This window comes from Culex pipiens, chromosome 2 (assembly GCF_016801865.2).
Source record: "Culex pipiens pallens isolate TS chromosome 2, TS_CPP_V2, whole genome shotgun sequence".
NCBI lineage: Eukaryota > Metazoa > Arthropoda > Insecta > Diptera > Culicidae > Culex > Culex pipiens.
Genome location: NC_068938.1, coordinates 74,344,410 through 74,488,588, shown reverse-complemented (window position 1 = coordinate 74,488,588; position 144,179 = coordinate 74,344,410). Strand labels below are relative to the sequence as shown.

At 36.3% G+C, this 144,179-nt stretch overlaps 1 long non-coding RNA gene across 1 annotated transcript; it reads left to right on the top strand.

Moving 5' to 3' along the window:
- The first annotated feature begins 45,966 nt into the window (after positions 1-45,966).
- LOC120428024 (uncharacterized) lies at positions 45,967-103,987 on the top strand. The gene is made up of 3 exons (XR_005607023.2): positions 45,967-46,885; positions 56,606-57,770; positions 103,891-103,987. It is a non-coding gene; the product is annotated as an uncharacterized LOC120428024 (long non-coding RNA).
- Positions 103,988-144,179: the final 40,192 nt, after the last annotated feature.

Genomic DNA, 144,179 nt, shown 5'->3' with positions numbered 1-144,179 from the left:
GGCCATTTTGATAGTATTGGCCACAACCTGAAGTGGTCGGTGCCCTCAGGGAGGTTCTTCCAGGAGGACATTTACCGAACCACACGATTTCGGGCAATATGGGTTCAATACTGGTAATAAAAATGGCCATTTTGAGAGTATTGGCAACAACCTGGAGTGGTCGGTGCCCTCAGGGAGGTTCTCACGGGAGGACATTCACCAAACCATACGATTTTGGCCAATTTTAGCAATATTGGTATCAAAATTCATGGTTTTTGATATTGGTAATGAAAATGTCATTTTAGAAATAAGGTGGCCAAAACCTGGAGTGGCCGGTGCCCTAAAGGAAAGTTTTTTCCGGGAAGACTGGCCATTTCGAAAAGGTGGCCACAATCTGGACCTCACGATTGGTCCGATTAGGGGACAAACATAGAACCATACATGGTTTTTGATACGGAGCATAAAGAGAAATTGAGCGAATATATAAATCCAATTATGTTTTGATTTTATCTGACGCATAATTCAACAAATAGGCTTAATTTTAAAAGCTTTTCTGCTAAGTTCTTTGTCATACTGGTCATGTGTAACATAACCACGTGCACCTTTTTTTCTAACGTTTTGATTAGTTGACCTTTCTTTTCCGAAGTCCGGGGTCAAGAGTGTACATTGTGGACGTGCATATAAGAGTGACAAAACGGCTTCTGACTGAAATTCCCTTTGGCAACTTGACACATTTGCAGGGGGTGTCAAAATAGCACGATTCAATCGGAACTACATTTCATAGTTTTTAAGGTTTTGTTGAATATCTCAGAATTAATACCATATTTTGGGGTTATGTGAAAGTGATATGATGAGAAATAACTTTGTAGAATCCCTTTGTCCCTTTTATACCATATTCGAAACCATCACAATTGCAGGCTGCAAAATATTAAAAAACACATCATTTTTCGAAAATTCAAAAATCGAAGGGGTCGTTCCGCCCCTCCGTCGCGATATATCGAAAGATGGAGGTCGAAATCGTGATCAGGGACAAAAATTACCTCGTATGACAAAGTTTCACCCTAATCGAAAAGAGGTCAGGGTAGAGCGTCCAATTTCCTGGGGATACAAAATTCCCGGAAACCGGAAAATTTTCAACCGATTTCCCGGGAATTCCCGGGAAATTTTAACTTTATAGGAAATTATTCTGATTCCGCTTCTGATAAATATTATGCAACAAAATTGTATAGATGAGTCTGAGGATTAATTAATGGCTTAACTGCTTGTAAAAAATCATATAACTTTAAGAAATACACAAATTCTAATGTTATATGCTGTCTTTTAAATCGTACCTGGGAAAAAAAATATCGTTCGTATTTTTTATTGTGATCAAGGTGTTCGAAAATTGAGTAAGATCCTTGTCCCACAACAAATAAAAAGCTTTTAAATTTGCCTGTGTGACTTTTAAATTTGCTCAGGAATAACATTGACAGATAAAGTTGAAATAAAAAAATTATGCAAAAAATATTTTTTTCACCGGAAATAACTTTTCCCAGAACATTTTTTACTGGTTTCAGCTTATGAATGAAAAGATAATCATTGAATTAAGCTTTAGAATCTAACTTCTCGTGCTTTTTCACAACTCAAAGTTAACATATATTTGTAGCGAGTTTTTAAATATGTTTTCATATTTTTTGAGCACCTTTCATATGATACGAAGTTGTTTTTAATGATTTTTGATGGATACATTTATTGTGTAGTTTTTGTAACATGGTATTCAGGCTAATAAATGACTTAGCTCAAAAGAGTTTTCATAGTGCAAAAAGAGATTTAAATTAAACAATACATGTTTTTCATAACTAACTCTCTTACGCCCCGCTTTTACAGACTGTAACTTTTTGAATACTATTAAACAAATTCTTGTTACACAACCCTCTTTGAAAAAGTAACAATTCAATTTTCGTCTAATTTGGTCACGGTAAACAAAAACGTTTAGAAATATTTCGATTTTGATCTTGGCAGAAGGGGTTAATATCTTATTTTCGAATGAAATAACACATTTTTTTGGTTACCAAAAATAAAAAAAGTTATTTTCATTTCCTAATAGCATTACCCAACAAATAAGCAAGATCTATTCCCAGTTAAGAATGCTTCAGAAATAAATATTATCAAACCTTGACATGCAATGTACAGACAAGTTGATCAGTTCAATATAAAAAGTCGATTGAAATGAATAAAATCAAATATAGTTCTCTCATTTATTTTTCTTGCATATTTTCAAAATATTGGTGCCAAAACGTTAGAAAAATGTATACAGCTTCAATTTCGGGAATTCCCGGGAAATTTACAAATATCCCGGGAAACGGGAATATTTTGTTTCGGGAAATCCCGGGAATCCCCGGGACGGGATATTGGATGCTCTAGGTCAGGGCAACTTCTGTGTATGTTGACGGAGAATTACCCAAATCTGGAAATAGGTTTAAATTATAACACAGCAATAAATCCGATGGTAAAATCGCATGCAAAAGCATGCACATCACCTTTGTGAGCAAAAGCATGTAATATTGTATGAGAAAACGTGTACACAAAAAGCATGTACCGAAGAAAAAAAAAACACCCCAAAAATATCATCAATCCGGCGAGAGTCATATTCAGATTTTAAAGTCCGCGCCCCAACCCGCTCGGCTATCTCGCCGCTGTGTTAATGGATGGATCAATGTCAATGTAACAGTAGGTTTTCCGAACGTTGTATACTGTGTTAACTGCAAACGATGTATGGGGAACCTACAGCTACATCGGTGAAAATCTAACCATATCCATAGTGGCTAGATAGCCGAGAGGGTTGGGGTGCGGACTTGGTAATCTGAATATGACACTCGTCCGATTGATGTTACTTATGGGGTGATTTTTTTCGGTACATGCTTTTTGTGTACACGTTTCCTCATACAATATTACATGCTTTTGCTCACAAAGGTGTTGTGCATGCTTTTGCATGCGATTTTACACAGATATTTTTTACTGCGTATATCAACTGTTTTCAGGTAAAAGTTATTAAAAAAAAAACAAAATAAACAGGTTCCAAAATTCAAAAGGATTTTTTTTATCAATTTGGAGTCTTTGGCAAAGTACAAAAAAAAAATTTTTTGTATGGAGCGTGGACAATCGCCATACCCCCCTCGCCCCCTCTAAAGTGTCCATGTGGTTTGATCTTCGTTGAGGGTTCTGAGATATAGCTATGCAATGATTTAAAACAACAGGAACAACGAGATTTTCTCAGTGCTATCAAATTAACCCTCGTTTTTCGATCACCGATATCTTTGAAAAAAAGGACTGGTTTTCAATGTCAATAAATAATTTTGTGTGTGTGAAATATTCTACTATTTTCAATAAAAACTATTTGGAAATTAAAAAAAAACAAGCTTATCATTTGATAATGTCAGAAATAAGTTCTTCGGGCAATTTTAAGGGCTTCTTGATTATGAATTTCGAAGCATTTTTTTTGTAAAGTGCTGAATATTTCACAACATAATCCCACTGAGAATAGTTCCTTGGTATGCGCAAAACTGAGATAATCTCATTTTAAATGTTTTCGGTATCTTTAGATGACCATATATTGGCAACCAATGACAAAGATCAAAGAGGAAAAATGTAGGGATTTTTTCAGTACCTCAAATTTTTTTTTTTCTAGAATGAACTATAGGCACTATTTTTATAAATTTAAAAACTGAAACTTTTTTCAAAAATGTAGACTAAAAATGGCAATAACTTGACAATGGAAGCACTTTATTAAAATTTCACTTTATACTTTTTGATCGCAACTCGCATAACTTGGTCAAAGCTTTTTGGTCCTTTTTGTAATTTTCCGAAAAGATGGCATTTCATGTCCTCTTAAACACAACAGAAAATAATAAAAAATAAAATAGTGTTTTTTTCGATGTAGTTCTCATTCAAAAATTCCTTCAATTGATACAGATTTTTGAATTTTTTTCAAATCATTTTGTTTGGGCAGCTGCCAAATTTGTATGGAAATTTAAATGGACAAGCTGATGATGCAAAATGGCAGACTAAAAAATATTTGATAAAATGGCCAAAACAACAAAAAATTTAACACAGTAACTTTGCCCATTTTCCACGAAGATGATCCTCCTGATTTTACTTGGGAGCGGCCGTGGCTGACTGGTTACGGTGTTCGCTTTGTAAGCGAATGGTCCTGGGTTCGATTCCCATATGCTCCCAACGAGAAAGTATAGGAAATATAAAACTTGAAACTCTGAACATGAACGAAAAATCAAAGTCGCTCGAGTCGGGGTTCGATCCCCCGTCTTTTGGATTGGTAAGCAAAAATACTAACCACTATGCCATCGCGACTTGGTAGGCTATGGCTGGAATTAGGAATACTGTTACTACCAACTATATACGCGCTGGGTCCTTGTCCATTTGACAAGGGTTCGGAAGTTCTAAATAACGTTTGAACCCGATTGGTGCAAACGTTCTTCAGGGCGGGGCTTGTCGACAAAGCTGAAGTACCTCGCGCTCGGCTAGCCAGCGTAGAAATGGGTCACCGAAGCTCGGCAGAGCTAACACCTTCCGAATGCCTATGCGAGTTATTTGCATGTATATAATGAAGATCTAAAAATACATGGAAACAACTCAATTTGTAAGAAGCGGCCGCGTGGTCCCGTTTGGTTGGTTGTACACACACACACACAGATGATCCTCCTGATTTTACTTTTACGTGCACGTGCCAACCTTCCCACTCTAGCGCTGACCTTCTCCGCAGACGATGCCTTATAGATTAAAATTTCACTTTTTTTAGTCTGTGATGAATACAAAATAACCTTCAACTTTGCCAAGGTAAGCTTATTATATCACAGCCCTGCGTTTTGTTTGGTGTGTCGATTCTAATCAGCTGCATCATCCGGAAATGTTTTTTTTATTAGCGACTAAGGCGGACATCTTCTCAAATCTCGAATCGACTTCTATGACTTGATTGTCTTGGACGGCTTTTAGCACCTCTCAGCATTTGACCGACAAAAAAAGCGTGCGCGTCTTTTTTAATTAGCTGGTTCGGGGTGTAAAAACCCCGGCCGGGTGTCAAGTGCAGTAGGTCACCCCGACAGCGACGCCAAATTGGTGAAATGCTGGTCGGACAGGAAAGTTCAACCGACGCGGTCAGAGGAAATCTGGGTGAACTTGGGGAGTTGCGTCAACAAGTTGAGCTGTGCGCGAACCACTTTCGTCATGTTCAAGTAAAAGGGCCCCGACAAGGTCTGTCACCGCACAGGAAGGGTCGTATTTAAAAATTGCACCCCGCTGTACGCTGTTGAGGGGGCTTAGTAGCTGTTATTAAAGCGAGCCCGAGTTACCTTGACTCTACGTTGTCGCGGTCGAAGCAATTTCTTGGATGCTGGAGAAGCCGGTTGGTGGATGTTGCCACCCTTTCAAACTTGATCTACCAAAGTTCTGCACATGGTTGGCGCTGCTGCTGGCCACCGGTTTCCCCATCTTGTGGTTTTGCGAGCCCGGGTGTTGCGTACGGTGTGCGGTGTCTTTGGCAGAGCATTCACCGACCAGAGTGACCACTAATCGTTAAGTGGTGCGCTACGCAACTGATTCATAAGAATATGGGCAAGTGGGGTGGAAAGCTGTAAAAATAGGAAAAAACAGTACTTTTTACGATTTGCAAAATAAAAAACAAATTGACTTTTTTATTAGAACGATCAGAATATGTCCCAAAAGTTTGCATATTATGTTGTAAAACATGGCCTTTATCGTGTTATCTTGGCACACGTGAACTTTGGGCTTAACTAATTTTGGCTCTGATTGTAGTTTGGCACAGCTTGCAAATTCAACCAAGTTTATAAGATTAATTTTAGTCAGAATGACCAACTCTCTGGGACTTTGATGAATGATGATTAATCTTTTTTTAATTTGAGTATTTCTCTGAGTGTCTGGTCATTTGATTTTTTTGCATTTTTTAATCTGACTCAAATATTTGGGTGCCTTCCTTATGCTACTCAAAGAAACCATTTTGCATCATCAGTTTGTCCATATTTTTTCAGACAAATTTGTTAGCTGCAAAAAAAAAATGGTGAGCAAAAATTCAAAAACTTTTATCTTTTCAATCTGATCGATTTGATGTATTCGGCAAAGTTGTAGGTAGATGATATGATCCAAGATATGATCTATTGAAAAGGTATTTAAAAATGCCTAAACAATTTCTGAAATCCCAAAAATCTCTGGACGTAATATTTGAAAATCCCCTTGCCCAATCTCCGGAACTAATGGTCCAGCTTTTCAAGTTTCAGCTTTTAAAAATTAAACATTCGTGAAATTTTTTTATCCCTTCGAATAAAATATTTTACAAGTTTGGCTTGTCCAAAGAAGTCTTCGACAAAGTTGTAGATGTAGTTAAGGGGTCATCCATACACCACGTGAACACTTTTCACTTCAACATTATTTCATACTCTTAATGTCAATAAATTTTTAATTTCACCTCAATGATTTTGTGAAGTAGTGACGCGCCGGAAATAATGTTAAAAAAAACATTTATTTTGAGAAAGAAAAAAAAGAAAAATAAAAAAATGTATTTTAATTTATTTGAATTTAAATGTAATGACATTGTAATTGTATTGCAATGAAAAATCCTGTCATCATTTACTTAAAAATTAAAGTTTCTTTGGTCAATGCACATATTGTTGCTTTTTGATTTGTTAATACTAATTTAAATCCTTTAAAAATATTGGCAACCATATTTATTAAGCTTGAAGTATGTGCTTATATTTCAGAAAAAAATTATGCAAAATTATTCTGAAAATAATACGCAAAATTGATTTATGGCAACCTTGCAAACGCGTTTCATGCTTAACAAAATATGTTTTTTTGGTGATTCTAAAAAATAAGATAAACTTCAATTTGTAAACGTAGAATGAACTGTTTCTTTGTTTGAAATTCAAATTTAGTTTTCTTTAGTACATTTATAGCCAACAATTAAGTTTTTTTCAAATAATTCACATTTTTCGGAAATGAAAAATTTTAAATTCTCAAGCAAAAAATTGATTTTAACAAATATATATTTAGAAGAATTTTGGAACAAAAATATAAATATTCAAATCAAACAACAAAAGATCCTATTTTTTGTTATAAAAGGATAATTAAAAACCTTATTCTATGTTTTAAAATGATATTCAATTGAACAATTTTCAAACACCATAGCGGGCCTGATGAAATGGCTCGCGGGCCGGTGTTTGGTCAGCCGTGTACTATTTTTTCAATAGACATTACATTTCTTCGACACATTTGATATAGCTTTTTTTCAATTTGAGGACCTTTGAGTAACTTAACATTTTTTTCCATCGATTGAAATTCCATAATATTTTTTGTCAGTCTGCCCAAAACTGGATTTCCACTTCTTTTAATTCTGTATCTTGAGGAATTATTTTTTTTCATAGATTCATAGATCTCATTAAATCTATTTTGAAAATTTATTTTGAATAAAAATAACATAGTTTTGTTATAAGAATTATTTCTGAAAAAAACCGAGATATTTTTGTAAAAAAATTATCAAAAATGGAAAATCAATTTATCAGGAAATGGTTACAGATTTTGTGTCAAAAAACATGATTAATTTTATCCCAGAAATGATGAATTTTCATCAGTTTTTGATGAATATTCATCAGGTTCACATTTTTACACATTTTTTATGTAATATTACTCAAAAAAGAGGTAATATTCAACCTACCAAATTTTCAACGTTTCAAAATTCAACTTTTTTTCTGTGAATATACTCAAATTACTTATTTTATATCCAGAATGTTTTCAAATCACCCTTAATTTTCCACAACAGATTTCACGATAACATTTCGTCTTGGAATGAATTGTTAATTAAGGTCTCTCAGAATAATATTGCCATTCCATCTTACGTGTGAATTTGATGATTCTAAACTTCGTCAAATTGGTATCTTGTGATATTTTGCAGATTTAGATGTAACTTTTTAGAATCATGATTTTAAATTGTACAAGTCCTGTTTTTTGCTTTTGCTGCTTTTTTAAATATATTGTTAACGTGAACAAGTTAAAGACGGTTTGTTTTTTTCAAATAGTATTTTTTGCAAAACATCGAAATCATTTTCATAAAACATTTTTGACTTCATTTTTTCAGTTGAAATTGAATACTTTTCGATATAATTAAAAAAAAATGAATTCATGATTTTGTTTTAATCTGCTTGACATAATAGTAGTTTATGCAACAAGTTGCAAAAAGAGGATTTTTTCAGCACGAGTCGTACATTTATCCAACGAGGTTCACCGAGTTGGATAAATACGAAGAGTGCTGAAAAAATCAGGTTTTGCAACGAGTTCCATACAACATTTTTTGCAATTCCAAAAAACACACACTGAATGAAATTTTATGTCAAATTTTCATGTATTTTGTCAATAAATCGTTTAAATCAAAAAAATGTTGAAAAGTGTTACTTTTCGAAAAAAGTGCTGAAAAGTGTTGCTATTCGATTCTGTTATTTTTGGTACAGAAAAGTAGGCTATTTCGTCGTTCAAGAATGACAGGAAAAAAAGTAGTTTCACGACGGAATTGCAAAAAAATATTTTTTGCAATTCCGTCGTGAAACTACTTACTTTTCCTGTCATTCTTGAACGACGAAATAGCCTACTATTCTGTTCGAAAAATAACAGAATCGAATAGCAACACTTTTCAAAATAAATGCTGAAAAGTTCTACTTTTCAGCACTCAAATGGGTGTTTCGAAAAGTAACACTTTTTTTTTCGAAAAAAGTGCTGAAAAGTGTTGCTATTCGATTCTGTTATTTTTGGTACAGAAAAGTAGGCTATTTCGTCGTTCAAGAATGACAGGAAAAAAGTAGTTTCACGACGGAATTGCAAAAAAATATTTTTTGCAATTCCGTCGTGAAACTACTTACTTTTCCTGTCATTCTTGAACGACGAAATAGCCTACTTTTCTGTACGAAAAATAACAGAATCGAATAGCAACACTTTTCAAAATAAATGCTGAAAAGTTCTACTTTTCAGCACTCAAATGGGTGTTTCGAAAAGTAACACTTTTCAACATTTTTTTTGATTTAAACGATTTATTGACAAAATACATGAAAATTTGACATAAAATTTCACTCAGTGTGTATTTTTTGGAATTGCAAAAAATGTTGTATGGAACTCGTTGCAAAACTTGATTTTTTCAGCACTCCTCGTATTTATCCAACTCGGTGAACCTCGTTGGATAAATGTACGATTCGTGCTGAAAAAATCCTCTTTCTGCAACTTGTTGCATAAAATACTATTTTAATCTTTGAAATAAGTTCTAGCATTTCAAAAGGTCATAAACAACTTAATTTCTAGCTTTTGAAGACTGTCTAAGTTTGAATGATTTCCAATGTCAGAAAATAAAACGAGTAAAAATATTTTCATTTTTTAGAAGCAACACAACATTTCTGATAATAAATTGGATGTTCATGTTAAAATATTTCAAACGGTTACTATTTTGGTCTGATAACCCAATAATTGCAAAATTAGCTATAGAACTTGGCGGTCATCTCACTTGCAAATCGATTGACCACTACACTCTACCCTTATGTCACGAGAAAAGCTCCCTAGTTCTAAACCTCCAGACCTACGACGATTCCGACGACGACGGTGTGAGACAATCTAATTGCGCAAAGATTATATTATAGTCGGTGACCGGGGCCAATTGGGTCATCGTTCGGCTCTTAGAGAGATCGTACAAATTCCAGTTTTGAGTGGCTGTTCTGTAGGTGACGCGTGTGTGTGTTTGGGTGATGCAGATGAATGGTGTGAGTCTATTTCACACAAACAGCCCACAACATACACACACACAAATATAAAATGCCACCGGCAATGAGGAAATTTAGTGGGAAACTGCAAGAACTGCGGCGGACGTTAATCACACGTCCGTAATGTCGGTTCTTGTATACCAGCCCGTAGAGCTCGGTGGTGTGTCTCTACCTTCGTCTAGCTGCAAAGGTCTGCTGGCTGACTGGTGTGGACCCAGTCAAGCGGATATCAATACGGTACGGCACTCTGTGGGGTGTGTAGAATTCCGCTCTCTTTTGGGTCTGCTGTGGCAAGGAAAAGTACAAGACAATCTGGTTTATTTATAACGCAACCACCCTCCGATAATAGGACTTTGGCCCGGTGTTGCTGCGGTCGTGTAACATTTCGATATAAATGCACTGTACTGTGATTTAAGGGTTGGGAAAGCGAGCTTTGGCCGGGGGGTTGGGTTCATGGTAGGGCATTAGAAATAATTTAAATAGGTGCCATTTTTATGATCTGCTAAAAAATTGCAGTAAACCTTGTTGCAATTCGTTGCATAAACTACTATTTCAAGGGCAACAAGTCCTTGAATCATCATTTGGCATCATGTAAGAGATGCAGAAAAGTGGTTCGACTGTGATAACACGATGTGGCTAGGCATTAATTAAATTTCCATTGCCATGGGCACTCCGCAAACCTGTTACAACACACAACCAGAGAGATGACGCTAGAACTGATAGAAGCACTAATGACATGTTAGCAGAATGTGAATTTAAGTGAAAAAAAATCCAAGTTTTTGAACTAGCCCCTGAAGTCAACAAAATTCTAATTAGCCTCGCAACACAATGCTTTTCAAAACCATAAACTAAATTTATGTTACATCACTCAATCGCTTCATTAGCAAACCAGCCCGTAATCAAACGAACACAGATTACGTATTTCCAGTGAAGTAGAGTTATGCTCTCCGGGATAGATTTGCAAACGGGAACAGCTTTTGTTGTGGTTTTTTTATAATTGTGCAACGTAACACAGGCTATCAAAGCTTCTAGCTGCGTATCGAAGTGAGAAAGAGATTATGACGGTAATGAAAATGGATTTTTCTGTTTTCCATCGATCGATGCTACGACCGTACATTTCAACCACGGGGTAAGATCTGTCTTTATAATGCACATCATTTTTGTGACAAAGGTACCTAATTTAATATTACACAATTTTTGTTCTCGAGCAAAAATACTTCAATCTTGCGAAGAGCAACCCGGTCTTCCATCGCTGCTGTGTAGACTTTGGTTAAACCAGTGTTTCTCAACCGGTGAGGCCATTCTTGGGGGGGAATGAGGATTCAATAAAAATTCAATTGCTTTAAACGGATTTACAAAAATAAAAACATATATCATTATTTGGCAATTTTATGCAACTTTCAGTTTCTTTGATTAGTAAGAACGACATTAGTTTTTTCCTAAAATTTCATGTTTAGGACAGTTCTCTAGAAAAAGTTGGGTTTTGAATATTATTATAGAGTTTATGATTTTTTTTTTTCATTTCTGGGAATTCTATTTATAAAAAATGCTGTGATTTTTTGCAACTTTCAAGCTTAGAAAAAAAAAACGTAATCATCAAGTAATATTTTTTGTGAGTTTTTGTGTTATAAGAAACATTCCAAGCATTTTTTTCATACACCATTATTTCTTTATGATTATTAGTAGAACACTGAATTGCATATTAAACAAGAGTTTTGTTTAGTGAAAATAAACAGAAACAAATGGAACTGTCACAAGATATTTATTGTGAGATTTATTTAATTATATATGATCAGTTAAGGCCCTTGCAAATATTTTTTGAAGTTTATGTCCCTCGACTTTGACAAAAAATAAAAAAAAGTATAAAAAATAAAATTACGAGCCATGGTTTCAACATTTTAATGAAAAAAGTGTTTTAAAATTTATTATACACCTGTCCAGTTGTTTCGCCATCATTAGTTTCCAAAACATCTAAGTATTGACGAAAATTTTATTTTTTGCGAAAAATATTTTTTTGCGGTGCTGTACATTGGAATTTCATAAAAATTCAAAACATTTTTAACAAGCCCAAACATGCTAAATATGATTATCAATGCAGAAAAATGCATTTTAGATTGTTTTCATTTGATTAGACTTCTATTTTCATGGAAATTTTGAAGTTTTTTGGAAAAATATTTTTTTGCCCCCTGATTTTTCAGACCAATTTTTGAAAATCAGCCAAGGGGGGAATGGAACGCAGAAGGTTGAGAAACACTGGGTTAAACCTTCTAATACGCAGTTCTCTAAGATTACGCGAAAAAAATCCCAATTTTAATCATTTGAGCTTGTTTTGAGCTATAGACGAGCTATAAGACGAGCGTTTTGTTTCACGAAAAGCAATGACTTGAAAAATAGAGTTTGTCAAAAAGTATCGAAAATGTACAAAAAACATACATTTTTTATGTAAGTTGCTCTTGTCCATCATTGACAAAAACCTCGTGTTATTTCTGTTTCAAAAAATAATTTTATCAGAAATAAATCTTGACATGAAATTTGTTCACATTAGAGTTGAAAGAAATACAGTTTTTTCATTTAAATGTTAAGTTTTCAAAGTTAAGATAAATTTAACCTTCACATAAATATCGGAAATTGCCGAGAAATTTACAAATTTACAGGAAAACGGGTAATATTTTATTCACGGGAAATCATTGGAATCGAAAGTAATGAGTTTTTATAAGTTTTATCCTATTGGCCCTCTTATCAATCGATGGAAACTACTGGTCAGACAATCCGAGTGAACCCATTGAAAAAAAATTGTTAAGATCACGATTTACATATTGTTTGGCCCTATTGAAATGTAAGTCGTGATTTATTTTTTTTAGCATGAATATATAAATACAGCAAAAATCCGATGGTAAAATCGCATGCAAAAGCATGCACATCACCTTCGTCAAAATAAACACTCAATATTACACACTGCATGTACAATTTTTGCAAACACAACAAAGTTGCAACCGACGTGATTCAAACCCAGCTCCAACAGTAAGGACTGGCGCCTTAGCCCACTCGGCCATCAGACCGATAAAAAGTTGTAAGAATATACGCATATATGAGCTTGACATTTCGGACAAGTAGATTTCCCATGCTACATATTTCAGGGTGTAAAATCACATAATATTACATACAATAATGCAATATTTATTTTACACCCAGGCCTTTTACGCGCAGCTGGATTACTACTTTTTTCACTGTGTAAATAAAAGAACAGGCAAAACATCAAATAGTGGGAGTACTCGGGCAGGCGGTAATAACAAATTCATGCCATTTCAATAACAAATATTGTTAAAATAACAGAAAATGTTACCCGAGCAGGGGTAAATAACACGGGAATACCAAATTTTGGTATTACTTGAGCAAATAACAGCGACCAAAATGTGCCCTTGGTTGCCCAGTAATAGATGGTAAAATACCATGAAATCATACCAAAGTCTTGTATGTGGAAGGGCACAACAATACCAAACCATGTTATTCCAAGGGTAAAATAATACCTCAAAATAAAACCATTTCAATACCAAGTTGAGGTCTTCTGAATTTTTGAACATTGCTTGAATACCAAAACTTGGTATTGCCATGGTTTTATTTTGAGGTATTATTTTACCCTTGGAATAACATGGTTTGGTATTGTTGTGCCCTTCCACATACAAGACTTTGGTATGATTTCATGGTATTTTACCATCTATTACTGGGCAACCAAGGGCACATTTTGGTCGCTGTTATTTGCTCAAGTAATACCAAAATTTGGTATTTTCATACCATTTTTAGTGCAGCAGTTGCAGTTAGTGAAAAAACGGAAATTATTCATATGCAACAGCCAAATCTACTCACCTGATGATTCCATGTTGTTCTTAGTGATATTCTTCACCACACCGAATGCATTTGTCATTGATGAACGGCCTGTGCATGAAGTTCTTGAAGATTCTGAAAAATAACAAGATTGAAAAATAAGTGTTATTAAAATAAAACTGGATTGAAATTAACCAAAATTCAATAATCTTTCGATTGACTCGTTTTTCAAAGTATTTGGTTTTTTTTCAAGTCATTTTAGCGCAAAATTTATTATCTTGTCCAAATTGGTAAAAAAATCCCATAGTTTCAGAGAAAATTGATAAAACACTGTAATACCAAAAGAATACAAAAATGTGCCATCCTGACTTAGAAAATTTTCCACAATTTCAAGTCATTTCTGTAGGGGGTATATAAAAAATGTTTAAAATCAAGTTTGAAATTTCCGGTTTTCAATGAAAGCATTCGCTTTGAGACATCATTTTAGTGCAAAATTAATTATTCTGTCAAAATTGGTCAAAATTTTCCCATAGTTTCAGAGGAATTTGATAAAACACTGTAATACCAAAAGAATACAAAAATGTGCCATCCTGACTTAGAAAATTTTCCACAATTTCAAGTCATTTCTGTAGGGGGTATATCAAAAATGTTTAAAATCAAGTTTGAAATTTCCGGTTTTCAATGAAAGTATTCGCTTTGAAAAATCATTTTAGTGCAAAATTAATTATTTTGTCAAAATTGGTCAAAATTTTCCCATAGTTTCAGAGGAATTTGATAAAACACTTTAATACCAAAATAATATCAAAATGTGCCATCCTGACTTAGAAACTTTTCAACAATTTCAAGTCATTTCTTTAGGGGGTATATCAAAAATGTTTTAAATCAAGTTTGAAATTTCCGGTTTTCAATTAAAGCATTTGCTTTGAGACATTATTTTAGCGCAAAATTAATTATTTTGTCAAAATTGGTCAACATTTTCCTATAGTTTCAGAGGAATTTGATAAAACACTGTAATACCAAAAGAATACCAATATGTGGTGTTCGACCATTGACAAATTCTGCAATTTTGCAATATCAAAACAATACCTTTAATTGGTATGATAGCACATTTTGCTCTTGCATAATCCTTAAGACAAATTTTAAAGGGTCAAGGAATACCAAAATTTGGTATTGATACCAGAGAAAGGTATTATTACGCATTTCCCTTGTTATTTACCCATGCTCGGGTATTGAATCTTCTTGAAAAATCCATTTTTGCATAAAGAATTCATAACAGTTTATGTTATCATAACAAGATTTGTTATTGGTCTGATATTGGTTGAGAGCCAAAACAACCTTGGAATAACAATTGGCGTAGTATTTTCCAATATCAAAAAATGTTATTCCCACGTTATTTTCGTCTGCTCGGGTAGATTATAAAACTAATTAGGCCGTTGCTATTATTTTAAAATTATGAGCCATGATTTCAACGACATAAACGGTGACATTAACTTTGAAAAATATTTGTAACGGCCTTAGACATATAAAATCAAAACTTAACTAGATTAGAGAAGATAAAAATACATAACAAAACAAATAGAAATACCTAGATCAACTAGACCAACAGCAGCTTAAATTTTCCTTTTAAAAATTTAAAATATATAAAGAAACTTTTAGGAGAAAAATGCTATCTTAGATAAAGCTTGAAAATGTTTATGATTCCAAATGACAAACTTGAACCAATTTCAATACCATCAATCAATCGATCTTGTACAATAAATCTGTCTTTTTACACTGCATCAGTCCTCATTATAAATACTAGAGAAAAAAACCTCATCCAACTTTCTGCATCGTAACCATTTGCATGGCATTTAAACCACTTTTCCACACTTTTCGCATACACGTACGTATTATTCATATAGTGGTGTGTGTGAGTGGAGAGCGAAAAAGTATAACACACCTGCAGAAGCCAGACAATTAAACGGTTACGCAAAACAATGCATAACAATACTGCGACCTTCCGTGGCCGGCTAGGGTTCTGCCTTAGGGCTTTTGTTCTAGAGCACATTCATAAACTCATCACTTTTAATAGTTCTCCAGCTTGTGACGTTGTTAATCAATTTGCTTCTATATCACATTGAAAGTTGGTTGAAAAAAGGTTTTTTTTATTATTATTGAAAAGTTTTAATACTAACATTAAGAAAGCCTAAGGTCATGCTTTTTCCCCGCTCTGCGCCAATGCGAAATCACCACCGAACCACCTTGACGGAGTTCAACTTTTTCCACATCTTACGCCCCAAATCTAAGCCGATGCCTTTTTTTTACGACCGATCCGTCATTTGCTATTGAATTCCGAGCCGTATGGACTCTAACCTACCTCTGTCTCACGCAAATCGGTTCCTCGGCGACGACGGCTGCCAGTTTTATGACCAAATAAACGGAGACCCGTGATCTTGTTAAGCACTGCCGTTATTTTCGTCTAGGCTGGCCACAGACTGTCCTTAGCCTTAACCTCAAATTTGCGTTTCGGAAGGATCCATTAACCTTGCGTTAGCTGGTTATTGCAATTGGAGTTATTGTTCACCTGTAAACGCGTGAAAGGGGAAGCTTACTGAAGTCTTATTTGAAATTTATTCGAACATTGATTTTTGGTTTAAGATTATCATTAAATTTAATGTTGTAAAATTTCACAATAAAAATATAAAATTTGACAATTTTAGCAGCAATTACCCTATGTCTCTCAAAGAAAGGTGAAGGAAAGGGTCCTAGGTCGGTTAGTGCCCGTGGGCCTTGTCATAATGCCGACTCTGGCGTCTGGCGTTTTACGCAGTGGAATATTATTCAATTAACCTTACCGTATCGGTTTTCAGTGTCAGCCGGCCGGCATCGGCATATTTAACGGTCATACTCTAGAAGAAAGCGAATGTTTTTAGAAACAATGAAGAGCTTTTTTTAAACTTTTGAGAAAATTTAGATTTCTCAAAATCTCTTTTTGTTAGTTAGTGTAATAAAACGTTGTTGATTTTTGTTTTGTATCTAGCAAAGTTGCGAAATTGCTAAATGTATGCAATAAAAAATGTGTTTATTAACGTGAAGACTTCCATCATTGCCATGATTTTTCGTTCAAAGATAGAAATTTTGCGTCGCTATTAATATTTTGACAAAATTCCTTCTACAAGTTGTTTAGAGTAGTGCCCTACACATGCTGATTCCTTTTGGTAACGATTATCCCATTCCTTGCAAAGTTATGGAAATCGTCAGTAATCAATGATTGCCAACTTGGACGTCAATGATTGTACCAGAAAATTATATAAATTTTGAAGCACAATTGATTTAGATCAAATTTTTTTCAGTGGCAAGGCAACAACCGGCACATGCTGATTCCTTTTGGTGCTGAAATTCCTTAAATTGAATTCAATACAGAGAATTTCAGAGTGATGATAAATTTTCTTCGAAAATGATCAACGGCTTCACCTTAAGGACAATGAGCATTTTCAAGGTCACGAAAATAATGGTTTCCCCCTATTTTAAACACAACGTTCAAGAACTATTAAATCTCGCTCATGACCAAAACTTCAACTCATTCTCGTTTGACGTCTTCTCAAAATCCAAAACTCTATTTCGTCAAAACCGGTGCGGTGGTGAGCAATTCCTCTTCAATTGGCCCGCAATTATAGCTACTTCTAGAATCGTTTTCACAACAATCCGTTTTTTAACACACCATCACGAGCGGTTGCAAAAAAAACAGCTTAAATCAGCACAAATGTAAACCCAACGCAACGAAAAGCGACTTCCCCCGACTCAGCTGGGCTGAGCTCTATCGAGGGGATTGAGGTTTTGCAGCGTGACTGCGTTTCAAATGTAGGTGGCGCCAAAATGAGGTTACTTGCCTAAAATCGTATGCCTTTCTGCCGATTAAAGAACAAAATCGCTTATTTCTCATGATTCCCTGCATCAATCTTAATGAAACTGGTTGCAAAAGACGAGAAAAATTTTTTGCTTTAAAATAATGAACATCATTTTTTGGGCGCGCAAAAATTTGTGACCTTTTTCTTTAAAAAACATGTTTTGGAACACGAAAAAATGAGTTTCCCTGTATATATCAAGGAAATAACCAGTTATATAGTTGATAACAGATGTGTTAACGTATATTCAACAATTTGTATTGATTTTGGACAGACTTTCTTGCCAAATAGTCCAAATTACTATCTTTTTCTAAATTTACAGTTTTCTCATAGAAAAATCAAACAAATATTGGAAAGTTATACACCAAATTGTTGGAAATAATTTTTCTCATCCGAATCTGGCATAATTTTTATAAAAATGTTGATTAGGAAGGAAAAAACACATTTTTTCTAAAAATCATAGGTTTACGCTATTTGTTCATAGGTGGCGACACGCGTCTTTTAGCTTTGCTGCAAATTCTCTATAGAGAATTTGCAGCAAAGCTAAAAGACACGTGTCGCCACCTATGAACAAATAGCGTAAACCTATGATTTTTTGAAAAAATGTGTTTTTTCCTTCATAATCAACATTTTTATAAAACTTATGCCGGATTCGGATGAGAAAAATTATTTCCAACAATTTGATGTATAACTTTCCAATATTTGTTTGATTTTTCTATGAGAAAACTGTAAATTTAGAAAAAGATAGTAATTTGGACTATTTGGCAAGAAAGTCTGTCAAAAATCATTAAAAATTGTTGAATATACGTTAACACATCTGTTATCAACTATATAACTGTTTATTTCCTTGATATATACAGGGAAACTATTTTTTTCGTGTTCCAAAACATGTTTTTTAAAGAAAAAGGTCACAAATTTTTGCGCGCCCAAAAGTTGATGTTCATTATTTTAAAGCAAAAAATTTTTCTCGTCTTTTGCAACCAGTTTCATTAAGATTGATGCAGGGAATCATGAGAAATAAGCGATTTTGTTCTTCAATCTAGCAGAAAGGAATACGATTTTTGGCAAGTAACCTCATTTTGGCGCCACCTACATTTGAAACACAGTCGCGCTGCAAAACCTCAATATGATTCACCACTACCATTCTCCAGGGGAGCTTGCAGAACGGCGAAGATCTTGAACGGTAGACAGCCATAACTTGTGGTGCTGTGCTGTGGTGGTATTGGTGTTTGATCGTGACTGAACCTCCTGGTTACGGCAAGGTTCGGTTCCGAGATAAGATCTGTTTCTTAGGTTTGAGATGTAGATTTATCTATTTATTGCAAACAACTGTACAATTTTTAATGTCCAACCGTAAAACGGCAGAACTCGATTTCAACCCTGAGATATTTAAAAATAAATCCGTGCAATATTGACATACTTCATACGAATTGTAATTTCGATCTGGTCGTGCTATTTTGACACAGCCTGCAATTGCGACAAGTAGCTGAAGAGAATTTAATAAATTTAATTAATGTCAGTGTCGCCACTTTTGCGTGCATGTCAACATTTTAAACGAACCCATTTATTATGAGTCGATTACGAGCTTCTTGTTGAAAATTCATTTTAGAGTAGCATTTTTTAAATCAGCTGAATCTCCTTCCTTGCGAGCTGATACCAACAGCGTCTCTGATATCACCGTTTTGCCACCTTCCTTGAAACATGCAAATCAACCCGGCCACGATCAAGCGGAGTTCTGTAATTGTCGGAAGGTTGCGGTTGTTCGTGTTACTCCTGCGGTAAGGCGTGTGCCTCGCTCGGTATCAGGAAACAATTTGAGCCGACAAAGTACTGAGCGTGAAGAAGGAAAGGAAGTCGAAGAAGATGATGAGAGTGTCTTTAGAATCCACACATCAGCAGTTGAGATAGTCCAGTTTGAGCCAGATGTGTCTTAAAGCTCGGGATGCTGATGCTGATAAAGAGGTGCTCTCATTCGGAACAGCTCGTCGACCTGATCTGACGCTGCTGGTTGGACACTTGAAGCTTGTTGCTGATGTTGCTTGGGATCGGGCTTGGAGGTGCATTCAGTTGGAGCGATCGTTGAACTTTGGTATTCTATGCTCCGATAGAGGAAGCGAGAGAAGGAGAGACGCGAGGAGCGTGAAGATTAAGTTGCCCCGGCATTACTTGGCTTGTTGGCATTTTGCTGGGATTTTCAAGAACAGTGATTTTTTAAGCATTTGCACGTGATGTACGAGTGGTACAGGTATGCTAATATTGGTGGGGATGAAGAAATTAATCATTGATAAGAGCAATTCCAGCCCAAAACAGGATTTTTTATGTACTTTTTTCTCGACTTGGAAAGGTAGGCATTTTATGTTCCCTAAAACATATCAAAAAACAAAAAAATCCAAAATAGTGTTTTTTTGCAAATCATGTTTTAGTGACAAAAAGTGTAATTAAAAATCACCAAATTTTTTTTACCGTGTATCATTTTTTTCAGTGTAGTCCTTATCCATACCTACAACTTTGCCCAAGACACCAAATCGATCAAAAAATTCCTTCAAAAGATACAGATTTTTGCATTTTCATAAGGGCAACTCTCTACGAAATCGGTCGATTTCGACCATTTTTATTTTTTGTATTTTTTGATTTGACTAAAACTTTGTGGGGTCCTTCCTAGGGGTTAATCACTTCGAGTATACTGCATACGCGTATCATACGCACATAATATTCTCATTGTCTGCATACCGTATTGACGATATAGACCCCATATTCGTCATATTTGAGGTCATATGTACCCAAATATCAGCTGTATATTTTTTTCAAAAAGATCGGAAATTTTCACGAATGTTTCATATTATAACATTGAAAATCGAACCATTAGTTGCTGAGATATCGTCATTAGAAAATGGTGGGTTGTTTTGGTGAGAATTAGAAAACTTCAATTTTCGTGTTTCTTATTCTTATTGCGGCTCTATCTCAGCAACCCGAGGTCCAATCTTCAATGTCTCTTAGACAATTTTATAGCAAATTTTCTGAACTTCTAAAAAAAAAATATTTTTAGAGATGGTCACTTATGGTCACTATTTTAAAAATCGAAAAACAGCAAATATTTCGCTAAAATCAAACTTTCGGTGGCTATATCTTGAAAACGGAGCCCTTTATTAAAAAATCTGTGAAGTACTTTTCGATTGCAAATTCAATTTTGAGCATGAGCATGAGCATGAGCATGAGAGATCACCCATGGTTGCCCCTCCGTTGCTGAACAGAACCGTAATATCCTTTCAGCACTACTGATTATAGGCTTCGACGATCTAGTGGTGTTTCCCTTATCAACAGCATGTATGAATGCGCTGAAAAGATAAAACACCATGATTGCCAAAACAAGATCAGTTGCGAATAGGTAGCAGTCATTGGCCACCAACGGCGCCCGCCATGTCAGTTTGTAGATCTCGATTTTTAGGGACGGGAATGTTAGTTAGCGCAGGTTGCTACTAGGGCAGCTGATTTACTCTGTGCTTACACCCCACAAGCGCCAGGAACCTGAAAATTGGTTAGTAGGATAGGGTGTTTGGTCAGGATTCATCATAGAAGATGATGATGCGACCCAAAATCATAGTGTTTGTTGAAAGGTATTATATTTTATTCTCAAGGCAAACAATCGGTTGCTGCGGATGAGACATTTCCCGTTTAACTGTTGTTAAATTTTAAATGAAATGGTTTAATCTTAGACAGCCGGCTGTGGAAAGATAAAACCAAATAATATTAATTTATAAAATGAGGTGTTAAACGCAATGCTGCAATGATAGCGTAGTCTGATTTTTAATTATATAATCATTTAGTTCATGAATTTGCAACGGAATAGACGCGACGAACTCAATCATCAAGTGCCTTCCGATCTTCTTTCTGTTAGCTAGATAAGGTATTGATTTTCGTTGCCTCTCGAGCTACGATGCTATGGAGAGGGCTTAACACACAAACAACCGACGTCGAGCCCTCCGAGCTACGGAGCTATGGGAAGGTCTTTTCAACACAAAAAGACTCGCGCACCACACGACGTTCTTAATGAATCAAAATAATTTTGCTGCGCGATAAACCTAACGAACTTAGATCGTTTTTATCGAAAACTATATCACAATTCACGACAAAAATGCGAAACAAAAGGCACACACAAAAAAAAATCACTTTTCACTCCGAATATTTTTTTATTACGACCACGCGCTCCCTTTGCCAATTATGCTCTGATGACGCTGCATTTTCGGAGGGTAATCTTCTCCTCGCAGCGCACAATTCACGACAAAAATGCGAAACAAAAGGCACACACAAAAAAAAAATCACTTTTCACTCCGAATATTTTTTTTACGACCACGCGCTCCCTTTGCCAATTATGCACTCAGCGACACAAAAGAGACGGAAAATAAAACGAAAAAAAAAAACAGGATTGCGCGTCCACACAGGCACCGCACTACTGATGCCATTATTTAATTATAATGACCAATCACCCCATGTACACAAATAGCGACACAAAAGAGACGGAAAATAAAACGAAAAAAAACAGGACTGCGCGTCCACACAGGCACCACACTACTGATGCCATTATTTAATTATAATGACCAATCACCCCATGCACTCGAACAGCGACATAAAAGAGACGGAAAATAACACGAAAAAACAGGACTGCGCGTCCACACAGGCACCGCACTACTGATGCCATTATTTAATTATAATGACCAATCACCCCATGTACACAAATAGCGACACAAAAGAGACGGAAAATAACACGAAAAAACAGGACTGCGCGTCCACACAGGCACCGCACTACTGATGCCATTATTTAATTATAATGACCAATCACCCCATGTACACAAATAGCGACACAAAAGAGACGGAAAATAAAACGAAAAAAAAACAGGATTGCGCGTCCACACAGGCACCGCACTACTGATGCCATTATTTAATTATAATGACCAATCACCCCATGTACACAAATAGCGACACAAAAGAGACGGAAAATAACACGAAAAAACAGGACTGCGCGTCCACACAGGCACCGCATTACTGATGCCATTATTTAATTATAATGACCAATCACCCCATGCACTCGAACAGCGACATAAAAGAGACGGAAAATAACACGAAAAAACAGGACTGCGCGTCCACACAGGCACCGCATTACTGATGCCATTATTTAATTATAATGACCAATCACCCCATGCACTCGAACAGCGACATAAAAGAGACGGAAAATAACACGAAAAAACAGGACTGCGCGTCCACACAGGCACCGCATTACTGATGCCATTATTTAATTATAATGACCAATCACCCCATGTACACAAATAGCGACACAAAAGAGACGGAAAATAAAACGAAAAAAAAAAACAGGATTGCGCGTCCACACAGGCACCGCACTACTGATGCCATTATTTAATTATAATGACCAATCACCCCATGCACTCGAACAGCGACATAAAAGAGACGGAAAATAACACGAAAAAACAGGACTGCGCGTCCACACAGGCACCGCATTACTGATGCCATTATTTAATTATAATGACCAATCACCCCATGTACACAAATAGCGACACAAAAGAGACGGAAAATAAAACGAAAAAAAAACAGGATTGCGCGTCCACACAGGCACCGCACTACTGATGCCATTATTTAATTATAATGACCAATCACCCCATGCACTCGAACAGCGACATAAAAGAGACGGAAAATAACACGAAAAAACAGGACTGCGCGTCCACACAGGCACCGCACTACTGATGCCATTATTTAATTATAATGACCAATCACCCCATGTACACAAATAGCGACACAAAAGAGACGGAAAATAACACGAAAAAACAGGACTGCGCGTCCACACAGGCACCGCACTACTGATGCCATTATTTAATTATAATGACCAATCACCCCATGTACACAAATAGCGACACAAAAGAGACGGAAAATAAAACGAAAAAAAAACAGGATTGCGCGTCCACACAGGCACCGCACTACTGATGCCATTATTTAATTATAATGACCAATCACCCCATGTACACAAATAGCGACACAAAAGAGACGGAAAATAACACGAAAAAACAGGACTGCGCGTCCACACAGGCACCGCATTACTGATGCCATTATTTAATTATAATGACCAATCACCCCATGCACTCGAACAGCGACATAAAAGAGACGGAAAATAACACGAAAAAACAGGACTGCGCGTCCACACAGGCACCGCATTACTGATGCCATTATTTAATTATAATGACCAATCACCCCATGCACTCGAACAGCGACATAAAAGAGACGGAAAATAACACGAAAAAACAGGACTGCGCGTCCACACAGGCACCGCATTACTGATGCCATTATTTAATTATAATGACCAATCACCCCATGTACACAAATAGCGACACAAAAGAGACGGAAAATAAAACGAAAAAAAAAAACAGGATTGCGCGTCCACACAGGCACCGCACTACTGATGCCATTATTTAATTATAATGACCAATCACCCCATGCACTCGAACAGCGACATAAAAGAGACGGAAAATAACACGAAAAAACAGGACTGCGCGTCCACACAGGCACCGCATTACTGATGCCATTATTTAATTATAATGACCAATCACCCCATGTACACAAATAGCGACACAAAAGAGACGGAAAATAAAACGAAAAAAAAACAGGATTGCGCGTCCACACAGGCACCGCACTACTGATGCCATTATTTAATTATAATGACCAATCACCCCATGTACACAAATAGCGACACAAAAGAGACGGAAAATAAAACGAAAAAAAAACAGGACTGCGCGTCCACACAGGCACCACACTACTGATGCCATTATTTAATTATAATGACCAATCACCCCATGCACTCGAACAGCGACATAAAAGAGACGGAAAATAACACGAAAAAACAGGACTGCGCGTCCACACAGGCACCGCACTACTGATGCCATTATTTAATTATAATGACCAATCACCCCATGTACACAAATAGCGACACAAAAGAGACGGAAAATAAAACGAAAAAAAAAAACAGGATTGCGCGTCCACACAGGCACCGCACTACTGATGCCATTATTTAATTATAATGACCAATCACCCCATGCACTCGAACAGCGACATAAAAGAGACGGAAAATAACACGAAAAAACAGGACTGCGCGTCCACACAGGCACCGCACTACTGATGCCATTATTTAATTATAATGACCAATCACCCCATGTACACAAATAGCGACACAAAAGAGACGGAAAATAAAACGAAAAAAAACAGGATTGCGCGTCCACACAGGCACCGCACTACTGATGCCATTATTTAATTATAATGACCAATCACCCCATGCACTCGAACAGCGACATAAAAGAGACGGAAAATAACACGAAAAAACAGGACTGCGCGTCCACACAGGCACCGCACTACTGATGCCATTATTTAATTATAATGACCAATCACCCCATGTACACAAATAGCGACACAAAAGAGACGGAAAATAACACGAAAAAACAGGACTGCGCGTCCACACAGGCACCGCACTACTGATGCCATTATTTAATTATAATGACCAATCACCCCATGTACACAAATAGCGACACAAAAGAGACGGAAAATAAAACGAAAAAAAAAACAGGATTGCGCGTCCACACAGGCACCGCACTACTGATGCCATTATTTAATTATAATGACCAATCACCCCATACACTCGAACAGCGACATAAAAGAGACGGAAAATAACACGAAAAAACAGGACTGCGCGTCCACACAGGCACCGCACTACTGATGCCATTATTTAATTATAATGACCAATCACCCCATGTACACAAATAGCGACACAAAAGAGACGGAAAATAACACGAAAAAACAGGACTGCGCGTCCACACAGGCACCGCACTACTGATGCCATTATTTAATTATAATGACCAATCACCCCATGTACACAAATAGCGACACAAAAGAGACGGAAAATAAAACGAAAAAAAAACAGGATTGCGCGTCCACACAGGCACCGCACTACTGATGCCATTATTTAATTATAATGACCAATCACCCCATACACTCGAACAGCGACATAAAAGAGACGGAAAATAACACGAAAAAAACAGGACTGCGCGTCCACACAGGCACCGCACTACTGATGCCATTATTTAATTATAATGACCAATCACCCCATGTACACAAATAGCGACACAAAAGAGACGGAAAATAAAACGAAAAAAAAAACAGGACTGCGCGTCCACACAGGCACCGCACTACTGATGCCATTATTTAATTATAATGACCAATCACCCCATGTACACAAATAGCGACACAAAAGAGACGGAAAATAAAACGAAAAAAAAACAGGATTGCGCGTCCACACAGGCACCGCACTACTGATGCCATTATTTAATTATAATGACCAATCACCCCATGCACTCGAACAGCGACATAAAAGAGACGGAAAATAACACGAAAAAACAGGACTGCGCGTCCACACAGGCACCGCACTACTGATGCCATTATTTAATTATAATGACCAATCACCCCATACACTCGAACAGCGACATAAAAGAGACGGAAAATAACACGAAAAAACAGGACTGCGCGTCCACACAGGCACCGCACTACTGATGCCATTATTTAATTATAATGACCAATCACCCCATGCACTCGAACAGCGACATAAAAGAGACGGAAAATAACACGAAAAAACAGGACTGCGCGTCCACACAGGCACCGCATTACTGATGCCATTATTTAATTATAATGACCAATCACCCCATGTACACAAATAGCGACACAAAAGAGACGGAAAATAAAACGAAAAAAAAAACAGGATTGCGCGTCCACACAGGCACCGCACTACTGATGCCATTATTTAATTATAATGACCAATCACCCCATGCACTCGAACAGCGACATAAAAGAGACGGAAAATAACACGAAAAAACAGGACTGCGCGTCCACACAGGCACCGCACTACTGATGCCATTATTTAATTATAATGACCAATCACCCCATGTACACAAATAGCGACACAAAAGAGACGGAAAATAAAACGAAAAAAAAAACAGGACTGCGCGTCCACACAGGCACCACACTACTGATGCCATTATTTAATTATAATGACCAATCACCCCATACACTCGAACAGCGACATAAAAGAGACGGAAAATAACACGAAAAAAACAGGACTGCGCGTCCACACAGGCACCGCACTACTGATGCCATTATTTAATTATAATGACCAATCACCCCATGTACACAAATAGCGACACAAAAGAGACGGAAAATAAAACGAAAAAAAAACAGGATTGCGCGTCCACACAGGCACCGCACTACTGATGCCATTATTTAATTATAATGACCAATCACCCCATGTACACAAATAGCGACACAAAAGAGACGGAAAATAAAACGAAAAAAAAAACAGGATTGCGCGTCCACACAGGCACCGCACTACTGATGCCATTATTTAATTATAATGACCAATCACCCCATGTACACAAATAGCGACACAAAAGAGACGGAAAATAAAACGAAAAAAAAACAGGACTGCGCGTCCACACAGGCACCGCACTACTGATGCCATTATTTAATTATAATGACCAATCACCCCATACACTCGAACAGCGACATAAAAGAGACGGAAAATAACACGAAAAAACAGGACTGCGCGTCCACACAGGCACCGCACTACTGATGCCATTATTTAATTATAATGACCAATCACCCCATGTACACAAATAGCGACACAAAAGAGACGGAAAATAAAACGAAAAAAAAAACAGGATTGCGCGTCCACACAGGCACCGCACTACTGATGCCATTATTTAATTATAATGACCAATCACCCCATGTACACAAATAGCGACACAAAAGAGACGGAAAATAAAACGAAAAAAAAAACAGGATTGCGCGTCCACACAGGCACCGCACTACTGATGCCATTATTTAATTATAATGACCAATCACCCCATGCACTCGAACAGCGACATAAAAGAGACGGAAAATAAAACGAAAAAAAAACAGGACTGCGCGTCCACACAGGCACCACACTACTGATGCCATTATTTAATTATAATGACCAATCACCCCATGCACTCGAACAGCGACATAAAAGAGACGGAAAATAACACGAAAAAACAGGACTGCGCGTCCACACAGGCACCGCATTACTGATGCCATTATTTAATTATAATGACCAATCACCCCATGTACACAAATAGCGACACAAAAGAGACGGAAAATAAAACGAAAAAAAAAAACAGGATTGCGCGTCCACACAGGCACCGCACTACTGATGCCATTATTTAATTATAATGACCAATCACCCCATGTACACAAATAGCGACACAAAAGAGACGGAAAATAAAACGAAAAAAAAAAACAGGATTGCGCGTCCACACAGGCACCGCACTACTGATGCCATTATTTAATTATAATGACCAATCACCCCATGTACACAAATAGCGACACAAAAGAGACGGAAAATAAAACGAAAAAAAAAACAGGATTGCGCGTCCACACAGGCACCGCACTACTGATGCCATTATTTAATTATAATGACCAATCACCCCATGCACTCGAACAGCGACATAAAAGAGACGGAAAATAAAACGAAAAAAAAACAGGACTGCGCGTCCACACAGGCACCACACTACTGATGCCATTATTTAATTATAATGACCAATCACCCCATGCACTCGAACAGCGACATAAAAGAGACGGAAAATAACACGAAAAAACAGGACTGCGCGTCCACACAGGCACCGCACTACTGATGCCATTATTTAATTATAATGACCAATCACCCCATGCACTCGAACAGCGACATAAAAGAGACGGAAAATAACACGAAAAAACAGGACTGCGCGTCCACACAGGCACCGCATTACTGATGCCATTATTTAATTATAATGACCAATCACCCCATGTACACAAATAGCGACACAAAAGAGACGGAAAATAAAACGAAAAAAAAAACAGGATTGCGCGTCCACACAGGCACCGCACTACTGATGCCATTATTTAATTATAATGACCAATCACCCCATACACTCGAACAGCGACATAAAAGAGACGGAAAATAACACGAAAAAACAGGACTGCGCGTCCACACAGGCACCGCACTACTGATGCCATTATTTAATTATAATGACCAATCACCCCATGCACTCGAACAGCGACATAAAAGAGACGGAAAATAACACGAAAAAACAGGACTGCGCGTCCACACAGGCACCGCACTACTGATGCCATTATTTAATTATAATGACCAATCACCCCATGTACACAAATAGCGACACAAAAGAGACGGAAAATAAAACGAAAAAAAAACAGGACTGCGCGTCCACACAGGCACCACACTACTGATGCCATTATTTAATTATAATGACCAATCACCCCATACACTCGAACAGCGACATAAAAGAGACGGAAAATAACACGAAAAAACAGGACTGCGCGTCCACACAGGCACCGCACTACTGATGCCATTATTTAATTATAATGACCAATCACCCCATGTACACAAATAGCGACACAAAAGAGACGGAAAATAAAACGAAAAAAAAAACAGGATTGCGCGTCCACACAGGCACCGCACTACTGATGCCATTATTTAATTATAATGACCAATCACCCCATGTACACAAATAGCGACACAAAAGAGACGGAAAATAAAACGAAAAAAAAACAGGATTGCGCGTCCACACAGGCACCGCACTACTGATGCCATTATTTAATTATAATGACCAATCACCCCATGTACACAAATAGCGACACAAAAGAGACGGAAAATAAAACGAAAAAAAAAACAGGATTGCGCGTCCACACAGGCACCGCACTACTGATGCCATTATTTAATTATAATGACCAATCACCCCATGTACACAAATAGCGACACAAAAGAGACGGAAAATAAAACGAAAAAAAAAACAGGATTGCGCGTCCACACAGGCACCGCACTACTGATGCCATTATTTAATTATAATGACCAATCACCCCATGTACACAAATAGCGACACAAAAGAGACGGAAAATAAAACGAAAAAAAAAACAGGATTGCGCGTCCACACAGGCACCGCACTACTGATGCCATTATTTAATTATAATGACCAATCACCCCATACACTCGAACAGCGACATAAAAGAGACGGAAAATAACACGAAAAAACAGGACTGCGCGTCCACACAGGCACCGCACTACTGATGCCATTATTTAATTATAATGACCAATCACCCCATGCACTCGAACAGCGACATAAAAGAGACGGAAAATAACACGAAAAAACAGGACTGCGCGTCCACACAGGCACCGCACTACTGATGCCATTATTTAATTATAATGACCAATCACCCCATGTACACAAATAGCGACACAAAAGAGACGGAAAATAAAACGAAAAAAAACAGGATTGCGCGTCCACACAGGCACCGCACTACTGATGCCATTATTTAATTATAATGACCAATCACCCCATGTACACAAATAGCGACACAAAAGAGACGGAAAATAAAACGAAAAAAAACAGGACTGCGCGTCCACACAGGCACCACACTACTGATGCCATTATTTAATTATAATGACCAATCACCCCATGCACTCGAACAGCGACATAAAAGAGACGGAAAATAACACGAAAAAACAGGACTGCGCGTCCACACAGGCACCACACTACTGATGCCATTATTTAATTATAATGACCAATCACCCCATGCACTCGAACAGCGACATAAAAGAGACGGAAAATAACACGAAAAAACAGGACTGCGCGTCCACACAGGCACCACACTACTGATGCCATTATTTAATTATAATGACCAATCACCCCATGCACTCGAACAGCGACATAAAAGAGACGGAAAATAACACGAAAAAACAGGACTGCGCGTCCACACAGGCACCGCACTACTGATGCCATTATTTAATTATAATGACCAATCACCCCATGTACACAAATAGCGACACAAAAGAGACGGAAAATAAAACGAAAAAAAACAGGATTGCGCGTCCACACAGGCACCGCACTACTGATGCCATTATTTAATTATAATGACCAATCACCCCATGTACACAAATAGCGACACAAAAGAGACGGAAAATAAAACGAAAAAAAAACAGGACTGCGCGTCCACACAGGCACCACACTACTGATGCCATTATTTAATTATAATGACCAATCACCCCATGCACTCGAACAGCGACATAAAAGAGACGGAAAATAACACGAAAAAACAGGACTGCGCGTCCACACAGGCACCGCACTACTGATGCCATTATTTAATTATAATGACCAATCACCCCATGTACACAAATAGCGACACAAAAGAGACGGAAAATAAAACGAAAAAAAAAACAGGATTGCGCGTCCACACAGGCACCGCACTACTGATGCCATTATTTAATTATAATGACCAATCACCCCATGCACTCGAACAGCGACATAAAAGAGACGGAAAATAACACGAAAAAACAGGACTGCGCGTCCACACAGGCACCGCACTACTGATGCCATTATTTAATTATAATGACCAATCACCCCATGTACACAAATAGCGACACAAAAGAGACGGAAAATAAAACGAAAAAAAACAGGATTGCGCGTCCACACAGGCACCGCACTACTGATGCCATTATTTAATTATAATGACCAATCACCCCATGCACTCGAACAGCGACATAAAAGAGACGGAAAATAACACGAAAAAACAGGACTGCGCGTCCACACAGGCACCGCACTACTGATGCCATTATTTAATTATAATGACCAATCACCCCATGTACACAAATAGCGACACAAAAGAGACGGAAAATAACACGAAAAAACAGGACTGCGCGTCCACACAGGCACCGCACTACTGATGCCATTATTTAATTATAATGACCAATCACCCCATGTACACAAATAGCGACACAAAAGAGACGGAAAATAAAACGAAAAAAAAAACAGGATTGCGCGTCCACACAGGCACCGCACTACTGATGCCATTATTTAATTATAATGACCAATCACCCCATACACTCGAACAGCGACATAAAAGAGACGGAAAATAACACGAAAAAACAGGACTGCGCGTCCACACAGGCACCGCACTACTGATGCCATTATTTAATTATAATGACCAATCACCCCATGTACACAAATAGCGACACAAAAGAGACGGAAAATAACACGAAAAAACAGGACTGCGCGTCCACACAGGCACCGCACTACTGATGCCATTATTTAATTATAATGACCAATCACCCCATGTACACAAATAGCGACACAAAAGAGACGGAAAATAAAACGAAAAAAAACAGGACTGCGCGTCCACACAGGCACCACACTACTGATGCCATTATTTAATTATAATGACCAATCACCCCATGCACTCGAACAGCGACATAAAAGAGACGGAAAATAACACGAAAAAACAGGACTGCGCGTCCACACAGGCACCACACTACTGATGCCATTATTTAATTATAATGACCAATCACCCCATGCACTCGAACAGCGACACAAAAGAGACGGAAAATAACACGAAAAAACAGGACTGAGCGTCCACACAGGCACCACACTACTGATGCCATTATTTAATTATAATGACCAATCACCCCATGCACTCGAACAGCGACATAAAAGAGACGGAAAATAACACGAAAAAACAGGACTGCGCGTCCACACAGGCACCACACTACTGATGCCATTATTTAATTATAATGACCAATCACCCCATGTACACAAATAGCGACACAAAAGAGACGGAAAATAAAACGAAAAAAAAAACAGGATTGCGCGTCCACACAGGCACCGCACTACTGATGCCATTATTTAATTATAATGACCAATCACCCCATGCACTCGAACAGCGACATAAAAGAGACGGAAAATAACACGAAAAAACAGGACTGCGCGTCCACACAGGCACCGCATTACTGATGCCATTATTTAATTATAATGACCAATCACCCCATGTACACAAATAGCGACACAAAAGAGACGGAAAATAAAACGAAAAAAAAAAACAGGATTGCGCGTCCACACAGGCACCGCACTACTGATGCCATTATTTAATTATAATGACCAATCACCCCATGCACTCGAACAGCGACATAAAAGAGACGGAAAATAAAACGAAAAAACAGGACTGCGCGTCCACACAGGCACCGCACTACTGATGCCATTATTTAATTATAATGACCAATCACCCCATGCACTCGAACAGCGACATAAAAGAGACGGAAAATAAAACGAAAAAAAACAGGACTGCGCGTCCACACAGGCACCACACTACTGATGCCATTATTTAATTATAATGACCAATCACCCCATGCACTCGAACAGCGACATAAAAGAGACGGAAAATAACACGAAAAAACAGGACTGCGCGTCCACACAGGCACCGCATTACTGATCTTTTCGATTGCAAATTCAATTTTGCATTAAAAAACTAACTTAATCCACCTATGTGGTTGATGCCTTCCTCACTTTTTACCAACAATGGGTAATATGAGTGGTTTGGACACATATTTCAGCTATTTTTTTAGGTCCAGAAAAATAAGTACACAGATATAACTTAAGTTGTCATAACTCGAGACAGGGTTGCCAGATTTTCAATTATTTGGACTCGTTGGAAAGGCCTCTTGATTACCTAACCAACGATGGGTCGGATGATGGTTCCGGACATCGTTTGCATACATTTAAGTGAGATCCGGCTTCAAAAAGGTACATAAATATCACTTATGTGGTCATAACTCGAGACAGGGTTGCCAGATCTACGATGTTGTGGACTCGTTGGAAAGGTCTCTCGATTATCTAACCAACGATGGGTCTGATGATGGTTCCGGACATCGTTTACATACATTTAAGTGAGATCCGGCTTCAAAAAAGTACATAAATATCACTTAAGTGGTCATAACTCGAGACAGGGTTGCCAGATCTTCGATGTTGTGGACTCGTTGAAAAGGTCTCTTGATTACCTAACCAACGATGGGTCGGATGATGGTTCCGGACATCGTTTACATACATTTAAGTGAGATCCGGCTTCAAAAAAGTACATAAATATCACTTAAGTGGTCATAACTCGAGACAGGGTTGCCAGATCTTCGATGTTGTGGACTCGTTGGAAAGGTCTCTTGATTACCTAACCAACGATGGGTCTGATGATGGTTCCGGACATCGTTTACATACATTTAAGTGAGATCCGGCTTCAAAAAAGTACATAAATATCACTTAAGTGGTCATAACTCGAGACAGGGTTGCCAGATTTTCGATGTTGTGGACTCGTTGGAAAGGTCTCTTGATTACCTAACCAACGATGGGTCTGATGATGGTTCCGGACATCGTTTACATACATTTAAGTGAGATCCGGCTTCAAAAAAGTACATAAATATCACTTAAGTGGTCATAACTCGAGACAGGGTTGCCAGATCTTCGATGTTGTGGACTCGTTGGAAAGGTCTCTTGATTACCTAACCAACGATGGGTCGGATGATGGTTCCGGACATCGTTTACATACATTTAAGTGAGATCCGGCTTCAAAAAAGTACATAAATATCACTTAAGTGGTCATAACTCGAGACAGGGTTGCCAGATCTTCGATGTTGTGGACTCGTTGGAAAGGTCTCTTGATTACCTAACCAACGATGGGTCTGATGATGGTTCCGGACATCGTTTACATACATTTAAGTGAGATCCGGCTTCAAAAAAGTACATAAATATCACTTAAGTGGTCATAACTCGAGACAGGGTTGCCAGATCTTCGATGTTGTGGACTCGTTGGAAAGGTCTCTTGATTACCTAACCAACGATGGGTCGGATGATGGATCCGGACATCGTTTACATGCATTTAAGTGAGATCCGGCTTCAGAAAAGTACATAAATATCACTTAAGTGGTCATAACTCGAGACAGGGTTACCAGATCTTCGATGTTGTGGACTCGTTGGAAAGGTCTCTTGATTACCTAACCAACGATGGGTTGGATGATGGATCCGGACATCGTTTACATGCATTTAAGTGAGATCCGGCTTCAAAAAAGTACATAAATATCACTTAAGTGGTCATAACTCGAGACAGGGTTGCCAGATCTTCGATGTTGTGGACTCGTTGGAAAGGTCTCTTGATTACCTAACCAACGATGGGTCTGATGATGGTTCCGGACATCGTTTACATACATTTAAGTGAGATCCGGCTTCAAAAAAGTACATAAATATCACTTAAGTGGTCATAACTCAAGACAGGGTTGCCAGATTTTCGATGTTGTGGACTCGTTGAAAAGGTCTCTTGATTACCTAACCAACGATGGGTCGGATGATGGATCCGGACATCGTTTACATGCATTTAAGTGAGATCCGGCTTCAAAAAAGTACATAAATATCACTTAAGTGGTCATAACTCGAGACAGGGTTACCAGATCTTCGATGTTGTGGACTCGTTGGAAAGGTCTCTTGATTACCTAACCAACGATGGGTTGGATGATGGATCCGGACATCGTTTACATGCATTTAAGTGAGATCCGGCTTCAAAAAAGTACATAAATATCACTTAAGTGGTCATAACTCGAAACAGGGTTGCCAGATCTTCGATGTTGTGGACTCGTTGGAAAGGTCTCTTGATTACCTAACCAACGATGGGTCTGATGATGGTTCCGGACATCGTTTACATACATTTAAGTGAGATCCGGCTTCAAAAAAGTACATAAATATCACTTAAGTGGTCATAACTCAAGACAGGGTTGCCAGATTTTCGATGTTGTGGACTCGTTGGAAAGGTCTCTTGATTACCTAACCAACGATGGGTCTGATGATGGTTCCGGACATCGTTTACATACATTTAAGTGAGATCCGGCTTCAAAAAAGTACATAAATATCACTTAAGTGGTCATAACTCGAGACAGGGTTGCCAGATCTTCGATGTTGTGGACTCGTTGGAAAGGTCTCTTGATTACCTAACCAACGATGGGTCTGATAATGGTTCCGGACATCGTTTACATACATTTAAGTGAGATCCGGCTTCAAAAAAGTACATAAATATCACTTAAGTGGTCATAACTCAAGACAGGGTTGCCAGATTTTCGATGTTGTGGACTCGTTGAAAAGGTCTCTTGATTACCTAACCAACGATGGGTCGGATGATGGATCCGGACATCGTTTACAAGCATTTAAGTGAGATCCGGCTTCAGAAAAGTACATAAATATCACTTAAGTGGTCATAACTCGAGACAGGGTTGCCAGATCTTCGATGTTGTGGACTCGTTGGAAAGGTCTCTTGATTACTTAACCAACGATGGGTTGGATGATGGATCCGGACATCGTTTACATGCATTTAAGTGAGATCCGGCTTCAAAAAAGTACATAAATATCACTTAAGTGGTCATAACTCGAGACAGGGTTGCCAGATCTACGATGTTGTGGACTCGTTGAAAAGGTCTCTTGATTACCTAACCAACGATGGGTCGGATGATGGATCTGGACATCGTTTACATACATTTAAGTAAGATCCGGCTTCAAAAAAGTACATAAATATCACTTAAGTGGTCATAACTCGAGACAGGGTTGCCAGATTTTCAATTTTGTGGACTCGTTGAAAAGGTCTCTTGATTACCTAACCAACGATGGGTCGGATGATGGTTCCGGACATCGTTTACATACATTTAAGTGAGATCCGGCTTCAAAAAAGTACATAAATATCACTTAAGTGGTCATAACTCGAGACAGGGTTGCCAGATTTTCGATGTTGTGGACTCGTTGAAAAGGTCTCTTGATTACCTAACCAACGATGGGTCGGATGATGGATCTTGACATCGTTTACAAGCATTTAAGTGAGATCCGGCTTCAGAAAAGTACATAAATATCACTTAAGTGGTCATAACTCGAGACAGGGTTACCAGATCTTCGATGTTGTAGACTTGTTGGAAAGGTCTTTTGATTACCTAACCAACGATGGGTTGGATGATGGATCCGGACATCTTTTACTTGCATATAATTGAGATCCGGATATATTTGAAAACACATTTTTATACATAACTTTTGAACTACTTATCGAAACTTCAAACAATTCAATAGCGATGTATGGGACCCTAAACCAAGTCGAATGCAACTGGTTCGATCAAAATCGGTTCAGCCAGTGCTGAGAAAACTTGGCAAGATTTTTGAACACATACATACATACACACACACACACATACACACACACACACATACACACACACAGACATTTGTTCAGTTTTCGATTCTGAGTCGATATGTATATATGAAGGTGGGTCTTCGAGCTTTTAATAAAAAGTTCATTTTTAGAGCAGGATTATAGCCTTACCTCAGTGAGGAAGGCAAAATAATGTCAAATTTGTTTTTGCATGAAACTTCGATTTTTTCCAAAAATCACTATTTTTTCAAAAATTCATAACTCGGCGGCAGATTTTTTGACCATGTTTCTCTATAGCTCAAAAATTGCGGATTTTTGTCCCCTAAAACATATCAAAAAATCTCGAAAATCAAAAAATACGTATGTTGGGAAATTGAGTTTCAGTAAAAAAAAGTTGATTAAAAAATCTGCAATTTTTTTTTCCGTGTACCTATTTTTTTCTCAAAAGTCCTCAACAATATCTACAACTTTGCCAAAGACACCAAATTTATCATAAAATTCACTCAAAAGTTACTGTTCAAAATAAAACCATTTCAATACCAAGTTGAGGTCTTCTGGATTTTTGAACATTGCTTGAATACCAAAACTTGGTATTGCCATGGTTTAATTTTTAGGTATTCCCGCGCCCTTGGAAAATCATATTTTGGTATTTCTGTGGTCTTTCACATACATGATTTTGGTATGATTTGATGGTATTTTACCATCTATTACTGGGCAACCAAGAGCACATTATGGTCGCTGGTATTTGAACAAGTAATACCAAAATTTGGTATTTTCATACCATTTTTAGTGCAGCAGTTGCAGTTAGTGAAAAAACGGAAATTATTCATATGCAACAGCCAAATCTACTCACCTGATGATTCCATGTTGTTATTAGTGATATTCTTCAACACACCGAATGCATTTGTCATTGATGAACGGCCTGTGCTTGAAGTTCTTGAAGCTTCTGAAAAATAACAAGATTGAAAAATAAGTATTATTAAAATGAAACTGAATTGAAATTCACCAAAATTCATTAATCTGTCGATTGACTCGTTTTTCAAAGTATTTGGTTATCCCGACTTAGAGATATTTCAACGTTTTAAAAAAAATATTAGTGGGTATATCACACTAATTTTTAAAATCATCTTTAACATTTTTGGGTTTCAAGTCATTTTAGCGCAAAATTAATTAACTCGTAAAATTTGTTTAACAAATTTCCCATAGTTTCAGAGAAAATTGATGAAACCTTTCAATATTCAAATAATACCAAAATGTGCCATCCTGACTTAGAAAATTTTCCACAATTTCAAGTCATTTCTATAGGGGGTAAATCAAAAATGTTTAAAATCAAGTTTGAAATTTCCGGTTTTGAATGAAAGCATTCGCTTTGAGACATCATTATAGCGCAAAATTAATTATTTTGTCAAAATTGGTCAAAATTTTCCCATAGTTGCAGAGGAATTTGATAAAATACTGTAATACCAAAAGAATACCAAAATGTGGTGTTCGATCATTGACAAAATCTGCAATTTTGCAATATCAAAACAATACCTTAAATTGGTATGATACCACATTTTGCTCTTGCATTATCCTTAAGACAAATTTTAAAGGGTCCAGGAATACCAAAATTTGGTATTGATACCAGAGAAAGGTATTATTACGCATTTCCCTTGTTATTTACCCATGCTCGGGAAATTGTATGGAGACTTGTATGGGTGAACCAATAATGACGCAAAATAGCTAATTTGGTCATAGGAAGGCCCCCACAAAGTTTGATCCAAATCAAAAAATACAAATAAAATCCATTTCCGGTTTTGGTAGTGAATTGCTCATATATGATTTTTGTATGGACAGCTGCCAAATTTGTATGGAAAATTATATGGACAAACAAATGACCGAAGGCACCAAAATAGTTTCAGCCGGATTAAAAAATACAAAAATTATAAAAGAGATCGATTTCGTAGAGAACTGCTCAGAGGTTTCATGCGAAATACTTCTAAAAAGTGGTGAAAAAATTAGTACCATGCTTTTATCTATTACTACAGTATTTGTCTTGATAGCTTTAAATATTATTGTTGCTTAAAAAAAATAAAACTATCTGAATATTTCAAGTTTAAAAGAAAATTAAGTTCCTTATACAATATCGTCAGTGGTAGTGACATTGGTTCTGGGGGTGAGATTGAGTCAATGAAACATAATTCTTTTAAACATTGAACGCATAGTCACCCACACTGATGGTAATTAATACTTTTTCAGAGCAAAACTAAATTTTGATTTCAATAAATTACTATGGAGTCAATTAAATACATGCAATTAAATACATGAAGAAATTTTTGAATGTATTTATTTGATTGAATTAAATATTTTTACACTTTTTTATTAAATTTAATAATTATTTGTTAATGGAAACTCTGAAAGGAGTAGCCAAAAGCATTCAGAAATGAAACAAATGTGAAGAATGCCCAAATTTACCTTTGTGTATCATTTGTATTTAACTTTAATCACTGCACCAGCACCATGACCTGCAAGTCAAATACCGCTTCGAATTATAATCAGATCAATCAAATTCCGCCAAACTACATCAAATGTTTATTGCCACAAACACCAATGACAAGCCCATTCAAAAGTCAATTGTCCGTCAATTCACTCAATCTCTTTTTAACAATGGCTAACCACCTTTGCGCGCACGACAATTAATAAATTCAATAATATTAATGACCAACGGAAGCGCCGGTTGCAGCTGATTTGCCGCGGTGTCACTGCCTCGACCGATAGACCCTTGCTAGAGTGGGCCAAACAGGTCCACAAATTTACAAATAATGAACCTGTCCGTCGTCATCGAAGGTCGCGTTAATATGTATATTTTCTTTTGTAGTTTGGTCGAGGCCCTTGGGCTATTCAGTTAATGGTTTGACTTGATTCCTTGGAACACTGAGTTGATCAACGCTGTTTATTAATTGCAATGAAAAATTTAAACAAATTTTAAACTTTTTTAATCTAAGAAAAATGTGTTTTTAATTAAAATTGTGAGTCAAAACACATAAATTTTAGTATTGTTTCAATAATTCGTAAAGATTGCAGTTATATTTTATTTCTATCAGCTGGATCCGTTAATATCTGTCGAACTGTCGAGGTTTCCCCGTGACATTGAAAAGCTTTAGTCGATTCGGTGAAGTTCAGCTTAGAAGCTTCTTGTTTGTCTTTGTCACGCGATCATGCGTTTGGATTGGACAAGATAGCAAAAACGAGCGACTTAACCAAAAAGTGGCAATCTCAAGGTTAAACCAGACCAAAAAAAAAATCAACATTTTCGGCAGAGAAAAACCGGAATCTGGGATGATCTTTGTTTAGAAACTGGGTAACTGACCGTGAAATCTATACTGTTTTGCATATTTATATATATCGTACCAGACTGGCTAGATTTAGACAAAAAAAGCGTTTGTTATTTATTATTGTAGCTTTTCTTGGTAAACCTCAAAGCATTAAAGAAAATAGTTTTTTTTTGACTTTATTTTGAATTTGCATATAACATTTAGTTAAATTTGTATTTTTTTGCAACTCCCACAAACATACAATCTACTCGTTCTTTTCATCGTCGAACGGGCGTCTCACACACTTGGCATTCCCAAATGGCACAGATTCGAGTTGTGGTGCCCATCAAGCTGTGCAAAGAAAAGCAAAACAAGAAAAAAAACAAACTCTTGTCCGACCATCTGATCGTAAAACATGCTCAGCAAGCGCTCTCCAGAGCATGGAATAAAAGCTCTTTCTCTTTCTCTGAGTCTCACGCACCAACCGGCTCTTTTGTGTGTGTCTACCACCCATCTGGGTGGCTGGTTTCCTCTCCGATCGGATGCACATTCTTCTCCTCTCTTCTTTAGATTTCGCCAATCAGGGGTTCTTGTGCGTTCAGTCGGAGGGAAATGTATAAAATAATCAGATTCTAGATTTTTTTATGGTCTTCAAAACTATTGTTTTCTATTTGTTTAAAGGACCTTTAAAAATACTCTAGAATTGAGTTAATAGATATCTAGAGTATTTTTTTTATAAAGAAAAGGTCCTAAAAGACAATAGTTTATAGGACCCTTAATAAACACAGAAACTCTGGACTGGTTTGAAAAGCTTTATATTCTATTCTATGCAAAATAGTTTCCAAAACCAAAATATGAGTGATCAAATATTTTAAAAACATGGAACATTTTTTTTCAGCAAGTTGGAAGTTTTCAATTTTATTTTATTTCATTTCATAATTGTAGTGTACATTGCACTTATTTTGTTTTTATATTTGATGTGTCAAAAATAAATATTTTCAAGGAAAAAAAAACTTTAATAATCGAACCATTGTTTATCGCTCGCTTCTTTGACCTGGGCTCAAGGACAAAAACATCAAATACAATTTATGTAGCATATTTAAAAATATTTTAATCATTATTTTTGAAATGCGTAGAAAAAAGTTGGTCGATTTTATGTTCGGTTTTTATGGCCAGTTCCGATAATTCGTACGATTCTATCATCTTTAATTTCAATTTCTTAAACAGTACTGTTAACATGTACTGCAGTTGTATTTTGTTTTAGTGTACTTTTATGCGATAAATGAAATAATTATGGTTTAATTTTTTTAGCTTATTTGAATTATTTTAATTAAATACTGGTTCAAAACCAGTTTTTAAAAAATACAAAAAATAACCATGACTTCTCATTTAGTTGGCAGGTCAAAATTGATAAAATTGAAAAATCTGGAGACGAAAATCTAGCAATTATGAGTAGAAACGGGGATGCAGGATACAAATTAATTCAATACCTTGTAAAATTCAAATGGTTTTATAAATTACTCAAAAAGGTTGAAATTACATTTTCATTGTTTTATTGTTTTTACTAAATTTTTCAATTTTCAATTTTTCTAATTTCAACATATTTAATTGGATTTCAAAAAAATATTTTTTTTTTCAAATTTTCATTCATAGTTTGAACCTTTCAATTTTTTAGTGTATTATGTAAATTTTCCGGGAAATCCAATCATAGTAGTTTATGCAACAAGTTGCAAAAAGTAGATTTTTTTCAGCGCGAGTCGTAAATTTATCCAACGAGGCTCACCAAGTTGGATAATTACGACGAGTGCTGAAATCTTCTTTTTGCATCTAGTTCCATCCAACTTTTTTTTTGCAAATCCGAAAAACACCCTTAGAGTCTAGCTTTGAGTGGAATTATAAGTCAAGTGTTCATGTTTTTTTGTCATTTAACCACTTGAATTAATAAAAACGTGTAAAAGTATTACTTTTCTTAACAAGTGCTGAAAAGTAGCATGATTCGATTCTGTTATTTTTGGTACAGAAAAATAGGCTTTTTCGTTGTTCGAGAATGCCAGGAAAATGAGCAGTTTCACGACGGAAGTGCAAAAAAATATATTCATACTAATTTTTTTGTTTAAGACATGGTAAAACGGCATATTAAAATTTCTTGTTTCGTTAAACGTATTTTTTATTATTCGAAGTCTCATTTTTGGTCAATCAGCACAAATATGACTAGTCTGGAATTCATGATCATGATTTGATTTTTTCTGAGTAGACCTTTCTCTGAGCTATTCAAATATGAAAAAAATGTATCTTGAGAATGAATATTATTTTTGATTTGATAACTTGGACAATTTTTTAGGTTTTGCTTTGAACTTTTCAGCTCAAAATTTTTTTATCAGATGACAAAAATGCCATATTTTGTGCATATGTTGGGCAACATCCATTTGACAGTGTTGCCTATTTTTAAAAAAAGAACGAAATCGAAAAAAAAAATAATATTTTTTTTAGACTTTTAAATCTTTTATCGGAAATCATTCGATATAAACTTCGATATCATTCACCGTTTTCAAGTTACAGCGACTTAAAATTGATTTTTTATGTGTAAGACATGATGAAGTTCAGGCATGATCAGATCAGAAAATTTCTTACAAAATTGCTTCAAAGATGATTTATTCGAAAAATTGGCTACACTGCCAAATGATATATGTTTATTCGAACATATTTATTTTGCGCAATTTAACTTTTGGGGTGAAAATTCCAACTAATCAAAGATTTATTTTTTTAATAGGGGGGTAATTCTCCGCCAACTCACACAGCAGTTGCCCCGACCCCTCTTCGATTTGCGTGAAACTTTGTCCTAAGGGGTAACTTTTGTCCCTGATCACGAATCCGAGGTCCGTTTTTTGATATCTCGTGACGGAGGGGCGGTACGACCCCTTCCATTTTAGAACATGTGAAAAAAGAGGTGTTTTTCAATAATTTGCAGCCTGAAACAGTGATGAGATAGAAATTTGGTGTCAAAGGGACTTTTGTGTAAAATTAGACGCCCGATTTGATGGCGTACTCAGAATTCCGAATAAACGTATTTTTCATCGAAAAAAACACTAAAAAAGTTTTAAAAATTCTCCCATTTTCCGTTACTCGACTGTAAAAAATTTTGGAAGATGTCATTTTATGGGAAATTTAATGTACTTTTCGAATCTACATTGTCCCAGAAGGGTCATTTTTCCATTTAGAACAAAATTTTTCATTTTAAAATTTCGTGTTTTTTCTAACTTTGCAGGGTTATTTTTTAGAGTATAACAATGTTCTACCAAGTTGTAGAGCAGACAATTACAAAAATTTTGATATATAGACATAAGTGGTTTGCTTATAAACATCACGAGTTATCGTGATTTTACGAAAAAAAGTTTTGAAAAAGTTGGTCGTCATCGATCATGGCCATTCATGGTCACCCGCGACAGGCACGGACGACGAAACAAAGAGAAACGCAAAAACAAACTTTTTCAAAACTTTTTTTCGTAAAATCGCGATAACTCGTGATGTTTATAAGCAAACGCCTTATGTCTATATATCAAAATTTTTGTAATTGTCTGCTCTACAACTTTGCAGAACATTGTTACACTCTAAAAAATAACCCTGCAAAGTTAGAAAAAACACGAAATTTTAAAATGAAAAATTTTGTTCTAAATGAAAAAATGACCCTTCTGGGACAATGTAGATTCGAAAAGAACATTAAATTTCCCATAAAATGACATGTTCCAAAATTTTTTACAGTCGAGTAACGGAAAATGGGAGAATTTTTAAAACTTTTTTAGTGTTTTTTTCGATGAAAAATACGTTTATTCGGAATTCTGAGTACGCCATCAAATCGGGCGTCTAATTTTACATAAAAGTCCCTTTGACACCAAATTTCTATCTCATCACCGTTTCAGGCTGCAAATTGTTGAAAAACACCTCTTTTTTCGCATGTTCAAAAATGGAAGGGGTCGTACCGCCCCTCCGTCACGAGATATCAAAAAACGGACCTCGGATTCGTGATCAGGGACAAAAGTTACCCTTTAGGACAAAGTTTCACGCAAATCGAAGAGGGGTCGGGGCAACTTTTCCCGATATCGTGTGAGTTGGTAGAGAATTACCCAGGGTGCAACTATTTTCTTTGAAAAAGTATTAGGAATATCTTCAACTCTACTTAATTAAGATGGCAAATCGATTAGAATTGATATGGGATATAGATTTTTGAATATTTTAATAACCATTTTGTATAATACATTGCCAAATAGCATTTAGACTAGTATGGACGAACTAATGATGCAAAATGATTTCTTTGCCCGTAAATATTAAGGGAAATGTGTAGTAATACCTTTCTCTGGTATCAATAGCAAATTATGGTATTCCTGGACCCTTTAAAATTTGTCTTAAAGATTATGCAAGAGCATAATTTGGTATAATTCCAATTTAAGGTATTGTTTTGATATTGCAAAATGGCTGAATTTGCCAATGGTCGGACACCACATTTTGGTATTCATTAGGTATTACAGTATTTTATCAAATTCCTCTGAAACTATGGGAAAATTTTGACCAATTTTGACAAAATAATTAATTTTGCGCTAAAATGATGTCTCAAAGCGTTGAAAACAGGAGATTTCAAACATTTTTGATACACCTTCTAAAGAAATGACTTGAAATTGTGGAAAATTTTCTAAGTCAGGAGCCACTTTTGGTATTATTTTGGGTATTGAAGTGTTTCATCAAATTCTTCTGAAACTATGGGAAATTTTTTATAAATTTTGCACTAAAATGACTTGAAACCCAAAAATGTTAAAGCTGATTTTCAAATTGTTTTGATAAACCCACTAAGATTTTTTTTAAATCGTTGAAATTTCTCTAAGTCGGGAAAACAAAATACTTTGAAAAACGAGTCAATTGTCAGATTATTGAATTTTGGCTATACAATTTCATTTTAATAATTATTTTTCAATCTTGTTATTTTTCAGAAGCTTCAAGACCTTCAAGCACAGGCCGTTCATCAATGACAAATGCATTCGATGTGGTGAAGAATATCACTAAGAACAACATGGAATCATCAGGTGAGTAGATTTGGCTGTTGCATATGGATCATTTCCGTATTTTCACTAACTGCAACTGCTGCACTAAAAATGTTATGAAAATACCAAATTTTGGTATTTCTTGTGCAAATACCAGCGACCAAAATGTGCTCTTGGTTGCCTAGTAATAGATGGAAAAATGCCATGAAATCATACCAAAATCATGTATGTGGAAGATCACAGGAACACCAAAAAATGATTTTCCAAGGGCGCGGGAATACCTAAAAATAAAACCATGACAATATTTTTATTTTACCCTTGGAATAACATGGTTTGGTATTGTTGTGCCCTTCCACATACAAGACTTTGGTATGATTTTATGGTATTTTACCATCTATTACTGGACAACCAAGGGCACATTTTGGTTCCTGTTATTTGCTCAAGTAATACCAAAATTTGGTTTTCCTGTGTTATTTACCCCCGCTCGGGCGGTAATAGAAAAAGTACAAAAAAATCGTTAAAATAAAAAAAAAAACTAACAAATTGATTTTTGGAAAACAAAAATCGCACTCCTGAGAGAATGGCTCAAATGTATCTGTTTTGCTATATTTTCATTTCGTTTCATGTTTCCGGTTTCATATATTCTTTAATAGTTGTGTTTATGTCAATGCAGCGTTTTGAGCGATATTATAAATTTTCTATCAATTGAATCTTAAAAAAACTGTTCAACCACCCCACTAGGAAGTCCACACCGGAACACTTTTCCAGTGAACGAATTTCCATTCCGATTTCCTTCAACCCTCGACGCTTTCCATCTTCTTCTTCCCACACACCCACCTTCCCTCCCCCAATTGATGGAGTGTTTTCGATTCCTATTATCACAGCTTGACCGATCTCCACAAACAAACCCCCCAAGCTACAGAGAGCGAGCGAGCGAGAATCGCTCTCGTGCTCCCCAGAACTGCTCCCCTTCAAAGAGAGTGAGAGAGTTTGTTGATGTGGCTGGCTAATCGGCGAGGTAGCGCAAACACCGGTGGTGCAGCATTCTCCAGCGACCGGCACCGTCTCAGTTCTGCTTTCCGTTCGAAGCTGTCGTGAGCGCATCCAATTCCGCGGAGTTCGTGTCTTGATCGACGTTTTTCCGTTCTACCAGCGAGTTTGGAACTGTTTTGTACTGTGTATCTTGGGACGTATTACGCGAGTTTGTTGTTGTTGGACGTTCGTTTGGGGTCTGTCCGCGTCCAACTTAGGAGTAGTGCAGCGCGGGTTTCGTGACTGGAATTGTTTGTTTGTTTCTTCGTGCCCGGTTCCAGAGTCTTGCCCTCGAAGACTGTTCTGCGCCGTTGTGCTACATCCATCCATCAGACCGGTACGATTGCGTAGTCGTCGTCGTCGTCGTGTTGTTCTTTTGATGGTTTCTTTCATGCTTGACGGAGCAGACACACTCCCCGGGAGATTCCAGAACATACCGGGCGTAGCTTTCGTGGTGAAGAAGTGCACCTTGGTGGTTAACCACCGACCATCGCTTCCGGTTCTCCAGACCGCACTGTAGGAAACTGCATCCAATCGCTCGTAGAATTCCAAGTGTTCGGTTCAATTGGCGGAAACACGTTCTCCTTGTACGCTAACCATCGTGACATTGAAGCAATGGGAGCCTAAAACTGGATCAGCATCAAACTGGCCAGGTGGCAAATCCAAAAAAAGCGCTTAGAAACCAGCTTTGAGAACTCTCCAACACTTTTTTGCACCGTCATGCTGGCTAAGCTGGCTACGCTGGCTACGCTTCGAGGATAATTGGATGCTGCGCGGAATATTTGGACCCACTTGGATGAAGTCTGTGCGGCTGTTGCATCTGTCGTCAAAATATGATCGAACGGAATTTAAGCTCGAGCTTGGGTGCGTTAAGACAGTGAGGTCGAGTGACGTCTCTGATAGGGGTAGTCGCTGCTGCTAGTGAAAGGATACGAGCGTTCAAGGTAGATTGAATGGGGTTTGGTTAAGAGGGATGGAATTTTTTTGAATACTAATTTATGGCTCAGGGTGAGTTACCGATGATTTGACATTTTCAAATGTGTTCAAACTTTTTAATGTGTATTCAGCTGATTTAACGAACAGACATAAAGGAAAATCTGGTAAATTTTAGTGAAAAAAAAAATCTAAATCATTTTTATTTTTTTAATTGGTTCAAACTTTGCAAGGGCCTTTCCTATGATCAAAGAAGCCAATTTGTGTAATAAGTCCACCCGTACAAAGCTCCATACAAAATGGTACTTTTGCGAAATTTTCTGATCTTTTCAAGAAAAATAATTTAAAAATGTTGAAATTAAGCTTACGAATAATTAGTTTATCTTAATTCATATTTAAGATCAATTCAGCTTTTAATATTAGGGACCATCCATAAACCACGTGGACACTTTTTTGGGAATCTGTTACCCCCCCCCCCCCTCGTGGACAATTGCCTATAAAAAAAAACTTTTTTGTATGGATCGTGGACAATCGCCATACCCCCCCCCCCCCCTCCCCCTAAAGTGTCCACGTGGTTTATGGATGGCCCCTTAAAGATCGGACCAATAGTTTCCAAGATATCATCAGTTAAATAATACAGGCTTCTTAGGGACCATCCATAAACCACGTAGAAACTTTAAGGGGGAGGGGGGGTATGGCGATTGTTCACGCTCCATACAAAAAGATTTTTTTTTGTATGGACAATTGCCCATGAAGGGGGGGGGGGTCGAGATTTCCAAAAAGTGTCCACGTGGTTTATGGATGGTCCCTAAGGTGAAATTCATTTTCATCGATTTGAATTAAGGAAAAGTTTCACTACGGAATTGGGTTCTTAAATTAAGCTTTAACTGCTGACATTATTGGTCACAACGATAGAGCTTATCTTTCTGAGTACTATGACCCTTTGTACACACTAAAAGTTGTGTAAATTTGATAGCTGTAATTTTGAAAGAGTGAATATTATCTCTTTCATGATACAATTTTACCTGAATATAATTTTAAAAGTGACATTACACCAGAAAAGTGGTAAAATTACACATTTTCAGTAGTAAAATTACACATTTTTTCTAACATAAAAGATGTACCCCTTCCCAGATTTAATATTGCCATGTTTTTTTTACTGTATATGACCACAAAGGTTTTAAAACGGATTTTTAAATCTATTTTAAAAAAATAATCTGACAAAAAATGTCCTACCTGCCAGCTTTTCCAAGATATAACAGATGCATCGTAAAATGTTGTCTTGTGATTTTTTTTGCATTAAATTAAAAAAAAAATTATCGGAAATTGTTTTTAATCCTGTTTTTTATCGTTGTTTATAATGTTTATCATAGTGCTTTAAGACGCTATAGCAAATAGTATTTTTCGATTGCTAATTTAATTTTTCTTTCAAAATTGTTTTAAATATTATTACTTATACGACACGAATGTCATTGCAATGCTAAAGTGTCTTTAATAAAACTAATAATAATAATTATTACTTATTTTCATTTTTTTTCAAAAAAATCATATCTTCTAAACCAGATTTTGCAATCATAGGTTCAAAAGATGCCTTTTTAGTCCCCAAAAACATATCAAAAATTCAAAAATTTAAAATTACATATTTTGGGAATTTTTCTTTTTGTCATAAAAAGTTAAATAAAAAAGTTGGATTTTGTTTCAGTGTATCTTTGTTTTCTTAAAAGTCCTAATCATTTCAACTTTGCCAAAGACACCAAATCATTTAGAAAACCTATCTCAATAATACAATTTCATACATTTATATACCCATTTGTATTGGATACATTTTTATGTATTTGTATGAGACTTGAATAGATGAAGCTAATGATGCTAAATGTCTTTTTTGGCATAGAGAATGCATGGATAAAGTTTCATCCAATTTAACGAATTAAAATCGCAAAAAAAAGCGAAATCGTAGAGAGCTTCTCAAACCGTCATTAGAGGTGGCATTGGGTCTGGGGGTGAGATTGGGTCATGCTGCATGTCACCCCTGATGACGGTTTTCGAAAATTTGAATCTTTCGGAGCGATTTTCTGATCGATTTGGAGCATTCGAGGTATTGATGAGAATTTTGGAAAAAATAGGTGCACGGAAAAAAACACCCGGTTTTTTTATAATTTTTTTCTCACAAAATCGATTTCCAAAATATGCATTTTTCCATTTTTCTAATTTTTTAACGATAGCTTGCAGCTTTTAAACCAATGGATTGTTTTAATTAAAACGGTTTTAATATTGCTTTGATTTAATTACTTTTTCAAGTCGGTTTGCAAAAAAACTTCTGGACTTTCAAAATAAAACCACAAAAAATCACATCGGCTGTGAGTCTAGGGGTGAAACTGGGGCATACAAATTTCAGCATTTTTTATGACCAAATCTCATTCCTTATGACGGTTCTAAATGACATCTCCATGAATTGGAAATGTAAACAAATACTGATGATTCAGTGTTCAGCAATGTCAAGGGTCTTGAAGATAACTTTTTTTTAATTAACTCTGAATATATGTTATCTAAAGTCAAATTATTTACACAATTAAACTAGTGCAAATAATAAATTTAGAGTTCGGTAATTTTATATTTAGCATTAACCACCACCTGCGACCATCAAATTGTTCCAGGAAACTGCGTTCGCTTATCACACGCCAGTCCACGCTTCAACTGCAGACAAGTAGATCGGTGCAGAAAGATTAGCCTGTGGTAGGCTACAATTGATTTGCCCAGGCTGTCAGTTGTGTCTAGTTAAGACGGGCCAGACAGCCAGCTGTCGGCAGCAAACCAGTCCGGGATTGGACGACACCTCGCTGGGGCAGATGATTTCCTTCCCGCGGCTGTGACGCCTAGATTGCAGTAGGTGGCAGTTGTTCAAACGACCTTTCCATTGTTGTGGGGAGTAATGGACCGTTTCTAAGTAGTTTACTTGTTTAACTTTTTAAAGGGCAACATTGGCGTTTTTTGGGTCACTAACAACATGAAGTTTTGCTCAAAATTTTCATCCAAAATGTTGTTGAAAAAATTGCTACGGCTCCATACAAACTATACAATTTAAGGTTACTCGCTGGTCGTGCTCCTAGCCAAGGTTCAAATGCATTAGACCATTATAGCGCATCCACATGTTTCCTGCTTAGTTGCTAAAACATTGTTGCGCTCAGAAGTGTTGACTGTTTTGCAGAAGGCACATACTTTGGTGTTTACGGCTAATGTGTATGCAAATGTCATGTGCTGCAACCACAACAGCTTAGCAACAGCTTTTCGTTTTCGAAAAAGTAAACTTTTTACGGCTGCAGCGTTGCTTAAGGGTCCACTACACGCGAACATTTTTTGTTTAAACTTTTTTGCGGATTTTTTTGTATTTGGTCCTGTAGAAATGTTATGCAAAAATAACAAGACCTAAACTGATCGGGTTGTTTCGATAGTTTTTAAAAAAAAAACCAAAAAAAAAAAAACATGCGGAAATAGCTACAATTTTAATTTTCGTTAAAAAAGTCTGTGCAAAAAATGCTCACGTGTAGTGGACCCTTAAAGCGTACACTTTGCTTATTTTAATAAATATTTACGTTAAAATAGTTGAAATTTTAAAGTAAAAAGGCCGATGCAAAAAAAAAATCAAAGTTTATTTCGCCCCCATCCTCCCCTTCTAAAACGGGCTTGTAAATCCGTGGACAAAAAAAATCAGTGAATTTCAAATAAACTATGGAAATTGAATTCTAATTGACTGGAAACAATTTCAAATTTATTTTACTGCATTGATAGTGATAGTCAGTCATGTTTAGGCTTGAAAACAAATTATGTCAGCACATAGATATTTTGAAAAACTAATAAATGCAAAATAACTAGACTGGTGTAAAATACTTTTTAAAACACTATTCTAATACAAACGAAGAATTTTTTTACTTGTCAGACGGTTCATACTATCATAATATCGCCAGAGTTGAATATTTGGCTATTTAAATAATTCACATTTTTCTATGCCACTTCTTATTCTATGATATTTATGAATAAATTTAGGTTTTGCTATTTATCCAAATAAGAATTTGACCTGGAAGTGAATGTCTTCAGGAAGAGATAATTGATATTTGTTTATTTGTGCAAAAGAAAGCTATACTTTTTGCCTTCCTCACTGAGGTAAGGCTATAATCCTGCTCTAAAATTGAACTTTTTATTTAAAGCTCGAAAACCCACCTTGATGTATACATATCGACTCAGAATCGAAAACTGAACAAATGTCTGTGTGTATGTGTGTGTGTATGTGTGTGTGTATGTGTGTGTGTATGTGACCAATAATGTCACGCAGTTTTCTCAGCACTGGCTGAACCGATTTTGACCAAACCAGTCGCATTCGACTTGGTTTAGGGTCCCATACGGTGCTATTGAATTGTTTGAAGTTTCGATAAGTAGTTCAAAAGTTATGTATAAAAATGTGTTTTCGCATATTTTCGGAAGTTGAATAAATGGCAGTAAACTGAACCAAACATGATCATGTTATACATCGTTAGTTAGGTAATTGAAAGACCTTTCCAACGAGTTTAAAACATTGAAGATCTGGCAACCCTGTCTCGAGTTATAACCACTTAAGTGATATTTATGTACTTTTTTGTAGCCGGATCTCACTTAAATGTATGTAAACAATGTCCGGATCAATCATCCGACCCATCGTTAGTAAGGTAATCAAAATACCTTTCCAAAGAGTTTAAAACATTGAAGATCTGGCAACCCTGTTTCGAGTTATAACCACTTAAGTGATATTTATGTACTTTTTTTGTAGCCGGATCTCACTTAAATGTATGTAAACAATGTCCGGATCAATCATCCGACCCATCGTTAGTAAGGTAATCGAAATACCTTTCCAATGAGTCTAAAACATTGAAGATCTGGCAACCCTGTCTCGAATTCTGACCACTTAAGTGATATTTATGTACTTTTTTTGTAGCCGGATCTCACTTAAATGTATGTAAACAATGTCCGGATCCATCAACCAACCCATCGTTAGTTAGGTAATCAAAATACCTTTCCAACGAGTTTAAAACATTGAAGATCTGGCAACCCTGTCTCGAGTTATAACCACTTAAGTGATATTTATGTACTTTTTTGTAGCCGGATCTCACTTAAATGTATGTAAACAATGTCCGGATCAATCATCCGACCCATCGTTAGTAAGGTAATCGAAATACCTTTCCAACGAGTCTAAAACATTGAAGATCTGGCAACCCTGTCTCGAGTTATAACCACTTAAGTGATATTTATGTACTTTTTTGTAGCCGGATCTCACTTAAATGTATGTAAACAATGTCCGGATCCATCAACCAACCCATCGTTAGTTAGGTAATCAAAATACCTTTCCAACGAGTTTAAAACATTGAAGATCTGGCAACCCTGTCTCGAGTTATAACCACTTAAGTGATATTTATGTACTTTTTTGTAGCCGGATCTCACTTAAATGTATGTAAACAATGTCCGGATCAATCATCCGACCCATCGTTAGTAAGGTAATCGAAATACCTTTCCAACGAGTCTAAAACATTGAAGATCTGGCAACCCTGTCTCGAGTTATAACCACTTAAGTGATATTTATGTACTTTTTTTGAAGCCGGATCTCACTTAAATGTATGTAAACAATATCCGGATCAATCATCCGACCCATCGTTGGTAAGGTAATCGAAAGACCTTTCCAACGAATCTAAAACATTGACGATCTGGCAACGCAGTCTTAAGCTATGACCACTTAAGTGTCATTTATTTACTTTTTTGTAGCCGGATCTCACTTAAATGTATGTAAACAACGTCCGGATCCATCATTCGACCCATCGTTGGTTAGGTAATCAAAAGACCTTTCCAACGAGTCTAAAACATTGAAGGTCTGGCAACCCCGTCTCGAGTTCTGACCACTTAAGTGATATTTATGTACTTTTTTTGTAGCCGGATCTCACTTAAATGTATGTAAACAACGTCCGGATCCATCATTCGACCCATCGTTGGTAAGGTAATCGAAAGACCTTTCCAACGAGTCTATAACATTGAAGATCTGGCAACCCTGACTCGAGTTATAACCACTTAAGTGATATTTATGTACTTTTTTTGTAGCCGGATCTCACTTAAATGTATGTAAACAATGTCCGGATCAATCATCCGACCCATCATTAGTAAGGTAATCGAAATACCTTTCCAATGAGTCTAAAACATTGAAGATCTGGCAACCCTGACTCGAGTTATAACCACTTAAGTGATATTTATGTACTTTTTTTGTAGCCGGATCTCACTTAAATGTATGTAAACAACGTCCGGATCCATCATCCGACCCATCGTTGGTAAGGTAATCGAAAGACCTTTCCAACGAGTCTAAAAAATTAATGATCTAGCAACCCTGTCTTGAGCTATGACCACTTAAGTGACATTTATTTACTTTTTTGTAGCTGGATCTCACTTAAATGTATGTAAACAATGTCCGGATCCACCATCCAACCCATCGTTGGTTAGGTAATCGAAAGACCCTTCCAACGAGTCTAAATTATTGACGATCTGGCAACCCTGTCTTGAGCTATGACCACTTAAGATGCGACTTATGAGCCCTTGAGTGATATGTGTGTTTTTTGTGTTCCGGAACTTAACGAAATCAGACGAAAATTGTGTCCAAACCCATCATATCACATATCACCCATTGTTGGAAAAGAGTGAGGAAGGCACCAACCACATAGGTGGATTAAGTTAGTTTTTTTTTTTTGGCTACAAATTAACATTTTTCGTTTCTTTGGTTGTTGGAATATTCAGCAACATGACTAAGAATATACAAATGTGATATTTTTGTTTATTTCTTGTAAGGCCGTTGCACATATTTTTCAAGATTTATGCCCTCATCCGCCACCTATGAAAATTGGCTCTAAAAATTAGGGTGCATACAACATTTTCAGAAAACTTGATTTTTTTTTTAAATGAAATTAGATGTCTTATCAACTGAAAACAATCTTAAATGCAACCTAAAATTCATATTTAGAATGTTTGGGCACACTTAAAAAATATTTATAATTTTTGTGAAATTCATATGTACATCAGCGCAAAAAAATTTTTTCGCCAATAATTTTGTTTAGTCAATACTTAAATATTTTGGAAAATATGATTGCAAAACAACTGGATAATGCATTTTAAAACAATTTTGTCATGCTAATGTTGAAACCATGATTTTAATTTCATTTTTAAAATAATATTTGCAACGGTCTTTTTTAGCATGAAAAAGAAAATAAATGCTTTATTTTTAAACATTTGGTAAGAATTCGGTTATTTGTTTACGTTGATTTTTAAGTATAAAAAACTTCTTTAACTTAAATGTTTGACTTTTTTCCGCCACCACCAAAAACACAGAAAGAGTTACGTAAAATGGACGAAAAACATTAATTTTTATAAGATTTCGATAACAAGAAAAACATTTGAAATCGATAATCTATATCTGGGGATATTTATTCACACAACGATTCCAGCAGAATCCAGATCAAAATGCACCGAGCTATTTGGTCTTGAGACCTTTCAATTAGCAAACTATGTATTAATTTGATCTGTAAGTGTATTCAACTATTCAGCAAAATTGTTCTGGGGGCTCCTTAGCAGAAATAATTTGACCCGTATTTTTTTGTTTGGCCGTTAGGGTGATCCCAAAAACGGTAACTTTCGTAAATTTTCGCAAATACCACATTTAAAAAAACATAGTTCCGTGCCATTTTAACCGATTTTAACAGTCTTGGACACAAATGAAAGGTAATTAGTTTGACTTTTAAGGAAAAATAATTTGAAATCCGAAAAAGCCAGCCAAGCATTTGAAAAGGTCGTATGAAAACTTAAAAAAGCGTTTTGACCGTGTCTGAAAATATTTTTATCGAATTCCTCAGAAAAATTAAAAACTTGTTTATTATTGTTTTCGGTATATGTTTTTGAAATGTCTTTATAATTTCCATTCAAAGTTCAACTTACCACCACTCTTTTGAAACATAACATGTTTTTTTTTGCGAAAATCTTTAAAAACCTTTTTCATCATCCTATTTCAGATAGGACCTCCCCAACGGTAAATAAAAAAAATACTGGTGCAAATATTTTGGCCCAGGAACTACCATGCCAAATTTGAGGTCAATCGGAAACTTTTGATCATGAACCTGCTTTTTTGACGTGGAATAGCTGCACAATTACTTTTTGTTCGTTTTTTATTCTTTCTAATGCACCTTTCTTGACATATTAAAAGGTTGACAACCAATAAACCAACATATTATTTTTACATTTACTTAGAAATTTGAATTGTATTGATTGTATTTTAAAATAAAATAGGCTTGTAATCTTAAAGGACAAAATGATCTTGATTTTATTTTTTTATTAAAATTTTTGATTTTGCATAAAATTAGAACCAATCATTCTTAATAAGGGAATGAATGAGTGTATGAATATGATGAAGCGTTTAAATTTACATAACTGGAAAGATTTGAGTATCAGCAATTCCCCACGAAAACAGCATGATTCGAAAAAAAAGTTCTCCGATCGGGCTCAAAATTTTTCTGGGGGATCCTTGGCCGAAATAATTAGACTCGTATTTTTTTGTTTGGCCGTTAGGGTGACCTACGCCGTGTTAAAGTGGTTCGAAAAATGGTAATTTTCGTTGATTTTCGTAAAAACCACTTTTTTCAAAAAATCATATCTCCGCGCCATTTTATCCGATTTTAGCTGTTCTAGACGCAAAAGAAAGGTGATTAGTTGGCTATTTGAGAAAAATAGTAAGAAGTTTCAAAAATCTAGCTTAACATTTGAAAAGGTCATATGAAAACTTAAAATGCTGTTTTGAAGGTTTCGGGACCAAAGAGCATATGTCTGAAAATATTTTTATCGGATTCCTCGGAAAATTTCACCTGTCATATCAAAAAATGGTGAAGTTATGTCATCGATACTCTGAGATACGATTTTTTGAAAATAAAAACTGGATTTTTCGACGCGCCACGCGTAAAAATGGGAAAATGACAATAACGGGAAAAAATCGACTTTTTTCACTGAAACTGCGATAACTTTAAAATTTCAGCGATGACCTATACATGTTAGGGTACCAAAATTTTTGTAATTAAAAGACGCAACTTTTGGTACCATAACATCTATAGGTCATCGCTGAAATTTTAAAGTTATCGCAGTTTCAGTGAAAAAAGTCGATTTTTTCTCGTTTTCGTCCGAGGAATCCGATGAAAATATTTTCAGACATAGGCTCTTTGGTCCCGAGACATTCAAAACAGTATTTTAAGTTTTCATACGACCTTTTCAAATGTTAAGCTAGATTTTCGAAACTTCTTACTATTTTTCCCAAATATCCAAACTAATCACCTTTCTTTTGCGTCTAGGACAGCTAAAATCGGATGAAATGGCGCGGAGATAGGATTTTTTGAAAAAAGTGGTTTTTGCGAAAATCGACGAAAATTACCATTTTTCGAACCACCCTAACACGGCGTAGGTCACCCTAATGGTCAAACAAAAAAATACGGGTCTAATTATTTCGGCCAGGGAACCCCCACAAAAATGTTGAGCCCGATCCGAACACTTTTGTTTTTTTCCATGCTGTTTTCGTGGGGAATTGCTGTATATTGGATTGCAGAATTAATGAGATGGAGACAAAAACCTTTGTTATTTTTCGATTGTGAGTTTTATTAGCAGTGTTAACCATTTAAATTTCTTTTCTCCAATTCCAGCTTCCATGAACATCTGTGACACTTAAATGGCCAAAGAAGTGTGAACAAAAGTGCCCGCAAATTTTCCAACAATTTTCCCAAGGGTCGCGTGAAAGCAACGATTTCCATCCGTCACCAAGTGACTGCAAGTGTGTGTAACTCACCCCATTCAAATCTATTCCCACAAAGAAAAGCGTACCAACGCAGGAAAAGCTTTAGTGTTTGTTTTTACTGTTGTTGTTGTAGTTGCCGTTGAATGTTGAACGTGATTGTTGCTTAGTGTGTTTGCCGGTTGCTGTGAACGTGTGTTTTATGAATTCTAAAAAAGATCGTGCCAAGTCGAAAGGGGCGCTTCGTGAGTGTGCGAAAATTGATTGTGTGAAAATCTCTCGGCGCAAAATTTGATTATAATTGAAGTAGCGGAAAACGCACACCTCCCCCCACCCAAACATAAGCTCCGTGTATGTTGGTGTATTGTTTCAAAGAAGTTCGGTGGGAAATTGGTTCACAGCTGTCTCAACGCTGAGTGTGTGTGCGAGTTTGTCTGCTGGCGGCATGTGGAAAATCCACGTGGAGCGCGCGTGAAAGGTGGAAAGCGGAAAATTGTGCCAATCCGGGCTGGGGCTGGAAACTGGGCCTTGGCTGCTGCTGCTTGCATTTTCATCTCGTTTTCTGGCTCACTGGAAGGAGCGGATGCAAGAGCTAAGTGAAATAGTGTGAATATTTACTAGATTTTCATGCCAAGGCAAGCACACGGGGAAAAAACAACAACAACAGAAGAAGTGGAGCTGCCGTTAGTGTGTAAGTGAGCTGAAGGTAATCTGGAGGAAAAAAAAACGACAACAAAAGAAGCATACATTTTGCACGGATTATTTACTCACCGAACAAAGCAGAATCATGCACACACCCACCTCGCTGTAGCGCAGTAGCAGAAGAAGAAAAAGAAGAGGCATTGGACGAGATAACAACACACAGGAGAGGAAAATATCGCATAAAAAAGTACCTCTCTACTAATAACCGAGAAGAAATAGAAGATCACACACATACACACTAAAACAAGCAAAAACACAGTATCGACACCCACAAACACCGAGAAAGATTCTAACATCGCTGGCCGAGCAAAGCCATTTGCAGAATTGATAGAGCGATAAATATTGGATTAGCTCCGGAATTACAATACATTAAGGTAAGTCGATCGGAGCAAATCGAGTGCCGGCTCCCGGCTGTTTAGAAGTGTATGCTCTGCTCTTCAGCGAAACGTATTGCATATCTATTTACCATGTATTCCCGGTGGTCGGATAACTAACCTAGGTAGAGAGTTTTGGTTTTAGTAATAACTTAATCATGGTTGAAGCCCGTCGCCGTATCAGAGAGTATAGCTTTCCCACCCACAAAAAAAAACCTCTTTGAAAATGTTCACACACTGTCAAGCGCTGAACCCATTAAAATGCATAAAATTGGTTATTCAAAAATGGGCTTAAAAGTCTCTTGAAAAAGTGCCGTCAATGGTCTTTCAAGCTTCATGTAAACGACTTTTTGCGCCTGAGACTAGTAAGGCAATCACAAAAGGTTTTTCTCACGGATCGCATTCAATTGCATGTAAAGATTAGGTACTTTATTGAGTCAACTGAACAGATGAGATTTTTGAGCTTTTCTTTACATGTTTCTGCCCTATTTCTAAATAACGTTTTTTCTCGTGTGGTCTTCTGATTTTGTGCTTAATTTTTGATCGCTTTATGTTTTTGTAAACCCGTTTTTAGGGCTCAGTGCGAGCTTCAGACTTAGTTCAGTCTTAGAAAAATGATTAAATTTTCGATTTTAGCGATAGCGGTTTTGAGTATTTATTTCTGAATTATTCGAAATTTTCTATTAATCCGCCTAATAAACATTGAAGATTAAAAATTTTATTTGATATCTCATAACTGAAAACAGGAGGGCTTTTGTTGATTTGATTTGGTTAACCGCGGTGGATTTTCTTGAAATAATTCAAACTGTCAAAAATCCACCAAAGCATCTACCACATTGATCGCACAAAAATCTGTGGTAGAAAAGTATCCACCGGTAGATGCTTGGTGGATTTTTGACAGTTCGAATTATTTCAAGAAAATCCACCGCGGTTAACCAAATCAAATTAACAATAGCCTAAGGATATTGTAGCTAGTTAAATGGTAGAAACCTGGATTGTAAATTATCAAAGGAGTCAAATTGAAATGCTGTCAAAGGCATGCTCAAGGAAAATTGGTCGAGCTTTCCATTAAAAATATTTTTGAGACTAAAAAATCAAGACTAAGAATAGAAATGGCTTAAAACCAGGAAAAATGTCCAAAACACTAGTTGTAAAATTTTTGGTACAGATAATTAAAAACATTTGTTCTGGCTGACGCCTGGAAATCTTTTGATATATAGCTGACCATCTGGTAACCCTGACTAGAATTGCTCTTTTAAAAATCGAAAAACATAAATCCTGAATCTAAATAAAACTTAACGTTCGGTGACCTGACTTTAAAATATTTTGGCAAAAGATTGTCAGTTGTGTGCTATCTTGTGACAACGACCATTTAGTACTTTTCGAGAAAATCGATTTTAAAGTTTGTTGGTAAATAATTTCAAAACTATGAGTGATAGAGCCAAAGTTTTTGAAGCAATCGGTTCGTATATTATCGCCTAACAAACGCTCCAAGTTTCAACTAATTTGGTTACATCAGTTAAAAGTTACAGTAAATAATGTAAACAAAAATCTGAAAAGCACGTGTCACAAGTGTGTTTTGAAAGTAAAATTGTACTACGTGTCACAAGTGTGCACAATCATTTTGATGATAAATTGGTCTATGTCACAAGTGTGTATTGCGATATCCGGGAAACGGAAGCGAGTTTCCAAAATCGGGTTAAAGCATCTTGTAGTGTTTGTTAAGTATAGCAAAACGTCATCATTAATTCATTTTCGACCAAAATGGTCTATGTCTGTGTGCTATCACACAGCTGACGAGATAATGAATGAAAGTTGTACACAAGTAATAATTTTCTCGCTTTATGCGAGTTTTTTTTAATGTTGCAATTTTTGACCAGGATGAAGCTTTGTCGATGCATTTCCGAGACATGTCAGTATCTTATGAAAATATTTTCGGAGTTGTAAGTTATGATTAAGACTTTTTGCAGAAAAAATAGATACATGGAAAAAATCACAATTTAATTGTTTGAAGTTGAAAAGACTAAGTCTCAAAATACTATGTATTAGAGGACTAAAAAAGCATAATTTTTCGCTTGGACTTAAGATAATGCAAAATCTGGTACTAGAAATATAAGTTTATGAAAAACAATGTGATTTTTGGAGAAGAAAACCAAAAATATTGTCAAACTAATTTTCAAAAATCATGTTTAAATGGGAGATCAATTTCCATAACCATACATTTTTGAAGCCAGATCTCAATTAAATGTATGCAAACTATGTCCGGATCCATCATCCGACCCATCGTTGATTAGGTAATCGAGAGACCTTTCCAACGAGTCCACAACATTGAAGATCTGGCAACCCTGTCTCGAGTTATGACAACTTAAGTAATATTTATATACATTTTTGAAGCCGGATCTCGATTAAATGTATGCAAAGGATGTCCGGATCCATCATCCGACGCATCGTTGGTTACCCAAGTAGCACTCATAACTTGTCGACTGTTGAATAATAGTTAGATAGCTGTTTTGAACCAACATACGAGAAAAAATGTCAACACTAGTTAAATATCAGTTTTTTTCACTACTTGTATAACTGACTTATGTAACTCATGAGATGTGTGTCATACAAGTGTTAAAACACAGTCAACTTCACTCTTTTCCAACTTTTACACAAAACATAGGGAATATGCACTCGCTCCTAACTCCATCCAATCTGCTGATTTTCACTATTAAAATAATTTTTGCTGGAACAATTTTGATAAAAACTTACTTGCTCACTTCCTATTGAGCTATTTATCACTTTATTTCACTCGAAAACACTTTTTATGAGCTGTAATTGAACGTCAAAGTGCTGATATGCCAAGATGCTGTTCCCTCATCTGGAATGTTTCACTCGAAAACAGTTTGTTGAATAAAAACAATATTGCACTGTTTGTTTCACTGCTTATCTAACATTGTCTTGTGACGGCATCTTCTAAAAAATGGGCATGGCCAACCATTCTATAAATAACCTTAGGTTTTCTCGCTTTGTTACACAAATGTTATCGGAGAATAGATTATATAACTGATGCTTAACATACATATTCAACTTGACATTGCGTGTTGTTAGGTGGTGTAAATTTGTACATGAGGAATTCAGAGATTCAAAAATGTTTATGTATTTAAGATTGCAATAGTTTTGATTGTTGACCGATTCATTTGTGAACATATCGCTGGTAAAAGCTACAAAAATTATCAGCTTATAGAGTTTATGATAGAGAAAACAACAAATCAAAATCATAGCGATTTTCAATATTACTCCGTGGTACGGTTCTCGAAATGACAGTTGAAACGGTTTGTTATAACAAAGTTATATAATGGAGTTATAAAAACTGACTTGAAACAAACTTATATAACTTCAATTCCAATGACAGCCTTTGTTCTTTAGCTAACAAAACAGACAGCAACCTTCTTATTGACGATTAGGTCAGCTTATTTACTATGAAGCCCCGTGGAGCAATGCGGAAGAGCGCCTGGACCTGCCGTGGAGATAACAACAAGTCGTCGAAGTCGTCGGATCGAATCTTGGGAAAGAGGAAGTTCATCAAAAAAGGAAAATCTAAAAGTTCGCCATGCAGGAAATTTCACACTAATCACATGCGCGCCATGATTGTTTTTCTTTTTTTTTAATTCAATTTAGAATTATTTCAAATAAATCTTGCAGAAGCAAGCGTACTTTTATTATTAGCTTCGTCGTTGATTTAAATTCTAATAAGAAACGTTTGTTTACATGTAAGTTAGTCGACGGTTAGATAGCTGTTTTCAATCTAACTTTCCTTTCCAGTGTGCGCTTTGATTTGACAGCACAGCCGTAAACCACGCCCCCTTTTTTTCGTTGAATCTCTTGTTAGATAGCAGAGTGTTGTCAAATACATTTGTACAACTTACTCTGATAACTTGCATCTTTTTCTGGCAAGTTATACAATAAAAAAAGTGCGCTTTTTCCAGTTCACAGGAGTTGTAGAACAAGTTGTGATAACGAGGCGGATTGGTTATACAACCAGTTAGGAAATACGTTTATCTGACAAAGTGTGTTGCTTGGGTAGGTAATCGAAAACCCTTTCCAACGAGTCCACAACATTGATAATCTGGCATCCCTGTCTCAAGTAATGACCACTTAAAGAACATATGTGTACTTATTTTTCTGGATCTAAAAAAATAGCTGAAATATGTGTCCAAACCACTCATATTACCCATTGTTGGTAAAAAGTGAGGAAGGCATCAACCACATAGGTGGATTAAGTTAGCTTTTTAACTCACGATACCTCGGAACCAATTGGTTAGGGTTTCAATGTAAAAAATAACACTTTTGTGGAATTTTCTGCTGCTTTTTTCAATAAAAATGATTTTTAAATTTTAGAATCAAGAAAAAACTTTTTGAATGGGTTGAAAGTAATAGTATCGGCCATTTCAAAATGCTTGACCTGATTTTTAAATTGAGAAATTGTACTTTATAGGAACCGATATTTTTAAAAACATATTTTCTTGGAAAACTTAAAAAAAATTGTTGATTCTTTTTGGTTATTTTACATGTTTTCAAAGAGCCTAAAAAATATCATTTAAATTTGCATCGGAAACATTAAAGATTGAACTTAAAAAGAGGCAAAAAATAGATAAAAGAATTAGGAAAAGTTTTTTTTTGTATTAGCTAATTTTAATTTATTTCAATTTTTTGGGTCCCCAATTCTTCAAAAATTATTTTTAAACCAGGGAGCAACAAATATTGCTGAATATTCAAATTTGCACTGGAAAAGCTTGTACCATTGATTGACACTTGACCGATTCTTCGGCTCCTTTTCAAAAAATTCCCAAGTTTTTTCAGCGTTTTGGCTGTAGTGGCACAATTAAAGAAGAAACCCCCCAATGTTATTACATATTTGAAAAGATAATTGATTTTCCAACATAGAAATGACATGCATAATGAAAAATATTTTACCTGTGCTTCTCCTGAAATGAAAATGTAGCGTGACGGGACAATATCGTAAAACTTGAATTTTAAAAGGCACACCAAAAAAATCGACACAGTTTTGCCAGATTGATTTTTTAAAACTTTTGCTCTTCTACACCCAAAGTTAAAGAACGAGGGGATAGTCCTCACGAAAAGAAACGTGAGGAAAGTGCTATTTTGCGAGAGTATAGTCCTCTCGCGTGTTCATTCGTTCATTGGAACAGTTCATCCTATTGAGTGGCTTATATGGACAAATGACCGCCACTTAGTCACCGAACCATGGTGGGCCACACGGCAAAGGCACGGTTCAATATGCCGAAGGTCTTGAGTTCGAGTCTCGGTACCGGTACTTTTTTTTTATAGATGAACTTTTTTTGAAGATGAACCCATGAGTAAAGTACTCTCGGTAGTTTCGGGATTTATCCTCTCAGTCCGCACACAGTACCATTTTACTACCGAATCGTGCTCTTTATCCTCTCGTATGCCGATGTCCAGTTCTGGGTGTACACATTATCACAAATTGAAAAAACGAATCTTTTGCTCTTTGAACTGAAAGATTTGGTTGAGATTTGAGTTTTTGCCAGCCATTTCTTTTCGTGACGGGACAACGAAAGGAGCAGATTTATGAAAAAACTCCTCTCCCATTCAATGACATGCAGACCTTATTTGGTCAATATTTTTGGCATTTCAGATAAGAAAACGCATTTAAAGCACATTGCAATTATTATATCATAATTAAAATGAAATTTTTCATTTAAAAAATCACAATGAAAATTGAAAAAAGTGACATTTTGGTGTAGCTTCGCTAAGAATCGGTCACTTATGGTTTTTCTGCATTTTTTTTTTTAAATTTTGGGACTTAAAAAAAATCATAGATTTATTGTTATTTTACAAAATATCGGTAGTAGCCTACTGTTATAATGTAAAAAGAATAAAGTTTTGAAGTTTTGCCTTTAAAATTTTGAAAAATGGATCTTTTATTTTTTGGCACTTTGGCACAATTCTGATTCAGATTTTGCGGGCAAAATTACATGGAAAATCTACATTTGAACATTTTTCGAATTTTGTTAGGGTGGTCCTTTTCAATTTCCCGTAAAAATGAGACATTTTCTAGCTAAGATCTCCCCATTCAAATGCAACCTGCGCATTTTCAAGCTAATTTAGTTTTAAAATTGCATCTTTTTAACCTTCAAAAGGCTGTAACTCTTGACCCTTAAGTCCAAACATCAAACATGTTTTTTAGGGCTTCTGAACATAGCTTTTCTCTAAAACTTAAGCAGGCTTTTTGGTACACACAATTTTCTAATGTCGATATCTCAGCAACTAATGGTCCGATTTCAATGTTAAAATATGAATCATTCGTGAAATTTTCCGATCTTTTCGAAAAAATGTTTCTAAACCAAGACTAACATTTCAAAAGGGCGTAATATTGAATGTTTGGCCCTTTTGAAATGTTAGTCTTGTTTAAAAATTTTGAAAATATTTTTTTCGAAAAGATCGGAAAATTTCACGAATGTTTCATATTTTAACATTAACATCGACATTAGAAAATGGTGTGTTGTTTGGGTAAGACTTAGAAAACATCAATTTTACTGTTTTTAAACCTTTGCATGGCAATAACTCAGCAACTAAGGGTCGTATCAACAATGTTCAAAAAAGCAAAAAATTGAGAATTTTCTCAGCTTTTCCAAAATATTTTTTTTTTCAAAAGTATTTTTTTTTCTAAATTGGGCAAACATGTGCACTACTTTAAAAAAATGAAAAACTGTGACTATTTTCAAAACAGTCACCTAAAAAGGATTTAACTTGAAAACGGTGCACTTTATCAAAATTTCACTCAAGTACTTTTTGATTGCAAACTTAAAATTTTTTTGCGACCAATTTTTCGATTTTTTGAAAAAATCAGTATTTATTCATAAATTCATAACTCGCTCTAAGATTTTTTAACAAAACCTGGAAATTTCTGAAAAGTTGGCATTTGATGTCCTCTTAAACATATAAAAAAAATAAAAAAAAAAAAAATAGTGTATTTTTGCAAATCAAGTTTTAGTGACAAAAAGTTAAATTAAAAATCACCAACATTTTTTTTACCGTGCATCACTTTTTTTCAGTGTAGTCCGTATCCATACCTACAACTTTGCCGAAGACACCAAATCGATCAAAAAATTCCTTCAAAAGATACAGATTTTTGAATTTTCACATATCATTTTTGTATGGACAGCTGCCAAATTTGTATGGAAAATTATATGGACAAACTAATGATGCAAAATGGCATCTTTGGGCATACCGAAGGCACCAAAAAAATTTCAGTCGGATTAAAAAATACAAAAATTAAAATTTAAGAAAAAAAAACCGATTTCGTAGAGAATTGCTCTATTTCATTAATTGATTCGAATCGAAAGGATCGAATCCCATTTTTCTAAATTTGACAGTTACCGGAAATTGAAAAAATGCATACAAGCACTACAGGTAAATACAAATTCACTGCTAAATGAAGCTCACACCTGAGTCGTTAACATTGTTGTTGTTGTAACCTTCCAAAATAGGTGGAAACGATTTCGGTTGTATTGAGAGTGCTATTTTTGGATTTTTAACGGCGGTTAGTGTTACTGCATAAAACTCCCTCCCTCTTCCCCAACCGCAACCATTACGCTACCATGAAGTGCGTGGGGGCAACCTTTAATCTACGACGCGATAATGTGCCATTAAATTAGAATGACAACCAAGTGACGGCGGCAAACATCTGGAAGGCAACCGAAAATGTACGCCCTCCTCCCTCCGTTCATTCATTGAGTACTGAGTTCGTTCTGTCCTCCCGCCGCTTTCGGAACCCTTTGTCATTGAACAAAATAAAAGTAAAATTGCGGTACAAAATGTTAATTCGACGGCAAGCAGGTACTTGTTCCACACCTGAAGGCAGTCATTGTCAACCGAATTCGTAACGGATGCAAGTGTTCCTTGCGTTCAAGAACTGGGCTGTATACTTGAATTGCTGAAACGTTTTGTTAACGAAGTCATGGCAGCCAGCTTGTGTCCTCCTCCGGGGCATTGTGCGTTCCGCGGGAGTCCGCGCAGTGAACCGTGAAGTTCTGGGACTTTTGAAAGCAAAGAACATTAAACACAACTTCAAAGTAACCTCACAGTACAGTGTAGCTCCAGCTGTATAATAGAATATTCATTGAACTGTGTTGACAGCCATTGTCTGGGGGTTGTCGAGTGGGCGGGGTCGTGCCTTTAAATTGAAACAAGTGCACCAACCAGCAAGTACGTTGACAGTCCTCCAGTGGCGATGCACACCAGTTGCAGTTTGCAAAGGTCAATATCAGAGCGCGGTTAATGGTGATGTATGGGGTTAACCCTGGAGAGAACGTACGTCGCGCTGCGTGATGTTTTATTAATGTTACACATACAGTCAAATGTGTGCGATGCAGTTAAGTAATAGTTGACGTACAGGTCATTGGAATGAAGAAATTTGTTTTTTTTTCTTCGAAATGAGAAACGATTGTTTTGATTAAGCTATCATTAGGATATCATCTTTCACTCTCGGTAATCAAGTTGCACCCAGCCCAGAAGTACTTTAGGATTACTACAAAGTGACAAATCGGTGCTCGTTAACGATTCGAGTTCAAGCTTTATGCAGCACCATTTGTCTTTCCCCTTTTTATCACAAGGTGATGCAACGAGCGAAATGGTTCATGAAAAATTTCTCCCTTTTCCTTCGATATTACCAGCCATCAATCTGGACCTTTGTGGGGACGACCACGTGTGGATTAACCCACCATCCCACGTGGAGTCACGTTTCTCCGAACCGTGTGATGATCGCCCCCCCCCCTCCAATGCTCGTTGAGGCTTAGTGGACCATTTAAAGGGGTAAAAAAACTGGTTTTCAAGGCTCCAGACCGGCAATGAGCATGTATACTAAAAGTTGAATCTCATGCATTCTGTTTTGTTGTTGCTTCGAACTTCGCCGCCGGTGTACTGAACGATGAACGTGGCTGCCGTTTTCAAGTGGCACGTAGAGCAAGATTGTACAACGGGGACGAACCAGGGCCAGCCAGGAAGTCGACCTTGTCGATGCTGTTTTTGATTTTTGTTTCGTCCACTGCACCGAGCACTGAGCGTTGCAGTATTGCTCAATCAGCTGTTTAAGCGGTTTATTTGCCTGTGACTTTTACTTTTTGGGTGATTTCGCCAGGTTGGTTGTGGTTGATCGCAAGAGATTGTTGGAATTATGCTTCCTTAATTAAACATTGCAAGTTGTTCTACTGCAACTTTAAACGGGAATTTATAACCAGTATACATCAAGAATTTTTTTTTTTTTTTATACATCAAGAAATCCTTTAAGTGACTGTAAATATTATCACGATGCACTTGTCATAAACTCGAAGGCCCCGTTAGAGTTCCACCTAGTTTGTTATTCATGAGAAATTGTTCTAAGCAAACTGATCATCCATGTCTCATTCTCAGGTATGTGTACGAGCTTCATACACAATTCTACCGTTACGTTCTTCTAACAAGGGCTGCGGATCTTCCACTTGGACCAGAATCAATAGCTCTGTAAAGTCGGTGAACGATGTTGACGCAATACAACCAATATTCAATGGGTGTGTGAGAGAGGATCGTAAAGATTTTAATTAATTTCACTAGCGGTAAAAGGGGGCAGAAATTTGATTTAGATTGTATAGTAAATCATAATAGGCTAATTCTCCGCCAACTCACACAGCAGTTGCCCCGATCCCTCTTCGATTTGTTTGATTTCGATTTGTCCCTGATCACGAATCCGAGGTCCGTTTTTTGATATCTCGTGACGGAGGGGCGGTACGACCCCTTCAATTTTTGAACATGTGAAAAAAGTGGTGTTTTTCTATAATTTGCAGCCTGAAACGAAAAAAAAAGAAATTTTAAAATAAAAATTTTTGTTCTAAATGAAAAAAAAAAATGATCCTTCTGGGTTAATGAAGATTTGAAATGTACTTTAAACTTCCCTTAAAATGACATTTTCCAAAAAGAAAAAAAAAATACAGTTGAGTAATGGAAAATGGCAGAGTTTATAAAACTTTTTTAGTGTTTTTTTTTATGAAGAATGCGTTTTTTTTATTTTGAGTATGACATCAAATCGGGCGTCCAATTTTACGTAAAAGCCCCTCCGACACCAAATTTCTTTTTCTATCTATTTTTATCTTTGCAGCCGTTTAAGGCTGCAAATTATTAAATACACCTCTTTTTCGCATGTTCAAAAATGAAAGGGGTCGTACCGCCCCACCATCATGAGATATCAAAAAACGGACCTCGGAATCTTGATCAGGGACAAATGTTACCCTCTAGAACAAAGTTTCACGCAAATCGATAAGGGGTCGCCCCGATTTCGTGTAAGATGGCGGAGAATAAATAAAGAAAACAAAATCTTCAAACAAATATTTGTGAAATAGCCATAATGGTTTAGTTTTTTTCTCCTCTGTTTTTTAAAGCAATACTACAAGATGTTTTGATTCTAACGTTTTTTTTAATGTAACATTTCAAAAGGGCCAAATATTCAATATTACGCCCTTTTGAAATGTTAGCCTTGATTAAAAAAAAAATGTTTCCGAAAAGATCGGAAAATTTCACGAATGTTTCATATTTTGACATTGAAAATCGGACTATTAGTTGCTGAGATATCGACATTAGAAAATCGAGGGTTGTTTGGGTGAGACTAAACAAACTTAATTTTTCCTGTAAAGTATTTTTCGAAAAAAATGAAAAATAAATTAAAAAATGTAAATATTGCAATAACAAGCCATAGTTTTAACTTTTGCATGGAAAAAGTGTTTTGAATTGCATTTTACTCTAGTTCAGTTGTTTTGCAATCATTAGTTTTCAAAAAATGTAAAATTTGACGAAAACAAAATTTTTTGCGAAAAAAAAACTTTTGACGATAGTAAACATTGAAAATTTTCAAAAATTCAAAAGATTTTTTAATCAATCATCAGGGGAATACATTTAAAATTGATTTCAGCTGATTTTACTTTAATTTGCAATGAAATTTCGAAGTTTTTTGAAAAAAATATTATTTTTGCCCCCTGATTTTTCGGGCCAACTTTGAAGGGGGTTGGGGTGGGGGGTAGACAAAAACTTTTAATAGAATTTGTACCAGCCTTAATTCTTGACAAAAAACGGAATTTTAAACCAGTAGTCCAATAAACTGAATCTAATAATGAAAACTGTAGGAAATTTACACAGATTTTCAAAAATAGTTTCTGCACTTCTAAAGTTTTTCAAAATTAAAAAAAAACTGAAGATTTATGAAAAAATTTAACCTGAAAATGCCTTTAACATGAAACCAGTACATTTTATTCATATTTGAACAATAAATAAAGTTTGATTTTCAATATTTAAAATAAATTTAAAAAATATTTAGATGTTTTTGGAAAAAATATATATTAGAGTGTAACAAAAATGACTTTTTGGCGGGCATTCAGGGGTTTGTTCCGGTGGGCATACTGAGCCCAAATTCCAAATATGAGCTTGATTGGACGTAACAGGAGCTGGCGCTCCGCCCTTCAATTTTAAATGGGATTTAACCCGTAAAAAAAGATTTTTTCAAAAATGTCACTTTTTGAGGCATTTTGGCCACCAATGCGTTTACCAAAAACATCACTGGCGTGCAGGCCAGATCCTTGCGCATCTTTTGGTATATATAATATTGAAGTTTGGAGCTTCCTGGAGCTCGGTACAGACCTTCAAAGTTTGGCATTTTTTCGAAAAATCGGCCCCGGCAAAATAGATATGCGTCGCACCTCGCGACGCCCGAGACGCCATTTGATTTTGCTGGGACCGATTTTTCGAAAAAAATGCCAAACTTTGAAGGTCTGTACCGAGCTCCAGGAAGCTCCAAACTTCAATGTTATATATACCAAAAGATGCGCAAGGATCTGGCCTACACGCCAGTGATGTTTTTGATAAACGCATTGGTGGCCAAAATGCCTCAAAAAGTGACATTTTTGAAAAAATCTTTTTTTACGGGTTAAATCCCATTTAAAATTGAAGGGTGGAGCGTCAGCTCCTGTTACGTCCAATCAAGCTCATATTTGGGATTTGGGCTCAGTATGCCCACCGGAACAAACCCCTGAATGCCCGCCAAAAAGTCATTTTTGTTACATCCTAATATATATGTTTATATTTTGTCCAAAAATTTGAATTTGAACGTTGATACCATATTTTGCACAATTCTCAATTCTTTATTTTTGCCTCCTCTGAGACATAATTATAATATGTAACCTCCAGAATCGGTCCGTAATACAACCGTGGGAAAGGAAATCTATAAGCCGCGGAAATAAGGGAGCGTTATTTTATTTCGTAGCGCAAAATTTGGGATTTTTTACCCCAAACACATGAGCGAAACCCCCCTTCCCCCTCCCCCTTCCCTGTAACGCGTAACACAAGGTCTTTTTGCAAATTTTTATGAGTGCTTTTATAAAAAATTTGCGTTACGTAACATAATTTTCCATCACACCCCCCCCCCCCTCCCAAATTTCCTAACATTTCGTTACAGACGCCGATACCCCCTCCCCACCCTAACTGCGTTACGTAATAAAAAAACCAACTTAATCCACCTATGTGGTTGTTGCCTTCCTCACTTTTTACCAACATTTGGTGATATGATGGGTTTGGACACAAATTCTATCTATCTTCTATATATATATATATTAGGGTGGGTACGGATTTTGAAAAGTTCTCAGATCAAGTTCTGGTGTGGTTCCTCTTGTAGGGCATACCCATAGGAACTCTCACGCCAAATTTCAGCTCATTTGGTTGAAAACTGGCTTGTCTCAAGCGAGTTCAAGTTTACATGGGATTTACTATGGGAAATTTTGAATTTTCGTTCATTCGCTCCTACAGACTTAGGGAAAACATGTAGAAACTTCTAGGATGGCCAGAAATGAGCGGAATCGTCTGGAGAACAACTTTCCCTAAGAGACCAGGTCGATTCGGTCAACCCCCATCGAGCTCAACCGCAATACATCCGGGGTTTTCGGAACCAACGGTTTTCCCCAGAACAGCATCAAATTTTCCTTAGCATGCTATGAATGTTTGATGAACACCGCGACGCCACATGTCAAGCAGCTAATATATATACAAAATTTCGACGGTTTTGTTCCAACGCGAATCAATTCAACACGGAACGTCCGATCGAGGTGCTCTTTGTTGCGTTGGGTTCGTATGGTAAGTTCGTGAGTCCAAGGAAGGTTCATACGCCAAAAAGTTACAACTTTGGCCACTCTGGAACCGATTCCAGAAAATTTGCAGATTGTATGGGAAAGGTTAAAATCGAATTTTGATCACAAGAGGCTGAAGCAAAAAAGTCGAAAACGTCAACAAACGAAAAAAGGCAGAACGAAAATTGTCAGGTAAGCTTATTTCTTAATAAAGAATACACAAATGTCACTTTTAAGCGGTCATAACTTGAGACTGAGCGTTGTCAGATCTTCAATGTTTTGGACTCTTTAGAAAGGTCTTTTGATTACCTAACCAACGATTGATCAGAAGATGGATCCGGACATAGTTTACATGCATTTAAGTGAGATCCGGCATTAAAAAAGTACATAAATATCACTTAAGTGGTCATAACTTGAGACAGGGTTGCCAGTTCTTCAATGTATTGGACTCATTGGAAAGGTCTTTCGATTACCTATCCAACGATGGGTTGAATGATGGATCCGGATGTAGTTTACATACATTTAAGTGAGATCCGGCATTAAAAAAGTACATAAATATCACTTAAGTGGTCATAACTCGAGACAGGGTTGCCAGTTCTTCAATGTATTGGACTCATTCGAAAGGTCTTTCGATTACCTATCCAACGATGGGTTGAATGATGGATCCGGACATAGTTTACATACATTTAAGTGAGATCCGGCATTAAAAAAGTACATAAATATCACTTAAGTGGTCATAACTCGAGACAGGGTTGCCAGATCTTCAATGTATTAGACTCATTGGAAAGGTCTTTCGATTACCTATCCAACGATGGGTTGAATGATGGATCCGGATGTAGTTTACATACATTTAAGTGAGATCCGGCATTAAAAAAATACATAAATATCACTTAAGTGGTCTTAACTCGAGACAGGGTTGCCAGTTCTTCAATATATTGGACTCATTCGAAAGGTCTTTCGATTACCTATCGAACGATGGGTTTAATGATGGATCCGGATATATTTTACATACATTTAAGTGAGATCCGGCATTAAAAAAGTACATAAATATCACTTAAGTGGTCATAACTCGAGACAGGGTTGCCAGTTCTTCAATAAATTGGACTCATTCGAAAGGTCTTTCGATTACCTATCCAACGATGGGTTGAATGATGGATCCGGACATAGTTTGCATACATTTAAGTGAGATCCGGCATTAAAAAAGTACATAAATATCACTTAAGTGGTCATAACTCGAGACAGGGTTGCCAGTTCTTCAATGTATTGGACTCATTGGAAAGGTCTTTCGATTATCTATCCAACGATGGGTTGAATGATGGATCCGGATGTAGTTTACATACATTTAAGTGAGATCCGGCTTCAAAAAAGTACATAAATATCACTTAAGTGGTCATAACTCGAGACAGGGTTGCCAGATCTTCAATGTATTGGACTCATTCGAAAGGTCTTTCGATTACCTATCCAACGATGGGTTGTATGATGGATCCGGACATAGTTTACATACATTTAAGTGAGATCCGGCTTCAAAAAAGTACATAAATATCACTTAAGTGGTCATAACTTCAGACAGGGTTGCCAGAACTTCAATGTTAAGGACTTGTTGGAAAGGTCTTTCGATAACCTAACCAACGACGGGTCGGGTGATGGGTCTGGACATAGTTTACATGCATTTATGTGAGATCCGATTCGCAACTCTGACACTTTTTTATACGTAACTTTTGAACTACTTATCGGATCTTCAAACAATTCAATAGTGCAGTATGGGGCACCAAACCGGATCGAATGCAACTTTTTTGACTCAAATCGGATCAGCCAGTGCCGAGAAAACTTGGCAAGAATTTTGAGCACCAAGGGGAATACGCACACACATACACACACACACACAGACATTTGTTCAGTTTTCGATTCTGAGTCGATAGGTATACATGAATATAGGTCTACGAGCTGTTTTTCAAAAGTTCATTTTTCGAGCAGGATTATAGCCTTACCTCAGTGAGGAAGGCAAAACTAACTTAATCCACCTATGTGGTTGATGCCTTCCTCACCTTTTACCAACAATGGGTAGCATGAGTGGTTTTGACACATATTTCAGCTATTTTTTTAGATCCAGGAAAATAAGTACACAGATATAACTTAAGTAATTATAACTCGAGACAGGTTTGTCAGGTTATCAATGTTGTGGACTCATTGGAAAGGTCTCTCAATTACCTAACCAACGATGAGTCGCTTGATGGATCCGGACATCGTTTGCATACATTTAATTGAGATCCGGCTTCAAAAAAGTACATAAATATCACTTAAGTGATCATAATTCGAGGCAGGGTTGCCAGATCATTAATGTTGTGGACTTGTTGGAAAGTTCTCTCGATTACCTAACCAACGATGGGTCGGATGATGGATCCGGACATCGTTTGCATACATTTAATTGAGGTCCGGCTTCCAAAAAGTACAAAAATATCACTTAAGTGGTCATAACTCAAGACATGGTTGCCAGATCTTCAATATTGAGGACTCGTTGGAAAGGGTTTTCGAATACCTAACCAACGATGGGTCGGATGATAGATCCGGACATCGTTTACATGCATATAAATGACACACACAGACATTTGTTCAGTTTTCGATTCTGAGTCGATATGTATACATGAAGGTGGGTCTTCGAGCTTTTAATAAAAAGTTCATTTTTAGAGCAGGATTACATCCAAAACGCTCCTAAAATCTTGCGACACATAAAAAATCTACTGGTTCTGGAAAGTTGATTACACCCCTCAAAAGAGTGTCCGAGGCCACCTTATAACGGTGAATCTGGAACATGAAACATGGTATATAAACTTACCTGCAATTCCCATAGTTCGTCATGTCAAATTATGTCTACTGGCTCTTGGAAGTTGATTACTAACATTAATCACGAAAATAATTTGAGAATCAAAACTGTTTGTACTAAGGCTTGTAACTTCAATGTCGTCTGCTTCAGAACTCGAGTCGTGGCTATGTCTTCCCATTTAACTTTAATTTAAATTCAAGAAAATGTTTCCAGGTTAGCATTTTTATCCAGACGAATTAATATCCAGCCTACACAAATTAAATCTGATTTTACACAAGGTCATCAGCAGTAGTAAAACCTTCGTAAAGTGTCAATTAACAACAATTATGCATTTTTTACAATTTGCTGAAAACAAGTAACACGGCTCCTTCTCGCTAAATTAAACAACATCAATGTTCACGACTGCTCTCAACTTCGCGGCCTGACGACCGCCAAAATCGCGTCGCGCAATGAGCATTCACCGCGCGATGTTTTAAAATCTCATATTAGGCCCGCGTTTACTAGTACAAGTACTACTACTACTACTGTTTCTCCTTCGACTAGACTCATTTAAATTCTATGGGATGTCGTAAACACCGGCATTGACAGAATTTGATATATTAGTACTATGCGGCGAGCGCGCGCGTACTTGCTCGCGAACCAGATGGAATTGCGGAACACTCGAGTGTTGGTAAATCGTCGTGATCTGGCTGGTAGTACTACTACACCCAGCTAGGAGCTGCTGCATTACCTGTGCCGCCCGCCCAGAACGGGTCCTGGGTCTGAAACTCGTCTGACGGGTTTTGTTAATGCACACACCAGAATGCCAATTCCAAAGGGGCCACTACACCATATATTGAGCCACGACTCTAGAGGTGCGCGATTCTAGACGCTACTGCGTCGAATAAGTCGTTTTCCGTTTGTAGTTGGAGCAGTTAGGAGTGCTTCGGAAAGTCAGGGACACATCTTTGGAGCAAGCTTGAAGCTCTTTTAAAGATGTTCTATGAAGACTCGGAAGAAGCACTTTTATGATCGGGTATCAACGGACAATTATGTCTAGTAATGACAGGCTCAATGGTTGCCCATTGAATCTGCAGTGGCTGACGTATTGGCAGCACAGGTCAAGTGGAGCCAATCAATTTGCTGTTTGCAAATTTGCAAAAAATGAAACAAATGACGAAGAAGGTTAGAGAGACCATCACGACTGCTTTGAAGCCAATGGAAGTGCATAATTAATCTTTCTCATATGTTAATTGCCAAAGCCACGCTGTTGGGTAAGCTGTTCAAGATATGACTTGACTTCCTGACATCGACTTTGAATGCCGTCACGATTCGGATAGAAATGAGATAAATTCTATTCAATGTGGAGGAGGTTCGTTGAGGTGGTGTGTGTCGGGGTGATGCTCCAGCGTTCAATGTTCCGTCCAGAGCAAAGGTAAACAACCGGCAGCAGTGGTTGACGTAAAACCTGAGCTGTATTTAAATTACACGTTATCCACATGAATTCCTTCAGTGCTATCGAGTATCGTTGAAGTAGGAAGAATACCGAGCAAGTCACTCAGTAACAGTGGTCGAACCAGTTTTGAAAGGTGTTTTCCGCAATGATAAAAGTTTTTTCTCAATATTCTTAGAACTCAGATAATTTGAACGACATTCAATACAAAATCGAGCTCTTAACGTCAATAGTAGGTGGTCGAAAGGCACCATAATTACGAAACACCAGTGTCAACAGAACACCGTGTCATTTCACCGACTAACCAGGCTTAGACGGCTCCGAACCGCAAACGGGCAGGATTCATCCGGTCAGTGCCATCCGGTAGATACATCTAGTTCAGTCAGCTGAGGCCGTGATCGGCAGTGACACTGACCGTCACGCGCGCACACGCGATACTCCACCCCGGCCGGAGGGAGGGAGGGTGTCGACGATATTATGCAAATTTGTCATGAATTATATCGTACACACGCACCACCGAGGACTGTTGTCACCTGCCGCAGACCCCCCCGGCCAATGTCGTGCTCAAATTGTGTTCAAAGCTGCTTGGATAATTTCTAAGATTTCTCTAGATATTAATGATCACCTATAAAAAAAATTAATAATAAAATTCTAATACCATACTAAACTATTTTTCTTTCCTTTACAACCAATCGAAGGGTCATCAAACGCGGACCGTCCCACGTCGCCATCGTCTGTCTCAATTAGTGACGGCAATCAGTCAAAATTTAATTAACCATCGTTAAAAAATGCACGGCACATCGAAATGACTAACGTCGAGTGAAGCATCCCCACTATCAGTCAGTGAGTCGATCAGCTGTTTATTGGCTAAATTTTGGTTGCATCTGGGGTCGTTAGCCCTAACTGTAAAGTTTGGTTAGATTTTCAAAAAAAAAAATAAATAAAAAATATTAAAAACGTATTATTGAAATGCCTACATAAAGTTAGATTTTTTTTATGATAAATGTTTTGCTATTTTATTTTTAAGCCTTCCTTTAAAAAAATGTGTCACCCTTAATTTGTTATATTATTCATTTTTTTTAAATAAATAATCTAAAATATAAATTGTCATTAAGATGCACTCTTTGTTGACAAACCTACAAGTTTTTCATTGTTTCACTGAAATATTTTTCATTATTATAATTTCTTTATGCTATAAATATTGTGCTTTGATGAAGTCCAGATTTTTTATTAAATTTTTGACAAAAAAATATTATATTGTAATAGTAATGTAATTTTCTAAAATGCCATCTTACAAATTTGAAATCTTTCTTTTCTTTGCCTTACATAATTTTGAAGGATTTTTAAATCGATTTGGTGTCTTCGGCAATGTTCTGGGTATGGATGAGGACCATACAAAAATATAATACTCTGATTTTTTAAATCTTTTTTGATAGAAAAAAATATTTCTTAAAAAAAAAACAAAAAGTTTCAGCGGACAAGAATTTTTATCAAAAAATCGGAAAATGTTTTACTTCATTTTTGAATGCAAAATTAAATTTGTCATCAGAAAGTGTATCAGTGATTTTTTTTTCAATTTTCAAGTTCATTTATAAGTTAACTTTTCTTTTTTAATTAAATCTAGCGGTTCGGTTTTCCAACATATTGCATGCAATTTTTGGGTTGTATGCAAGAGCGACGAGTCGCCCTAATTCTCCATACAAACTTTGGAGAAAAACCATTCGGCCCAGACAAACTATTTTCGAAAAAGTAAAAAAAACGTGATTCTGGGAATCCCAAACATTTTGCTTCCCATCAATCGATAGAATTATCGTCGATGATATTATCGTCTAACGATAACGACAATCGATAACGGATGGTAACTCATTCTTAAAATATTTATTAAATTGACTTGTCATGTTAAGTGTTCAATGCTTAGAAATTTTCTAAAAAGTTCTAATTTTTTTATAATTTGCTATTCGAAATATGGATGCATTTTCACTGTTTTAGAGTTTTTTGGATGAAATACTTAAATTTTCCAACGTATTTTTAGAAGTACTCAAATTTTTATAATTCGCAATATGGATATCAAACGATTCGAAATTTTGCATGCATTTTCACTGTTCAAAAGTTTTTTGAATTAAATACTCAAATTTTCACAGAATACCGTATTTTTCGAAAACACATATTTTTTTAACTTTGCAATAAGGTATCAAACGATTCGGAATTTTGCAGGCATTTTCACTTTTTTGTGAAATTTTTGAGAAGATACAGTATTTTGAGAAAATTTGATTACTTCATTCAAAAATCTCTAAAACAATGGAAATATAAGTAAAATTTCACTTCGGGTATCAACCCATATTGCAAATTATAAATTTTTTAGTATTTTCGAGAAAATACGGGATTTTGTGAAATTTTGAGTATTTCATTAAAAAAACTCTTAAACAGTGAAAATGCATGTAAAAATTTGAATCGTTTGATACTCAAATTGCAAATTATAAAAAAATAGTATTTCTTAGAAAATACGGTATTTTGTGAAAATTTGATTATTTCATTCAAAAAACTTTAATACAGTAATAATGCATGCCAAATTTCGAATCGTATGATATCCATATGCAAATAATAAAATTTTGAGTATTTTCGAGGAAATACGATATTTTGTCAAAATTTGAGTATTTCACTCAAAAAACTCTAAAACAGTGAAAATGCATGCAAAATTCCGAATCGTTTGATACCCATTTTGTGAATCATTAAAATTTTAGTATTTTATTCAAAAAATTCTAATACAGTGAAAATGCCTGCAAAATTTTGAATCGTTTGGTACCTTTATTGCGAATTATAAAAATTAGAGTATTTTCGAAAAATACAGTAACCTGTGATTTTTTTTTATATTTGTACTTTGAAATTTAATTTCCCACGAAAACAGCATGATTCGAAAAAAAAGTTATCCGATCGGGCTCAAAAATTTTCTGGGGGTTTCTTGGCCGAAATAATTAGACTAGTAGTTTTTAGTTTTAGTAGGGTGACCTACGCCGTGTTAGGGTGGTCCGAAAAATGGCAATTTTCGTCGATTTTCGCAAAAACCACTTTTTTCAAAAAATCATGTCTCCGTGCCATTTCATCCGATTTTAGCTGTCTTAGACGCAAAAGAAAGGTGATTAGTTTGGCTATTTAGGAAAAATAGTAAAAAGTTTCAAAAATCCAGCTTAACTTTTGAAAAGGTCGTATGAAAACTTAAAATACTGTTTTGAAAGTCTCGGGACCAAAAAGCCTATATCTGAAAATATTTTTATCGGATTTCTCGGAAAATTTCAAATAACATATCAAAAAATGGTGAAGTTCTGTTTTTGATACTCTGAGATACGATTTTTTGAAAATAAAAACTGGGTTTTTCGACGCACCACGCGCAAAAAGGGAAAATGTTGAAAACGGGGAAAAATCGACTTTTTCCACTAAAACTGCGATAACTTGAAAATTTCAGCGATGACCTATACATGTAAGGGTACCAAAAGTTGCGTATTTCACTAATCTCCTTTTTGTTGCGTTTGAGACAGCTAAAATGGGATAAAATGCCGCGGAGATATGATTTTTTGAAAAAAAGTGGTTTTGCGAAAATCGACGAAAATTGCCATTTTTTTGGACCACTCTAACACGGCGTAGGTCGCCCTAATGGCCAAACAAAAAATATAGGTCTAATTATTTTGGCCAAGGAACTCCCAGAAAAATTTTGAGCCCGATCGGAGAACTTTTTTTCGAATCATGCTGTTTTCGTGGGGAATTGCTGTATATTTGCACTTTGAAACTTACCATATCATCATAAAATTATTTACCAAGAGGAAGCTTGATAATTCAACATAATTTGGTTGGTTTTAGTAAATTTTAGAAATATATTAAATTTAAGTAAGCGTCCGTTATCGTCGGTAAAATTATCGCCGATAGAATTCTCGGAATGACGATAACGATAACGATAACGATAGATTATCGTTATCGTCCCGAAGAATGGCTGCGCTAGGGTCTGATTAGATTAGATTAGATTGGTGTATGTGTTTGCATTGCATAGTTTCTTATATGTTATGAACCAGAATCTTACTTTATTCTTTTTGCTTATTCTAAGATTTTTCCCACAAACTACTAACAACTTAATGGGGGGAAGAGGGGTGATGATTTTTTAAAGAGCCTGAAATTTTTGTCTGGAGTTTTGAAACACAATAATAAATGATCGAATAATGCAAAATTCTCTACATAACCAAATTTATTTTCACACTTTCTCCACATACGTCCAAATCGCTTCCTCTCCACGAAAGTGGTGCAACGAAACTCGACAGCTTTCAAAATTCGCGCAAATCGACAGAAAAGTGCAGTTTTGCTGGTTTCGTGTTTTTTTGCCGACCTCACCGCCACAGCTGCAGCTGAGAACTGTGCTCCACTCCAAGCTCATAATGATCGATAAGAGTCCTCCATCGGGGTGGTACTCGAAACCACGGAACAAGACTTGAGCGAGAGGTGGCCACTCCAGCATTGGCCCGATGACCTAGATTGATCGGAGGGGGCCGCCCCGTCGAACTTCCGAGGTTGTCATTGTCTGGCCTGAACCTGGGGCACCACGGGGAGGTGGTTTAAGTTGTTGTTGAAGTTGGATTATTTTTGTTTTAAATTTGTATCACGTACTTTAGGGTATTGATTCAAGTGTTGCCACTTATCACTGACATCTTTGTCTGCAGGTTTGTAAGTGACTTAAGCGTTACTTTACCGATTATTGTTAGAATGTCTGATTTTTACAAACATCATGAAAACAAAAACATTGTCAAAATATTAAAATGGCGTAGAAGTCACTCATAGTAAACTGTAAAATCGCACTGCTTGCAAGGGATTGCAAAAATGACCGACACAAATTTCCTTGACTTTAACCTAGAACCATCAAAGGGCCTTAAATTAAAAGAAAAAAAAAAAAAAACTCCCCAACGATACGACCAAGAATGCAGACAGCTCAAGTTGTTCCGTTTGGAGGGTGTCGTCGTAGCGGAATGGGTGCGATGCACACCGGAATGCTCGACTCAGCTTGACTCCACCGAATTGGACGTGGTTCAGCGTGAAGTAAATTGTCGAGTCATTAGTTCTCGAAGAACGGAACCGAACCACTTTGCAGTGAATTGTTGGTAAACTTTGGGCTGATGGGCTAAATACGGGGCTGTCTGTGTGGCGAAATGTTTCTATTTTGTTTTTCTGTATTTGATGATGTTATTGTTTCCTGGAAACTGTAAACCGTAGTATTTCTGTTTTTTGTTTTTGCAGCTCTACGAATCGTGCTTTCGTGAGGTTTTGGCGGATTCACCTGTCGGTGGTGACAGAAGGCTAAGAGAGTGTGACTTTGGAAATGTTTGAAAAATAGACGCCAAATCACGTAAAATAGTCACGTTAAGTGTTCGTCAAGTCGGTGGCATGTTTGTACGATTCCTCATTTCAATTTTATACTTGAACATAAAATCGATTTTATTTTGAAAAAATCTATGAAAATTCTATTTTTACTCAAAAACCTGAGCTTTTCAAAAAAACTAATGATGGGAATGGATTCATCAGACAAAATTACATTTAAAATGATCAATTTTACTGACGAGACATCGATCTTTAGCCATCTCTGAGTCATACTTAAACATAAAATCGATTTTATTTTGAAAAAAATTATCGAAAATTCTATTTTTACTCTAAAACCTGACCTTTTCGAAAAAATCTAATGATGGGAATGGATTCAACAGACAAATTATATTAAGAATGATCAATTAGATTGCCGAGACAAACTTATTTAACGTTCTGCAAAGCATTTTTTTATTTTTATTATTGATATCCCAGCAGAATTGGACTTGCATGCAAGTTGGAAAAACTTGAATGAGAACAAACTGATAATATAATTTTAGAATGGCTATAAGTATGCGTAAAAACAATCAAATTTTAAAAACCAGGGGTGTTTCAGAAAGGGGAAAACGTGAACTTTAAGATACCTGTACCGGTTTAGTTGTTTATTCAATAGTTCTTGTGTAAAGTAGTCGACAAAGTAGCTAATTTTGGCCTAAACTAACATTTCAAACGGGTGTATCTCAAAATTGGGACCATTTAGAGCAATTCTGGACCCGGATTCGGATTCAGCAGGCAAAATTCTACTAGCAACACATATACTCGTCTCAGAGATAAAATCTTGTTGGACTGTGTATTACTTAAGTGGTCATTAGCTCAGACAGGCTTGCCAGATCTTCAAATTTTTAAAAACGTTTGAAGGGCCTTTCAGTTACCTAACCAACGAAGGGTCAGATGATGGATCCGGACATAGATAACATCCATCCGGCTTCAACAAAGTACATAAATATTACTTAAGTGGTCATAACTTGAGAACGGGGTTGCCAGATCTTCAATGTTTTGGACGAACTGTCACTTTTTACACGGCGCTCACGCACACTATCAAAAAAAAAAGTTTAATAGTGTATGTGAACTCCGTGTAAAAGGGGTGTCAAACTAAAAAGTGACCCCGTTCGATTGACAACAGTTGGTGTCAATCCATCGGAGGCTGAGTGTAACAACTATTGTGAATACCGAAAACATATTTTCCCTGCAATGTTTTTTTTTATTTCGGAAAAATTAATTGAAATTCGAAAAAAATATGTCTATTTCAGAGACATTTTGTCAACATTCGCAGTAGAAAAGCATTGAAAATAAGGGAAACATTGTTACAAAGTCAATTTTTTAAAAGCAAATTTTCATGAAAAGCAAAGAGCGGTTGCTTTAGCGGACAACTTTATTTGATTTAGCTGAGATGAAAGAATTTCGTCCATAAATTATTTGATTAAAAAATATGAAATCAGAAAAAATAAATGAGTGTTAGTAACTGATTTACAAATTCTAGGTGCGCGCTAATCTCATCGTGAATTGGGCGCATAATGCGTCTAAACTGCTAAAATTAACGACCGCAAAGTAAAACAAAAGCCACTTCATTAGGCGCGGTTCAACGAACGGCAATGATCATGAAAGTTGTGCGGAGATCACCGGCAAAATCCAAATTTTCTAGCGCTCATTTGGAGCAGTGGCATCGCCCTGGGGGTTGTCTTTAAATGACGTTTTTTTGTTAATTTTTAACTTTGGATGCAGATTTACTTCTAGGACATGTACATCTAAAATAATATAAAACAATGTATGATAAATAAAATAATCTTGGTGATCGTCTTCCAACTCAGAAATACGTAACCTATGAACAACCCCCCTCAAAACCGGCCGGCATCGAGACCACGCATCCACTTTGACAGCGTTGTTGTTGTTGTTATCAGTTTGGCAGAAGCGAGAAGACACTGCTCTGTGTCGATCGCGCAGCCGTGTGCTACATTTTGACCTTATCAAATTCAGCTTTCAACGGTTGTACACATTGTGATGATTCGTTTTGCTTGTAATTGCCTGTTCTTTCTTTCTTTTTGCTCGTTTTTTCCGCTTTCCGGAATGGAACAGATGGCTTGCGGGGTGGGTGACGGAACCGCGCGGACAACATGCACTCATCGCGGAAAAACATTTCTCGATTTTTTTTTTGTAGCTTTTTCAAACTCGATTGGCAATTGACTTGCTTTCATTGGTTCGACTGCGTGGTTATCAAGTTTGAAAATGCAATTAATTGGGCAGTGCACTTTTGGGGTCACTTTCTAAGATGTCTTTTGAACGACGAAACTCAAATGCATTGATAAGCTGCGCCGATGAAAGCGAAACCGACAAAGTTAGCTTTTGTTTGGAGTTCAGTTATTGAATTCTTTTGTATTGTGGCCAATTATAACAGCACTACAATTAAAATAGTGATAATTTCAAGAAGAATGGCCAATACTTTTTTTTGTGTTCAAGCTTAATTTTTCTCACATACATTAGTATTATGCCTAAAATACAATAAGAGTTTCCTTTTATATTTTTTGAGTTATTAAGATTTCATGTAAAAATATAGTTTCTTAAATTTAATGTCTTCTTCTTAAAATTATTGAAAATAAAAAAATCATCAATCTAATCAAATAACGAGCATAAATTTAAAAAAAATAAAGACAAAAGTATCTCAAAGCTTTGAGTACATACAAGCAGTATTGTAACGGTATGAAAAAATGCAATAAACTAACGAATTTAAATATAATCGTTCAACAATGTATCTGAATGGTAAAAAATATTTTTGACTGGTTTTCATCGTAAGTTTTAATTTCCAGCAATGTTTTGGTCAATTCTAAAACGCGAAAACCAAATCAACAGCTTTCAGACAAAATGATTGTGGGAATAGCCATTAGTAATTTAATAAGTTAGGAAAATGCATTTTACATTCGTATTATTTATTATTGTTCGTTGTTCTATTGAAACAAAAATCATAAATATCATCAGATTTAAACGCATTTTCTGCACAACAATTTTCTAAATAAATTTAATTTTTTTTACTGAAAAATTTGAACTTTTTATTTAACTACTTTAAATTTACATTCATTTTTTTAAAGTTCAATGCTAGCTACAATATTTTTAAACTGTAGTTTTAAAAATAAAATATTAAAAGAAAGTTAACATTCATGATCGCATTGACATGGGTAATTTTCTACCAACTCACACGAAATCGGGGAAAGTTGCCCCGACCCCTCTTCGATTTGCCTGAAACTTTGTCCTAAGGGGTAACTTTTGTCCCTGATCACGAATCCGAGGTCCGTTTTTTGATATCTCGTGACGGAGGGGCGGTACGACCCCTTCCATTTTTGAACATGCGAAACAAGAGGTGTTTTTCAATAATTTGCAGCCTGAAACGAGATAGAAATTTGGTGTCAAAGGGACTTTTATGTAAAATTAGACGCCCGATTTGATGGCGTACTCAGAATTCCAAAAAAACGTATTTTTCATAAAAAAAAAACACTAAAAAAGTTTTAAAAATTCTCCTATTTTCCGTTACTCGACTGTAAAAAAAATTGGAACATGTCATTTAATGGGAAATTTAATTTACTTTTCGAATCTACATTAACTCAGAAGGGTAATTTTTTCATTGAGAACAAAATTTTTCATTTTAAAATTTCGTGTTTTTTTCTAACTTTGCAGCGTTATTTTTTAGAGTGTAACAATGTTCTACAAAGTTGTAAAGCAGACAATTACACAAAATTTGATATATAGAAATAAGGGGTTTGCTTATAAACATCACGAATTATCGCGATTTTACAAAAAAAAAGTTTTGAAAAAGTTACTTTTTGCATTTCTCTTTGTTTCGTCCTCCGTGTCTGTCGCGGGTGACCATGAACGGCCATGATCGATGACGACCAACATTTTCAAAACTTTTTTTCGTAAAATCGCAATAACTCGTGATGTTTGTTAGCAAATCCCTTATGTCTACATATTATATTTTTTTAATTGTCTGCTCTACAGCTTTGTAGAACATTGTTATACTATAAAAAATAACCCTGCAAAGTTAGAAAAAAACACAAAATTTTAAAATGAAAATTTTTGTTCTAAATGAAAAAATGACCCTTTTGGGTCAATATAGATTCGAAAAGTACATTAAATTTCCCATAAAATGACATGTTCCATAAAATTTTACAGTCGAGTAACGGAAAATGGGAGAATTTTTAAAACTTTTAAAGTGTTTTTTTCAATGAAAAATAAGTTTATTCGGAATTCTGAGTATGCCATCAAATCGGGCGTATAATTTTACATAAAAGTCCCTTTGACATCAGATTTCTATCTCATCACCGTTTCAGGCTGCAAATTATTGAAAAACACCTCTTTTTTCGCATGTTCAAAAATGGAAGGGGTCGTACCGCCCCTCCGTCACGAGATATCAAAAACGGACCTCGGATTCGTGATCAGGGACAAAAGTTACACCTTAGGACAAAGTTTCACGCAAATCGAAGAGGGGTCGGGGCAACTACTGTGTGAGTTGGCGGAGAATTACCCATAGTTGATTTTACAATTGACAAAAACTTTAGATGAGATTTTTACCAGGCTAATAATAGTTCGGTTATGTTAAATTATGTGTCAGAAAAATGATATTGTTTTAATTTGGACAAAAGGAAATCATAAACTTAAGAGCCATGCTCCATAAAAGGATCAATTTAAAGCTGTGCAAAATTCGTAAATACCATGTTTATTTATCTATAAGTCTAGAATTGATTGACATGTCATGCACCAACGACACATTTAAATTAATTTAAGGTGTGTCCAAAACTGCAGATCATTCAGTGTCACGATTAGCTCAAAATTCGACCCGATTGGCTATTCAATGTCAGCCGTTCGTAGCCTGGCGCTGCAGCCATAGTATTTCCTTCCACTGGCAAGTTGTCGAAACAAGCTGGTCGTCCTTGCAGCAGCTGGTTTTTGGAACTGAATTTGATAAGTTCCAGCAAGGTACAACACAAAGCTAAAAAGAGCAAAAATAGATCCGACAACCTTGCGTGCTGTCATTGTCAAGATCACACGCTTAACCGGTGTGTGCGACCGATACCGATACGATGGCTAATATCTGGCTGCGATCAGTTTGAGAACACTGTAAAAATAAATAAAAAGTGCCCCCCAACAAGTTGGAACAAATTTCAAGCGATCGTTGTTGCTGTGTGCATTGTCCACAAACACCCTCAAGCGGACTTGGACTTCAAGGAGTCCATTCGACTCACGTTCGACGTGGATCGTGCCGCTGGCAAATGTGTAAAACTCCGGTCGCTATTGAAGTTCGAACGACTTTATGGTGGTGAGACAAAAGATAAAAGGTCGCGTCGTCCCACTCCATGTATGAGTCAGGCTGTTGAGGGGCTGCCGTGCGAAGAACTGTTTCATAATTCGAGGAAACGACAGAATCACGGACAGAAGGGCACGAAATTTGAACATCATTAGAAATTCATATCGTGGAAACAAACGGCGACGGTATCAATTAGTAATTTGAGAGGTTTTGTCAAGCTTGAGTTGATATTTTCCTACGAAGTTGATTGCAATTAATATTGATTTCAAGCTGAATGTTGATTGTTGATAGACAACAATAGATCTAAATATAAATATTGAATAATTTACTGTGTTACCTATATTAATGATTAACCCCTTAATCACCCAGAGCCAAATCTAAATATTTAACTGGATTCAGTGACAAGAAGACTTTCCATTTGAAAAAAAAAAACAAATAATACTTGCACATATCACATAATCCTGCAGTTTCAAATCTTTATTCAAAGAATTTAAAAACATGTGATATTTAAGGTAAACTCGGTGGAGATTTTGTTGAACAAAAAAAAGTGATTTTAGACCAAAATTTATAACATTGCTTTTAAACTTAACACCTCTAAGCAATTCTCTACCAAAACCGGAAATGGATTTTATTTGGGTAATTCTCTACCAATTCACACGAAATCGGGAAAAGTTGCCCCGACCCCTCTTCGATTTGCGTGAAACTTTGTCCTAAGGGGTAACTTTTGTCCCTGATCACGAAACCGAGGTCCGTTTTTTGATATCTCGTGACGGAGGGGCGGTACGACCCCTTCCATTTTTGAACATGCGAAAAAAGAGGTGTTTTTTAACAATTTGCAGCCTGAAACGGTGATGAGATAGAAATTTGGTGTCAAAGGGACTTTTATGTCAAATTAGACGCCCGATTTGATGGCGTACTCAGAATTCCGAATAAACGTATTTTTCATCGAAAAAAAACACTTAAAAAGTTTTAAAAATTCTCCCTTTTTCCGTTACTCGACTGTAAAAAAATTTGGAACATGTCATTTTATGGGAAATTTAATTTACTTTTCGAATCTACATTGACCCAGAAGGGTCATTTTTTCATTTAGAACAAAATTTTTCATTTTAAAATTTCGTGTTTTTTCTAACTTTGCAGGGTTATTTTTTAGAGTGTAACAATGTTCTACAAAGTTGTAGAGCAGACAATTACAAAAATTTTGATATATAGACATAAGGGGTTTGCTTATAAACATCAAGAATTATCGCGATTTTACAAAATAAAGTTTTGAAAAAGTTTCTTTTTGCGTTTCTCTTTGTTTCGTCGTCCGTGTCTGTCGCGGGTGACCATGAATGGCCATGATCGATGACGACCAACTTTTTCAAACATTTTTTTCGTAAAATCGCGATAACTCGTGATGTTTATAAGCAAACCCCTTATGTCTATATATAAAATTTTTTGTAATTGTCTGCTCGACAACTTTGTAGAACATTGTTAGACTCTAAAAAATAACCCTGCAAAGTTAGAAAAAACACGAAATTTTAAAATGAAAATTTTTGTTCTAAATGAAAAAATGACCCTTCTGGGACAATGTAGATTCGAAAAGTACATTAAATTTCCCATAAAATGACATGTTCCAAAATTTTTTACAGTCGAGTAACGGAAAATGGGAGAATTTTTAAAACTTTTTTAGTGTTTTTTTCGATGAAAAATACGTTTATTCGGAATTCTGAGTACGCCATCAAATCGGGCGTCTAATTTTACACAAAAGTCCCTTTTACACCAAATTTCTATCTCATCATCGTTTCAGGCTGCAAATTATTGAAAAACACCTCTTTTTCACATGTTCAAAAATTGAAGGGGTCGTACCGCCCCTCCGTCACGAGATATCAAAAAACGGACCTCGGATTCGTGATAAGGGACAAAAGTTACCCCTTAGGACAAAGTTTCACGCAAATCGCAGAGGGGTCGGGGCAACTGCTGTGTGAGTTGGCGGAGAATTACCCATTTGTATTTTTTTATTTGACTCAAACTTTGTGGGGGCCTTCCCTATGACCAAAGAAGCTATTTTGTGTCATTGGTTCACCCATACAAGTCTCCTTACAATTTTGGTTGCTGTCCATACAAAAATGGTACGTAAATATTCAAACAGCTGTAACTTATGAGTGAATTTTCGGATCAATTTGGTGTCTTCGGCAAAGTTGTAGGCATTGTTGAAGAATATTGAAAAACAACAGGTACGCGGATTTTTTAAGCCGATTTTTCAATTATCATTTTTTTCAAAAAAACTTAATTTCCCAAAAAATATGTTTTTTGATTTTCAAGATTTTTTTTATATGTTTTAGCGGACGAAAATCCGCAACTTTTGAGCTATAAAGATATATGGTGAAAAAATCTGCCGCCGAATTATGAATTTTTGAAAAAAAAAATGATTTCTGGAAAAAATCGAAATTTTATACCAAAAACAAATTTACCTAAATTTTTTTATGTTTAATTGAATTTGCAATCGAAAAGTACTTGACAGATTTTTGATAAAGGAATCCGTTTTGCCTTCCTCACCTTACTGAGGAAAGGCTATAAAATCACTCGAACACTGAACTTCTCAATTAGACCTCCTAGACCCACCTTCATGTATACCTATCGACTCAGAACCGAATTCTGAGCAAATGTCTGTGTGTGTGTGTGTGTGTAGGGATGTGGGTCTGTGCACCAAAAAATATGCACTCGATTATCTCAGCACTGGCTTAACCGATTTGGACCGTTTTGGTCTCATTCGATTCGTCTTGGGGTCCCATAAGTCCCTATTGAAAATTATGAAGTTTAGTAAAGTACTTCAAAAATTATGCTAAAAAAACGATTTTGACTTAAGTCCGGAAGATTGTAAAAAGGGTGGTTTTGTAAGAAACCCCAGCATGTTATACATTTTTAAAAAGGTATTTAAAAGACCTTTTCAACGCAACCAATACATTGAAGATCTGACAACCCTATCAAAAGTTATTAGCAATTAAGTGTTATTTATGCACTTTTTGGAAGCCGGATCTCAGATATCACGATGAAAACGTTGTCCGGATCTATCATGCAACCCGTCGTTGAACAGGTAATCAAAAGACCTTTCCAACGCGTCCAAAACATTGAAGATCTGACAACCCTATCAAAAGTTATAAGCACTTAAGAGTTATTTATACACTTTTTCTAGGCTAGTTCTCAGATATTTAGATGAAAACGTATTCCAAATATATCATGCGACCTATCTTTGGATAGGTAATTTAAAGACCTTCCCACGAGCGTGTCTATTTTGGATAGCATTACCCTTTGAATGAGAGGAAGGCACCAACCACCTAAGGGTGGATTAAGTAACGTTTTAATATATAGCCACTGAAAGTTTAATTTTAACGAAATATTTGCAGTTTTTCAATTTTTAAAAATAGTGACCATGAGTGACCATTTCTAAAAATACCTTTTTTGAAATGTTCAAAAAATTTGTAATCAAATTGTTTAAAAAACATTGAAGATTGGACTTCTGGTTGCTGAGATACAGCTGCTTATAGAAACAGAAACATGAAAATTGAAGTTTTCTAAGTCTCACCAAACAACCCACCATTTTCTAATGTCGATATCTTAGAAACTGATGGTCCGATTTTCAATGTTAAAACATGAAACATTCGTCAAATTTTACGATCTTTTCGAAAACAAAATATTGAGTTTTTTTTAATCAAGACTAACATTTTAAAAGGGCCAAACAATTAATATTACAAAATTGAGCCAAAGTATCGAAAAATCGATTTTTGGTCATAATTTGGGTTTAAATAATAATTTTACATGGAGTCAGATTCATTGGGCAAAATTACATGGAAAAACATATATTTGGATAATTTTTGAATTTCGTTAGGGTGGTCCCATACGGGTTTTCCTTAAAAATTAGACTTTTTCAAATGAAGATATCTCGAGTTTAAAGAAAAACACCTTTGAGATTTTTTCAGCGTTTGTAGTGCTGGATCTTCTCTTTCAAATGCAACCTGGTGCTTAAAATTTGACTTGGGACTTTTCGAAATATTTAAGTTTTAAAATTAAAACTTTTTTACCTTAAAATGGCTGTAACATTTGTCAAAATTGAAATGTCAAAAAATAAAAATGTTCGTTTTTAGAGCTCTAAAAGTGCACCTGGTGCTTTCAATAAATTTGGTCATAGATGGCGTAGATTACGAGATAAAATTTTGGTGTCAAGTTGCTTGAATTGGTACACGCAACAACTTTCAAGAAGACGAAAAATATCCCAAAAATATTCCCTGATTATTTTTTTAGATTTTTAAAATCACCTCAATCGTGAACCACCCTAATTTTCAACCAAACCAAAAGTTGTTCATTTCCATTTGCAACAACTAATCTGAAGACACCAAAGCTCCAAAACGTCGCCATTTTACGGAAAATCTATTTTCCACTTAATTTTGCGACTTGGGCCATGAACTGTTTCAATGAACCAATGAAAACAATTTGTTGTTGTTGATGTACTCGCGAGAGGTATACTCGCAATATAATAATTTCCTCTCATTTTAATTTGGTAATTTGGTTTGACTTGTGGCTGAGCTTCTGACTCACATACCGTATAGTTTAAGTTAAAATAATTAGTTGATACTTTAAATTAAAATTTGCATTGGGCAAATAAATATAAATTTAAATTGTTCAATCAAGCAAAAAAAAGTTTTCTTAAGTTAATTATTTGCAGTTCAAAATCAAAGCTTATCCAACAAAACCTGCTAACTGAATATCATTTTGTAAGAAAAGCAGGAAAACCACAAAAAATAAAACAACTTCCGAGGGACGTCTTGTGAATGTTTACGACTTGCACCTCAAAACCACTCACACACTACCATGAAGAGTCAACGACGACGATGACCTTGCCATTCATTGATGAATTATTACCAGTGAATGCCGTCGCGAGCAGCTGAGTGAGCGAGTTAAGTTGTGCATATCGGAAGCTGAACAGCGAACACACTCACACACACCGATTACTAACCCTATAAACGTCTGCTGGCTTGTCGGTGGTGGCGGCGGCTCGTTGAACAAAAACAATCAGCCGGTCGCAAATGTCGGCTCGGTTTGGTTAAGCACCACTCACTTAAATGGTTGACACCCGTGTCGCAAATGATGACAAACGATGGAGGCAGAACGAGATCGCCGCAGCAGCAGTAAATCCTCGAGGGATCAGAATGTTAAATATTTTTTTTAGTTAAAATATTTATAAAAGGATTTGAACAAGAGTTCATTATCAACGGTACTTTTTACTTCAATACAAATAGATTCCGATCCAGATACAACTATTTTTTAAAGTTATATGAGTCACATTAAACTCGCTGCAAGGCATAATTTATTGAAATTCAGATCAAACTTCACTCAATTTGGATCTTTTTTTTGTCGTGTTTGCCATTCATTTACCGTTAGTCTGAAGCCATAGTCTGTGTTGAAGCACTAAATTAGCCCCAGATGATTCATAGACCTCTGTCAACATTCAATAAGAATTGATTTCACCAGAGTGCTTTGAGCTTGCAGACCGAGAGGCCCACCTCCGTACATAATTGATTTTGATTGATGATTCGCCAACGTGCTGAGAAGTGTTCAAAAAACAAGTTCATTGACTTCCCCTCCAGAGGGGGCACGGCACCGGAGATTCCGTAAATCAAGAACCTCATGAAGCGTGTAGCGCAAATCATCTAGTGCTGCCAAGCTGCCAAGAAGAATGCTGGCCGAGTTTTTTGGTTGAGGTGAGCTTTTTTGAGCGAAGAGTTCGCAAACCGAAATTGGTCTCGAGTGTACTTGATTAAGGTGGGATAATTACTGCTGGTTCGGACATTGATCTGAACATCGGGAGAATTTTATGATGGAATCACTGCAGGTTCGAGCACCTACTTGAAAAGTTTAATAAAAACGAGCTAAGTTGGGCGTTGCATGATAAAGCAGTAAAGCACAATGAACTGTCGATGATTGTTTTTCATATCTTATTTTTTTTCAATTTTGAAATAATTTGGTGATATTTTTACTAGAATTTGTTTGAATGTAAAATATTTTTTTAAGTGATATGGAACCGATTCAAAACAATGTTATTTGAAATTAATTGATTTTATATTTCCTTTACAAAAATATAAAATCAGATTGCTTTTGATTTCTAGTATACTCTACAATAAAGTTCGAAATGGCAGACAAAATACTTTAATTTGTTTTGCAAAAGACTTAAAAAAATAATTTTTAATCAAATTTTTTTTCAAACATTAAAAGAAAATATCATCGTTAAAAACTCGTCCTTACCATAGTAAAAAAAACTGTCGAAATGCAAACTTTTTTTCAAACATTTGAAAGGTAAGGCAACTGAGTAATTCTTTGAAATTATTTAAATCGTTTTTTGATTGTGTTTTTTTTGTATGAAACTTTGTCCACCGATTAGCCATTTTGCCTCAATAGTTTCTGCACACAAGTCTCCTTTTGGAGGCTGTCCATAATAAAGTGTTATGAAATAAATCGTAAAAATCTCTACCTCGTCAAGTGGCTTTCTGACTGATTTGATGTATTAGGCAAAGTATAGCTAAAAATAGTAGAATCCTAAAAAAATACCTACTTTTTTAATTATCATAAAAACTAACTTAATCCACCGATGTGGTTGATGCCTTCCTTACTCTTTACCAAAAATTGGTAATAAGGTGGATCTCCAAATATCATTATTATAATTTTTTTATTCGGAAGAACAAAGGACATAAATATCACTTAAGCGGTTATAACTCGAGGCAGGGTCTTCTATGTTTTGGACTCGTTGGAAGGTCTTTCGATTACCTATCAAACGATATAAAACATGATAATATTTGGTGTGTTTTCCTGCCATTTATTCAACTTTCAAAAATATTCGAAAACACATTTTTATAAATAACTTTTGAACTACTTATCGACACTTAAAACAATTAAATTATAGCCTTACCTTACTGAGGAAGGCAAAACAGGATTTTGTCAAAATTTACCCCTTTCTATTTTTTTTTCATTTTTTGATTTACCAAATTTTGAGATAACGTCATGATTCGAAATCCGGACACTTAGTAGCATATCATTTTTGTGATAGCTGACAAAAAATCATGTAATAAGTTGAAAATGAATAAATATCATCAGGATGTAGTATTAACAGCCAGTTTTAAGAAAATCCATGCAAAATATGTCTTTTCTAACACTTTTCATCAGAATTTGAAAATTAAATTGATTTGTTGTGCTTCGAATCCCGGACACTGATAAAAGCTGATTCGAAATCCGGACACTTTTGCTTCGAATTCTGGACACTCGTTTTTGCTAATGAATCGCACAAATTTGGACTGAAATGTTAGTGAATGGCATTCTTTAGGTCTCAAATAAGCTGTTAACATCAAAACAATCGATATTTTATATAAAAATTTGCTTGAATTTAAGGAAATCAAAACCATAAATTTCTGCTCTGCCCTCCCGGTGCTTCGGACGCCTATGAAATATTTCACGTAAAATGTTTCGCATTTTTGGTAATCTTATAATTTTATTTTATTAAATTGTTTTGACATCAACTACAGCGTTCAAACAAACTTTAAATGAAAGTTGATGTTAGAATTCATCAAATTCATCAAATCAAAGTTTTGACATTTATAATGCGAATTTATATCCAAATAATTGATAAAACAAGATGAGATGTCCGGGTTTCGAAGCGTCCGGGAATTCGAATCATGATTATAGGGTATGGCGTTCGCTTTTTTTTGGCCAAGTTGTGGTTTGAAAAAATAACGTTTTTTTGGGATGCATCGGTAATTCACGTAATAAAAAGGTGCAGGTGGTTATGTTACACATGACCAGTATGACAAAGAACTTTGCAAGATGATTGTTGAAATTTTCGATTAGAATGTCCGGTCCAAATTCCCCTCTTATAATAACCGTCCTATCGAACTTAAGGGACGGAAATTGCAGGTGGAGCTGAAATAGAAATCGAAGTGAAATCAATTTACTTTTCTTCACCACTCGAAAGTTACCAAGATGCGGGAATGTTTTTACAAGGCTGTTGCAAGCAATCGGCGGCAGAAAAGGAAATTTGAACAGCAGACATTAAAAATTACCCTTTGCAGGGCTCTTAATGATTACAAGATAGTTATTCTAAATTTCCAGAAACAGATTTTCACAGTGGCACAAAAAAATTTGCATCGCAGTAGTCTATTTATTACTTCCTGCCTAATAAGCAATATATTTTAACTGCTTAATTTCAGATAATGGCCAAATGTTACTTTTTATGTCCAGTATCAAAATCATAAAGTTTGATACCCATACTGCCCCAACTCTTACGGTCCGGCAAATGTCCCCCATCGGAACATCCGCGGGGCCTCCGGCCACTCCGGATTGTGGCCACTACTGCCGAAATGTCAAATTTCTTGTCCAGTATCAAAAACCATAAAATTTGATACCCATATTGCCCCAACTCTTACGGTCCGGCAAATGTCCCCCATCGGAACATCCGCGGGGTCTCCGGCCACTCCGGATTGTGGCCACTACTGCCAAAATGTCAAATTTCATGTCTGGTATCAAAAACCATAAAGTTTGATACCCATATTGCCCCAACTCTTACGGTCCAGCAAATGTCCCCCCATCGGAACATCCCCGGGGCCTCCGGCCACTCCAGGTGGTGGCCACTACTGCCAAAATGTCAAATTTCATGTCCAGTATCAAAATCCCTAAAGTTTGATACCCATATTGCCCCAACTCTTACGGTTCCGCAAATGTCCCCTTATCGAAACATCCCCGGGGCCTCCGGCCACTCCGGATTGTGGTCACTACTGCCGAAATGTCAAATTTCATGTCCGGTATCAAAAACCATAAAGTTTGATACCCATATTGCCCCAACTCTTACGGTCCGGCAAATGTCCCCCCATCGGAACATCCGCGGGGCCTCCGGCCACTCCGGATTGTGGCCGCTACTGCCGAAATGTCAAATTTCATGTTCAGTATCAAATACCATAAAGTTTGATACCCATATTGCCCCAACTCTTACGGTCCGGCAAATGTCCCCCCATCGGAACATCCCCGGGGCCTCCGGCCACTCCAGGTGGTGGCCACTACTACCAAAATGTCAAATTTCATGTCCAGTATCAAAATCCCTAAAGTTTGATACCCATATTGCCCCAACTCTTACGGTCCAGCAAATGTCCCCCCATCGGAACATCCGCGGGGCCTCCTGCCACTCCGGATTGTGGCCACTACTGCCGAAATGTCAAATTTCTTGTCCAGTATCAAAAACCATAAAATTTGATACCCATATTGCCCCAACTCTTACGGTTCGGCAAATGTCCCCCCATCGGAACATCCGCGGGGCCTCCGGCCACTCCGGATTGTTGCAACTACTGCTGAAATGTCAAATTTCATGTCCAGTATCAAAAACCATAAAGTTTGATACCCATATTGCCCCAACTCTTACGGTCCGGCAAATGTCCCCCATCGGAACATCCGCGGGGCCTCCGGCCACTCCGGATTGTGGCCGCTACTGCCGAAATGTCAAATTTCATGTTCAGTATCAAATACCATAAAGTTTGATACTCATATTGCCCCAACTCTTACGGTCCGGCAAATGTCCCCCCATCGGAACATCCCCGGGGCCTCCGGCCACTCCAGATGGTGGCCACTACTGCCAAAATGTCAAATTTCATGTCCAGTATCAAAATCCCTAAAGTTTGATACCCATATTGCCCCAACTCTTACGGTCCAGCAAATGTCCCCCCATCGGAACATCCGCGGGGCCTCCGGCCACTCCGGATTGTGGCCACTACTGCCGAAATGTCAAATTTCATGTCCAGTATCAAAATCCCTAAAGTTTGATACCCATATTCCCCCAACTCTTACGGTCCGGCAAATGTCCCCCCATCGGAACATCCGCGGGGCCTCCGGCCACTCCGGATTGTGGCCGCTACTGCCGAAATGTCAAATTTCATGTTCAGTATCAAATACCATAAAGTTTGATACCCATATTGCCCCAACTCTTACGGTCCAGCAAATGTCCCCTTATCGGAACATCCCCGGGGCCTCCGGCCACTCCAGGTGGTGGCCACTACTGCCAAAATGTCAAATTTCATGTCCAGTATCAAAATCCCTAAAGTTTGATACCCATATTGCCCCAACTCTTACGGTCCAGCAAATGTCCCCCCATCGGAACATCCGCGGGGCCTCCGGCCACTCCGGATTGTGGCCACTACGGCCAAAATGTCAAATTTCATGTCCAGTATCAAAATCCCTAAAGTTTGATACCCATATTCCCCCAACTCTTACGGTCCGGCAAATGTCCCCCCATCGGAACATCCGCGGGGCCTCCGGCCACTCCAGGTGGTGGCCAGTTCCAATGATCGACTTCCGCGACTGGCATGTCTTAGCTGGTCCTTGCCTCCAAGCCATCTGCTCCCGGACCTCCAGGCAGTCTGCTACCGGGCCACCAGGCCATCTGCTTCTGATGTGTCCTCGTCGACGTCTAGCAATAGAATGAATTTTCGGGACCAACCGAGCCGAGTTTTGTTGGCTCGTCGACGATCCGAAAATTATGAGGTGGAGTGGGGGAGATTTTAGATACATCAATCTCACGTCTCTCGATTGACTGATTGGGAAACGTTCGTTCATCCAACAAGCGTGCACCAAAAAGAGGGGAAATTTGCCGAGAGGGGAATTCGTCACGTAACGTTTTCGCTTCGCGAAAATTTTGGATTGACACCACGTATAGAAACCTTAGGACAAAGTTCTTTGTCAAAAATTCAAATAGTATTTTTTTTAAATGTAAAATTGAATTCAAAATTGAGAAGAATTCTTCTAAAATGTCGATAAGGTGAACCGGTTTTAGCTATTTTGTCCAAATAATATGATTTCAGCCCTTTTGCGATATTAGATATTGAAGCCCTTTTAAATAAAAAAATGAGAAAATTTTACTTAAGTTTAACTTTTACAATTGGGTAGAACTTAAAACTTTAAAAAATCATGTTTGGAGATTTTTATTCTTTGCAAGGCCTTAATCAGCAATTAAAGCAAGTTGTAGAGAATTTTCTCAGATATTCAAATATATGGACTGAACAAAGAAAGACACTTTTAAAAAAAAAGGCAATTTTGTTGAATAATAATTTTACCTAAAAATGGTTCTAACTCAAATTATGACGTTTTGCATTTTTGATACTTTGCGAAAAAAAGGTGCAGGTGGTTATGTTACACATGACCAGTATGACAAAGAACTTTGCAAGATGATTGTTGAAATTTTCGATTAGAATGTCCGGTCCAAATTCCCCTCTTATAATAACCGTCCTATCGAACTTAAGGGACGGAAATTGCAGGTGGAGCTGAAATAGAAATCGAAGTGAAATCAATTTACTTTTCTTCACCACTCGAAAGTTACCAAGATGCGGGAATGTTTTTACAAGGCTGTTGCAAGCAATCGGCGGCAGTAAAGGAAATTTGAACAGCAGACATTAAAAATTACCCTTTGCAGGGCTCTTAATGATTACAAGATAGTTATTCTAAATTTCCAGAAACAGATTTTCACAGTGGCACAAAAAAATTTGCATCGCAGTAGTCTATTTATTACTTCCTGCCTAATAAGCAATATATTTTAACTGCTTAATTTCAGATAATGGCCAAATGTTACTTTTTATGTCCAGTATCAAAATCATAAAGTTTGATACCCATACTGCCCCAACTCTTACGGTCCGGCAAATGTCCCCCATCGGAACATCCCCGGGGCCTCCGGCCACTCCGGATTGTGGCCACTACTGCCGAAATGTCAAATTTCATGTCCAGTATCAAAAACCATAAAGTTTGATACCCATATTCCCCCAACTCTTACGGTTCGGCAAATGTCCCCCCATCGGAACATCCGCGGGGTCTCCGGCCACTCCGGATTGTGGCCACTACTGCCAAAATGTCAAATTTCATGTCTGGTATCAAAAACCATAAAGTTTGATACCCATATTGCCCCAACTCTTACGGTCCAGCAAATGTCCCCCCATCGGAACATCCCCGGGGCCTCCGGCCACTCCAGGTGGTGGCCACTACTGCCAAAATGTCAAATTTCATGTCCAGTATCAAAATCCCTAAAGTTTGATACCCATATTGCCCCAACTCTTACGGTTCCGCAAATGTCCCCTTATCGAAACATCCCCGGGGCCTCCGGCCACTCCGGATTGTGGTCACTACTGCCGAAATGTCAAATTTCATGTCCGGTATCAAAAACCATAAAGTTTGATACCCATATTGCCCCAACTCTTACGGTCCGGCAAATGTCCCCCCATCGGAACATCCGCGGGGCCTCCGGCCACTCCGGATTGTGGCCGCTACTGCCGAAATGTCAAATTTCATGTTCAGTATCAAATACCATAAAGTTTGATACCCATATTGCCCCAACTCTTACGGTCCGGCAAATGTCCCCCCATCGGAACATCCCCGGGGCCTCCGGCCACTCCAGGTGGTGGCCACTACTACCAAAATGTCAAATTTCATGTCCAGTATCAAAATCCCTAAAGTTTGATACCCATATTGCCCCAACTCTTACGGTCCAGCAAATGTCCCCCCATCGGAACATCCGCGGGGCCTCCTGCCACTCCGGATTGTGGCCACTACTGCCGAAATGTCAAATTTCTTGTCCAGTATCAAAAACCATAAAATTTGATACCCATATTGCCCCAACTCTTACGGTTCGGCAAATGTCCCCCCATCGGAACATCCGCGGGGCCTCCGGCCACTCCGGATTGTTGCAACTACTGCTGAAATGTCAAATTTCATGTCCAGTATCAAAATCCCTAAAGTTTGATACCCATATTGCCCCAACTCTTACGGTTCCGCAAATGTCCCCTTATCGAAACATCCCCGGGGCCTCCGGCCACTCCGGATTGTGGTCACTACTGCCGAAATGTCAAATTTCATGTCCGGTATCAAAAACCATAAAGTTTGATACCCATATTGCCCCAACTCTTACGGTCCGGCAAATGTCCCCCCATCGGAACATCCCCGGGGCCTCCGGCCACTCCAGATGGTGGCCACTACTGCCAAAATGTCAAATTTCATGTCCAGTATCAAAATCCCTAAAGTTTGATACCCATATTGCCCCAACTCTTACGGTCCAGCAAATGTCCCCCCATCGGAACATCCGCGGGGCCTCCGGCCACTCCGGATTGTGGCCACTACGGCCAAAATGTCAAATTTCATGTCCAGTATCAAAATCCCTAAAGTTTGATACCCATATTCCCCCAACTCTTACGGTCCGGCAAATGTCCCCCCATCGGAACATCCCCGGGGCCTCCGGCCACTCCAGGTGGTGGCCAGTTCCAATGATCGACTTCCGCGACTGGCATGTCTTAGCTGGTCCTTGCCTCCAAGCCATCTGCTCCCGGACCTCCAGGCAGTCTGCTACCGGGCCACCAGGCCATCTGCTTCTGATGTGTCCTCGTCGACGTCTAGCAATAGAATGAATTTTCGGGACCAACCGAGCCGAGTTTTGTTGGCTCGTCGACGATCCGAAAATTATGAGGTGGAGTGGGGGAGATTTTAGATACATCAATCTCACGTCTCTCGATTGACTGATTGGGAAACGTTCGTTCATCCAACAAGCGTGCACCAAAAAGAGGGGAAATTTGCCGAGAGGGGAATTCGTCACGTAACGTTTTCGCTTCGCGAAAATTTTGGATTGACACCACGTATAGAAACCTTAGGACAAAGTTCTTTGTCAAAAATTCAAATAGTATTTTTTTTTAATGTAAAATTGAATTCAAAATTGAGAAGAATTCTTCTAAAATGTCGATAAGGTGAACCGGTTTTAGCTATTTTGTCCAAATAATATGATTTCAGCCCTTTTGCGATATTAGATATTGAAGCCCTTTTAAATAAAAAAATGAGAAAATTTTACTTAAGTTTAACTTTTACAATTGGGTAGAACTTAAAACTTTAAAAAATCATGTTTGGAGATTTTTATTCTTTGCAAGGCCTTAATCAGCAATTAAAGCGAAGGTCGGATCAACAATGTAAAATAAAGCAAGTTGTAGAGAATTTTCTCAGATATTCAAATATATGGACTGAACAAAGAAAGACACTTTTAAAAAAAAAGGCAATTTTGTTGAATAATAATTTTACCTAAAAATGGTTCTAACTCAAATTATGACGTTTTGCATTTTTGATACTTTGCGAAAAAAAGGTGCAGGTGGTTATGTTACACATGACCAGTATGACAAAGAACTTTGCAAGATGATTGTTGAAATTTTCGATTAGAATGTCCGGTCCAAATTCCCCTCTTATAATAACCGTCCTATCGAACTTAAGGGACGGAAATTGCAGGTGGAGCTGAAATAGAAATCGAAGTGAAATCAATTTACTTTTCTTCACCACTCGAAAGTTACCAAGATGCGGGAATGTTTTTACAAGGCTGTTGCAAGCAATCGGCGGCAGTAAAGGAAATTTGAACAGCAGACATTAAAAATTACCCTTTGCAGGGCTCTTAATGATTACAAGATAGTTATTCTAAATTTCCAGAAACAGATTTTCACAGTGGCACAAAAAAATTTGCATCGCAGTAGTCTATTTATTACTTCCTGCCTAATAAGCAATATATTTTAACTGCTTAATTTCAGATAATGGCCAAATGTTACTTTTTATGTCCAGTATCAAAATCATAAAGTTTGATACCCATACTGCCCCAACTCTTACGGTCCGGCAAATGTCCCCCATCGGAACATCCCCGGGGCCTCCGGCCACTCCGGATTGTGGCCACTACTGCCGAAATGTCAAATTTCATGTCCAGTATCAAAAACCATAAAGTTTGATACCCATATTCCCCCAACTCTTACGGTTCGGCAAATGTCCCCCCATCGGAACATCCGCGGGGTCTCCGGCCACTCCGGATTGTGGCCACTACTGCCAAAATGTCAAATTTCATGTCTGGTATCAAAAACCATAAAGTTTGATACCCATATTGCCCCAACTCTTACGGTCCAGCAAATGTCCCCCCATCGGAACATCCCCGGGGCCTCCGGCCACTCCAGGTGGTGGCCACTACTGCCAAAATGTCAAATTTCATGTCTGGTATCAAAAACCATAAAGTTTGATACCCATATTCCCCCAACTCTTACGGTTCGGCAAATGTCCCCCCATCGGAACATCCGCGGGGTCTCCGGCCACTCCGGATTGTGGCCACTACTGCCAAAATGTCAAATTTCATGTCTGGTATCAAAAACCATAAAGTTTGATACCCATATTGCCCCAACTCTTACGGTCCAGCAAATGTCCCCCCATCGGAACATCCCCGGGGCCTCCGGCCACTCCAGGTGGTGGCCACTACTGCCAAAATGTCAAATTTCATGTCCAGTATCAAAATCCCTAAAGTTTGATACCCATATTGCCCCAACTCTTACGGTTCCGCAAATGTCCCCTTATCGAAACATCCCCGGGGCCTCCGGCCACTCCGGATTGTGGTCACTACTGCCGAAATGTCAAATTTCATGTCCGGTATCAAAAACCATAAAGTTTGATACCCATATTGCCCCAACTCTTACGGTCCGGCAAATGTCCCCCCATCGGAACATCCGCGGGGCCTCCGGCCACTCCGGATTGTGGCCGCTACTGCTGAAATGTCAAATTTCATGTTCAGTATCAAATACCATAAAGTTTGATACCCATATTGCCCCAACTCTTACGGTCCGGCAAATGTCCCCCCATCGGAACATCCCCGGGGCCTCCGGCCACTCCAGGTGGTGGCCACTACTACCAAAATGTCAAATTTCATGTCCAGTATCAAAATCCCTAAAGTTTGATACCCATATTGCCCCAACTCTTACGGTCCAGCAAATGTCCCCCCATCGGAACATCCGCGGGGCCTCCTGCCACTCCGGATTGTGGCCACTACTGCCGAAATGTCAAATTTCTTGTCCAGTATCAAAAACCATAAAATTTGATACCCATATTGCCCCAACTCTTACGGTTCGGCAAATGTCCCCCCATCGGAACATCCGCGGGGCCTCCGGCCACTCCGGATTGTTGCAACTACTGCTGAAATGTCAAATTTCATGTCCAGTATCAAAAACCATAAAGTTTGATACCCATATTGCCCCAACTCTTACGGTCCGGCAAATGTCCCCCATCGGAACATCCGCGGGGCCTCCGGCCACTCCGGATTGTGGCCGCTACTGCCGAAATGTCAAATTTCATGTTCAGTATCAAATACCATAAAGTTTGATACTCATATTGCCCCAACTCTTACGGTCCGGCAAATGTCCCCCCATCGGAACATCCCCGGGGCCTCCGGCCACTCCAGATGGTGGCCACTACTGCCAAAATGTCAAATTTCATGTCCAGTATCAAAATCCCTAAAGTTTGATACCCATATTGCCCCAACTCTTACGGTCCAGCAAATGTCCCCCCATCGGAACATCCGCGGGGCCTCCGGCCACTCCGGATTGTGGCCACTACGGCCAAAATGTCAAATTTCATGTCCAGTATCAAAATCCCTAAAGTTTGATACCCATATTCCCCCAACTCTTACGGTCCGGCAAATGTCCCCCCATCGGAACATCCCCGGGGCCTCCGGCCACTCCGGATTGTGGCCGCTACTGCCGAAATGTCAAATTTCATGTTCAGTATCAAATACCATAAAGTTTAATACCCATATTGCCCCAACTCTTACGGTCCAGCAAATGTCCCCTTATCGGAACATCCCCGGGGCCTCCGGCCACTCCAGGTGGTGGCCACTACTGCCAAAATGTCAAATTTCATGTCCAGTATCAAAATCCCTAAAGTTTGATACCCATATTGCCCCAACTCTTACGGTCCAGCAAATGTCCCCCCATCGGAACATCCGCGGGGCCTCCGGCCACTCCGGATTGTGGCCACTACGGCCAAAATGCCAAATTTCATGTCCAGTATCAAAATCCCTAAAGTTTGATACCCATATTCCCCCAACTCTTACGGTCCGGCAAATGTCCCCCCATCGGAACATCCGCGGGGCCTCCGGCCACTCCAGGTGGTGGCCAGTTCCAATGATCGACTTCCGCGACTGGCATGTCTTAGCTGGTCCTTGCCTCCAAGCCATCTGCTCCCGGACCTCCAGGCAGTCTGCTACCGGGCCACCAGGCCATCTGCTTCTGATGTGTCCTCGTCGACGTCTAGCAATAGAATGAATTTTCGGGACCAACCGAGCCGAGTTTTGTTGGCTCGTCGACGATCCGAAAATTATGAGGTGGAGTGGGGGAGATTTTAGATACATCAATCTCACGTCTCTCGATTGACTGATTGGGAAACGTTCGTTCATCCAACAAGCGTGCACCAAAAAGAGGGGAAATTTGCCGAGAGGGGAATTCGTCACGTAACGTTTTCGCTTCGCGAAAATTTTGGATTGACACCACGTATAGAAACCTTAGGACAAAGTTCTTTGTCAAAACTATTTTAAAAAACTGGGTAGTTTTTGTGTTTAAGGATGTTACTGTTTTTTTTTAGAATAGTACTAATCATAACCTCAAACTTTGCCAAAGACACCAAATCGATCAGAATATCCCTTTTCAGGACACAGTTTTTCAAATGTTTTCATAGCACTTTTCTATGACTAAAACTAACTTTTCTATGAACAAAAATTTTCCATAGTAACTTTTTAATAGGGCAAAACCTTAATTGTAAACAAGCAGCCTATCGTATCAGACTGTTTGTTTACAATCAAGGTTTCGCCCTATTGAAAAGTTACTACGGATGTGGCTTACATGAAGAAATTAATCATGCAAAATGGGATCGATGGTCAAAGTTTCATAAAAAATAAAATATATCAAATCAGATCAAAATATAAAATTGTTAGAATTTTTAAACTTTATAAAAAATATGAAATCGCCATTCAATAATAAAAAAAAACAAATCCCTCGAGATTCCACTTTTTAATCAATTTTGAATTTTAAAAAAGCATTGGCAATAGAAGTCCTTGATAATTTTTGTTTGTTGATTTGCATTTAACGAATCAAAATTTACCAATAGAATTTTAGCTAATATTTTCTTTTTCTTTTTTTTAATTGCAGAGGTACGTGCCCAATTTCAACTGAATCGAGATAGAGAAGGTAATTGTATACAATCTGAGTTCTTTTCTAGATCCGTGACTTGTTCCCAATTTCACCCTTATTTTGACCCTTTTAGTTACATTCTGAGTAATCTACTCTACTTTGGCCTCACTCACTACAAGAATCTCTTTACTTCTAACAAGCAGTTCTGCTGCGGTTGACGTTAATTTCCAACGCGATAAACTTTTTAATTACGTTCGCTGAAATTTTCCTCCAGGGCCCTCAAATTGCCTTTGATAAGATCAGCCATCGCATCAAGGTTTCTGCAACTGATTCTGCACAGTTGAAAATAAATATGAATTTAGAGTAATAGAATGGTACAATTTCGTAGTCGTGATTTTACGCAGATTTTTACTAGAAATTTACAATTCTTTGAATTTATGCAAACAAACGTTTCTAATCTTTCGCAATTGATTTATTTACGCAAAAAAAATGATCATTAAATTTGTGATGTGCGGAAATGCAAAACCCTTTCAAAGTGCTCAGCGAACAAAATACGCAAACACGGCTTAGTCGATGATCCCAAGGAGAAACTTTAAGTGAACCCATCATCAAGTTTACTGTCCAGCACACTCTTCTACCGGCACCAGCACCACCACCACTACATCAAACCCCCAGAGGAAGTGTGTCAGCTAACGGGGCCCCAAGAATTATCCATGCACGAGAAGTTTGCAAACAGCGAGAAGAGGCAAGTGAGAGAGAGAAGAATCAACAAGAGGGAGCGAGAGAGGGAGAGTCGCACTTCTCGCAGCATCCGCGCAGCAAAAAAAGGGTTTCAGTGAGATGGTCGCGGAAGAAGGGTAGTTGGGTTTGGTGTGAGTGTGGTAATTCGGAGATTGACCATTTTTTCTTCGTCTCAGCGCAGTATTCTTTTGGAGCGTGTCCGATGCGGGCAGGGGTGCTCGAATGAGTGAAATGATTTTGTTGTCATCGCTTATTAAAGGAAATTAGATTTTTTTTTTTAAATGAACTTTGTATCGAACATCTTTATTTTACAATTTATTCTTTAATAAATACCTTCATAACGAAAACGAAAATTGAAAATTATATTGACTTGATTTACCCAAACATCTAGGTTTTCTATAAAACCCACGTTTGTTAATACCTACGTTAAAATGTTGTTATGGTTTCGTTTTAGCAACCTGCCAAAAAGGCAAAAAATGTAAGGATGAAGACTTTCTTCAATTTTTGTTCCCGTGGATCAAATATGCTTTTTTTTTTCAGGTATTTTAAAACGCAGGTTTTATAGTAAAATCAGATGTTTGGGTATCAAAAAATTGGAAATGTCATGCCAAAAAAACTTTGAATCCTTTTTATGTTTCATCGCCGAAAAATGTCAATCGAAACAAAGAAAGCAAAAATATCTGGCTATCAAAAATAAAAAAAAATGTGTATAATGCCCAAGGGGTGTTTTTTAAATTCATATTTATTCAGATTTTCTTTTCCATGTACATTCATTCAGTTAAAATTTTATTGAGTGTCCAATCACAATCGATGACTCTTCACCTCAATGCTCAAGGGGTGTAAATACTTTTTTTACATACTGTACATTTTTCCAACGAGGTTCACCAAGTACCAAAAATAGTGCTGAAGAGTACTACAACTTTTCAGCATTGTTTTTTGGTAAGGAAAAGTTGCCAGTTTCACAACGGAATCGCAAAAAATGCTTTTTCTGTATTCAAATAGTTTCTTATAACTGCACATAATCCAAGATTTTTATTATCCTTTTAAAACATACTTTTGAGTGTCATCCAAAAAGCATCCGATTTTAAAATGCAAAAAAGATTTTGAAGGTTTGAACATTAAAAGGTTAAACCCCACCAAAACAGAAAAAATATTCAACCCAAAGCACATTTTTAAACGCTTATAAAAAAATTCGGAAATTAAAAAAAAAACGCAATATTTCTTGAATTGAGCAGCTTTAACTTAAAATAATTTTACAGTGATTCCTCGTCAAACCAGCAAAGTTCAGATCAAAAATGCACCGATGTGGCTCAAATTTGGGATGGAAGTTTTTTGGCCAAAATAAAACTATCTGTATTTTTTTGGCGATCAGGGTGGTCCGATACAAAAAAAAAAATGATACACGGTAAATTTTTTTTGGTGATTTTTAATTTCCCTTTTTGTCACTAAAACTTGACCACTATTTCTATTTTTTTTTTGTATTTTTTGATATGTTTTAGAGCACATCAAATGCCAACACTTCAGAAATGTCCAGAATGGGCAAAACATCTTTGACCGAGTTATGATTTTTTGAATCAGTACATTTTTTTTTCAAAAAATCGAAATATTGGTCGCAACAATTTTCATCTTCATTTTTTATGTAAAATTGAATTTGGCATCAAAAAGTACTTTAGTGAAATTTTTATAAAATTCATCGTTTTCAAGTAATAGCTATTTTTATGTAACTTTTTTCAAAATAGTCGCAGTTATTGATTTTTCAAAAGTAGTGCCCGCGTTTGCCAACTTTTGAAAAAAGTATTTTTGGAAAGCTGAGAAAATTCTCTATATTATGCTTATTCGGACTTTGTTTATACGACCCTTAGTTGCTGAGATATCGCCATGCAAAGGGTTAAAAACAAGAAAATTGATGTTTTCTAAGTCTCACCCAAACAATCCACCATTTTCTAATGTCGATATCTCAGCAACTAATGGTCCGATTTACAATGTCAAAATTAAAACATTCGTGAAATTTTCCGATCTTTTCGAAAAAAATATTTTCCAAAAATATAAATTAAGACTAACATATCAAAAGGGCGTAATATTGAATTTTGAAAATATTGACATCACCTTTAAATTTACGTTTTAGACTTAAAAAAAAGTCAAATAAGTGGCGTGTATTTTTGTTTCAGTGTATTTTTTTCAGAAAGCTCGTCCAATTTCCTACAAGTATGTCTTTGGCCACTTTGTGATACGACGCAACGGCTTCGAGATTCAGTATTTTTCAAATTGCAAAATACAAAAATATTTAAGCACCTTACACCCTTCTCAAATGTTGTTTTCGAGTACTATTGGCTCCATATACACAAAAATGGCTTATATAGGTCTAGGATAACATGTCTACAAAGTTTCATTGAAATCGGAGAGGGTCCTGAGTTGAGCTGGAATTGCTCACGTTGATTTTCCAAATTTTAAGATTTTGTAATTCTTTCGGTCATTATGTAGATGCTTGGTCTTGTCAAGTTTTCAACCCAAAGAAAGTTAGAACCACTGACCCTTCGATGTTCTTTGAAAGTTCCTTTGAAAGCATACCAAACAACCACTGGCTAAACCGGCTAATGATGGCGCTGGTGGTGTGGGTTTGAGGGCACAAGTCGGATGACTTGTTTTGTTTATCTCTCACTTCCAGCACCAGCAGTTGCTGCTGCAGAAGACGGTCTGGGGCGCAAGTGGTGTTGCTTGTTGCCTTCTAGGCCCCTAGCTGTTGCGTAACTTGAAGCTTCTTCACGGTGGGATGCTAGGTTGGCTAATGGCAATGGCAAAAGTCCGTTCGGAAGAAGTTTAAAACTGGAATGTGCAATTTTCTTCGGTCGTTCTGGTGTACACAGCAAAAAAAGTTTGAAATTATTTTTTTTGTTAAATAATTTGAGCGACATAATTTTTATAAAACAATCAACATGAAACTTATTTTTTTAAATCAAAATATTCGTGAATAAGTTTTTACGACAAATTTTCCATTATTGTTCGACCCTATTTGGTCTGCATTTATCGCCAGCCTGTCAGCTAGTTAGTTCGTCTGTCATCGGAAGGGGCTGCTGCAATGGTGGACGCCGGGAAAATGAGTTCCCTTGGCGGAGTATTTCTTGGGCTGGCTCGGCCCACACAAGTCAAGCGGATTATTGTGTGCTGCCTTTTGTTTGAGTGTCCGGTCAGAGTCGGGGACTCGGGGACAGGCTTGTCTTCATTGAGCGTTTGACCAGTTGACCGCGAAAAATGGAAAGAATTGACTTCTGCTGATGAGTGACATCGGGTTGTTTTTGAACTGTTCTTAAGGCTGGGTTCAATTGGAGTGGATTATGTACTGATGACACATGATTCAAGTAACTTACTTTGACTGAAAACTTTTTTTTATATATTTTTTTTATTTCTTTTTCTTTAAAGACATTTTATTGTTGTATTTTTTTGTTATTTATATTTCAGTATTTTTATATTCACTTAACTTGTTTTCTATTTTTTAGAACTCTTTCTACTCTTCTACCAATTTGTTGATTTTTTGTTTCAATATTTTGCAGATAATTATAGTTTTTTGATTCTCTTTTTTTATGTTAAAATAATCATTGTATTTCTTTGAATTGTATATTCAATCCAATCGATGAATCTCTGCATACTTGATCAAAATTGCTGGCCAAATAGTCTATCTTTGGAACTATTGAAAACATCAATGTTTGGTAGTTTCACATTCAAGAATTCAAAACAATTAAAATGCTTATAACTTTTTTTTTGTTGATAGTTAGGTGATGACTTCCATCATTGTCATGATTTTTTTTCAACGATATGAATTATTCATCACTTGTTTAAATTCCTTCGAAAAGTGGTTAAGTGTAAATCTTTTCTTAACCTAAATTTGATATATCTATTCAAATTCAGAATCTTACATCAACCTTAAGTTTCGTGGAGAAAAATTCTAAGCATTTTCTTAATTGCTTTCTATGATGCAAATTAGGAAAAAAAAAACATTCGTTTTGTAACATTTTCAACCACAAGGTATTTTTCAAATATTTAATATTTTTAATTATTTATTATTAATTGTCCACAAACATTTATTACATTTTTTGAAGTTTATTTATAAATTGTCCAAAAACATTTATAACAAGAGTTGTACTCTACGTTTTCGCAAAAAAACTTTTCTTTGTATATTTTTGATTGAAGGAAAATTTTTTTTTATTTATTTAGGCTGGTACAAATTTTATTTAAAGTTTTTGTCCCCCCCCCCCTTCAAAGTTGGCCCGAAAAATCAGGGGGCAAAAAAAAATATTTTTTTTCAAAAAACTTCAATATTTTTATGAAAATTTAAGTGCAATTAGTTAAAATCAATTTAAAATGAATTCCCCTGCGTTTAGAATCATTTTTAGCATGTTTGGGTTGATTTAAAAATCTTTTGAATTTTTGAAAATTTTCGATGTCTACTATCACTAAAGTTTTTTTTTTGCTATTTTTTTTGTTTTCGACAAATTTTACATTTTTTGAAAACTTTTATTGCAAAATACATTTTAAAACACTTTTTCCATGCAAATGTTGAAACTATGGCATGTTATTTTAATATTTATATTTTTTTATTTTTTGCCCCCCCCCCCCCCTCGACTCCGGCCAGAGCCGAGGGACAAAAACTTTTAAAAATATTTGCATCGGCCTTATGTCAAAAAAGCAATTTTGCATCATTAGTTTTTCCATACAATTTAACGGGCTGGTCATACAAAAAAGACATGTAAACAATAGAAAATCTTTATCTAAGGGACTTTCTGATGGATTATGCGTCTTCGGCAAAGTCGTTGGTGCACGGAGAAAATAAATTCCTCATTTTTTATTTGACTTTTTATCAATAAAAGTTGAATTTCCAAAATTTGTATTTTTGATTATCAACTTTTGTTTTGTGTTGAGGACTAATTTGAAGGTGTAAAAAAACAATCAAAAAAAGGGTTTTGGTGTCAAAACAAAAATACTGGCATGCAAAATCTTTAAAATTTCAACTCCATTTTGAAACAAGATTTTTCCTGTCATTATAGTTGACGAGAATACAAAACATTCTTTTTCATACAAGGTTTGAAAAATTCTACTTATCAGCACTCCCATGGATGCAATAAAGTTGCACTTTTAAGCACTTGTTTTGAAAGTAAACCTCGTTGGATAAATGTACGTCTCGTGGTATAAAAAACAACAAGTTGCAATAAAAGATAGTTTTGAGCACGAGTCGTACATTTACAAAGAGGTTGGATAAATACGACGTTGGGTTAAAAAAACACAAATTTGGCAACGAGTTGAATACGATTTTTTTTTGCATTTCTGAAAAACCCGCTTTAAATTGAATTTCAAGTCTTATGCCCAATGCCCACGTGTTTAGCCAATTCACCGTTAAATTCAAAATAATATTGATAAGTATCTCATTGCTGAAAAGTTCAACTATATATACCACAACTATATCCATTTGAGTGTTAAACAATTTCAGCCCTTGTATTGAAAAGAATTACTTTTCGCTTCTGTTAATTTTGGCACCCATTTCCGTTCTAAAAAGTTATACACTCCAAACTCGATATTCGAATCCTCGATTATCCGAAGTTTTTATCATCCGAAGGTTTGTATAGGACTGTAGATAATCGAATCATGGAAAACAATTTTTATTCGTATTTTTTATTTTCTTACTTTAAATATTGATGTCTGTGGCCCAAATAATTAAAATTTTAATGGTTGATTGCCATTTTGGCCGCCATCTTGGATTCAAAAAATCTTTATCATTTTTGAGTAGTTTTGGGGCCATACTTAAACTCGAAAATCAAAAATAAGACAATGAAAAAAATAAAATGTTTTTCGTAATTCGATTATTCGAAGATTAGGTTATCCGTAGTGAAATTTGTCCAAGGTCGTCTTTTTCGTTTCTGTTATTTTTGGTACACAGCAAAAAATCCGATGGTAAAATCGCATGCAAAAGCATGCACATCACCTTCGTCAAAATAAACACTTAATATTACACACTGCATGTACAATTTTTGCAAACACAAAAAAAAGTTGCAACCAACGGGATTCAAACCCAGCACCAATAGTAAGGACTGGCGCCTAAGCCCACTCGGCCATCAGGCCGGTGAAATACTGCAAGGATAATCGCATATATGAGCTTGACATTTCGGTCAAGTAGGTTTCCCATACTGATGGGCTACATATTTCAGGGTGTAATATTACACAGAATTGCATAAAATAATGCAATATTTATTTTACACCCAGGCCTTTTACACGCAGCTGGATTACTACTTTTTTAGCTGTGTAGAGAAAAGTAGGTAGTATCTTCGTTCGAGAATGACAGGAAAAGTAAGCAGCATTTACAATGCTTCCCCGCAAAAATACTTTATGAAAATCTTAGAAATTACCCTACAATGTTCATTCTTTTTTGCTTTGTAGTTCAATTATCTGAGATACAGCCAGTTAAACTAAAATGGTATGTTAATAGTAGTTTATGCAACAAGTTGCAAAAAGAGGATTTTTTCAGCACGAGTCGTACGAGGTTCACCGAGTTGGATAAATACGAAGAGTGCTGAAAAAATCAAGTTTTGCAACGAGTTCCATACAACAATTTTTGCAATTACAAAAAACACACACTGAGTGAAATTTTATGTCAAATTTTCATGTATTTTGTCAATAAATCGTTTAAATCAAAAAAATGTTGAAAAGTGTTACTTTTCGAAACAAGTGCTGAAAAGTTCAACTTTTCAGCATTTATTTTGAAAAGTGTTGCTATTCGATTCTGTTATTTTTGGTACAAAAAAGTAGGCTATTTCGTCGTTCAAGAATGACAGGAAAAGTAAGTAGTTTCACGACGTAATTGCAAAAATGTGTTTTTTCTCAGTGCTGTTCTAATTGGCTCTAATTTTTCAACTCGTGAAATATAATGGTTCATTTTTCATTTTTCATTTTCATGTTTTAAAATGAAACTGAAGTGAAATTTTCTGCTCTTTTCAATAACATTAAATTTTGTATCAAGAGTATCTTTATCAAAAGACTAAAACACTTTTTTTGGACATTTTTTCTGTGGATGCTTTTACTTCATGAAGTGTTTTTAAATAGCAAAAAACTTATATTTTCTGAAAAAAAAACTTAAAAATGCTCTCAACTTGGAACGGCGCACTTTGCAAAAAAATCCAAAGTCTTGAAATTTTGATCAAAAATATGTTTGATAATTTCCAAAAATCTTTTTGTATCTTCGATACCAGATTTTACGTACAATTAATTAAAAATAAACCATGTTTACTGCCACTCCAAATCTCCTTTTAGCATACCATGCAACTCCACGTGGAATGTGTCCGGTGCGAACCCAAATAAAACAACTCTCCAAACTTATTTATACTTCATTACCCCTCGAGAGGCCATCGGGACATAAAAGGATCGCACAGCACGGTCGGTCCCTTACTCCCAGTGTGACATCCTGCCCCTTCCCATCACTGATGGGCAAGTTGTTTATGGTGTCCTGTGAACCTTTTTTTTCCCCGATGTGGCTTCCTCACCCAGTGTGTGCAAATATCCGACACGAATACCGACTTCCGGCCCGAAAAAAGGATATCAATCTAAATATAAAAAGGCCCTCGGGAGAGGATAAACCAATAAACCGATGGAACATTCCGAAGGATTTTCGCCTCCCATTTTCGATCGATTTTAATTTAATTGAAGTCTTTAGCAATAAACAAATCAAGTGATTTGGAAAGGGATATTCGAAGAGGGTGGGCCGGAAATTGGTTTTATTACACCTTTCAGATTATTTGCTTTTATGGAATACAATGTACTAAATTAAAGTATATTAATTAAATGCTGTCCTTAAAATAGTAACATAAAATTGACAAAACTATTTTTTTATGGAATGGTGAGTAACGAGTTTACTGATAAAAATTTATGACATGACAAAATAATTAAAAATCTAGCAAAAATCCACCCAAACAACTCTCCTTGAAATCATCTGATTCCACTGTCACCACTCTAAATTAACTTGTTCTGACTGGTTTCACCGGTGCAACAAGCTTATACGATAAAGTTGGCTCCTTAAGCATAAAAAGCACCATTAAAAGAAGGAAACGAACTTCACCCCGAGAAAAGGCGAAAAACACACACACACATTTCGCGCGTGAAAGGAAAAGCCGATTCTTCAAGGTCGTCTCCGCGGCGAGACGGGCCGGGACCACTTTTTTGTTGTTGTTGTTGTTGTTCTTGTTGAGCGAGCTCCCGCACTATTGCGAGGCCGACCGGTTTCTGGCCCGATAAAAGTGATAAAAATATACCGCCGAATGAAAGCCCCGGCAAAAAGACATCTTGTTTTGGCCGCCAAATTGATTACTAATGACCGCGGTAATGGGGGAGAGACCGGTTTGGCATTGCGAATTTACATGGAAACTGTCTAGAAAAAATCTATATTTGAATACTGATTATGCAAAAGCAGCGTGGAGTTGTAAGAACATAGAATGAAAATATACTGAGTCATTATGTTTTGAAATTTAAATTTGATTTGTTCAAATTCAGAAATGGATTCCAAATGATGTAATGGGAATGAGGTAGGTCAAAGTCCAATAATTTGTTCTTTCGTTTTTGATAGGTTGAAAAGCAAGACTTAAAAAATGCAGGTAACCTGATAATGGGATTGTTTTGTTTTGAAAGATCCCGTAAGTTTAACAAGTTTAGGAACAAATTTTCTTATCTTTTCAGTTTAAATTATATCGAAATGCAAAAATTAGGATAAAAAAATCAATATAACATTTAATAAGTGTCCAAAATATGTGTTTAAGCTAGAGGTGGGAAAAAAAAAGAGCGAGCCGCTCAAAGAGCCGATTCACTGAAAAGAGCGAATGAACCGTGGCTCACAAAAAAAGAACCGCAGTAAACTTTAGTCTTTTGGAAGAACCGGCCCAACATGGCATGATTTTTGTTATAAATATAATTTATTGAATTTCCAAAAAAATGTAGTATTAAATTTGTTTTTGAGAATTGAAAATGCAGTCTCAAATATTTCAATGCCTATAAAAAACTAAAAACAAAGATTTTTTTAAGCATTATGAAAATATTTTTCACCTTACAACTGATTATAAATTAAAGTACTACTGGAAAACAAATTTGAGCATTTCAAATTGCATAATATTATCAAAAATCTTCTGAATAGTTTAGAGATTAAAAAAAAAAACCTTCTGTCCAAATCAACTTTAGCGTTTATAGACTTTATCATTTAAATCAGAATGTAGAAAAGAGTTCACAGAATGTTTTCTCCAAATAAAATATCAGCATTAGTTCAATTCTTGCAGAAATAAACGCAATTTTAAAATTAATAGCAATTTTTCCAATCCTAGATTTAAGTTTGGATGCCATTCAATTACTCGAATGTTTAGGTTCGAGTAGAAATCTTGACATAGAGACCGCCAAGACCTATGGTTTTCAAGGACATCTTCTCGTTTTCAGTTTAATTTTTTTATCAAATAATTTGTAAAAGTCCAGTGTGAAATAACTTTTAAAATCACACGATTCTTAAAAAAAACATTTTCATCAAAATTTTGAAAAAGAGCGAAAGAGCCGTTCAAAAGAGCGGCTCTTTTTAATGAGCGAACGAAAATGAGCGGCTCCTAAAAAAGAGCGGTTTTGCCCACCTCTAGTTTAAGCCCACTTTAAAAGTTAGGAATGCATTTAAAATTAATTTTATTGTAAAGAGCAATCAAATACCACATTAATTTCGTTCGATACTTAGAATTGCACCAATTATTTTCTGAAGTTGGTTAAAGAATGGGAGCTGATTAAATGACATTGAGGAAATCTCATTTTCATAAAAAATAACTTGTCTAAGCTGTCTAATTTACAGGGTCTAGAAAAGCAAATTTTATGAAAATTCCTTAGATTTACGAACAATTTTCTTGCTTTATTGATAAATTTTAAATTGAAAAATTGAATATTTTTCAAAAGGAAAAAAAACATTTGATAGGTGAAAAAAATTAAAACGGTGCAACTAATAAAAAGGACCATTCATTAGGATGTAACATGGTTGTTAAGAAAAAATAAGTTATCCAAATTAATTGAATGCAACAATTTTTCTAGTCCTTTTGAGTCCTAAAATACTCACCAAAGTTCGGGAACGATTACGCAAAGCGATTTATTAAATTTTGTATTGATTTTTTTTTAAGATTTCGATATGAAAAATCCACGTTTCACGCTATAATAAAACTCATATTCGATTGCTCTGGACTGTGCTATAGAACTTTCCCGGATAGAGTATGATGCTAACTTGCTCCTATTTTTTAAAGGATGAAAAACGAGTTTGTTATCGCACCCTTATGGCCATATTGTTTTGGCTTAGGTACCCCCAATCTATTGCAAACCCGGGTTTCTTTCGTTCGTTCGTTCGGTTCGTACGGGATTTTTTTCTGATTAAAAATTAAATTAAAAACTCGATTTTTTCGTATAACTTTTTTATTATCGTAAAATCATTATCATAATCTACAAATTTGATCAAGGCATCAAATCGATAAAAAAATCACTCTTTAAGATAGAGATTTGTATATATTTAAATACCGATTTAGCAAGAGTGTTTTTCCATCAAAAAACATTTTCAAATAGAAAAAAAAATAAACATTTTCCCAAAAATTTGAACCTTAACGGTACACATCAACCAGAGCTTTTGCACCAAGATTTTTGTTAAAGACTTTTTAATATCTTCAAATCCAATTGCTTTCAAAGTTATTTAAGTTTTGGTATAAGAAGACAAAAACTTCCTTGGTTGCTGTGCACCCATACATATGCCTTTAACCTGAAAACGGTGCACTTGATCAAAACAAATTGTAACGCCATTTTCGATGCAAGCTTGATTTTGTAATAAAAAAAAAACAATTATCTACACAAAAATGTAAACTTTGTTGATAAATTTTTCACCATTTTAAAGTTTATTCTCCTTAAAAATAGGAATAGTTAAAAACATAAATAATTGGTCAAAAATAAATGTTTTCGAGCCATTTTCAAATGTTAGGCTTGTTAGAAAGTTTTAAAAATATTATTATTCAGTTTTCACAAAACATTAATTTGACATTGACAATCAGACGTATATTTGCTAAGCAACAATTGGTTCAATTTCCAATTTCTTTGAAGCAATTTTATAAAAAAATGTCTGATCTTTTCGGAAAAAAAATCAGAGATGTTCAAGCTTTGTCAGGAATCATTCATAAATCACGTGGACACTTTTTTTTGGAAATACCAACCCCCAACTGTTGTCGTTTAAAAAAAGCTTTTTTTTTGTATGGAGCGTGAACAATCGCAAACCCCTGTCCCACCTAAGGCGTCCACGTGGTTTATGGATGGCCCCTAATGATTTTTACATGTTAAAAATGTCACGTTATCAACAACAAATAAAAAAACTGGATTTAACTCTAAAACCTATTCAAAATTTATTTAATTAGATGGAAATTTGATTTGACATCTATTTTTCGGATAATTAACGTTGCCGAATGAATTTGATCAACTAGTGTCATAATTCAATAGCACAGTGTGAAAATCTATATTCTTTTATAATTTTGTTTGTACTGGGCATTAATCAAATTGTCTAATGATACTGGGTTGACCATTGTGGCACCCTCTACAGCGTGTTACAGACCCGTTATGCTTTTTTTTTTTCAAAGAAGTCCTTAACAATACTTGCAACTTTGCCAAATTAAATCGTAAATTCTTATGTTGTTTTCTTGTTAAAAACGAGTGGAATGTGAATTAAATTTTAATGTCAAATGTCAAAAAATATCTTTGTGTAGTTAACTTTGTTATAACAACATATACATTTTGGGTAAAATGAATAAATCAATTGGAATTTGGCTTAACAATGTTTAAAACCAACAAAGGGAGCTTTCAAAAAGATATCACTTGATTAACACTAAAACGCTCGGGTAGTCATTTGACCCCTATTTTTTTCTTAGAAATCCCATAACTTTTGATAGAATTGACCAATTTGGATGCTTTCGGTTGCAAAAGATCCAGATTTGTCTATATTTTGAACTGCCAGATGGGGGACAAATGTGGTCCATTTTTACCGGAGATATTCCGGATTCTATTGGGGTACCTCGGTCCTCCTATATGGGTATTTGGCCAATATAATAAAAACTTTTCAACAGAAAAATTTCGGAAATGATGCAAAACTACAAGGCATCATCCTAATACATCATCCTGCAAAAATAATTGACATGGTTAAGTCCTATGGGGCAGCGGAGCCGGTTCCAGTTGGGCAACAATTGACATCAGCTCAGTGAACCGTTTCCGGATAGAACCTGTTCCGGTGCCCGAAGGTCTTCAGCATGTCATGTATCTATGCAGGATGATGTTTTATGATGATTCCTTGAAGTTTTGCATCATTTCCGATTTTATTCTGTTGAAAAGTTTTTATTATATTGGCCAAATATCCATTTAGGAGGGCCGAGGTACCCCAACAGAATCCGGAATATCTCCGGTGAAAATGGACCACATTTGTCCTCCGTCTGACAGTTGAAAATATAGACAAATATGGATCTTTTGCACCCGGAAGCATCCAAATTGGTCAATTCTATCAAAAGTTATGAGATTTTTAAGAAAAAAAATAGGGGTCAAATGACTACCCGAGCGTTTGAGTGTTAATGGAGCAAAAAGACTCAACCCCTCCCTTCTGATCGAACCTGCTACAGACGATAACTCCAACCTGCGAAAAGAAAAATAAGCTCCAACCATAACCAGACTCCGAGCAAGGCCACTTTAATCAATATCGATTATAAGATACATCTCAATCCTCCAACAAAGACAGCCGGCCGTGTCATCCCCAATCACCGCTGCTGGATGTCCTCTCTTTTTTTTGTTGTTCCTCCCACTAACGAGAGGACCAGTACCAGGACCATTGGCAATAAATATATTACTTTGACCCAGTTGACTCGTTAGTGTTGCCTGGCAGTTTCGCACGAAATAAAAACAAAAAAATCAAGCTGGAAAATTGTCTGTGGAAAAACCGCGTGGAGTCGAGCTGTCAGTTGCAGTGGAGCTTTTTTCAATTTGGGAATGTTTCTTTTTTTGTGTGCTGTTGAAAATTTGAAATGATTGATGAATTTATTAAAGAAATAGAAAATCTTATTGAAATTAATTTCAAATAAAAATTACGATTAGTCAACAAACAAAGCTAAAATTTTCTAACTGAACTTATCAATCTGGAAGGAGGAGTTGAATTTGCCAGTGAGAGGGGGGGGGGATGATTTTGGGGGTTAGATCGCGCGAAAGTTGTTTGATTGGTGGTGGTGGCAGTGCAGCGAAGTCGAGCAACTTTCATGCCAAGGGCAAACGATTTTTGCTTGTTTGTTCTGCCAGGGGAGGAGAGGGGTTGTACGGAAAGTTGGAAATTGGTTCATCGGATTTCCACACAGTGCTGCGACTAGGTCACACGATGGAAGGTTCTGATTGGCTTCCACCTTTCGCAGCTCAGAATGCGGTATTTTGCAAATTATATGCAAATTTTTTTTTTGCTTCAATGGATACTATTTCGAGAGCAGAAATTTGCTGAACGGAGCGATTTGTGTTAGTTTAGTTCGTTAGGCAATTACAAGATGATATTCTTGCAATTTGTTGAAATTTTTTATGGAATTTCAACAATCCAGTAAAGTCAAATTTTAAATATTTATTGTACTTTGATTTGCATCTTATTAGCTTTAGTTAAAATTAAATGAGTATAAATCAAACCTCAAATAGGAATTTTGCATTTTTTTACAATATACTTTTTTGTACAAAATAAATATATTCTTCCAATTTCTCGTATCAATTAAGCCTAGCCTATTAAGACACTCTCAACTCTCTTTCTATGGAATAACGAGTTAAAACAAAAATAAACTAATCCAAAATCTTTTCCAGCTTAGATAAACTAAAGCACCATGCGTTCCCACTTTTCAACCTTCAAGAACTTATCTAGACAAGTTAAGACGTTAAGACCAGTTTCGTTTCAGTTCCACAAATTGACCGCAGATGACGCGTCGAGCATACCGAGCTTCCACTATTCGCCGCTAGGTGCAAAGTTTCCTCTACTCACCACCAGGTGTCTTCTTTCGCTCAAGTTGCGTTCAACATTTCAGGCAACTTTGTCAGTTAGTGTAGCAACCCTTAATTTTCGCACCAACACAACCATATTTATGCTTTACAGTCGCACGTTTGGGGTGGCAAATCCATCAACTCAATGTTTTGTCCCGTTCGTGAAGGGAACTTTTAGGGTGCAACAACATCAACTCAATACAATAACACATCACATGGCTGAAAGGCTAGAAGCATAGGCGCGTGTGGTACGTACGGTGGCGCGTTTATTAGTGCCCTGATTTGCATATCAATTTATGCTGCACATTTTCATAAATCAGGATAAATATTGTAATTATTGTTCCTGGCAGTTTATCCCTGGAAATCCAAACAGGGGGAAAAAAGCAAGGATACCAACTGCAGCACTCGGGACAAGCTGGATCGGTTTTGTTCAGTTTTGTTTGTGCAATGTTCCTATAGGCAATTAATTTTCTTTCGAAGGTTTTAAAAAATAATCAAATTTCTTTCCATTTTTTTTTGAAGAAGTAAGCACTTTTGTGTGTGTGTTTTTTTTAATTGTACCGTTTTCAAGTTAGAATCAATCCTGGCTAAATTTGAAAAAAAAAATAAAACTAATATCCATCCTCGTCCATCTTAAAATCATAATTCCAAGCCGCTAAGTTAATTCTCTTCAATTTACTTTCATAACATTGTTGATCCGAATAAAATAATGAAAACAAGGAAAAAACAGAAATATGAGGGAAAACACAAAATTTCCCGGGATTTCCCGAAAAAAAATATTTCCCGCTTCCCGGGAAATTTGTACATTTCCCGAGAATTCCCGAAATTCAAATGAAAGTATACATTTGCTTTACTTTTAGACACTTTTTTTTATTTTCGAGCAATTCCAGCTCAAATCAGAAATTTTTCTGGTACTTTTGTACCCGACCCTTTCCGATTTCAATGAAACTTTGTAGACATGTTATCCTAGGCCTATATAAGCCATTTTTGTGTATATGAAGCCAATAGTACTCGAAAATAACATTTGAGGAGGGCGTAAGGTATTTAAATATTTTTGTATTTTGTAAATTAAAAATTACTGTATCTCGAAGCCGTTGCGTCGTATCAAAAAGTGGTCTAAGACAAACTTGTAGAAAATTTGACGGGCTTTCTGAAAAAATACACTGAAACAAAAATACACGCCACATCTATGAGATTTTTTGATTTTTAAGTCTAAAACTTAAATTTAAAGGTGATGTCAAGATTTTTTTCGATCAAAATTTTTGAGGAAATAGCCTAAAATGTGACTAAAAGACTGACGAAAAATGTAGGATGGTATGTCCCTCCTTTAAAAATACAAAAATCATTTACTAAAACTGTTTTTTTTGAAAAGTGGTCTAAACGTCTAAATTTTTAAAAATCAATAGTGGGAATCGATTCTCCAGACTATTTTACATAAAAGTCTTCATATTGACCATTGTCCTATGTCCAATCCTTGGGAAGATACAGCGGTTTTAAAAATAAAAATGTTGAAAAAACGGGTTATTTTTTTATGGTTTTTGGCAATTTCTATATGACAGACTTGGTTTTTCAGTCTCGTAATAGTAGTTTATGCAACAAGTTGCAAAAAGAAGATTTTTTCAGCACGAGTTGTACATTTAACCAACGAGGTTTACCGAGTTGGATAAATACGACGAGTGCTGAAAAAATCAAGTTTTGCAACGAGTTGCTTACAACATTTTTTGCAATTCCGAAAAACGCTTATTTTATGGAAATTTATGTCAAACATTCATGTGTTTAGTAAATTCATCGTTCAAAACAAAAAAATATTGAAAAATGTTACGTTTCGATACCAGTGCTGAAAAGTTCAACTTTTCAGCACTCATTTCAGTGCTGAAAAGTAGAACTCTTCAGCACTGTTATTGAAAGGTATTGATTTTCCATTCTGTTATTTTTGGTAGGGAAAAGTAGGCCGTTTCGTTTCTCCAGAAGGGCAGGAAAAGTTGACAGTTTCACAGTGGAATTGCAAAAATATTTTTACCGGAAAGCTTGTCCAATTTCCCACAAGTTTGTCTTGGACAGCTTTTTGATTTATATCATTTATATATTTACGTAAGCAAATTTACTATCCTAGTTTCTACCACACTGAAAAAAATATTCTGTTTTCAGTTATTAGCAATGCAATTAAGCTAAGCCCTTACATTCAATTGAAATGCTGTCAAAGGCAAACTTATGGGAAATTGTACGAGCTTTCCGGTAAAAATATTTACGAGACTGAAAAACCAAGTCTGTCATATAGAAATTGCCAAAAACCAACATAAAACCCGTTTTGTCAACATTTTTATTTTTAAAACCGCTGTATCTTCCCACGGATTGGACATAGGACAATGGTCAATATGGAGACTTTAATATAAAATTGTCTGGAGAATCGATTCCCACTACTGGTTTTAAAAAATTTTGACGTTTAGACCACTTATTCAAAAAACAGTTTTAGTAAATGATTTTTGTATTTTTTTAGGAGAGACATACCATCCTGCATTTTTCGTCAGTCTTTTGATAACATTTAAGGCTATTTCCATAAAAAATTTGAACGAAAAAAATCGTGACATCACCTTAAAATTTAAGTTTTATACTTAAAAATAAAAAAAATCTCATAGATGTGGCGTGTATTTTTGTTTCAGTGTATTTTTTTCAGAAAGTCCGTCCAATTTCATACAAGTTTGTCTTTGACCACTTTTTGATACGACGCAACGGCTTCGAGATACAGTAATTTTTAATTTACAAAATACAAAAATATTTAAATACCTTACGCCCTCCTCAAATGATAATTTCGAGTGTTACTGGCTTCATATACACAAAAATGGCTTATATAGGCCTAGGATAACATGTCTACAAAGTTTCATTGAAATCGGAGAGGGTCGGGTACAAAAGTACCAGAAAAATTCCCGATTTGAGCTGGAATTGCTCTTTCAAAAAATGAAGGAATTCAATTCTGTTTTATTCAATTCAATTTACTGTTCTTATTGAACTTCGCCGGACCGTCTAAAAATTTCATGTCAATGTTTATTCCAGATGATATTATTTTCTGAACCATCCACAACTGGGAATAGAGTTTGGTTATTTGTTGGACAGGGACCATTCATAAACCACGTGGACACTTTTTTGGTAATCTCGAACCCCCCCCCCTCGTGGACAATTGTCCATACAAAAAAAAAACATGCAAAAGAACAATCGCCATTGTAACCCCGCAAAATTGGACGCTCTAGTTTAGTCATAATTTTCATATTTTGATTTTTTTTCCAAGGAGATGAGAAAATTTCACGAAGTTTTAAAATTTTGCATTGAGACTAACATTTCAAAATGATCAAATATTTAATATGACTCCCTTTTAAATTGTTAAAGTTGATTCCAAAATTCCATGAATTTTATTTTCAAAAATATTAGGAAATTTCACAAATGTTTCATTTTTTAACATTAAAAAAACAATTAGTTCCTCATTTTTTTATTGGTTCTAGAAAAACAAAGGCTGTTTGAATGAGACTGAAAAAACTCACATTTTCTTGTTTCCTTTTCTTTTATTCGCGATACTGTTGCAACCAGAGGTCCAAGCTTCAATATTTCTTAGGCAATGTTATCGGAACTTAATCAACTTTTCGAGACAAATAAATTCAGGAATGGACAATCATGGGCACTATTTGAAAAAATCGAAGGCTGGAATTTTTTAGTCAAAATTAAACTTGAAGTGACTATATTTTGAAAAAAAAAATTAGAGTATTCAAAATTTAAATCAAAAAATTAAATAAAAACATTTTATATTAAGCTCATAACCCGGCGGCAAATGTTTTGTCCATACTTTTCTAAGGCTTCAATTCAAAAATTTTAAAAAGAAAAAAAAGTGATTTCAGGAAAAAAAAATGAATGGACAGGTGCCAAAATTCTATGGTGCCTTGTATGGGGGAACCAATGACACAGAATGGCTTCTTTGGTCATAAAGATGGAACTTCAAAAACTTTGAGCCAAAAACAAAAAAAAAAAAAAAAAACAAAAAGAAAATGCACGAAATCGCTCGAAATTGGAAAATAATTGATTCTTGATTTCATTTCAGCCAAATGACAAAAATGTATTGTTTGACTTATTAAATCATATCTTGTAAAAAAAAACTAACTTAATCCACCTATGTTGTTGATGCCTTCCTCACTTTTTACCAATCATGGGTAATATGCGTGGTTTGGACACATATTTCAACAATTTTTTTAGACCCAGAAAAATAAGTACACAGATATAACTTAAGTGGTCATAACTTGAGACAGGGTTGCCAGATCATTAATGTTGAGGACTCGTTGGAAAGGGTTTTCGATTACCTAACCTAACCGGATGATGCATCTGGACATCGTTAGCATCCATTTAATTGAGATCAGGCTTCAAAAAAGTATAAAAATATCACTTAGGTGGTCATAACTTGAGACAGGGTTGCCAAATCTTCAATGTTGTAAGCTCGTTGGAAAGGTCTCTCGATTACCCAACCAACGATGGGTCGGATGATGGATCCGTACGTCGTTTACATACATTTAAGTGAGATCCGGCTTAAAAAAAAGATAAATACCACTTAAGTGGTCATTACTCGAGACAGGGTTGCCAGATATTCAATGTTGAGGACTCGTTGAAAAGGTCTTTCAAATACCTAACCAAAGATGTGTCGGATGATGGATCCAGACATAGTTTACATGCATATAAATGAGATCCGGATATATGTGAAAACACATTTTTATACATAATTTTTGAACTAGTTATCGAAACTTCAAGTAATTCAGTAGCGATGTATGGGACCCTAAACCAAGTCGAATTCAACTGGTTTGGTCAAAATCGGTTCAGCCAGTTGAAAAAAAATTTTCAATCAACATCCTGGATAAGCAAAAATGTGTGAAATTTATGCTTTTTCAACTATTTAAAAAAATTGTTTTATATTTTTAACATTTTATATATAAATTACTTATAGTGGGGTAATTCTCTACCAACTCACACGAAATCGGGAAAAGTTGCCCCGACCCCTCTTCGATTTGCGTGAAACTTTGTCCTAAGGGGTAACTTTTGTCCCTGATCACGAATCCGAGGTCCGTTTTTTGATATCTCGTGACGGAGGGGCGGTACGAACCCTTCCATTTTTGAACATGCGAAAAAAGAGGTGTTTTTCAATAATTTGCAGCCTGAAACGGTGATGAGATAGAAATTTGGTGTCAAAGGGACTTTTATGTGAAATTAGACGCCCGATTTGATGGCGTACTCAGAATTCCGAAAAAAACGTATTTTTCATCGAAAAAAACACTAAAAAAGTTTTAAAAATTCTCCCATTTTCCGTTACTTGACTGTAAAAAATTTGGAACATGTAATTTTATGGGAAATTTAATGTACTTTTCGAATCTACATTGTCCCAGAAAGGTCATTTTTTCATTTAGAACAAAATTTTTCATTTTAAAATTTCGTGTTTTTTCTAACTTTGCAGGGTTATTTTTTAGAGTGTAACAATGTTCAACAAAGTTGTAGAGCAGACAATTACAAAAAATTGATATATAGACATAAGGGGTTTGCTTATAAACATCACGAGTTATCGTGATTTTACGAAAAAAAAAGTTTTGAAAAAGTTACTTTTTGCGTTTTTTTTCGTTTCGTCGTCCGTGTCTGTCGCGGGTGACTATGAACGGCCATGATCGATGACGACCAACTTTTTCAAAACTTTTTTTCGTAAAATCGCGGTAACTCGTGATGTTTATAAGCAAACCCCTTATGTCTATTTATCAAAATTTTTGTAATTGTCTGCTCTACAACTTTGTAGAACATTGTTACACTCTAAAAAATAACCCTGCAAAGTTAGAAAAAAACACGAAATTTTAAAATGAAAAATTTTGTTCTAAATGAAAAAATGACCCTTCTGGGTTAATGTAGATTCGAAAAGTACATTAAATTTCCCATAAAATTACATGTTCCAAATTTTTTACAGTCAAGTAACGGAAAATGGGAGAATTTTTAAAACTTTTTTAGTGTTTTTTTCGATGAAAAATACGTTTTTTTCGGAATTCTGAGTACGCCATCAAATCGGGCGTCTAATTTCACATAAAAGTCCCTTTGACACCAAATTTCTATCTCATCACCGTTTCAGGCTGCAAATTATTGAAAAACACCTCTTTTTTCGCATGTTCAAAAATGGAAGGGTTCGTACCGCCCCTCCGTCACGAGATATCAAAAAACGGACCTCGGATTCATGATCAGGAACAAAAGTTACCCCATAGGACAAAGTTTCACGCAAATCGAAGAGGGGTCGGGGCAACTGCTGTGTGAGTTGGCGGAGAATTACCCAGTGATTAGATGCAAATAAGAATATGATAAGAACATTCTGGCTCTGAAAGGAAGTCTTCCCGATCGACCATTTGGCGGCCATGTTTGTTTGTGAAAAACATTCAATCAGAATGTTTCAATCAAAAAATGGTTTCTTTGAATTGTTTGTAGAAGCATTTTACATATAGTGATTATTTTTGCCTTCCTCACTGAGGTAAGGCTATAATCCTGCTCTAAAAATGAACTTCGTATAAAAACGTCGTAGACCCACCTTCATGTATACATATCGGCTCAGAATCGAAAACTGAACAAATGTCTGTGTGTATGTGTGTGTGTATGTGTGTGTGTATGTGTGTTTGTATGTATGTATGTGACCAACAAACTAGCTCATGTTTCTCGGCACTGGCTGAACCGATTTGACCCGAACTTGTTGCATTCGACTTGGCTTAGGGTCCCATAGATCGAGTTTTATACAGATTGAAGTTTCGATAAGTAGTTCAAAAGTTATGTATAAAAATGTGTTTTCACATATATTTGGATCTCACTTAACTGTATGTAAACTATGTCCGGGTCCATCATCCGACCCAACGTTGGTTAGGTTATCAAAATACCTTTCCAACGAGTCTAAAACATTGAAGATCTGGCAACCCTGTCTCGAGATATGGCCACTTAAGTGATATTGATGTACTTTTTTGAAGCCGGATCTCACTTAAATGTATGTAAACTATGTCCGGGTCCATCATCCGACCCATCGTTGGATAGATTATCAAAAGACCTTTCCAACGAGTCCAAAACATTGAAGATTTGGCAACCCTGTCTCGAGATATGGCCCCTTAAGTGTTATTGATGTACTTTTTTGAAGCCGGATCTCACTTAAATGTATGTAAACTATGTCCGGATCCACCATCCAACCCAACGTTGGTTAGGTTATCAAAAGACCTTTCCAACGAGTCCAAAACATTGAAGATCTGGCAACCCTGTCTCGAGATACAGTATGTAAAAAAAGTATTTACACCCCTTGGGCACTATGCACATATTGTGATGAAACATCTAAACAATTTAATGTTGACAGAAACCTAGTACTACGTTTTGTTCAGAAACTCATGCCAGACATTTTGCTACAAAAAACTCATGAAAAGATGATTTCTATAAAAAGTTATATAACAAATACTATTACGAAACTAAAAAAGGTGCAAAAAAAGTTTGTACACCTTTCGAAAAATTAACATAAATAATGTTATTTGTTGACAAATCACCATAAATCCAGTCTCCCAACTTCAAATAGGCATCCTTGACTGATTAAAAAAATAATTTGGATTGAATATAAAGTTTACTAACTACTTAGTATAAAAGTTTATATAACTCTGGAAATTCTATATAAAACTTATCTAAACTTAATTTTGCAAACTTTTAATTCAACTAAATGTTAATATATTACCATAGAATTGCTAAATAAACATTTTGGAGTGGGTATAACACCGTTTTGGGGGTATTTGTATCGATAGAATAGATTTTTCGTTGGAATTTCGTACCAACCCGGAATTACGTCGTCGGAAAATCCGCCGGCATCCGAACCGGTCCACAATTCTTAAGTCAACCTATGTGGCATCGGAAAGGGCATAAAATTTCCGATCTTTTGATACCCATACATCTAGGTTTTCTATAAAACCCACGATTTTAAATACCTAGGTAAAAACGTTGTTATGGTTTTGTTTGAGCAATCTGCCAAAAATGTATGGAATTTCGTAATTTTTGTTCTCGTGGATCAAACTTACTTTTTGCCCAGGTATTTAAAAACGTGGGTTTTATAGAAAACCTAGATGTATGGGTATCAAAAGATCGGAAATTTTATGCCCTTTCCGATGCCACATAGGTTGACTTAAGAATTGTGGACCGGTTCGGATGCCGGCGGATTTTCCGACGACGTAATTCCGGGTTGGTACGAAATTCCAACGAAAAATCTATTCTATCGATACAAATACCCCCAAAACGGTGTTATACCCACTCCAAAATGTTTATTTAGCAATTCTATGGTAATATATTGAAGTTTAGTTGAATTAAAAGTTTGCAAAATTAAGTTTAGATAAGTTTTATATAGAATTTCCAGAGTTATATAAACTTTTATACTAAGTAGTTAGTAAACTTTATATTCAATCCAAATTATTTTTTTAATCAGTCAAGGATGCCTATTTGGAGTTGAGAGACTGGATTTATGGTGATTTGTCAACAAATAACATTATTTATGATAATTTTTCGAAAGGTGTACAAACTTTTTTTGCACCTTTTTTATTTTCGTAATAGTATTTCACGGCGTGTTTTCTGGGCAACCTTAAGGAGAAAAAATAGTCATCACTACTTTCAAAAGTGTTTTATAGGAAATTTTCTCAGCTTTCCAATGCTTCTAAGAGCGAAATGTTTCATCGGGAAATTTCTGAGATATCTCAATTTTATGTTTTTTCTTTTAAAATCCTTGATCATTTATTGGAAACTTTTAAATAACAGTCCAGGAAACTTGTCAAATGATGTGTTTCATGTGTATTTTACTGACCAAAATGTGCAAAATAAGACAAGAAACAACTTTGTAGAAGGTTGCAAACTGCTAAAAGTTTTGAAAATTAAGTTTTAACCGATTTGTTGAATATGTGGGATTTATTCAAATAATAAAAATAATAAAAACGTATTGAAATATTATTTCTACAAGAACAAATAGATTATTACATAATTGTTGTGTACAAATAACACCGGTCTGCTCTGATTCAGCTTGGAATTAGCTGATACAACCGAAATTTCTACAGGTTCGAGATCGATAGGGAATTACTAGATTTTTATGAATAAATATCATATTTCCTTAATCAAACACTAACTAGTTGCATGGAAAAAACATGTTTTATACTCGAAATTATACTGCAAATTACAGTTGCTAGCTTTAGGAGAAATACTTTTCATTAGTATGAAATGATTGTTTCAGTTTTTTTTAATTAAATGATCAAGGAATTAGCAATATTTTAGAAGTTTATAAGACTCTCATCTTCAATCTCATCTTAAAAAATATATATGTCTTGATTTTTGTTCAAATAGTTTGGAAAGAAAGTTTCTGTTAAATTTTGTTTTTGTCAAAATACTATTTAATTTTTGTTCAAACAAAAATAAATGTTTGTGACGGTGTTTTCAGAATTCTGAATTGGAAGACTCGACTTTTAAGTGCATTTTCTACAGAAAACATTTTATAAAATTTTATCTTTATTTTATACTAATGAAAATATGACTTTTGAAGCTTGCTACAGTAATATGTAGTACATTTTCGATTTGAAATCATATTTGTATTTATGTTCCTGGTTAATGTTTGCTTAAGAAAATATCAAATTTATTCATTAAAATTCAAAAATACCATTAAACAATCACAAACCTGCCAAAGTTTCGGTTGAACAAGCTAAATCAGAGTAGACACGTGATATTTGTACACAAAAATATGTAATTATCAAATAATTCTTGTAAAACAAACATTGTTACACTGTTTTATGATTTTAATTTCTGAATAAATCCCATATATTCAAAAACCTAGACAAAACATAATTTTCAAAATGTTTAGCGGTTTGCAACCTTCTACAAAGTTGTTTCTTGTCTTACTCATCAAAATGTGCAAACATTTTGATGAGTAAATGACTCATGAAACTCATCATTTGATAAGTTTTCTGAACTGTTAGTTTAAAGTTTCCAATAAATAATAAAGGAATTTAAAACCAAAAAACTTAAAATAGAGATATCTCAGAAATTTCCCGATGAAACATTTCGCTTTTAGAAGCATTGGAAAGCTGAGAAAATTTCCTATAAGACACATTTGAAAGTGGCGATGACTATTTTTTCCTGATAAGGTTGTTCTAGAAAACACGCCGTGATTTGTTATATAACTTTTTATAGAAATCATCTTTTCATGAGCTGTTTGTAGCAAAATGTTTGGCATGAGTTTCTGAACAAAACGTAGTACTAGGTTCCTGTCAAACTTTAATTTTTTTACATGTTTCATCACAAAATGTGCATAGTGCTCAAGGGGTGTAAATACTTTTTTTACATACTGTATGGCCACTTAAGTGATATTGATGTACTTTTTTGAAGCCGGATCTCACTTAAATGTATGTAAACTATGTCCGGATCCACTATACGACCACACGTTGGTTAGGTTATCAAAAGACCTTTCCAACGAGTCTAAAACATTGAAGATCTGGCAACCCTGTCTCGAGATATGGCCCCTTAAGTGATATTGATGTACTTTTTTTAAGCCGGATCTCACTTCAATGTATGTAAACTATGTACGGATCCACTATCCGACCCATTGTTGGTTAGGTTATCAAAAGACCTTTCCAACGAGTCCAAAACATTGAAGATCTGGCAACCCTGTCTCGAGACATGGCCATTTAAGTGTTATCGATGTACTTTTTGGAAGCCGGATATAAAAATAGATGAAACTTGTGTACAGCCATTGTTGTGAGGAAGGCTCCAACCACATAGGTGGATTAAGTTAGTTTTTCATTTCAATTTACTATTTCTGGACCCTGAATTTAGAACCATTAATGACAGGCATTGCTCCAAAAGTGAAAGACACCATCTACGTCCTTAAGTACAAACGTTTTTATTTCATAAGTTTTCTTGAGGTACGCCAGAAAAATTAAAGTGTGTTTCTTGCTTGACCCTTGCCAATTATGTTCAAATGCTATTTTTGTTTTTGTTTAGGTAAAGTTTTATAATATTTGATAACTGAATAATCATGTAAACTTGAATTTCCAAGGCGTATTTCATAGTATGTAAGTTTGCTCAAGCATCTGCTGAGTCAAGAAACGTTTTAAAATTCGACACCTTCCTAAAAATACAATTCTGAGAAATTATTTTCGGCAAAATAAGTATTCGCTTTCTCTTTTCCGCCTCAAAGTTATTCACGTCTCATCGATTTTTCCTCCCCCTCAAGCTAAGAATCCCCCTGTACTTCCCTTCACACCTTTCTACTCCACTCTGCTAAACCACCTCTCCTCGCAGCAAGTCCTTACCGTTGGCCCAGCATCAGCAACTGCGTGAAAATCTTCCTCCCCCGAGGGTCGAAAATAACCAAGAACGCACGCACTTTTCCGGGAGGTGGGTGGGCCGAGATCTTTTCTTCTCGGACGCATTTCATCCCTCCCAAAAATGTTGCCTCCGTTCGAAGACTTTAATATAATTCTGCCCCACGTGTTTGGTTTGAGCTAACCGACGACGACAATGACGATCGATCGCATCGAAGAAGGAAAAGCAACCAAGCAAACAAAGCCACCCCAGCATCCCTTTTTCGAAGGGATAGGGTGGTTATATACAAAGAAAATCTATGAAAATTGAAAATAAAATATGAAAATTAATCGATGAACAAACAATCCATTTTGTAACATCTATAAAATTTGACTTTTTTTTTATATTTTCTAAAAATCTTTTTATTTTAAAAGGAAACTAGACCTTCAACCATTCTAGCAAGAAGAAAAGTCCCCCTCCAGAGAGCAGGCCAAATTTTGCCGCGTGTGCGGGACGTTTCGTGGGATTTGCAAACGAAAACCTTCCCCCGGTATTCTACTCGTTGTATTTTCCCAAAACATTACCATTCTTTTGGGGGGTGAAGAAGTTTCCTTCGTTTGCTTTCTCCTTCGTAAGGACCCCCGTTGTAGGCAGATGTGGCACGTGATAAGACGCACTTGCTGATGTTTCTTTTTTCTTTATCACATTTCCGTGTGTAATTTTCCGACAAAACTTCCAGGCCAGACTGGAGGAGTGATTTGACTGTTTTGCAAAGCATAAACTCACACCCTCGAATATCAGAACATTTGCCACGTGGAAAAAGTCGCACCTCGCAGTCTGCGCTGTAGCTTGGTGGGAGAAAATTATGTTTGCAATAAAGACACCAAACAGGAATACATGTTTCTGAAGAGGTGAGAGAATTAATGGCTTTAAAATTTCAGGTTTTTTGTGTGCAAACGTGAACGTGAAAATAGGTATTTTGTTTTTACAATTCACCTACTTTTCATCGCTAAAATAACAGTACTGTAATGTAATTTTCAGCATCCATTTGAGAGCTAAATGCTTCAACTTTTCATCGATTGTATCAAAAAGTAATACTTTTCGATATTGTTTCGATACTTAAATTGACGACAAAAAACTTCAAACGGGAAATCGAACGTTTTACTTAAAATTTTGTTTTTCAGATTTATAAAAAAAATTACTCAGCTCGTTGCAAAACTTGTTTTTTTTCAACTTGTTGTAACTAGGCTCAACCGCTTGGGCTGAATTTGATATTATTTTTAAGTAAACAGATTTTTTTTGTTTGCGTTTGACTCAAACTTATTTTAAAACATTTAATTTTCATTTTTATGTTCTGAAATCACATTTTATAAACGATCCTTAAATTTAATTTCTCAGCAATTTCCCACAAAAACGGCACGTCTTTAATTAAAAGACCGAACTTGAAATTTGTTTGGAAGTTCTTTACGTATACAATTTCACCCTCATGAATTGTTAAGTCGTGTTAGGGTAGTTCGAAAATAATTCCCTTTTTCGGTTTTTTGCAAGTATATTAGGGTTACAAGAAAAATGTAAAAGTTTCGAAAATCTTAAGAGATACACCCTTGCTCGATTCTATAAATAAAAATAAGTAACTGTGCCAATGTTGAGCCACTTTGTTTAAAGTCTAAGGGCCGCTATTGAGTGATTTGACAGAAACAAGCACGCATTCTGGTGGCGAGTAAAAGCACTACGCGACGAAGTTCGGAATGACAGCGTGTTTGGAAATATTTAAAGTTTTAGCAGATTTTGTTTTTTATTTCATTCAAATATTTTTTAACATCGATGAAATTTTTGTTAAGTGTGGCAATCGCATAAACGAATCGAATCATAGGGGCTGGGTTAATTTGTCATGCTTTTTTCCTCAAATTAATCAAAAGGCTGTTTTGAAAAAATGCTTTCAATTATGTTTATTATTTCATGTAATGATAATGCTCCTTATGTGTGTAGTATTGATAGAACAAACTATTAAAGGCATATTAATGCATAATTTCAATAATTTTCTTAAAAACTAACAGTTATTCCATTTCTCGAGTTGGTCCATTAAAATGAATGGAGTTTTTCGTGGTTCAAAATTTAATAAATATTTTCCAAAATTACATGAACTTATGATTTTCGGCGAAACCTTTTTTTTCGACGTTTGGGCTGTAAGAAGAGCGAGTTTTTCACCAATGTGTAACAGATCGTATCGAGGTGCTCCAATTTGGATGAAACTTTCAGCGTTTGTTTGTCTATACATGAGATGAACTCATGCCAAAAATGAGCTCCCTACGACAAAGGGAAGTGGGGTAAAACGGGCATTGAAGTTTGAGGTTAAAAAAACATGAACAATCTTAAAATTGACATCCAGGATCGGCTTGACTTTTTCTCATAGCTTTTGCAAGTTACTGTTAAAAATTGTTTTTTTTTTTAACCTTAATATCTTTTTGCAACAGCCTCCAACACCCATACTCTCATAGGTCAAAAGATAGGTAATTTCATGAACTATAAGCCTATGTTATTAACTTTTTGGCCAATCGCAGTTTTTCTCATAGTTTTTTTTATTTTTCTATAACAAACATTTAACAACGTTAGTTTTTGCCCTGTAGGCCGCCATAGCGGCACTTTTTGGTCTCAATTTTGTCATATGCGGAATCCTCGGACAATTTCACGTAAGTTAGAAGTATTGGAATTGTAATTTTGATTTAAAAAATAATTAATTAAATCATTTTTGAAAAAAGAAATAGATTTTATTTACCCTATGATCAATACGTCATATCGACGTCGTCGTGCTATCTTGTCGCACCCGCCATTTTGACGTTCCGAGAAAAACGCGTTTTAATGTTTGACCTTGAATATTCAAAAACGAGAGCACGCAATGTAAACAATAACAAACACATTTTGTTTGGCTCACCATTCTGTGCATTGTCCCAAAGTTTGGTTGAAGTTGGTTGCTGGAGTCCCGAGTTATAATTACAAATGTTTACGGTAGTCTAGCTTGTACGTGCGACAAACGCATCCTGACTTTCCTGGCCTGAAATCCCTTTGGCCTTTTGTCGCACTTACATCAATTTTCATGGAGTGACAAGATAGCACGACAAGATTGAAACTACTTTCATATGTAAAGTGACAAAAAGGCACGGAGTTTTTTCGGTTTTTGTGAATATCTCAGGATTGAAGTCGAATTTTGGGGATCTGTGAAGGTCAAAAGGTGAGGCATTGTGAGCTGCACAAAATGGCGTTCTTAACTCAATTTGGCCCAAAATGCACGAACGACAAGTTAGCACGATGGCGACGATATGCTGTATCAAGTAGGCGAAAACCTGTTTTACCCATAATCCGACAAAATGCTAAATAATATTTTTTGCAATTCCGTCGTGAAACTACTCACTTTTTCTGTCATTCTTGAACGACGAAATAGCCTACTTTTCTGTACCAAAAATAATAGAATCGAATAGCAACACTTTTCAAAATAAATGCCGAAAAGTTCTACTTTTCAGCACTCAAATGGGTGCTGAAAAGTTGAACTTTTCAGCACTTGTTTCGAAAAGTAACACTTTTCAACATTTTTTTTATTTAAACGATTTATTGTCGAAATATATGAAAATTTGACTTAAAATTTCACTCAGTGTGTGTTTTTTGGAATTGCAAAAAATGTTGTATGGAACTCGTTGCAAAACTTGATTTTTTCAGCACTCTTAGTATTTATCCAACTCGGTGAACCTCGTTGGATAAATGTACGACTCGTGCTGAAAAAATCCTCTTTTTGCAACTTGTTGCATAAACTACTATTTTGCAATTCCGTCGTGAAACTACTCACTTTTCCTGTCATTCTTGAACGATGAAATAGCCTACTTTTCTGTACCAAAAATAACAGAATTAAATAGCAACATTTTTCAAAATAAATGCTGAAAAGTTCTACTTTTCAGCACTCAAATGGGTGCTGAAAAGTTGAACTTTTCAGCACTAGTTTTGAAAAGTAACACTTTTCAACTTTTTTTTTATTGAAACGATTTATTGACAAAATACATGAAAATATGACTTAAAATTTTACTCAATGTGTGTTTTTTGGAATTGCAAAAAATGTTGTATGGAACTCGTTGCAAAACTTGATTTTTTCAGCACTCTTCGTAATTATCCAACTCGGTGAACCTCGTTGGATAAATGTACGACTCGTGCTGAAAAAATCCTCTTTTTGCAACTTGTTGCATAAACTACTATTATTTTATTCTAAATGGCATTTTTTCCAATCAAAATTACAACTCCAATACTTTTATCTTACGTGAAATTGTCCGAGGATTCCGCATATGACAAAATTGAGACCAAAAAGTGCCGCTATGGCGGCCTACAGGGCAAAAACTAACGTTGTTAAATGTTTGTTATAGAAAAATAAAAAAAAACTATGAGAAAAACTGCGGTTGGCCAAAAAGTTAATTACATAGGCTTATAGTTCATGGAATTACTTATCTTTTGACCTATGGGAGTATGGGTGTTGGAGGCTGTTGCAAAAAGATATTAAGGTTTTAAAAAAATCCATTTTTAACAGTAACTTGCAAAAGCTATGAGAAAAAATCAAACCAATCCTGGATGTCTATGGCACATTTTGAAGTGCTTTAAAAGACCATTCGAGTGCATCTAAGAGAATTGGAATTGATGAAGTTTTATGGAAATGTGAGCAATTTTAAGATTTTTTATGTTTTTTGGACCTCAAACTTCCTTGCCCGTTTTACCCCACTTCCATTTGTCGTAGAGGGCTCATATTAGGCATGAGTTCATCTCATGTATAGACAAACAAACGCTGAAAGTTTCATCCAAATCGGAGCACCTCGATACGACCTCTAGAACAAAGCGAGCAATATTTACAAATACTGCCTCTTGAAATGAACTTCAAAATTTGAATGGAAATATAAGTTCAATTAGCTGAAATCATTTTAAAATGCATTCTACTGCGATTAGAAACATTTTTAGCATGTTCGCGTTGATTCAAAAACCATTTTAATGAGTTTTCGCTTATTTTTTTGAAAATCTTTTTTTAAACCTAATGATTGCAAATTAACAGTCCTACTGGAGTAAAATGATTCAAATTCATTTGTTCAAATTCTGCCTTATATTTTCAGTTTTAAAAAAAATATTTTTTGTCTCCTACTCGACCAGAGTCGAGGGGCAAAACTTTTTGAATATTTGGATCGGCCTTATTTTGCTGCCTAAAATTTTAATAATGAATTCATAAGTGTGTAATCCATCAAATGCGAGAAAAATCTTTAATGATTGTGAAACCTTCATCAAATCCGTCCAACACAATTGGTTGACATCCATTAGACAGCTTCGAATGTTTATCATAAAGTTTAACTTTCCCATTTAATGCAAACCAGTAACCGTTACAAGCAGCAGCAACACCGAAAATCCGCACGTTAATCCAGTCGGGAAATAGATTTTCAGGAACCCCTTTTGAATCCCTTCGGGACTCTAACCCTGTTCGGCGAGCCTTTGTTTCGACGCTGGCTCTGACACATTCCAACCCAACAGCCCTTTTGCATACATGCTACAGTACGGATCAAATGTTTGAAATATTTGTATGAATCTTGATTAAGTAATTTTTGTGTTTATTTTTTGGTTTCATTATCAAAAAAAAAAAAAAAAAAACTAAACTTAAATAACTTATTTCTCTTTTTGATAAGGTTATCGATTGATTATTGAAAAAAAAAGATAAATTTTGTGAACGTCACTGTAAAACCATTACGGATCACTGTTGTTGCCTAGCTGCATAGAAATCCAAATCCTTTCGAATCCGAGCCTCGGGGATCTCATCGAGAAGAAAGGTGGTTGACATAGTTTTTTTTCTCCCCCTTTTCACCACCACCGCCTTTATACTCCAACCCGGGACCAAGTTTACGATTATGTTGTCGGTTGTCACGTGTTCCTGTTTTCAGCGAACCCCTCGTGCGCTCGGCTGACTGACTCTCTGCTCCTAACGACCATTGCACACACTCACATATTTTCTCGCCATTAGCCCATTGTTTGCTAGTGGTAGTGTGTATCTGTGTGTGTTGCTTTACAAAAACCTAGACCACGTGTGCAGGGGGAGAAGGACGAATTGTTGTTTCGCCCCTTTCGCGTGAAAATATGCTTTTTTTCATTCTCGGGCTTCAACGACTACAATGTCGAGGCATACGTGAATGTGTGTGAAAGTAGTTTTTGAGGGAAATTTAAAATTTAAATGGAACATTGCGCAAGGCTCGGACTCTTTACACTCTCTGTTAGATCGACGACAACACCGGGGTCCTGCTGATATGAATAATGGCCTGTGTATACTAGGCTGTTGTCAGCCTTGCCCTGGAATCTCCTTGGAGAACAATTCCAGGCTGGGTATTGTTCTCTCTAGGGAACCCAGCAACAACGGCTTTCCGAGGAAATGCTGTAGAGAAAAGCGTGAGAGAAAATGCGCTCAAGTGGGCCTTTTTCAAGGATTTCCAGGACAATGTCGATAAGTGGTGGCGCCGCGGGCCGGAGTGTTTTGGCACACGATTGTTTGGGGAATTTAGAGCATTCCGGGAATCCATGCGATGTTGGAATGAATATGGTGACTATCAATTCTTCTTTTGTGATTTATGAGAATTTTGCTTGCATAGTATACCCATTTGCTCTTAGTTGTTCGTCTTGAATTTTAATTTTTCTTGCAAACCTTTTATTTAATAAAAACAAAACGTTACACATTGTTTTCTATTGTTTTTATGTTTGCAGGCAAAAATACTTATTTGATGGCGTATTTTAAATTCCCAAAAATCCCAAATCATAAAAATAATATTAATTGTTTAAAAATTTAAGAATCTCATCGAGTTTCCAACAATCCAATTGTTTTGTCAATTAGAACAAACATTTTTGTTTTCAAATAACGGCCCGCATAAAAAAAACCTTAAAAACAACCTTATGGTCATTGTATCATAAATTATGGCAAAATGGTGGTTAGCAATGGTTACCGTATAAAAATCAGTACAATTTTCTTGGAAAACTGTTTGTTAAATGGTTATTAAATGGTTCAATTACAATTTGTCAAGTCAACCTTAAAACAAACCATTCACATATAGTTTGTTATAGTCAAATTTCATTTTTGGAATATTGAAAAACTATTTAACAAATAGTTATCATTTCTTGAAGTGTCATTGTATGATCCAAGATGGTAATCAAATGTTTTTTTTCCGGTGTGTTTTTTTGTTACATAGGTCGTGAATAGAAATAATGTTCAATGTTTTTAAGCAAAATTGGGATCTCTTCTAGTATCGAAATCTCCGATTTTATTACTCTTTCATTTTTGGCATTATCTTTTCAATATGCATTTAAAGAGATTGCGACTATTTTCAGAAAAGTTACATAAAAATGGCTTTAACTTGAAAACGGTACACTTTATCAAAATTCCACTAAAGTACTTTTTGATTGCAAATTTGGTTATGCATCGAAAAACTAAGTTGAAAATGTTTTGCAACCAATATTTATATTTTTTTTTAATCAGTATTGATTAAAAAATGTATAACTCGGTCAAAGATTTTTTGCACAACCTGGAAATTTCTGAAAAGTTGGAATTTGATCAAGTTTTAGTGACAAAAGAGTTAAATAAAAAATCACCAAAATGTTTTACCATGTATCATTATTTTTTCAGTGTAGTCCATATCCATACCTACAACTTTGCCGAAGACACCAAATCGATCAAAAAATTCCTTTAAAAGAAACAGATTGTTGAATTTTCATCCATCATTTTTGTATGGACAGCTGCCAAATTTGTATGGAATATTATATGGATGCAAAATGGCTTCTTTGGGCATACCAAAGGCACCAAAAAGTTTCAGTCGGATTAAAAAATACAAAAAAAATCGAATGACCAAAATCTGAGAGAACTGCTCTTTGAAAAAAATGAATGTATTTTGGTTAATAATAGTTCCCTAGAATTTTGCGATAAAAAATCTGTTTCTAATTTTTGTATTTTTTGATTTGCATAAAACATTGACCATCGTTTCCTTTGCTCCAAATAAGCCATTTTGTATCATTATTTATTTAATACAAGTCTTCATACAAATTTGAGGGCTGTCCATTGAAAACTGTTATGAAAATTTTCGTAAATCTGTGTTTTAGGAAAGGATTTTCTTATCCATCTCAGGAAAAAATATTTGAAAAGCTTTTACATTTCTCTTCAATTTTTTTTGTCATTTTTGAAGTCCTGGTTAATAATAAACATTAAGAAATATTTTTTTTCTAAGTGCTGCTCATTTAGCCTTCAATTTAAAACCAATATCTTGGAAACTATTGAAATAACCTTTATTTTCAAATTAAAAAATATCGTTGAAAGTATTTTTTCAGCTCCCATTTAAACCATTGCAAATTTTTTCAAGTGTTTGCTCACATTTTCTCCTCTTTAAAATTTCCAAAGAAAAAATCTAAGTGAAAAAAATTACTGGAATTGATTTTTTTTATAGAAACAACATATTTACGCATTCCAAATTAACAAAAAGCTTTTTAATAATAAAAAATAATAATTTTGGAACCAAACTTCAAAAATCAGGCTTGAAATTTGAAATTTGCTTATACCTAACGTTTTTTAAATGAAAAGAAAAGGATATATTTCTTACTTGAAAACTTGCAGTGTAATGATCGTGCTTTCATAAATTTCAAATTAAATTATTAATTTATTTTATTCGTTCAGCTACACAGTAAAATTTCTGGTTGTGGATCTTCGCTATCGCTTTTTTTCATCTACACAGGAAAAAAAAATCATGGTAATATTACATCTGAAAATGAGTATATTTTTTACGTTAGACAAATGTGTCACTATTTTAAATGTTTAAATATACTGAAAGGTTTTCAACGAATTGTTTTAATGTTTTCTGGTTCCTTTTACAACCACCTTTATTTGCATCCATTGAGATAAATGCTTGAAACACAGCTGAAAAGATCCCCCAAAAATTCTGTACTGCACTTACAAAACTAATGTTAGTCGATAAATTAAAAAAAAAACTGAGTTGAATCGAAACATGCTTAAATTTTCCTCTTTTCGGTATAATGTAACTTTTTCAGTCTAAATTGGGGTAACATAACACCTTAAAAGGTTTTAACCTTCAAATTTTACACCTTCCAAAATTACACATTTTTTTACTGTGATAAATCGTCAGCTGTGTGCTATCTTGTGACATAGACCATTTTGGTCGAAAATGAGTTAATGATGACGTTTTACTATACTTAACAAACACTACAAGATGCTTTCACCCGATTTTGGAAACTCGCTTCCGTTTCCCGGATATCGCAATACACACTTGTGACATAGACCAATTTATCATCAAAATGATCATGCACACTTGTGACACGTCATACATTTTGTTGGAAAATGTGGATTTTTTTTATTGTTTTTCACAAATTTATGTACACACATACTTTCTAAAGGCAATGCAATCTTTTGTTTTTGAAAATATACTGATTAAGTCGGTTAAACTATTGATTTAAGTCTATTTTAGTTTGTATGGAAATTCTGTGCACACTTGTGACATGTAGTACAATTTTACCTTCGAAACACACTTGTGACACGTGCTTTTCAGATTTTTGATTACATAATTTACTGTATCTTTTAACTGGTGTAACCAAATTAGTTGAAACTTGGAGCGTTAATGAAGCGATAGTATACGAACCGATTGCTTCAAAAAGTTTGGCTCTACCTTTCATTGTTTTGAAAATATTTATCATCAAACTTTAAAAATCGATTTTCTCGAAAAGTACTAAATGGTCGTTGTCACAAGATAGCACACAGCTGACGAAATGGTTTCTTCTGTCCATTTGAAGTTTTTATTTCGGTGCTCTTTGTTCCTCGACATCCTCTCTAGCTCGCAGATTCCCTCCCTCGATGGTGCCTTGGTTTGTAATGCTTCAAAACTGCTCTCCTTTTTTCAATATTTTCTATTTCTCAATATTCTCATTAATTTTTCTTGGCGAAACGGAGCTTTGAAGGGCGTTTGACATTTATTTGTTTTTGTTTGCTGTACGTTGCCATGAATCTCTTCCATAGCTATTTGCATCGTTCTGTTAATGTTTCTTATCCTCGATGATCTCTTCGCCCAACCAGATAATCAACTGTATTTTAATGGACTTCTTGCAAAGCAGTTTAAAAACTAAATGTTGTGCAATGCTTCAACTGGTCTGATAAACAGGAAACAGAATTACTTCTGTCACTTAATACTAACCTAGCAAAATGATCATCTGCTTGAAATGATTGGCAGCCGTAAATTTACTCGTTGCAAACTTTTCCCAACTTTTCCGAGTGTCAATTAGGTTCCGGCCTCCGTTAACCCACAACAAAGCTCTCAGAACACACTGACTGTGTCAAGTCTCGCTAGACCGCATCCAAACTCCAAAGGGGGCTTGTAAGGTGCTAGGATGATAAATTTGATAAATTTCTCTGGGAATTGCCTCTGTTTTTTGTTGGCGTTGCGACACTTTTAAACCCCCCCCCCCCCTTTCTCAAAAGAACACATGAACTGTGAAGGCTATCCCTTAAGCCTAAGGCCCAACCCCAGCGGGATCGTCGCGCGGTGGAAAAGGGGTGAAAATGTGATTTTTGAAACGAGACAAAACTTTTGTATCACCATCGCCTGCTGCGCGATGAAAGTTAAATTGGATTTTGAAAAGTTGGCGCGAAAGTCGGAACTTGGTCGGACCGTGGGTTGGTTCGGAGGCCCAGATGCTTGGAGGCTGATAATGAGCTGGAAAGTTAATGAACGCACACCGTACTTTGTTCATCCCAGCCTAGAAGGAGTTACGCCAAGAAGAAGTTTTTGGTGGAATTACTAAGTAAACGTTGCAGAGATGGGATGGGTACTTTTGATCGGGTTTTCAAGGGGATGACGCTTTTTTTTAATATTTATATTATTGATTTGCCTTCTTCATTGTTACTGTAGAATAACTTTGTCAACACAAAATCCTTCATTTAATTAAATTGTTCAAGTTCCAAATTAGCACCCACGTCACGTCACCTTTCCAACTGACAACCTATTGACGCAAATAATGTTTTAAAGTTTACGCGATAACCTTTAGTTTCGACCAAGGCCTAGGCTCCACCTCAAACTTGATGACCATCCCGAAAAAGGTTCAACCGCTACCGTGCTGGTGTCGGGGTCGGATATTAGTTTCTGTGGCCGAGCCCCCTTCTTGGATGACCCACCTGAAAGTTCTGGAGAAGCACACACGCCCGCTTGAACCGTCCGCCGCACACGCGTGTCCTGCAAGCAACTCTCAAACAGCTTGAGCAGATCTGGTTACGCGTAAGCAATAAAAACAACGATCGTTTTCAAAGGTGGTAGACATGAAGCAAAAAAAACTAACTAAAAAAAAAAAGAGATACAGAACATTGCCTCAAACCAGCAGCACCCTGATTGGCTTCGACACGTCCATGAAAGCCGATACTCGCGGTATCCCAAACCATCTTCTGCGGGGAGTTGTACCGTCGATCTTCGCATCAAAGTACAACCATGTTCCTCCAAACAACAGATTCTTCACCGATGGCTCCAAGCTCGACGGCTGTACGGGCTTCGGTGTTTATCATGAATCTTATCAGCTGTTCTTTAAGCTGAAGGACCCGAGTTCGGTTTATGTCGCAGAGTTAGCCGCGGTTTACTGCGCACTGCGAATCATCGAGACCATGCCACCTGACCACTACTTCATCTTCACCGATAGCTTTAGCTCTGTTGAGGCTATCCGGTCTCTGAAGCCGACCAGGGAGTCTACGTTTTTCCTCACGGAAATACGTAAGACTTTAAACAACCTGGCGGCTCAGTCCTTCAGCATCACGGTGGTATGGGTCCGCGCTCATTGCTCGATTCCGGGTAATGAGAAAGCGGACTTGCTCGCCAAGAAGGGTGCTGAGAGTGGAGACATTTTTGAAAGGCCAATTAGCCTACAAGAATGCTACGGTTTTCCGAGGCAGCGTGCGCTTCTGGATTGGCAAACACAATGGGACGGCGACACCAAAGGACGTTGGATGTATTCCATACGACCTAAGGTGCAAAGAAAAGCCTGGTTCAAGGGAATGGACTTGACGCGTGGATTCATCAGAACGATGTCCCGCCTTATGTCGAACCATTACTCGTCCAAGGCTCATCTGTACCGTATCAACATGAGTGATACGAACCTTTGCGACTGTGGGCAGGGTTATCAGGACATCGACCATCTCGTATGGGCGTGTCCAGATCACCAGGCTCACAGAATTAAGTTGAAAGATACCCTCAGGGCCCGAGGAAGACCACCAGAAATCCCGATGCGAGACGCGTTGTCTCAACTTGACCTTGATGTTCTCTATCCGATCTATCAGTTCCTCTCAGATTCCAAAATATTCATTTAGTTTTCTTTCAGTTAGTTTTCCTTCAGTTAGTTTTCCTTCTGTTAGTATAACTCGCCTTCGCACAAAGCCGTCGTTTCTGGATTGCACCGGAAGCAAAGCAAGAACGCCCCAGCAGCTGGACACCGAGTTGCGGCTGAGGACAAAACGCAAAGGCCAGCAGAGCCAACCAAGACCCCTACACAATCCCCCTTCCCTTCCCACGCCTTGTCTTTAACATCAATCCCTTCCCTACTAACCCCGAGTAGGCCGCGGGTAATCGGCTCCCCTCCCACTAACATTTACACACAAGATCCTCTGTAATTATTAAGCCAAATGTAATTACAAAAGCCGACTCGGTCCTAACCAGGTCCCAGTACCGAAAAGGACCTAATAAAAATAATTTTATGAAAAAAAAAAAAAAAAAAAAACATTGCCTCAAGCCACAAAGGTAGAGAACTGCTCAGACGGGCTGCGCGAAAAGCGAACGAAACACACGAAACTTGAAAGTCTCGTTTGTATGTTTCACAAAAAAAACTCATTTCGATAATGAGTTCAATTCTGAAAAGTGAACGTGCTTATGTTCTCAAGTTGCTGTGCTGCTAGCGGGATCTGAGTTGAGCTGTTCTTTAGGGATGCTGGGGTTTTGGGTTTACGAAAGGGATTTGCAACAGTGGCTCATGTTTTATTTTATAAATTGAAAATTGGGAGGCAAAAATCTTAAGAGGATGTCTAAAAAAATCTAAAAAGAAAAGACTAAATTAAAAAATATATTTTTTTTGTAATTTTTTAATTAAATTAATTAAATTATTTAGGGGATATCCATAAACTGCGTGGACTCTCTAAGGGGAGTGGAGAGGTATTGCGATTGTCCACGCTTCATATAAAAAAGAATTGTTTTGTATTGATAATTGTCCACATGGAGGGGTCTCTTTTTTTTTCGAAATAGTATCCACATGGTATATGAATAGCCTCCGGTTTTTTTTGCGATTTATTGCATAAAATACTTTAAAATTATGAATGTTCTATGGATTTCGTTGTTTTTTTTTATTTATTTTTCATATTTCCCTGAGGATTAAATTTATTTCGTTTCATAACATTTATTAAGACCGTTGCAAATATTTTTCAAAGTTTATGTAGCCTCCCCTTCAAAATTGGTCCGAAAAATCAGGGGGAAATAAAATATTTTTTTCAAAAAAATATCAAAATTTCAATGGAAATTGAAGTCTAATCAACTGACAACAATCTTAAATGCCTTTTTCTGCATTGATAATCATATTTACCATGTTTGAACTCGCTTAAAAATATTTTGAACTATTATGAAATTACAATGTACAGCACCGCAAAAACTTTTTTTTCTCGCAAAAATAAATTTTTCGTCAGTAATTAGAAATTTTGGAAATCACTGATTGCAAAACAGCTGGACAGGTGTGCAATTTAAATTACTTTTTTCATTCACATGTTAACACCGTGGCCTGTTATTTCAATTTTTAGCTTTTTTTTTATTTTTTTTTGCCCCGAGGGGGGTCTCGACTTTGATCAGAGTCGAGGGACATAAACCTCAAAAAATATTTGCAACGGCCAAAAAAAAAAACAAAAATATCACTAATGGTCAGGTTTATTCCAATACATTTTTTAATGTTAACATTCATTATGAATAAGATCATTAAGATTTGTAGATTGAGTGTACGGTTGGCTTATTTTTGTTTATTTGTTGTTTTTCATTAGATCAGTTTTTTTAAGAAACCATGTTTTACCCATTTACTACAAAAACTACTAAACAACTTTTTTGTAGCATTGAAAAACC